The 121,896-nt window shown below is 44.0% G+C and overlaps 1 protein-coding gene across 1 annotated transcript; it reads left to right on the top strand.

The window, feature by feature from the left end:
* Positions 1-29,327: 29,327 nt before the first annotated feature.
* LOC142741821 (uncharacterized) lies at positions 29,328-121,584 on the top strand. The gene is made up of 12 exons (XM_075851150.1): positions 29,328-29,405; positions 30,731-30,951; positions 40,748-40,948; positions 51,229-51,385; positions 53,854-53,905; positions 56,059-56,079; positions 69,595-69,771; positions 71,138-71,239; positions 79,804-80,021; positions 99,424-99,548; positions 109,139-109,213; positions 121,344-121,584. The coding sequence occupies exons 1-12, from the start codon at positions 29,328-29,330 to the stop codon at positions 121,582-121,584; spliced, it is 1,668 nt and encodes a 555-aa protein (XP_075707265.1).
* The last annotated feature ends 312 nt before the right edge of the window (positions 121,585-121,896 follow it).

A 121,896-nucleotide genomic window follows, 5' to 3' on the forward strand; every position in this document is an offset into this window, starting at 1 on the left:
ATGACAACCTCCTTCCCTCCACCAGGACATTAAAAGGTCAATGACAATTGTCAAGGACAATGACCCGAAACATACAGCCAAGTCAACAAAGGAGTGGCTCAAAAAAAGCACATTAAGGTCATGGAGTGGCCTAGCCAGCCTCCAGACCTTAATCCCATCGAAAACTTATGGAGGGAGCTGAAGATTCGAGTTGCCAAGCGACAGCCTCGAAATCTTAATGATTTACAAATGATCTGCAAAGAGGAGTGGGCCAAAATTCCATCTAACATGTGTGCAAACCTCATCATCAACTACAAAAAAAGTCTGACTGCTGTGCTTGCCAATAAGGGTTTTGCCACCAAGTATTAAGTCTTGTTTGCCAAAGGGATCAAATACTTATTTCTCTGTGCACAATGCAAATAAATATATATAATTTTGACAATGTGATTTTCAGTTTTTTTTTTTAATATAACCTATCTCTCACAGGTAAAATTAACATAGCCTAAAAATTCTAGACTGTTCATGTCTTTGACAGTGGGCAAACTTACAAAATCAGCAAGGGATCAAATACTTATTTCCTTCACTGTATATATATATATATATATATATATATATATATATATATATATATAGTATATTAAAATTATGTCAAAGGTGTAGATAGCCTTTAACTTATGTGTGGAGCATATTGTAAGTGTGCCACAGCGGAACGCTGTAGATCAGAGGTCTAAAAACTCGGCCTGGCAAGTGGTCGCATATAGAAAAAATGGGAAGTTGACAGGCCGCATTACTTGCAAATTTGATACAATACAAAATTATTGTTAATAAATTACTTATTTGAACTACTATAACACTATATTACTATAATAATGATAATAATACTGCATTACTATAAAATTAATACTACATTACTATAATAATAGCGCTAGGTTTAAAATTTTTGATATTTCTCCACGTGCTTATTTCAACAATCCAGTTTTCTAGTTTAAGTGTCGCTAAATGCAGTCCGGTGGCTCAGTTTGCAGCATTTCGCAGACACACATGTCAAGATTGGGCAGCCCCTTTTTAGATAGTGCCACAGTGCCCTCTGTAGATGCTGCCACAGTGCCCTCTGTAGATGCTGCCACAGTGCCCTCTGTAGATGCTGCCACATTCTCTGCGATGACTAAGAGCACTGCACGTGCTCGAAACGCGTAGGCTCGGGCAACAGCCCGTCACTACTCTTCATCTTGAGACTGCGTCTCCTTTTCATTTTTTAATCAAATTTTCCAATAAAAGTGGGAATGGTATTTCCTTTTTAAAACCTGACACAGCGCTGGATCATCTTTTCGTTTTCCTAGGGGTGTGTTGCATTAACTACAGAGGGCACTGTGGCATTATCTAGGGGTGTGTTGAGTAGAGAAAGGAGGGAACCTCCAGCTCACCGGTTTTTGCATCTCCAGACACTTCGCTCGGATCCCCGCGACGGCCAGCGGTAAGCAATGTAGGAAAAGGAAAAGATGATCCAGCGCTGTGTCAGGTTTTAAAATGGAAATACCATTCCCACTTTTATTGGAAAATTCGAATAAAAAATGAAAAGTAGGGGGCGTGGCTTGGACATGGCGCTGACCAGACGTGCTGCTTGAGAGCTCCGTTCTTGCACTTCTCTAACCCGATCATAAGCTCATTAATAAGCTTCATTTTACTTGCCTGATGGTCAGGAAATCCAAGACCTCCACGGGGACTTCTTATTGCACACGGCAGATGTCTTCAGCCGGCTCCATCCAGCGATTCCTGACCGACGCTGCTGCTGGAACATCATCTAAGATGGCGCCGCTGGAGGGGAGACGTAATGGCACCGGGACCTTGCTTCCAGAGGGGCTGTCACCTGCGGCCGGCGATGCTGCATCAGGTACCAATAGTACCTTCTCCTCGATGTCGGGTGCGCCTGAGCAGTTTCCCTCCCTGCTGGATGGGATAGCACCGGGCTCTTCTGGGGCTGTGATGGCGCTGCCTGCGCGGGACTGCTCGCCACGTGGTATCTGTCATGGAGGCCGAATCTCTCCTTCTTCCTCCCCTCATGTGCTGGGGCCTGCATTGCTGCCTTCTACCTCTCCCAGAGATATGGCTATCCATCCCTCATCTCAATTGGATGGTTCTACTGTCCTGGGAGATTATTTACAGAGCCTGAGACGACAATTATCTGCACTGCCCACTAAACAGGACATGGAGCGTTATGTAAATCGTCTTGAGACGACGTACAAGTCGAAGATACAATCTCTTACCACCAATTTGTCCCAATTATCAGATCAAGTGCAGCATATGGAAATCGATGTTTCCGTTATTTCACAACAGCAAGTTTCTCATGCCGATAGATTGGATCAACACTCTCATCAGATTCATGCGTTATTTAACCTTGCTGAGGATCACGAGAATCGGAATCGCCGCAATAATATTCGGCTTTGGGGCATCCCTGAGGATATTTCTCCGGGTCAACTCATCCCTGCTTTACAGTCTCTGTTTAACACCTTGCTAGGGCGCCCTGCTGATGACCCTCTGGAATTGGATAGAGCTCACAGGACTCTAGGCCCTTGTAACCCAGATCCTGATAGGCCTAGAGATGTGCTATGCCATGTCCATTTCTTTTCTCTCAAGGAGCAGATCATGAGGAAGGTCGAGGTTTTATTACAGGGGGTCAAGATCCAGCTGCTATCTGATTTGTCCAGGATGACTCTGGACAAGCGCAGAGTGCTTCGTCCTTTGCTGGACGTCTTGAGAGAACACGAGATCTCTTATTCCTGGGGTCACCCCTTTCAGATGCAGGTTCGCAGGGACGGGACACTGCTGAGTGTTCGGGACCCAGGGGATGTTCCGGACTTCTGCGCTGCTCTCCGTTTGCCTAGAGTCTCCCTTCCTGATTGGCCTTATGTTCCCGTCCTGCCGCCGCGTCCACGGTCATGCAGGCGAGGTCGTTCTCCTGCTTCTCCTGTGAGGCGTCATGAGGGTCATCCTGCTGAGCCGATGTGATACCTTTCTTATGTCTCCTTGCGGTCTGTTGTGAGAGCTAAATGCAGCGGCTCGTGTATTTCTCATCTGAAGCAATTGTATTCTGTGTTTCATATAGCCATTGCGTTTTGGGTCTGCCTCTTGTTATAAGTGATTGCTGATGAAGATCTGGTGGCTAATTGGTGTGGGTTGATTGCTGTCAATGCACTACAAATGTGAATGTTTAATTTTTTTTTATATACTCCCTGTATTGCTAACCTATATGTGCACTCATGTTGATATTGAATGTATTCAGGGGTGTTCTCTGCTGAGGTTTCTTTAGGTCCCTACTAATGCTGCATACTATTATTTCACCACTATAGGGTATCATGCTAAGGGTCTTGGCTTTCCTTTCTTTTCTTTCCTGTTATATTGTTATTTGCTTTATTGAAATTTGCCGGGTTGGGGGGTGCGGGGCGCTGGCTAGACCTTGTCCTGACACTTCTCCTCTTAGGGACTCACTGGTTGAATCTGGTGTATATTGAGTTGTTTCTCCTTGAGTAGATCAAGGAGTGGGTGATTATTTCGCCCATTTGTCTGTCTTTGTTGTCGTGTCTCCCTTCCTTGTCTGTTTTGTTCTTTTCACCACTGTTGTAGCGCCTTCTGGTCGTGAGCTCCTTTGGTAGGAGGTGGTGATGGCGCAATTGAAAGTCTGTACCTTTAATGCTAGGGGGCTTAATGTCCCGGAAAAACGCTCTCAAGTTTTATATAACATGCACAAGGAGCGGGTACATATTTTATTTCTACAGGAGACTCACTTCCAGGTGGGCCATACGCCACAGTTCACAAATCGATATTTTCCGACTTGGTTTCACAGTGCCAACCCAGAATGCAAATCCAAGGGTGCTAGTATATGTCTCCACAAATCGCTCTCTCACAAAATTATTGATGTTCTGGTTGACCCAGGTGGTCGGTACGTTTTTCTAAAACTGTCCTTGCGAAATAAGATTTTCACCCTGGCTAACTTGTACCTCCCTAATCAGGACCAGGCCCGAGTGGGTAGTTTGTTTTTGAAGAAATTGTAAAAGTTCACCGAGGGCGTTTTAATTGTGGGAGGAGATCTTAACTTTTGATTCCAGGCTTGACACCTCCTCGGGTAGGTCTACTGTTCCTAAGTCGCACTTGGGGGCACTAAAGACTGTGATGCATTCCATGCAACTGATTGACGTGTGGAGGATTCTGCACCCTCAGGTAAGAGAGTATACTTTCTTCTCCCCACTGCATAATATGTATAGTCGGATAGACGCTTTTTTGATTAGCCACCATTTGCTTACCTGGCATCCTACTTCTGATGTGGGCCCCATGATATGGTCAGATCATGCCCCTGTGTTTCTGACTCTTACATTTCCTGACTCGGTGCAGAATTTCCAGTCATGGAAACTTAATGATAACTTATTACGAGATACAGTATGCGTGTCGGCCCTTAAGGATTCGCTTTCGGGTTTTTTTGAGGTCCATGAGCATGACTCTACTCCCTTGCCACTCCAGTGGGAGGCGCTGAAATGGGTCATTAGAGGAGTCTTGATACAACATGGGGCACGTTTGAAGCGGGAAATAGGGGTAACTATTGCGCGTCTCCTCACTCAGATACGGGACTTGGAATCCTGTCGTAAACGGGTTCCATCTTCACAGGTTTTTGCGGATCTTACTACAGCGAGAGAATCCTTATGCTCCCTGATAGATCAGTCCCACGCCCGGTTCAGGGATCGGATGAGGAAGCACTCCTATGAATTTGCGGACAAGTGTGGTAGGTCTTTGGCACGCATATTACATCCCCGTACACAAGCGTCCTACATCCCTAAAATTATATCTCCTTCAGGCAGTGAGGTCCATGACCCGGTTGGTATTACTGATTGCTTCAGACAATATTACTCGGCTTTATATAATATTAAAGACCAATTTCACAATATGCAGGCGGAGGCGTTACGGGATAAAAATCGACCGTTATGTGCATAATACTGCGTTGCCATCCTTGGAGGATGGGGAGGCCTTGGGGCTTGAGGAAGAATTTGTGGAATCGGAAGTGGAGCGTGCAATTGGAGACTCACCCTTGGGCAAGAGTCCGGTGCCAGATGGGATTAATAACAAATTCTATAAGGTGTTTAAGGATCAACTGGCTCCTTTTTTTGACGAAAGTCTTTAACTCTGTGTATTCCTCGTGTCCCTTTGCGCCCCAGTCCCTCGAGACTCATATCACCCTCCTACCAAAACCAGGCAAGGATCCGACATCGTGCGCTAACTTCCGGCCCATATCACTAATCAATGTCGATGTAAAACATTTCGCGAAGTTGCTTGCCTCTCGTCTGTCACCGTTACTGCCTGGCTTGATCCTAGATGATCAGTTGGGGTTTGTATGCGGTAGGGAAGCGCGGGATAATACTAACAAGACTCTCCTTTTAACATCATACTGCCAATCCCGTAAGATACCGATGTGCTTACTCTCGGTGGATGCCGAAAAGGCCTTTGACAGAGTGCACTGGGTGTTCCTCCGCAGTGTTCTGACGCAGGTTGGCCTTGGCACTACTATGGTGGATAGGATAATGGCCTTGTACCATAGGCCTACTGCTCGAGTTCGTGTTAACGGACTTTTATCTGACTCTTTGTCTATCGCTAATTGCACGAGACAGGGGTGCCCACTCTCGCCCCTTTTGTATGTTCTGGTCATGGAACACCTGGCAGTGGCACTGCGGAGCAACCCTAATGTTAATGGTGTACGGGTTGGCTCACAGCATCATAAACTGGCGCTTTATGCAGACGATCTCCTAGTGTATATTACAACTCCTATGATTTCTTTGCCATCTTTGACGGAGGAATTCGAGCGTTTTGGTCATTTAAGTAATTTTAAAGTCAATTATTCTAAATCTGAGGCCTTGAATATATCTCTGGATGCTCCTCTGACTACCCATCTCGCTCGAGTTTTCCCGTTCAAATGGCAACCAACGTCCTTAAAATACTTGGGGGTGCATGTTCCCACGCAGCAGTCGGACCTGTATGCTCTGAATTACACGCCCATTCTGCAGCGTACCCTGAAGGAATTGGCGGAGTATGGTGGGAACCGTATGTCATGGTTTGGGCGTATCAACGCGGTTAAAATGGATATTTTGCCCAAATTTCTTTACATCTTCCAGACTGTCCCTATTTCAGTACCATCGGGCTTTTTCAAGACCTTACATAGGGCCATAACTAAATTTGTGTGGGGATCCTCTAAGCCTCGCATCCGTTTTGTTGTCCTTAGTCGGCCAAAGGTAGACGGGGGCGCGGGTCTTCCAGACTTTAAACGATACCATCAAGCTGCAATGATTATGCGCATTGTAGATTGGTTCTGCTCAGAAACGGGTAAGCAGTGGGTGCGCATTGAAAAAGCTATGTCTCCTCTTTCATTGTCCTCTCTGCCGTGGTTGTCTGTCCTTCAGCGACACGTGCTTTCTTTGCCTTTCCTCACACGTCAGTTCCTTGTGGTCTGGGAGCGAATCTTTGGTGCCGCGGGCCTTATTCATTGCCCGGGTCCTCTGACTCCTCTCTTTGATAACCCTTCCTTCCCCCCGGCGGTGGGTGTTGATACATTCCTCTGTTGGGGGAGAGGAGAAGGTGGATATTTGACTGAGACTCTTACTCCTGACTGTGCCATCTTATCAATGAATGCTGTCTCTGGGGCCGATCAACCTGGTGGTCCTTTTTACAGCTACACTCCTACCTTTCTTCCATGGGTGACTGTCTTGTTTTGCTACAAGATAAGACTCCTCTGGAACATTATCTATCCTTGACTACTGCCCCTTCTCATGTGTTGTCCTATTTACATGGGATCCTTCTGCCCAAATTCTCGTTCTCTCAACTGTCCTTCACTACTGCGTGGGACGAGGAAATGGGGGTTCAGCATTCTGAAGAGGAATGGGGTACTTCTTTCTTTTTAGCTCACAAGCTCCCAACGTCTTGTTTCGCTCAGGAAAAGAACTACAAGATACTTACCAGGTGGTACCGTTGTCCTGCGTTGTTGAATAGGATATTTCCTGATGTGTCTGCTGATTGTTGGAGGTGTGGGGAGGCTCCTGGAACCATGTTGCATATTTGGTGGGATTGTCCCAAGCTACGTCCCTCTTGGGAAAAAAAATTTGACCTAGGTAACAAGCTCTTTCACACTGAGGTCCCGACCTCGGCTTCTATTGGATTGCTTTCCATGGTTCCTGGATCACTCCCACACCTCAAAAAGGGTGTCTTTAGGCATTTCTTGACAGTGATACCTCGTCACTGGAAGTCTCATACTGTCCCTTCTTTGAAGGAATGGGTAACGGAGGTGAACGGGATAATGAGGATGGAGGAGTTGCTGTCCGCTGATAGGGATAAATCTGTGCTCTTTGTCCAAACGTGGGCAGTGTGGTCTGGATTCCGGGGTGGTGCTGATCTATCTCTCTGGCTGGATGGAATGTTCTGAACAAATTCCGTGACCCTACTCTGTGCGCTTTGTCTGTATGTGTTTCCCTTTGTCGTCTGGTGTCTTGTGTTGGTGTGATATCACAATTGTGGCACTTATACGTACCAACTCTTATTTCACTGGGGCCTGGTCCCCTGACTATTGCACTATCTTGCTGTACACATGGTACAGTTAGTACCACTACATTTCGATATATACTTAATTTGGATGGTTGGGAGGCTACCTCCCACTGATGTTTATATATTTTATATACTGTTCTTACATTGTGAAAGTTTGTATGTTGCACTGCGTGCACATTTCTTGGCAAAAATGTACAATGTTTTATATGCTGTTATATTTTCAAAATAAAAATCTTGATAAAGAAAAAAAAAATGAAAAGGAGACGCAGTCTCAAGATGAAGAGTAGTGATGGGCTGTTGCCCGAGCCTACGCATTTTGAGCACGTGCAGTGCTCTTAATCATGGCAGAGAATGGGGCACAGTGTGGCAGAGTGCCCTCTGTAGATAATGCAACACACCCCTAGATATTGCCACAGTGTCCTCTGTACATACTGCCACAGTGCCCTCTGTAGATGCTGCCACAGTGCCCTCTGTAGATGCTGCCACAGTTCCCTCTGTAGATAATGCCACAGTGCCCTCTGTAGATAATGCAACACACCTCTAGATAATGCCACAGTGCCCTCTGTAGATAATGCCACAGTGCCCTCTGTAGATAATGCAACACACCCCTAGATATTGCTACAGTGTCCTCTGTACATACTGCCACAGTGCCCTCTGTAGATGCTGCCACAGTGCCCTCTGTAGATGCTGCCACAGTGCCCTCTGTAGATGCTGCCACAGTGTCCTCTGTAGATGCTGCCACAGTGCCCTCTGTAGATGCGACCACAGTGTCCTCTGTAGATGCTGCCACAGTTCCCTCTGTAGATGCTGCCACAGTTCCCTCTGTAGATGCTGCCACAGTGCCCTCTGTAGATGCTGCCACTGTGCCCTCCGTAGATGCTGCCACAGTGCCCTCCGTAGATGCAGCCACAGTGCCCTCCGCAGATGCTGCCACAGTGCCCTCCGCAGATGCTGCCACAGTGCCCTCCGCAGATGCTGCCACAGAGTCCTCTGTAGATGCTGCCACAGAGTCCTCTGTAGATGCTGCCACAGATTCCTCTGTAGATACTAACACAGTGTCCTCTGTAGATAATGTCACAGTGCCCTCTGTAGATAATGCAACACACCCCTAGATAATGCCACAGTACCCTCTGTAGATAATGCCAAGTGCCCTCTGTAGATAATGCAACACACCCCTAGATATTGCCACAGTGTCCTCTGTACATACTGCTTGCCCAGAGATGGAGTCCCAGAGCAGAGCTGCTTCTAGCACTCTGCCTGGGATTCCAGCTCTGCTCCTGACATCACTGTCCATATATGGACAGAAATGTCAGGGGCAACGCCAGAGCTGGAGTCCCGGGCAGAGCGCTAGTAGGCTCTTCCTGGGACTCCAGCTGTGGTCCTGACATCACTGGGACTCCTGCTCTGGGGAAGCCCCTGACATCATTGTCGATGTATGGACAGTGATGTCAGGGTATTTCACAGAGTCCCGGAGCAGAGCCTATACTAGCGCTCTGCCCGGTACTCCGCTCTGGGGAAGAACCTGCACACTGTCCATATATGGACAGCGATGTCAGGGATTTCCACAGAGTCCCGGAGCAGAGCCTGTACTAGAGCTCTGCACTGGACTCCGGCTCTGGGGAAACCCCAGACATCGCGCGTCCAAACATGGACACCGATGTCAGAGAGTTCGACAGAGTCCCGGAGCAGAGCCGATACTAGCGCTCTGCCCGGGTCTCCACTCTGGGGAAGACCCTGACACACTGTCCATATATGGACAGCGATGTCAGGGATTTCCACGGAGTCCCGGAGCAGAGCCTGTACTCGCGCTCTGCCCGGGACTCCGCTCTGGGGAAGACCCTGACACACTGTCCATATATGGACAGCGATGTCACGGAATTGCACAGAGTCCCGGAGCATAGCCTGTACTAGCGCTCTGCTCGGGACGCCGCTCTGGGGAAGACCCTGACACACTGTCCATATATGGACAGCGTTGTCAGGGAATTCCACAGAGTTCCGGAGCAGAGCCTGTACTAGCGCTCTGCTCGGGACTCCTCTCTGGGGAAGACCCTGACACTGTCCATATATAGACAGCGATGTCAGGGAATTCCACAGAGTCCCGGAGCAGAGCCGATACTAGCGCTCTGCATGGGACTCCGGCTCTGGGGAAGCCCCAGACATCGCTGTTCATATGTGGACAGCGATGTCAGGAAATTCCAGAGTCTCGGAGCAGAGCCGATACTAGCGGCTCTGTGTCCCGCTGGCCGCAGATGACAGCCCCAGGGGCCGCATGCGGCCCGCGGGCCACGTGCTTGAGACCCCTGCTGTAGATTCTGCCCTTAGATTGGATTGTGGCTAAGCTAACTAAGTAGTGATTCATATCCCTATGCTAACTGCCTATAATCGTCCTAACGAGCGTTTCGCCATGTATATCTCAGCTTCTTCTAGGGGCGGGGACGCTGTGTTCTCAGCGTCTTTTATAGGTTATGCTTGATGGCATGTCCATTAGTCTATCAATGCAGATCTGAGATTGATTGACATTTCTGCCGGCCAATCAATAAAGAGCAGGCTATGTTCAGTGTTCATTTGTAACATTTCATTCGATTGACATGATTGTCCGTTCAATTATGTGTTTGGGTCTTAGAAATACATTGTATATATTTTTTATTCATTAAGTTGTTTATTTATTTGTATTGTCATTATGTATTGAATTTTATTTTAATGATATATTGCTTCTCATTTTAGATATTATTATTTATTATTAATTGTCCTTTTATTTTGATTTTATATTTCATTTCTGAAATATTTTTGTGTTAAATTTATTAATATTACCTGAATCAATTAATTTATATCAGACTAGATGTTAATCTCGAAAAAATGTGGAAAAAATCCTCCAGCTCACCTTGTCACAAGAAGGGTATGAAAATCAGCGCACGGATCCTCGTGTCGGCACACGCAAGAGATGCAGCAGAAAAAAGGGGGTTGGAATCAGCGCTGGTTCCAACCCCCTTTTTTCTGCTAGATGTTAATCTCCTCTAATGCCATAAATGCAGGTTCTGTTCATAGGAGAAATTATCATATTATTTTTATTATATATTTTTATTTATTTTTATTATATTTTGTATTATTCTTGCCCCTTGTTTCTACAGTAGAATTATTTTAATATTATGCTGTTTCATATGAGGCATTTTAAAATAATTTTAAACGTTACATTTAGGCATCATTTACACGAGCGTAATATACGAGCGTGCGACGCGTGTGCTTTTCACGTTGCGTAAAACTCACGACATGTCCTTTCTTTGTGCGCTGTTCGTGCATCACGCACCCATTGAAGTCAATGGGTGCGTGAAAACCACGCAGGTCGCACGGAAGCACTTCCGTGCGAACTGCGTGATTCGCGCATCAGCTGTCAAACTCTGAATGTAAACAGAAAAGCACCACGTGCTTTTCTGTTTACAAACATCCAAACGGAGTGTCAAAATTATGGCGGCTGCGAGAAAATCTCGCAGCCGCGCATCATACACTGATGACACACGCAGCTGTTAAGTGCCTTTTGCGCCCACAAAACGCCGCATTTTTTGCGTGCGCAAAACGCACACGCTTGTGTAAATCAGGCCTTAACGATAGAGAAATAGACAGACTCTTTTCTTGTTTGTTCAATTAAATACCTATTCTAAATATGGATTTGTTTTGGTTGTTGTAAACTCAGGCAGTTTTATTTGGATGCAATCACACATTCACATATATATTATAAGAAACAACAATGTTGCGTTCAGTACTTTCGGGTATAGAGAGTACATATGAAAATCCAGTTACTCTCTGTATTTGAAATCACATTATCTAGGTCTCCTCTACGTATCCCTAGATTTATGTGACAAATAGCCCAGCCTTTTAGATCTTTTTGGTTGGTATTATGACGTCATTTGAAATGTTTTGCTACTGGAGATAGTTGAAATAGTTTTCCAGTTTGTTCCGATTCTAATTCCATATTTTCATAATTTTTTATGTTGTTCATGTGTTATCCTATCCTGATTCTTAACTCACGGTTGGTCATGTCTATATAATAAAGCCCGCTATAGGGCATATATTACACTTGTTGTGGTGCAATTAACATGCTCTTTAATGTAATAGATTTTTCCTGAACTTTCAACAAAGAACTTTTTCTTTGAAAATATTTTACCGGCAGTGCATAGACCAGATGTAAAGAACCCTGCATATTAATTTCCTTTTTTTACCCTCCATCTTTACAGAAATGGCTTCTCACAATCTTACTACCAATAGGGGTACCCTTTCTATTACTTGATGAGGCTCTCTCATTTAGATAGACTATCAGAAAATTTCTGCCTATGTTTTAAATCTTGTTACATAGTTACATAGTACGGTTGAAAAAAAGACACATGTCCATCAAGTTCAACCAATGGATGGGAAAAGGGAAGGGATTAAACTAAATTTCTACACATTGACATAGTGTTATTGTGCCATTGATTATTTTAGAATATATTAATAAAAGGTAATTTTTATATATTTTTAGCACTAATTTTTTCCCATTTCTTTTCCCTTCCTAAAATAACATGTTCTTGTCAATCACCCTGTCCAAAAGTGTGGCTCACTTTAAGATATGACCTATATAGTGCTTTGGAAGATGTCAGTATTAAATCGACATCTAATAGCAACACCACCACCACCACCAAGAATAATAAAAATAAACATCTTGACTACTTACACAAATTAAGAAATTATAGTAAATGTGTTGGGCCGCTGATGGATCCACCCCTTCTGCGGATGGCGAGTGGCTAGAGTGCCGGAAATGGCTCAAAAGTAAAAAAAATTGGCGACTTTTGAGCCATTTGCAACTTTTCTATGCCAGAAAAACTGATGTACAAAAGTTGTTGATTTCCCCCCACTGTGTATACAGTGTTATTATATGAAATGTATATTTTTTTTTAACTAAATATTCTATAAAATAATTCTCAACAAAATTAATAACTTTGTTTACTGCCAGTTGAAGGAAGTGGTTTGGTCAAGTTCCAAAGGTGGAATTTCTCATGGTATTTTACCAGAGGGAAATAATTTGCGATACTGCCTCTCCCCTGTAAGCATTTCTAAAATATCAGACTTTCAGCTTAATTCTCAGAAATAACGATTACTTATCTACCGATTCTTTATGTAAGGGCTATTTACCTTCAAAGGAAAATAAAATCAAAATCATAGCCATTCCCAAAAATATATAATGTATATTGTAGCAATAATGTTCTTGCATATATGCACCTAAAAGGTATGAGTGTCTACCCTATGTTGCCAGAAATGGGACTGTTCTTTTGTCACTTTGTGGATAAAGTGTTCACTAAGGTTTACGTAATATATATATGCATATATACACACATTGTTTAACAAAGTGAGCTGTTGGCGAGTTAGCGCTCATACATATTACTGTATTACAGCCCAGGCCAACCTTCGAGTTGTATGGAGCCATAATGCGGTACACAAAAAACTGTAAGGGCCCTACTGTATTTCCTTATGACTTTGATTTCATACGAAGGCAAATAGTGCCATGTTCTTTTGGATACCATATTACTGAGAATATCTCCATAATACAATGCTGTATAGAGGCACCATAGGGCATGAGGCTCTAAATCATCTAAAAGAAATCGAAATGTGTATCTTTAATGTCCAGTTTAATTTCCTCCTGAATGTCTGCATGTTGGCTCAAGCATCATGTGTCAGCTACTCAGTGCATACCTCCTAACAATCCTGGATTCAGCGGTACCGTCCCGGAATCTGGGCAGTGTCCCGCTGTTCCGGGGGGCCGGTGGAATGTCCCGGTTTAAACTGTATCTGCATCCCTAGGATGCAGATAACGTTAAATCCAGTGAGGGAGAAGGAAAACATCTGCTCCCTGCTCCACCATTCACTATGTAATCCTGGCCGTGAGCGGCCTGGCGCAGATAGGCGCGATGCAGTGATGTTATCGTGCCTGTCTGTGTCAAGCCACATAGAGCACAACCCAGAGGAGCAGTGTATCTCATCCAATCATCGGGGGAATGGGGTTAGGTGAGTATTTTTTTATTTTTTTATTAGGCACTATTGGGGCATTATACTGGGTATGGGGGGGCTGCTGTGGGCGGCATTATACTGTGTTGGGGCAGCTATGGGCACATTATACTGTGTGGGGCAGGTGTAGGGCATTATTCTGTGGGGGGCAGCTATGGGGCATTATACGCTGTAGAGGCAGCTATAGGGGCATTATACTGTATGAGGGCACTATAAGGGTATTATACTGTGTGTTTTGGTGACTATCGGGTATATAGTGTGGGGGGCACTATAGTGGCATTATACTGTGTGATGGGCACTATGGCGCATTATACTGTGTTATGGGCACTATGGGACATTATAGTATGTGATTGGACTATAGGAGGCACCATGGGGGATTTATACTGTATGGGGGAAAGCTATGGGGGCATTATACTATGTTAGAGGCAGCTATGTGGGGCATTATGCTGTGTGGAGGTCAATATCAGTTATACTGTGTAGGGGCAAAATTGGGCATTATACTGTGTTTGGGGCTCTAAGGGGGCATAATACTGTGTGGGAGGCACTATGGAAGCATGATACTGTGGGGGCTGAACTGGGTGTGTATGAGCGGAGATTGGGCAGGGTTAAGAGGCGTTCATTGGCCGCATCAGTTGTCCAACTTTGCTGTACTTTGAATTCGAGGTGAACTGTGTGGGCTGTACTGGGTTGTATGGGTGGGGATTGGGCAGGGTTTAGAGGCGTAGATGAGCCGCATCAGTTGTCCCACTTTGCTGTACTTTAAAGTTGTATGAGGTATGCTCAATGTGTAAAAGCATGCAGACATGGTCAAAAAGTTTGTTACTGCTCAGGACAAATACCAGTATGGTCTGTGTGACTTTAACCATGGAAAGCCAGACAGGGTATCAGATAGGATGGTTTGAGCACTTCTGAAACTCTCTCCAATGTATATAGAAAATTGTTCATACAATAGGCTTCTTATGTATGATCTTTAATTGTTCAAAGTTAGCAACGTCATTCGACATTCTAGAACTGCGTATAAGAGGATTTTATCTTCCTTACATATTATTTATATCGGATTAACCCCTACGTGTTGCTGATCTGGCTACTTACGTCACTGCAGCCGATACCCCTTGTGTTAATAAAAGGCAGTCAGCTAAGGGCTGAGTGTACCTATGTGGGAGCTGTCATCGCCGGCTCCCTGGTGCAAGGGTATGGTTCGGGACTTCCCCTGTCATAACGGAACCAATTGGTTTCATTATCACCACCGTGACCTTCATAAATTAACTGTTTATGATGATCAAAGTGATCTGACCACTACTTCTGAAGCGCAATCTGATCGCGGTGTCAGAAGCAGTTCACCGCTGACTCCTCCATGCATGGCTGATGTCAGAGACTTGCCCTGTGATAATGGAACCAAATGGTTTCATTATCACCACTGTGACCATCATAAATTAACTATTTATGATGAGAACAGTGCAGCTGCTCCCCTTGCCAGCCCCCTCCCCTTCTGCTCCCCCTCCCCTTCTACCCAGAGATCTGCTGTTCCCTCATCCTCTGCTGACCCTCCCCAGAGATTACTGAATCTGTATTTTCAGTTTTCTGCCATGTGGTTATCATGATTCACTGAATCATGATGTTCACAGAAAAGTTTATTTTGCAAACAAAATTTTGCCGCTGTTAAATCTCTCTGCCTGCTTCACTTTCCTGTCACAGCAATTTTGCTGAGGAGAGAGGAGACAGATTGTGAAAGCAACTTGTAGTTTTGTGAAGCCAACACACACACACACACACACACACACTGTACATATACACTAAATATACAATGTAATACATTGTAATCTCTGGCGTCGGTAGCGCTGTGGCCGGGGATTCCGCTCCATGACTAGCCCCTGATGTCCCTGTCCATATATGAATAGTGATGCCAGGGGCTTCTCCAGTAGCAGCATCCCTGGTACAGAGCAATCTGACACCATAGATTCCACTCCTAGAGAGAGCTGCTGTCGCCACTGTCCATATATGGATAGTACCGCCAGGGGCTTCTCCAGTAGCGGAATCCCCGGTCAGAGTGTCAACTGGGGATTCTGCCCCTAGAGAGAGCCTCTGACGTCACTGTTCAAATAGACAGTGACGTCAGGCGCAATCTGTAGAAGCAGAATCCCAGGGACAGAGCAATCTGACACCGTGGATTCCTCTCATAGAGAGAGCCGCTGACGTCACTGTCCATATATGAATAGTGATGCCAGGGGCTTCTCCAGTACCGGAATCCCCGAGACAGAGCTATCTGACACTGGGGATTCCGCTCCTAGAGAGAGCCGCTGACGTCACTGTCCATATATGGATAGTGACGCCAGGGGCTTCTCCAGTAGCGAAATCCCCGGTCAGAGTGTAGGCCGGGGATTCCACTCCTAGAGAGAGCCCCTCACGGTGGACAGTAACATCAAGGACTCTTTCTACAAGCGGAATACCCGGCACAGAGCGATCTGACACCAGGGATCCAGCGGGGATGGAGAGACATCGGGGGCTCCCTCTAGGGGGAGAATCCCCAGTCAAAGTGCTTGTTGGGGATTCCGCTCCTAGAGGGAGCTTAGGTAGCGCTATCTGCAGGAGGTTGTGTAGTCCAGGGCCCTTAAAGCCCCGGCAGACATGAGAGTACAGCGCTGCTGTCACTGAAGCAGCACTGCACTCATTAAACCCCGTTCAAGGCTGTCAACATTTATCCACGTGGCAACTGCATGGGGCATCGGCAGTTGGAACGTATATAGCCATATGGCAGACGTGAAGGGGTTAATAAATACCCTGGGATGTCTATTTTCTTTGTTGGTGGATTTTTTGGACAGGTACGGATGCTTTACCACAAATGGTCAACTGCAAAGCCACTAAGGGGTCATAAAGTAAGCCATGCAAAAAATGCATTTGAAAAACAGAACGTACATGCTGAATATCAATCATATTATATCTGGGTTTTAAAAAATAAAAAAAAACTATAAATGTTGTCCCTGTAATCAGAGGAAATAGATAAGCCTATTTTAATATAAGTATGTATATATAAGAAAAATTCTGCTTTAGATAATAGTAGCAAAATTAAAATTTTAAATTTTACACCATTCGTCTGATTTTAACGGAAAAAAATATTTATTGTTTAATCTTTATTTAACAAATAAGGCTAGCTATTTCACGTCTTATATATCCGGAAAAAACTTGTTAAAAATAGTTGATATGTGCAAAGTTGTTAAAAAGATATTGGCGTGTAAAGCAATGCACACCAAACATGCAAAATTTGGCCTGATCATTGAGATATCAATGATTCTTGGTCCTGAAAGGGTTAATAAGAAAGATCAGAGGAGAATGACCAAACTGGTTCAAACTGACAGGGAAGTGACAGTAACAAACTTACATTACAACAGTGGTATGTAGAAAAACAACTTTCAATGCAAAGCAAATTAAGCTTTGAAGTGGTTGGGCTACAGCAGCAGAAGATCTGTCATATTCCTGTCATCTAATGCTACATTCACACGACAGTAAAAAACGGCCGTGTGATGGTCATTTTTTTAATGGCTGTTATACGGCCGTTTTCAGAACAATGAAGTTCTATGGCGGTATTCACATGGCCGTTTTTTTAACGGCCTGTGAATATTGGCCATCAAAAAATAGGACATGTCCTATTTTTGGACGTTTTCACGACCAGACGGCTCCCATAGAAGTCAATGGATCAGTTTTTACCAGCCGTTTTTTAGGAAACAATCCTTCAATCCTTATAATCTACAGGGTGGCTGTGTCGCATCATCTATAGGGGGCTGTGTGTCATCATCTACAGGGGGCTGTGTGGCATCATCTACAGGGGGTCTGTGTGGCATCTACAGGGAGGCTGTGTGGCATCTACAGGGAGGCTGTAAATAGTGTCTAGGTGAACATGTGACCTTCCTTTGGGTGTTTTCAGAGGGTTTGGACAAAAAAAGGCTGACAAATGAAATTCAACTGGTTTTTTTAACGGCCATGAAAAACGGATGCAAAACGGATGTCAAACAGCCATTAAAAACGGACAGACGGACTGGAAATGGATGAAAATTTGGAGACACACTGATGCAAAATGGCCATGAAAAACTGAAAGTTGATCCATTTTTAAAGAGGTTTTCCCACGAGAGCTATTTATAGACCCGCATCTATCTGACATTTATGACATATCCTGTGGATATGTCATAAATGTCTCTCATGGGAAAACCCCTTTAATGCTTCATTATAGAATTCCTGGGCCCAAGTGCATCAATTTAAATTTTTCCCAATATTTGCAAATTTCTCTGTGCACGCCTTTTGCTTCCCCAAATCCCTCTGAAGTATTACATTGTTCTCCTCTGTGTTGGTTACTTTACAGAGTTTAGTATCATCAGCAAATACTGAAATTATACTCTGTAAACCCTCTACAAGGTCATTTATAGACATATTAAAAAGAAGAGGACCCAATACTGACACCTGTGGAACCCCACTGGTAACTGTTGTGTGAATGTAGACTAAGCCCTTATTCACACGACAGGGTTTCCCGGCCGGGTAACAGCCGTTCATAAATCGGCCGTCACCCGGCTGCAGTAGGAACAATAGGTCCCTAATGGGGCTATTCACACGACCGATTTTTTGACGGGCCGGGAAAACCGGCCGTCAAAAAATGGGACAGGCCTTATTTTCGGCCGTTTACCCGGCCGCCCAGCTCCCATAGAAGTCTATGGGGCCGGGTAATTCACGGCCAACACTGGAATGTGTCCCAAGTGATGGCCGTGTCTACCGTCACTCGCTCTCTCCTCCTCACAGCGCAGAGTACATGTGAGGAGGAGGAGTGTATCCCATTCAGAAGAAGCGCTGTATGCTGGAGGTAACACTGTCGGGGTACTGCTGTAGCGACGTCCCTGCTCTGCTATGTGCAGGGGTACTCTGTGGCAGGGCTGGGGTGTACAGCAGGTGGAAGGGGGCGCTGCGCTGGCTCCCTTCCCAAATCGCCCTGGCCCGGCGAATCAACCTCCTTTCTGCCCTGGCGCTTCTTCAGGTATCGCTACAGCTATAGCAGCCATAGCGGCTGCTAGCGGCGACACCTACCATGGCCGATGGCGCCGCTAGCAGCTGCTGCGGCTGCTACTGCTGTAGCTTCGTCCCTGCTTTGCTATGTGCTAGCCCCACTTTAGCTCCCTGAAGGAGCGGAATCCCCGCGGTAGTGGACCCATTTGCCTACAGGTCCCTAGTGTAACTGCACATGATATATTCATCCCTGATAGGTATTTTAAGCTTCTTCAAACTTCCCTTCGTTGTCTATAGGGTCTGACCGGCACTTCCTGTTTCCTGTTTAACAGGCAAATAATTTCCTGAGGGAAAGGGCTACTTACTGTGTTAAGGCATATTTATACTGGTATTGATGTGGCAGAAAGCTGAACCCCTAAGTGGATTTCAAAAACCATGGAAAAACCATAATATGCCCTTAACTGTACAATTTTCTGCGATTCTGTTTAAAATCGCAACAAAGAATTGCAGGGACAAAAATGTAGGAAAACCATCACATGTGAATATGCCCTTACTGTGAGCCCCCTGATTACTTGTTAAAGGGGTTGTGCCAACATAGACATTCATCACCGATCCATAGGGTAGGTGATAAATGTCTGATAGCTGGGGCCTCCTTTGCTGGGATCCCCAGCCAATCACTAGACCGGGGTTCTTGAGCCCCCCATTCCTTCTCACTGCAAAACTGCAGTGAGAAGAACTTTGAATGGAGCATGCGCGGTGCTGCTCCACTCAATATCTATGGGTCTGACATAGACAGCCGAATACAGTGCTCGGCTGTTTCTGCAGCCCCGAAGACATTAACAGGTGAAGCAGGGCGCACGCTCAAATGCTGCTCTATTCAAGCTTCTCTTCACTGCAGGAGATGCAGTAAGGAGGAACATGGGGAACGTGTACTGATTGATGGGGGTCGTCCTAGTGAGGTTTCCCAGCAGACATTAATCCCCTACCCAGTGGATAGGTGATAAGTGTCTATCTCGGCACAACCTCTTAAAGCACCTCACCATCTAACTCCATACATAATATAACATTATTGCTTTGGTGGGATTTTATTAAGCATGCGCTAACTATCGCACAGTTTGATGCCATCTTACTCATTACATTTTTTTATATGCAGTTCATGTCCAGCTATATTTATAAATAAGCATTTTTCTGCTTCACCAAAATTTATTTTACAAAAATGATGGCTAATAGCAGCCGTAAAAGACGGAGACAGGAATGGTTAAAGTCCTGTCTAATTTGTCCCCTTTATAGTGGCCTTGAGTTGAAGATCTGAACACTGGGACAGATACATTGCTAAGGACATGCTTCCTGACAAATTTAGAGACATATCAGAAGTTTGGATTGGTGGGGGTCCGGGTGCAGAGACCTACACCATCGCTCAAATGAAGGCAGATTGGCAGAAATCAAATAATGTCATTCCGCATTCAGCCAGTGGCACCAACTAGAATCTGCTTAAATAAAATCACAGCATGCTCCATCAGAGGCTGTATATCATCCTGGATGCACCGTTGTCATGCATGGAATTATGCCTCCCGCAATATGGCATGCAATACAGTTGTACACAATATTACAGACTGAAATTTTTGTGTACGTAAAGGAAAGAGAAAAGCTTAGTGCTATTCATATATTTTGTTTAAAGAGGGTTGCCTAGACTGGATTTAATTGTAGCAAATTATCTGCATTAGGTCTGTACATGATTTTAGCCTCCAGATTCCATTCATTGGCAACAACAGAGATCTTGAAAATGTTGAGAATATGAAACAAAAAAAGGGATGTATTTACAAAGACTGGCGTTTAAACTGAAATCTACACAAGCTCACAGCTAGTGTAGATTTCTGCCATAAATTACGTCCATTCCTGGTGTCTAGTAAATATTTTGGGTTGTGGGTGCCCCTCATATTAAGCCCCTGCCACTTTTAGAAACGTGTCAAGATCATTAAATAGGAAAAAAGTTGCAGACTTTTGAGAAAAACAGGCGTGCACCCATTTTTGCCTTTCTTCTGCCAGAAAATTGGTGCAAATCACTTAATAAATATCCCCCAAAGAATATTAGAAAGTTGTACAACTTTACATTACACAATTACGGTGTTTTTTTTTTTTTTACAACATTTTTTAATACAACAGTGATGTTAAGGTTGTGCAACTAGTTAAAGAAATGAGATTACGTTTACAATGTACCTCCAGTTTTGCTAAAGTTTTGCAATACTAGAGACATTTTTATTGGAGGATCCATGAGCCTGGCTCCCACTAACTACTACACTCTCTTGTGTGTAATGTACCACTTCAGTTGCATCTTAAAAACGGTGCCACAATGTAAATGCGCACATTCGTTTTGGGAAAAATTGAGGTAATGTTTCTTTATGACATAGGTGACATTAGTGTTGGATAAGATCAATAGCTCAGAAATATGCAATGATAGGGAATGTGTAAGGAGTAAAATATATGGACTTTGGTTTTGCACAGTTCTGTCAATCAAGTATGTAACAGACAATAAAATTCAAGAAATAGCAGCTGCAGTACCAATGTGAAATACATATATTTCTATATACTTATCATACTATTAGAAGGATGGCACAACTTAAAGAAAGGTTGAATTAACTTACTGTGTTTCGTTTATTTCCAGCACGTATTACTGTGGTTCCCTTTATGACCTGCTATGGGGATAAAATGATCGCTTCTGTCAGCCAGTGTCTCCTTGATGCATATCACTATAATTATAGTGACATCCATTTATATGATGTGTCTGACAACTGCACCAAGATCTACACAACTATTACTAATAACATTCGCATGCAGAACATTGAGATTATACCGAAAACTGGATGGTGCGGGAACATAGTGACGGTAACGTTTCTTGTGGTTTGCATGATCAGAAACTATCAATGGTTCAACCTGATTTCAAAACAAATATTTCTGATTAAAATTACTGAGATGATCAGGATCATAGCGACATTGTACTATTCTTAAGGCCTGGCAAATATACAACATTTTCATATTCGGGAGTATTTTTTTTTACCCCCTGCCACAGCATTCTAGTTATTTTATATGTGACATGATATGTAGCCATGTTTTGTTTCTTGTGTGAAAAGGAGAGCATCTGCCAAATTATAAAAAATACCGGAATTTCGCTGAACATGCCAATTTTTTTTTGTCTTTTCAATGGGCAAAAGCACTACTGCCAGCTTGAAAACAGATATTATAATAAATGTGGGCATTAAAATTATGTCAAAAATCATGGCGGACAGATTGGCTGTGGTCCTTACTGACCTAATTGCATCTCTGCATCTTCTGAAGGGTCGATCGGTTACGGCTAACATAAGTGTGGGCAGTGTTGGATGAGCTGAAGCTTCGTTCTCAGCGGCATAACTAGCCGGCATTAGCCACTTTCAAGCGGCAGTGTTTTGGTCAGTATTTTGCATCAGTATTTGTAAGCCAAAACAAGGAGTGGAACCTGCACAGAGAAAAAGTGTAATGGAAAGACTTACACCTCTTCCATGTTTTGTAACCACTCCTGGTAACAAGATTTGGACTTTGCACTCTGCACTTTTGAAAACTTAGGCTAATACTTAGGGTTTAAAATAAATGTTTCTAAGTGTGAAGTGCTGTGCCTAAAAGCTCACCTATCCTCTAGAGATCTGGAACACTTGACTCAACATGTGCAAATCCCCTCCTCGACTATCAGAGTACTTGAGTATCGACATAGAAAAAACTCCAGAATTGATTTATATACTTATAATATAATGTTCAAGAAAATCCAGTCTGAACTGAGATGTTTGGTACACCTCCCGTTGTCTCTGCTTGGACACTGTTATTTGGTTAAGATACTGAGATTTTTCTGGTTACTCTACCCGATGCAGACAATACCCATGCTTCTGAAACATAAGGTGGTCTCCCAGATAAACCCTGCCTTTTCAACAGAGATTTGGCAGGGGAAACATCTTAGTATCTCTTTGAGCACGCTAATGCCTTCAAGTGATGGAGGAAGGATACATTTCTGAAATTGAAGGGGGGTACAATTTGGCCTGGTTGCTGCGGCATGTTTCCGATTGGTTGTATAATACAAGCTACATCTTTTACTATGAGCTGGAATTTAGCATGGTCTCCCCATGAGATCTTGCAGCATTACTTCATGTCACATATGCTGAACTTCCTCCTACAATCAAACTTTCCTTGGTGCTAAAAGAAACAATTCGTACATAGAAGGAGGTTCGCCGTAAGGTCAAGTTGTTCTTTCAAATATCTAAGTATCTTCTCTTATAGAGGAATCCTGCTTTACCCCAAGGGTTGAAAACGAAATTGTTTCACACCATTGCGATTTGTGTCATGTGGAGTAACGTAGATGGCTTTCCTTACCAGAGCTTCAGGCTCAATTCCACCTTCATTCAGGTTTTATAATATGCCCAAACTAGAACATTCTGTACTAAAAGATTGAAAGACCTCTAGCGGTATTATCAAGCTAAATCCTCAGGGCTATCTTTAAAGAGGCTCTGTCACCAGATTTTCAAACCCCTATCTCGTATTGCAGCAGATCGGCGCTGCAATGTAGATTACAGTAACGTTTTTTGTTTTTTTTTAAAAAACGAGCATTTTTGGCCAAGTTATGACCATTTTTATATTTATGCAAATGAGCCTTTCTTAAGTACAACTGGGCGTGTTTAAAGTTAAGTACAAGTGGGCGTGTATTGTGTGTGTACATCTGGGCGTTTTTACTTGTTTTACTAGCTGGGCGTTGTGAATAGAAGTGTATGATGCTGACGAATCAGCATCATCCACTTCTCTTCGTTAACACCCAGCTTCTGGCAGTGCACAGACACACAGCGTGTTCTCGAGAGATCACGCTGTGACGTCACTTCCTGCCCCAGGTCCTGCATCGTGTCGGACGAGCGAGGACACATCGGCACCAGGCGACAGAGGCTACAGTTGATTCTGCAGCAGCATCGGCGCTTGCAGGTAAGTCGATGTAGCCTCTGTCGCCTGGTGCCGATGTGTCCTCGCTCGTCCGACACGATGCAGGACCTGGGGCAGGAAGTGACGTCACAGTGTGATCTCTCGAGAACACGCTGTGTGTCTGTGCACTGCCAGAAGCTGGGTGTTAACGAAGAGAAGTGGATGATGCTGATTCGTCAGCATCATACACTTCTATTCACAATGCCCAGCTAGTAAAACAAGTAAAAACGCCCAGATGTACACACACAATACACGCCCACTTGTATTTAACTTTAAACACGCCCAGTTGTACTTAAGAAAGGTTCATTTGCATAAATATAAAAATGGTCATAACTTGGCCAAAAATGCTCGTTTTTGAAAAAAAACAAAAACGTTACTGTTATCTATATTGCAGCGCCGATCTGCTGCAATACGAGATAGGGGTTTGAAAATCTGGTGACAGAGCCTCTTTAAAACTCCCTGGGCTGCATTTTGCCAATTTTTGTTTTGTTTGGCACAGTGGCGCCATTGTGGCAAAACAAAAATGGGCAAAATGCAACCCAGGCAGTTTTACGCTACTGAAACGCATAGGGTTTGAACATACTAGTTGATAAGGTGTACATGGTATTAGGGAATAATTAGTAGGTGGAATGTAAATAGAGATGGAACAGTAACCCTGAATGACCACCCCCTCCTGAATCAAGTACTTATGTCTGAGGAAGATCCACTGCTCCTTTGATCCACTTGACTTGTTCCACCATTTTCTTGGTTTCTGAAACAAGAGATACTGGGCAAGTATACTTGACTAAGAAATGGCACTTGTGGACCACTTGTGAAAATCACTTGTGCTAGCCCCCTGGGGTGGCCAAAAACTATGCCCCTTGGCATGGGGTCCCCAGTAATTAAAGTGGCCACTCTGGGACATAAAACCTAGCCCTGGCACCATGTCGCAGGCTGTGGGGGGAATTGTGGCTAAGGTCTGGCAGAGTTACCTTTTTTAGGTGTTGGGGAATAACCTCTGCTTCCGTAGCTGTGAGTCTAACCAGCCTCTCACTTGGCTGCCCTTATCTACACCTCTTCCTCGCCCCCTTTACCTGGCAGCCTAATGCTTTTGCGGGCTTCTCCCGACTAAATGCCGCTTCTCACTACGGGCTGGGTTTCTTTTTTTTTTTAAAACTATAAATTTTTTAAATGACAGGTACTATTTAACCATTTTCAAATGCAGCCAATCTTCAGTTTTTAATTTAAATGTTTTCGTCCCCGCCTTCCAATGGCCATAACTTTTTTCTTTTTCCGTCAACATAGCCGTATGAGGGCTTGTTTTTGCGGGACAAGTTGCCGTTTTTAATGACAGCATTAAATGTACCATATAATGTACTGGGAAAATGCAATAAAATTCTTTGTGGGGTGAAATAGGAAAAAAACTGAATCTGCCATTGTTTTTTGGGTTTAGCTTTTTCGGCTTTCACCGTATGGTAAAATCGACTTTATTCTACAGGTCGATATGATTATGGCAATCAAAAATCGAAAAAAAAAAATTATGCTTTGCCACTACTATTTGTTAAAAAAAATTGTTTTGTGTCGCCATATTCTGAGAGACATAACTTTTTTATTTTCCATTGAATGAGCAGTCTGAAAGCTTATTTTTTAAGCTGTAGTTTTTATTGGTAACACTTTGGGGTACATGCAATATTTAGATACAGTTTATTCCATTTTTTGGGACCTAAACTTACCAAAAAAATAGCAATTCAGGAGTTTTAAAAATTTTTTTGTTTTTTTACAGTGTTCACTGTTCGGATTAAAAAAGATTATATTAGAATAGTTTGGACTTTTATGGACGTGGTGATATCAGTTATGTTAATTTTTATTTTTTAACATTACCTTATTGTAAAAATGGGAAAAGGTATTTTTTTTGTTTGTACAAAAAATAAAACTTTACCTATTTTTTACTTTTTTAATGTGTGTGTCATCAAGCTTGACCATCTCCAATAGCAGCAAACTTGACTTGCCTATTTTGGCCCTTAATGACCAAGCAATTTTTCCAGATTAGTCATTGTCGCATTCAACTTTTTTATTTTTCCGCCGACTGTATGAGAACTTTTTCTTTTACGTGATGAATTTTTAAAATGGCACAATTTTGAGGTACATATAGTTTATTAATTTAACTTTTAGAACCTTTTTTAGGGGGGGGTGCAAAAAAAACATCAATTCCGCCATTTTTTTTACGTTTTAAATTGACGTTGTTCACTGTGTGGTTTACATAACATGTTACCACTATTCTATGGGTCGGTACAATTACGGTGATACCAAATTTTTATGTTTTACTACTTTACTATGTTTACTGTCGATACAGCCGTATGAGGGCTTGTTTTTTGTGTGACAAGTTGTAGTTTTTAACGGCACCATTTATTGTACCACATAATGTACTGAGAAACTGGGAAAAAATTATTTGCGGGGGGATGGGAAAAAAAACAGCAATTTCTCTATTTATTTTTTCGGTTTCAATTTTATTTATTTTTCCGTAATGTGAGGGCTTATTTTTTGTGGAGCGAGCTGTAGTTTTTATTGGTACCATTTTGGGATAAAATTTTTGTAGAAGATAAGGTGACCAAAAATGGTGATTATGGCGTTTTATAACAAGAAAATTATACGACTTTCACAGTGTGGGTTAAATAATGGTATGTTGTAATAGTTCTGACTTTTTACGGACACGTTGATACCAGTTATCTTAATTTTTTTTTCTTTTGCTTCTGTGGGAAAATGGGTATATTAACTTTTAATATTATATATATAGATATGTCTGTATATAGATATATCTATATACAGAGATATATATATATATATATATATATATATATATATATATATATATATATATATATATATATATATATATATACATACAGTTAGGTCCAGAATTATTTGGACAGTGAGACAATATTCATGATATGGGATCTGCATGTCACTACATTGGATTTGAAACGAAACATCTGAGATGCAATTGAAGTGTAGACTTTCAGGTTTAATTCAAGGGGTTCAACAAAAGTATCCTGTGAAACATTTATGAATTTAAGGGGTTGAACAAAACTTTAGGAATTGCAACCATTTTTCTACACAGCCTCCTCATTTCAGGGGCTCAAAAGTAATTGGACAAATTAACATTACCATAAATAAAATGTTTTTTTTTTAAATACTTTGTAGAGAATCCTTTGCAGACAATGGCTGCCTGAAGTCTGGAACCCATGGACATCACCAAACGCTGGGTTTCCCCCTTTGTGTCGCTTTGCCAGGCCTTTACTGCAGCTTTCTTCAGTTGTTGCTTGTTTGTGGGTCTTTCTGCGTTAAGTTTTTAAGTTTAATGCATGCTCGATCGGGTTGAGATCTGGTGATTGACTTGGCCATTGCAGAATATTCCACTTCTTTGCCTTAAAAAACTCCTGGGTTGCTTTCGCAGTATGTTTTGGATCATTGTCCATCTGTACTGTGAAGCGATGTCCAATCAACCTTGCTGCATTAGGTTGAATCTGAGCAGAAAGTATATCCCTGAACACGTCAGAATTCATCCGGCTGCTTCTGTCTTCAGCCACATCATCAATAAACACTAGTGACCCAGTGCTTTTGGCAGCCATGCATGTCCATGCCGTCACACTGCCTCCACCATGTTTTACAGGGGATGTGGTGTGGTTTGGATCATGAGCCGTTCCAAGTCTTCTCCATACTTTCTTCCTCCCATCATTCTTGTACAGGTTGATCTTAGTTTCATCTGTCCAAAGAATGTTGTTCCAGAACTGGGCTGGCATCTTTAGATGTTGTTTGGCAAAGTCTAATCTGGCCTTTCTATTTTTCATGCTGATTAATGGTTTGCACCTCGTGGTGAGCAGTCTGTATTTGCTCTCATGAAGTCTTCTCTTTATGGTAGACTTAGATACTGATACAGCTATTTCCAGTAGAGTGTTCTTCACTTAGGTAGATGTTGTTTTCTTCACCATGGAAAGGATTCAGCGTTCATCCATCACTGTCGCCTTCCGTGGACATCCAGGCCTTTTGGCGTTCACAAGATCACCAGTTCGGTCTTTTTTTTAATCAAGAATGTACCAAACTGTTGATTTGGCCACTCCTAACATTCGTGCTATCTATCTGATGGATTTCTTCATTTTTTTTTTCAGCCTAGTGATGGTCTGTTTCACTTGCATTGAGAGTTCTTTTGACCTCATGTTGTGGGTTCACAGCAACAGCTTCCAAATGAAAATGCCTCACCTGGTATCAACTCCAGACCTTTTACCTGCTTAATTGATGATTGATGAGGGAATAGCCCATGCAGCCCATTAAATAGCTTTTGAGATAATTGTCCAATTACCTTTGGTCCCTTGAAAAAGAGGCAGCTACATATTAAAGAGCTATAATTCATAAACCCTTCCTTATTTATTTAGCTTTCTGACAATTTTAAATTTTTTAAGCTTTCTGCATTTAAATTGTTAGAATCAGGGGGGCGCCCACACAAACACGCCATCGTGCCCCCCCCCCTCGCAGCGCGATCAGCCATTTACAATGGTTGTTATTACAGCCTGGGGGCCTAATAAATTCCCCCAGGTCTGCCATCTTTGTACTCCATTGAACCTCTGCCTGTGGTAGGGCTTCAAAGGAGACTGTCAGTATCACGATATACTGCAATACATTAGTATTGCAGTATATCATCCAACGATCGCTGGTTCAAGTCCCCGGGGTCCCCGGAGTTAAAAAAAACTAATTTTTCCCCTAAAGTAATGTTAAAAAAAAAAAAAAAGTTAACATAACTGGTATAGTTGCGTCCATAAAAGTCCGAACTATCACAATATAGCGTTAGTTAACCCTCTCGTAAACAAATTGCTGTTTTTTGGTCACCTTAGCTCTCCAAAACAATGAAATAAAAAGTGATTAAAAAGTCGCATATACCCCAAGATGGTATCGTTGAAAACGAAAGCTCGCCTCGCAAAGATTAAGTTCTTACATCGCTAAATTGACGGAAAAATAAAAAAGTTATGGCTCTCAGAACATGGCAACACAAAACATTTTTTTTTTTTAGCAAATATATATTTTTTTAAAGTGGTAAAACATAAAACAAAACATTTCAATTTGGTATCGCCGTAATCATATCAACCTGTAGAATAAGGTGAATATGTAGTTTTTACCGCCTGATGGACGCCGTAAAAACAAAACCCCACAAAATATGGCGTAATCGCTGTTTTTTTCCCATTTCACCACACAAATATTTTTTTCTAGCTTCCCAGTACATTATGCGGTACAATAAATGGTGCCATGACAAACTACAACTTGTCCCACAAAAAAACAAGCCCTTATATGTCTATGTCGACAAAAAAACAAAGAAGTTATGGCTTTTGGAAGGCAGGAAGGAAAAAACAAAAATGAAAAAACTGAAATGGTCCGTGTCTCAAAGGGGCCATTAAATCTTGCTCAACGTATTTTCAAACTGACTCAAAATAGCTTATATAGATATTAGTCAGAGACCGAAGAGGCTCTGTCAGAGACATGTAAGAAGATACTCTAGCATATGTGGGGGGTCTATTAACTTCTGTAGATCAAATTTACAAATTCCCAACCTATGTTGATGGCTGTTCAACTTATTTCATTAGAAGTAAAAGGTGGAATTTTCACTTTGCGGTTTTTGTGCATTTTCTTCCTGTGGTTACCACGAAATTTGTAGTATTTTGATGTGATGTGATTTCCCAGTAATCACTGCAAAAAGGTAGCTTGAAAAACAAGTTTGTTAGGCCCCCAGCACACAGCCGTAATCACGGTCCATGATTAATGGCACGGATGGCCGCGGACTGTTACCTGCATTTGCAGGCCATGCTCCCAATATAAAGTATAGGAGCACGGTCAGTAAATTAAAAAAATAAGACATGTCCTATTTTTTTCGGGTCATTTCTACAGCCCGGACACCTTTCCATATCTATACGGGAAGGTGTTCATGGGCAATAGAAATAATTGGATCAGTACTTTGAGCCGCAATTACGGATTCGTAATTGCGCATCAAAATGACGGTCGTGTGCATGGGACCTAATGCTGAAAGGAAAATCCAGCATGAAAACTCACCCTAATATGCTTGAAGGAAAATTGTAATTGTGCTAGTACACATGCAGGTTTTGATAAAGTTTTTTTATGCAGTTTTTGAATCCAAAACCAGGTGTGGTTTACAAAGGGAAATACATTTAAAGGACAGATATTACATTTCTTATTTTAATGCAATCCTGATTTTGGCTTATACAAATCCTGTTCAAAACCTAAATGTGGAAATACACCCTTAGGCCTTATTTACACGGGCGTTGCGCACCACGAACATGAAAAACGACGTTTTTCACGGCCGAGGTGCATCCGTGCTCTGCACTGCGGGATGCGATTTCTCGCATCCCCCATAGATGAGAGTCTATTGAGTGATGCGTGAAAAGAAAGGACATGTCCTATTTTCCCACGGACCCTTCACACGGTCCGTTGAAACAACGGCTGTGTGAACGGCCACATTGAATTACACAGGTCCGTGGGATGGCTGCTGTTTCAACAGCCGTCCCACGGACGTTTAACACGGGCGTGTAAATAAGGCCTAAAGCCCCTTTTACACGGGGCAATTATCGGGTAAACGTGCGTTCATATGAACGCTCATTCCCGATCATTCACCTTTGTAAACAGGGCAACGATCAGCTGATAGACAAGCAAACGCTCATTTATCGGCTGATCTTCTCGTTTATGCAGCATCAAATATTGTCGTTATCGGCAGCACATCATCCATTGTAAACAGGAAGATGTACTACAGACATGATAGAAATGGATGGGGACGAACGATCTTAGTAAGAATACATTACTACTTATAGCTCCTTGTGAAAGGAGCAAATGAGCGCTGATCAGCGAGCTGTCTCGTTGATCAGCGCTCGTTTTCATGGCCCATATTGAGTCATTTAATAGGACCTTTGGACTCTGCTATCACGCTCTGATAGAAGCTATCCTGCAAGGGCTGCAATAAATAAAAAAATAATAATAATAATAAAAATGATGGAAAAACTTTAATGAGCTTTGTACGACCAATAAGACAAAGATGGTCAAAAAAAGAATGGGCTTTAGTCACATTACAAGTGACATGTAATTTCTCCATTAAAACACTATTTAATTTGTATTTATAAGTCAGTTAGATTTTCTCTTTATTTTCCAGACAAATTCTACTAAGGTATATTATTCTAATAATCTTCGCATTGGTATAAAGCAGTTACCAATCATTACAGTTATCCCACTGGATTTGAATATTTCTTGTGGATACAATCTGATGGATCAGACAACTCTGAACATCCCTTTGAACGTTACCAAATGTTCAAAAACTCAGTTCCAAGACTATACACCAAAGACAGTAATATCTGAGTCCTCGAGTTTCATAAGGTAAGCAATCAAAATCCCAGATGGTACTGTACAGTATTGTTTTTTAGTACCTACACTTTGTACAGTTTTTAAACATAAAGCATGCAGCACATACATATGCCGACATGACAAAGTACTAGTACAGCAGAAGACACATTGTTTTCTTATTAGATCCACTGAAGTTAAATGGAACCTGTCGCCAGCATTTCACCTATTGGACTCTCCTCACCCCTCGCTGGCCGCTGCTGTCAAAAGTTCATTGGCGTTATCCCCTTTCCTAAACTCCTCCTCTGACCGTAGATAACGGTCTGCAAACATTTTGCGCCTTTTATGGTAATAATCCGGCAATCTCAATTATTCCTCTTTAAATGCTCGCCCACCGCTGATAACTGGCCCACCATGAATGCTGTCAATCAAAAGTGAGTGGTCAATGAAAAGTAAGGCGGCGGGGTTAACTCGGAAAGGCTTGAGGAATGAAGATATGACTCTTTTCGAATGAAGATATGACTCTTTAATGCTCATTAGCATACAGCACGGGAACACAAAAAAATGGAATACTAAAGGTACAGAACCTACTTAGAAGATAATTATAGGTTACATAAAAGTAATTTTTCACCCACTACCACCAGGTACTGCTGGTTTAATAGGTGAAATGATGGTGACAGGTTGCCTTTAAATGTACACTCAATGTATAAACAACTTATGCTAATCTAATAGTATACTGTGCCTGAGATATATCAACTTTATAATGTACTTACTGTTAAAATGTAGTTGTTTTATCCATGCAAATTCTGTGTGAAGCTACTGCTACTAGGTGTATCCCTTCCTGTAATCTGCTGTCCACCTCCTGTTGTCAAGCAAAATTTGTCTCTAGTTGCAGAAGTAGGTGGGTGTCTCTTTACTGCCTGCCAATAAAAGTCTTTGAAGAGGGGATGGGGAGAAGGAGAAGAAAGAGACACAGACACCCTACCTGTAAAAATGTATGGAGAGAGGAGGGGGAGATGGAAGAGGGGAGACACAGACATGCGGCCCATACAAGTCTATAAAGAGGGGAGGGGGGAAGAGGAAGGAACATGAGCAGAGAAAGAACACAGACATGCTTTCCATAAAAGTATATGGAGAGAGTAGGGGGCAAGTGGAGAGAGCAGGAGAAGAGAAAAATGTCATGGTCTGTGGGTATGTGGACCCACTAGGCCACACCGCGGTAGCGGGGAGGCAGCTGGCCAAGCAATAGAGCACCCAATCAATAAAAAGTCCCGCTCTATGGTAAATGAATAGTCCAGACAGTCGCCGAAGTTTTAGCACGGATGGAGGTGGGTGTTAGCAGGTTACGCCAGACGTGACGGATGACAGCAAGTTGCGCCAAATGTGGCGGATAACACTGGACGTGGCAGATGACACTGGACGTGGCATATGACAGCGGGTGCAATAGGACACAACTCCAACACTAACAGGCTCAGGAACAAGAACAGAGCACGGGATACAGGATACAGGTAACAAGGCATGGGTAACAACAGGAACAGGGTAACACTAAGGCACCATTTGCAAGACTGACATGGGAATACTAACAATGCTCAGGCAATGAGCAAAGGGGCAGGGCCCTTCTTATAGTCCAGGGAATCATGGGCTAGTTGATGATGATGATTCCCATGGATCCATGAGCGCTGGTCCCCATCTCCTTCCTAGGAGACGCCAGCGCTCACTTCCGCTCTGGTCTGCTGTGTCCCGTAGGGTGCGCGCGCACGCTCGTGCCCGGCCTTATCAGGTCTCGGGTTTTACGAACACCAGCGTGCCCAGCCATTTTAGAGCTGTGTCCCCAGCGGAGAATTCTTCTCCTGTCTGCCAACCGAACAAAAGTCTCTAACCTGCAAAGGATTGGCAGTGACAATGCAGGACGGGTCTATGATACTTTGAAGGGACTCCACCGTGTCATCCGTCTCAAATTACCTGGACAGGGCATCGGCCCTCACATTCTTGTCAGTGGGACGGAGGTGGAGCACAAACTGGAAACGGGTGGGGAACAGCAACTGCCTGGCTTGAAGGGGGTTTAGTCGTTGAGCCGACTGGAGATAGGTGAGGTTCTTGTGGTCGGTGTAGAACAGGATGGGGTGAGCTGCGCCCTCAAGAAGCTGTCTCCACTCCTACAGAGCCAATTTGATGGCCAGTAGCTCCCGATCCTCAGTAGAGTAGTTGCGCTCTGCAGAGGAAAAAAAGACTCAAGTAATAGCCACATACTACTGCCTTTCCATTGGAATTCCTCTGGAACAGATGTGCACCTGCACCAACAGAAGAAGCGTCCACCTCCAATGAGAAATGCCGAGACACGTCAGTATGATGGAGGATCGAGGCTGAAGTGAAGGCTTTCTTGAGGCAATTAAATTAAGATTCTGCCTCTGGAGTCCACACCTTGGCGTTCACACTCTTCATGGTAAGGGTAGAGATGGGAGCCGTCAGTTTGGGATAAATTGCCGGTAGAAGTTGGTGAATCCCAAAAAACGCTGTATGGACCTCAGGCCTTAAGGACGTGGCCATTCCAAAACGGACTGTACTTTCTCAGGATCCATCTTGAGACCTTGATCCGAGATGATGTAGCCCAGGAAGGGCAGAGAATTATTTTCAAAAAAGCACTTCTCCAGCTTGGCATATAGACGATTCTCCCTTAATCGCAGTAGAACTTGTTGGACATGCCTCTAATGAGTCATCGGATCTAGAGAGAAAATCAAAATATCATCGAGATAGACTACAACACAGACAAAGAGGAGATCTCGGAAGATATCATTGATGAATTCCTGGAAGACTGCAGGATCGTTAAACAGTCTGAAAGGCATCACCAGGTATTCATAGTGCCCGTCTCGGGTGTTGAACGCTGTCTTCCACTTATCCCCTCGATGGGTTCGAATCAAATTATAAGCCCCCCGCAAGTCTAATTTAGAAAAAATCCTGGCTACTCGTATACGGTCAAACAGTTCGGATATAAGTGGCAACGGGTATTTGTTCTTGACCATGATCTGGTTGAGACCACAGTAGTCAATACAGGGTCAAGAGATCCGTCTTTCTTTTTAACGAAGAAGAACCCAGCCCCGGCCGGGGAGGAAGACTTTCATATGAAACCCCTCTCCAAATTCTCCTTGATATAGACTGACATGGATTTAGTCTCTGGCAAGGAGAGAGGATATACCCATTCATGGGGAACAGAGGCATTTGGAACCAGTTCAATGGGGCAGTCATAGGTCCGATGTGGGGGCAGCGTCTCAGCCTCCCTCTTGCTGAAGACATCCGCAAACTGAAGAAAATGAGGGGACAATCCTGCCAATGACTGAGGCAGAGGAGACTGGACAGGATTGATCTGCAACAGACAGCGATCGAGACATTTGGAGCCCCATTGGAGAATCTCTCGGGAATTCAAGTCCAGGACTGGGGCATGCAGTCGAAGTCAAGGCAGACCCAGCAGAACAGGATTGACGGCTTTGGGCAAAACATGAAAGTAAATCAGTTCCGAATGAAGGACTCCAGCTTGGAGCTTCAGCGGCTTGGTCTCAGATATTATCGGATCGGGCAGAGGCAGTCCATTCACCGAGGCAACAGCCAAAGATGTCTCCAGAGGAACTGTGGGCAACTGGAGACGATTCACTAAATCCTTTTGGATGAAGTTTCCAGATAGGCAGGAACCCGGTGCGTGTTCTCGCCGGACACTATGGTCACAGGAATGGTCAGCTTGGAATTTAATCTTTTATTTGGTACCATTCCGCCTAGGTTCGTCTCTCCAACCAATCCTAGGCACTGGGGTCTCTCTGGCCTCTAGGGACGCAAACGCATAACATGGCCTTCGAGGCCGCAATACAGACAATGTCCTGAAGTGCGTCTGCATTGTCTCTCCTGGGTAGACAACTTGGCCCGGTCCATCTACATAGACTCCTCTGGTGGGACGACTGAAGAGGACAGTAGGGGTTGCTGGAAAGCAGAAGCCAACCTAGGAAATCCTCTCTCCCGGAGAACCTCTTCGGAACGCTCCCAGATACTCATGTCAACCCGGGTGGCTAGTAGGATGAGATCGTCCAGGGTAGGTGGCAGATCACGAGCGGCCAGCTCGTCTTTAATCCCAGAAGACAGCCGCTGACAGAATGTGGCCACCAAGGCCTCTTTTTTCCAAGTTAGTTCAGCAGCCAAGGTATGAAACTGAATGGCATACTCGCCCACAAAGAGGTCTCCCTGGTGTAGGGTCAGCAGAGATGCAGCAGCTGAAGAAATTCTCTCAGGTTCTTCAAATATCGAACGGAAAGTCTGTAAAAACCACTGCAAGTCAGAAGTCTCTAATCCCTGATGTTCCCACAGAGGATTTGCCCATGCCAGGGCTTTGCCAGTAAGGAGAGAGATTATGAAGGCGATCCTAGCGTCATCAGAGGAGAAGGCCCTGGCATGTAATCTGAAGTGGATCTGGCACTGATTCAGAAATCCCCTGCAAGACCTTGTGTCTCCGTCATAGCAAGGAGGTAGCGGCAGGAAGCATAGGGGATCAGCACTGGTACAGAGAGGAGCTGTAGCAGGAGAATCAGCAGGAATAGGTGCGGTGACAGCCGATTTGCAATGGTGTTCACCAACAGGAGGAGTTGGTCTTGCCATGACTGAAGGTCTTGCATCTCTGCCAGCATGGCTTGTGTCGTCAAGGTCTCAGGTTGACCAGCGGGTTCCATGGCCTGAGCGTACTGTCAGAGTCTGTAGGTATGTGGACCCAGTAGGCCGCACAGCTGTAGTGGGGAGGCAGCTGGCCAAGCAACTGAGCACGCAATCAATACAAAGTCCCGTCCTGGGGAACCTCAATAGTCCAGACAGTGGCTGAGGCTTTAGCACGGATGGTGGTGGGTGCAGCAGGTTACACCAGATGTGGCGGATGACAGCAGGTTGCGCCAGACGTGACGGATAACACTGGACGTGGCAGATGACACTGGACGTGGCAAATGACAGCAGGTGCAGTAGGACATGACTCTAACACTAACAGGCTCAGGAACAAGAACACAGGACGGGATACAGGATACAAGTAACAGGGCACAGGTAACAACAGGAACAGGATAACACTAAGGGACCATTTGCAAGACTGACATGGGAATACTAACAACGCTCAGGCAAACTCAGGCAACGCTCAGTGCCCTTCTTATAGTCCAGGGAATCATGGGCTAGTTGATGATTATGATTCCCATGTGCCCGGGACACAGCGGACCGGATCAGAAGTGAACAGATCCACGGCTGCGCCCACCGGGGGGATGAGTAAACCCAACGGTCCGCGGCCATGGACGCTACAAAAAAGACACAAACATGCTGTCCTTAGACTTCTATAGAGAAGAGAGGGAGACGGAGTAGAGAGAGGAGACGCAGACTGCTGAAAAGTGTTAGGTCATCCCAGTGTGTGTGTGTGTGTGTGTGTGTGTGATAGACAGAAATAGGAGAGGGCCCTGTGCTCTTGTTTAGTCTGTGTGCAGGGTATAGAAGACATGATAGCAGTTAGGCTCCACCCCACTATTTAAGATAAAATGGAGAATTGACCATAGATCCTGCAGAGGGGATAACTGCTAAATAAAGCACTCTTATTTTTCCGTCGAAACAGCCATATGAGGGCTTGTTGTTTGCAGCACGTGTTGTAGTCTTTGACAGCATATACTGTGTCAAGCAAACGCTTGTTGATCAGTTAACTGTATCGTTTCTGCAGCAGAAAATATTATCGTTGTCGGCAGCAGATCTTCCTGTGTAAACAGGGAGATGTGCTGCAGACATGATAGAAATGTTTGGGGACAAACGATCGTAGTAATGATCGCTCGTCCCCATACATTACTGATAATAGCTCTTTGTGAAAGGAGCAAACGAGCGCCGATCAACGAGCGGTCTCCTACTCAGTGACTGACAGCCATTTGTGCTTGCACACACATACAAAATAGGCTGTCAATTATTCAGTGAGACCGCCCACTGGACTCCTAAGCCCAGAATGAGCAGAGATTTAAATGAATAATATGCGCGTTATACTGAATCTATTGCCACAAAACTATTTATTATTCTGCTCAGGTTTTCCTGCTCAATGTGAATGGGTAGGTGATGCAGGTTTATATGCACCATCAGCAGGGGCGTAACTAGGAAAGACTGGGCCCCATAGCAAACTTTTGACTGGGGCCCCCCCTCCCCTGGGTGTCACACAACCCCCCCCCCCCCCTTGTAGATAGTGCCTTTTTTACAGCCCCCCCCTGTAGATAATGCCATACAGCCCCCCCTCTGTAGATAGCGCCATACAGCCCCCTGCAGATAACGCCATACAGCCCCCCTGCAGAGAACACCATACAGCCCCCCCTGTAGAGAACACCATACAGCCCCCCCTGTAGGGAACGCCATACAGCCCCCCCTGTAGAGAACGCCATACAGCCCCCCCCTGTAGGGAACGCCATACAGCTCCCCCCCTGTAGGGAACGCCATACAGTCACCCCCCCCCCCCTGTAGGGAACGCCATACAGCGCTTCCCCCCTGTAGGGAACGCCATACAGAGTCCCCCCTCCCAAAAAAATGCGACCTACAGTGTGCCGTACAAGATACATGTATCCCCTCTCCACAGGATCTCCACAGGACAGGGGATACATGTGTGATCGCTGGCAGCGATAAGGAGAACGGGGGACTGAAAGTCCCCTGAAGTTCTCCATGACTAACCTCTGACTTCCGGCGTCTGCGCAGCTCAATAAAAATGAAAGGAGCGCTCGTCACACATGCGCGACTGGCGCTCCATTCATTTCTACGGAGCTGCCGACACAGACCCCGGAAGTCCGAGGTTTGTGATGGAGAACTTCAGGGGACTTTCAGTCCCCCGTTCTCCCTATCGCTGCCAGCGATCACACATGTATCCCCTGTCCTGTGGATATCCTGTGGAGAGGGGATACATGTCCTGTGGAGATCCTGTGGAGAGGGGATACATGTCCTGTGGAGAGGGGGGGGGGATACATGTCCTGTGGAGAGGGGGGGGATACGTGTCCTGTGGAGAGGGGATACATGTCCTGTGGAGAGGGAGGGGATACATGTCCTGTGGAGAGGGGATACATGTCCTGTGGAGAGGGGATACATGTATTTTGCTCTATTTTGCGCCTTCAGGACCAGACACCGTTTAGCCATTTTTAGCACGTGTTCGTTAAACGGTTATAACTTTTTTATTTGTTGGGCTAACGACGTGATTTTTGCGACGTTTTTTCCGTAGACAATGCAGGTTTAATTTATTATCGTTTTTATACACACCTTTTTTGCTATTTTAGAATTTTTATTCATAAACTTTGAAAATAATAGTAAAAAAAAAAAGCTTTTTTACATTTCAGCTATTTTTTTTTGGGTAATAACATAGTTTTACCCTAAAATAGACCTTTTATTTGTGACCGTCATTGTCTACCGTAAATTTTAATATATTACATGTCTATATTAGGGTAATTGGGTCAGCGCTAGCGTTACAACAATGTTTGGCGGGGGGGGGGGGGACGTTTTTTTGGGGGGTGGGTATTTTATGTGTATTTATTATTTAAATTTTTTTTGCACTTTACTTTATTCTTTTTTTATTATTATGGTCTGTCCCCCAAAGGTCAAAAAAGACCTTTGGGGAACTTTATATATTTTCTTTCTTTTACACCATGTTTTTCCACTGTAACTGGAGCTGCACGGCAGCCCCAGTTACAGGGGAAATAAGCCCTCTCATAGTGACGATTGTCACTAATAGGGCTGTGCTGGGTCTAGTAAGACCCAGCAGCAGTCTGCCACTAACGGCACCCGGCGATCATGTGACCAGTCACATGATCACCGGGAGGAATAGAGACAGCGCCGCTGCTGCTGTCTCTATTCCTATACACAGCGTTCATTGAGCGCTGTGTAAGAAGACATCGGAGAAGACAGAAGCAGCGAAAGCTGCTTCTATCCTCTCCTCAGGGTCCCCGGCAGTGACTGACTGCCGGGGACCCGACATTCAGCTGCCCGATCGCGCGGGCAGCAAGTTAAAACCCGAGCCGTAGAAAGTCTATGGCTCGGGTTTTAAGGACCCTGACCGCTGGCCGTAAAAATACAGCCAGCGGTCGGGAACCAGTTAATGGCAGAGCGGGGAGATACCTCCCTGCTCTGCCGTAGTGTTCAGTGGCGTCGCGCTGTAGCAGCCATAGCGGCTGCTAGCGGAGCCTCCGGCCATGGTGGGGGCCCGTGCCGGCGGGCGACACGGGCCCCCTCATGCCGCGGGCCCCGTAGCAGCCGCTACTGCTGCTACGGCGGTAGTTACGCCACTGACCATCAGGTGTGCAATACACTGCAGATTTATAGAACAAATTTTAGCGACTAAATTTCACAATGTTTAAACATGTTAGGCCCTGTTCACACAGAGTATTTTGACAAGCTTTTTGGCGCGGGACCGCTCCGCAAAACTCGTCAAAAGCTTGCCGAAAATGCCTCCCATTGATTTCAATGGGAGGCGGGGACGGTTTTCTCCCACGAGTGGTAAAACCGCATCACGGGAGAAAGAAGAGACATTCCCTATCTTTGCGCGTTTACGCCTCTGACCTCCCATTGACAGTTTTTTGCCCGTAGCACTCAATGGGCACAAGCGAAAAATGCGGTGAATATCGTGGCAAACGACGTGCAGGAAGGACAAAATCTGCCTCAAAATCCCAAACGGAATTTTGAGGCAGAATTTTCCTCCTGCAAAAAAACTCAGTCTGAACACAGCCTTACATAGTTTTTTAAATATGCTACCTGTGGATATTGCAACAAAAAGAGCACATTAAACACAAAATGTTTGCTTTTTTGTACCATAGCAGTGCGGTTCATCTTTTGTAGCCAAGGTCAGATAAACATAACTATTTGACATCCTGCACATGGCCATCGACGTAATCCCGGTCCGTGATTATGGCTACGGCCGGCCGCGGACAGTCATCCGCAATTTCGGGCCGTGCTCCCATTAAAAAGTATGGGAGCACGGTCTGTAAAAAAAAAAAATAGGACGTCTCCTATTTTTTATGGAAGCTTTCTACGGCATGGACACCTTCCCGTAGATATACGGGGAGGTGTCAGTCAGCCATAGAAATGAATGGGTCCGTAATTACGGATAAAATCTCCAGTCGTGTGCATAGGGCACACGACCATAGCATCTGCATCAGCATCTGCACTGATTCAAGCAGGCAGTCTCTGCTGTGTGAGAGGAGATGTAAAAAATAGAGGCGGAGTGGCAAGAGTAATTTGAGCTAGCAGGCTAGAAAGTGTGACAGTGGCCAACACTATATCAACTGTATCCATACTTCCTAACTATCCAGTTTTTCTCGGGGCTGTCTCACGAACGGGGAGCAAAGTGTGAAGGGACGTGAATGTGCATTTGCGCTTTCTGGGTGTTTTGTGGGCGTTCCCTTGTGGATCAGGACAGGGGCTTAACAGTGTCCTGCGAATAGGAAGTAAGTGTATGGCGCACATTTATAACAACTTCGTGACAGCGAATTAGGAAGGAGAGGTTTTCAGCACAAATGCTGAGCTCTAAAAGGAAAATCTCTACATGAGGATCTAACAGCACTGAAGTTTTATTTTTTTTCACTGGTGGTACACTTTAATGGTCTAATTTTATGATTAATGTAATTGCGTTTTATATTAATAAAAATGTAAAAAATGTAAATACAACTGTATTTTATATATTTTCTTCTAATCTAACATAATTCATTTAAGCATGTACCCATTTTATTTGTTTAACCTGCAAAAGAGAAAAATATAGTTAGAATTTATAAGAAATCCCATCAATAATGCATTATTGTTTTTTCCTTTGTGTGTGTGATTTTATTTTTAGCACCACTATGTCTATTTACTTGGACCCAGAATATTCCACACCACTGGGAGGCAATGACGTTTCTGTGGTGACAGATCTCTACCTGAGCTTGTTTTCGCATTATGTGGATGAAGAGCAGTTTGTATTGAGGGTACAAAAGTGTATTGCCACTCCTGATGGCGATATTACTAATGACAATAAAATGCAGCTCGTCAGTGGAGGGTAAACTTTTATATTTTATGCATTTCTGGCTTATTATTTGTAAAATTCAGTTAGGAGACAAACTAGTAAAGGTTGTTTCAATAGATCCCCGATGTCAAAACTGTAATACTTTTTAGAATGAACTGCATAACTGATACATTTTTGCATCAGTTGCCAAATCCATTCTCTACTGACATGAATTGTGCAGACCTATGCTCTTCCCAGTGTTATTTTGATATTAAGATCTAAGGATTAAGGATTGGACAACTGATGCAAGAATAAATAAATTGTGGAATTCTTACAGTGCATAAAACAATCAGATTCAAAAGACGATATGGTGAATTCACTCATTCATTTTTAGACTATGTTGAAACAGATCTAGCAGTATAGGTGTGAATAGACATAGGGGCCTCTAGAACACGTTGTATATAGTAGGTAAGAATTGATCTGACGAGCCAATATTCTTTATGTAATTTTGTAACTTTTAATAATTCTTACTTATTCCATATACAGTATACTATGTTCATAGACATCCAATATACAGCACATCTCCTACAGGAATGAAGCTTATACAAATATGATTTACAAATATATCAACGATAAATACCTGTTGATATAAGCGGATTAGATAGAACTAATTATATCATTTTATCTTACAACCTCTACTTTCCTAAATGACTAACATAGAAAAACATTAATATTGAAACTTATACTTTACAATGAATTGTCATTTACTTTAAGGGAATGTATCATGTATTTAAAGAGGCTCTGTCACCAGATTATAAGTGCCCTTTCTCCTACATAATGTGATTGGCGCTGTAATGTAGATAACAACAGTGTTTTTATTTTGAAAAACGATCAATTTTGAGCAAGTTATGCACAATGTTAAATTTATGCTAATTAGTTTCTCAATAGACAACTGGGCGTGTTTTTACTTTTTTACCAACTGGGCGTTGTAAAGAGAAGTGTATGACGCTGACCAATCAGCATCATACACTTCTCTCAATTCATTTTTAGCAGTACTCGCAACACAGTGTGAGCTCGCGAGAACACGCTGTGCAGTCACATACTCCCACATTAACTTTACCGAAGTGTCTTGAGAGTGAATAGACATAGCCTCCAGCCAGGACGCGATGTCTATTCACACTCCCGACACTTCGGTAAATTTTCTGTGAATGACAGTACAGCGTGATCTCGCCGTGCTGTCTGAGTAAGTCCCAAAGAAACTTTACAGAAGCGTCGGGAGTGTGAATAGACATCGCGTCCTGGCTGGAGGCAATGTCTGTTCACTCTCAAGACACCTCAGTAAAGTTAATGTGGGACTATGTGACAGTACAGCTGTGTTGCTAGTACTGCTAAAAATTAATGGAGAGAAGTGTATGACGCTGATTGGTCAGTGACATACACTTCTCTGTTCAACGCCCAGTTGGTAAAAAGTATAAAAACGCCCAGTTGTCTATTACGAAAGTAATTAGCATAAATCTAAAATTGTGCATAACTTGCTCAAAATGTATCATTTTTCAAACTAAAAAACTCTGTTATCTACATTACAGCGCTGGGACAGAGCCTCTTTAATTTTAGTTTCTGTATTTGACGTATATAGATGATAAATAAGGCGTTTGGTCTTTTTTAATGTTATAGCTATTTATTTATTCTTTATCTGTAAAAAGATTACCGTATTGGAGACACACACTTGCTCCCTGTACTTCTGGTGTAGTTAGTACAACAGGGTGTGTGCACTGTATGGCAGATGAAATGAATGGGAGTCAATTGACTATTTGCAGTCTTCAGGAAGTGATGGAATACAGTCCTTTCTGCATGGATCAGGGAAAATGCAAACAGAGCCTTATCTGTGTGTATATTGTTGCTATCCTACCTTATCTAGACTTCCAGTAATACAATTGAGTTGTCATTACTCGCCAACCCTCTAATGATAAGATGATTAGCCTCATCCTGTGTACAGCATAGATGACAAGTGAGCTACAGAGAGCTGGAAAATGATTACGTTCCGGTTAATTTGATTTCCTGTAACCTCTACAAAAGTACCACCAGGAGGATTTCTTAGCCTCCAGAGGAACAGGAAACAACAGGAAGCAGTTAAAATTCCCCATCCTCCTTACCATTTCCAGTTAATACTTGAAAGCCATGATAAAGTAAATCCCCCAAAAATATTTTTATTATTCTTTTAAAGTATGTACAGTACAGTGCGGGAGAACACCCAGTGCTGTCATGGGTGTTTAAGGAAAATCAAATTACTGGTAAGTAATCAACATTTTTCCCCTACACCTCCAGGACAGCACAACCATGAGGATAAGAATAGATTTTTCTAGGGAGAGAGAACGATGACCTGTAAAACTTTAAGGCCAAAACTTGGTTTTGATCTTGGTTGGATATTTCGTAGTGCTGGAAAAAGTTTTGGACTTGACGACGTCACAGCCTTGCAGATCTGCTAAGGAGGAATAAACAGCTCTGGTTAAACCTTTTGTTAAACCTCTGGTTGACCTTTAAGAAGCAAGGGGGGAGGCTTTTCCATCAGCTTGTAAGAAAAGGAAATAGCTTCCTTAATTTATCTTGAGATGGAAATCTTTCTTTCTTTATATCCCTTGTTCTTGCCATGAAACTGGATCAATAATTGCTCTTGACATATGAAAGTCTTTGTCTTCTCCAGATATGTGATGGTGCATCAACCATATAATCTATGGAACTCATTTTTAGGATAGGCACAGAAAGAAGGAATGTATACCTATTGTTGTCAATTAAATCTAGGTACTACTTTTGGAAGTAAAGATGGTAGGGCTTTTAGTGTATCTCTGTCCTCAATAATGGTCAGATATGGAGGACTGGATGAGAAATATTGTATCGCACAGACTCAACAAGCAGTTGTTCTTGCTAGAAGGGAAGCAGTTTTCAGGAGTCAGGAATTTTAATGAAGAGTTCTGAATTGGTTTGTAGATGTCACAAGGCCAGTAGAAGTTGTTACTCTCACGAGGCCTACGGGCGAAGGTGTGAACCCACTATATTGCCAACAGACTTGGCAAAGGGCTAAACTGGGTAGAGGAGTCTAAGTGATAACTAGTTTTTCACCCTTTAGCCTCTGTACGGAGACATGGACTTGTGTTCGTACCAGCGGCTTATGGATCCACTGTGCTACTGAACCAGCTTAACATAGGACCACCTCTAAGGGCATTATGTAAGTACCCTGGTGTTCACCCTTTAACTCCCATACGGGGATCTGGACTTGGCTGCGGGTAGACTACCAAGTCTCTACCACTTGAAGTGGTGCCGGTATCCAGTGGACCAGGATATGATGGTGAAGTTCACCGAGGATACAGCCACTGGCAGATGATACCTTGGCAGAAGTGTGTGGGTTACAAGTCGCAATTCATAAACCAGTAGTAAGCCTCAGGCTCGTCTCAGGTAGTTTGATATAGACTGGCAGTAGATAGCGGAATGCAGACTGATGGCGGGTAATAGGACATAAACTGGCAGCAGGTGGAAGGATAAAGACCGGTTGCGGATAGCTGAATACAGGCCGGTAGTGGATAGCTGAAGGCAGGCTAGTAGCAGATGGCTAGATACAAGCTGGTAGCAGATAGCGAGGTGTGGACTGGTATCAGGATGCAAATAGGAACCTTTGCAGGACACAACTGAGCTGTACCAAAGTTTCTCAGGCATCAGTTGATCTGAGGAAGTGCCTTAAATAGTCCTGGAGCAACAGGGATTAAATTGGGAGGTTTTTGAATTGCGCACGTTCCCTAAGGGGAACGTAGCCGTGAGCAGAAGGGGAGGCACGACAGAAACGCCTTCAGCCACATAGAGCAGTGGGACCAAGCCGCCGGCAAGTTAGGCAGGAGACCCTGCGGTGTGGACTGCCGGTAGGAGCTCAGCCGCCACCGGAATGACAACATGGCTGATAGAATCCTTCATTTGCTACTCCCAAAATTGTCTCCGTTGGCAACAACCGATGTGGACAAGCGTGGTACAAAGACAACAGACTAAACGCAAGGTCAGAACTGTAGTGTCGGTCAGGGAAGGTGACAAACGTTCACTTCCGGTTATCCGAATCAGAGATCAAGGGCAGGCAGCAGACTGTTGTCACAGGAAATAGAAAAATGATCAGGACAGGCGGTAGGTAGGGGTGATCAAGTTCAGGCAGTGTCAATTTCAGAATGTCCAAATAGATGATGTAAAAATGATTGCTAGCAAGTAGGAGTAAGAACTTAATTACTAAGGCATGGAGCAATGTAGAAGCTCCTTTTCTTTTATAAAAGGAAAGTTGTGCACTAGAAGCAGTGGCAAGAGAACCAGGAGGTGAGCGGTGGTGACAGCATGGGAGACTTCCAACAGCATGAACCTGAGGAAAATTGCGGCAACAGCCAGGATCCAGAAGACCCTGGGGACCAGTAAGTATATGGCAGCGGGAGCAGAAGGCAGTGGCAATTACAATAGGAATGTTTAGTAAGTGCTGTAAGTACTAGATTTAGATCCCAAGGTGAAAATCTTGGCACCGCAATGTGAGATATAGCTTTAAATGATTTCTTAATATATGGATGGTCAGCTAATTTCTGATCCAGGAAGGCGCTAGGTGCTGCGACATGTACCTTTAAACCTGTTTTTTAGTCCAAAATCCAGACCGGACTTAAATAAATCAAGGATAGAATATATTTGAGGCTGGAATAAATTCTCTAACGAGGAGGTCCAGTTTAGAAAGGATAGGAAGGTTCTCAATACTTTCTCATAAATCTTAAAGTGACCTTCTTCCTGCTTTTTAACAAGGTGTCTACAACCTTCTCTGAAAGACCCTTGCCTCTTAGCAACCTCCGCTCAACATCAAAGCTGTAAGATTAAGCTGCCTCACCTCCGGTTGTAGTACTAAAACCTGTAACAGTAGATCTTCTATGTGAAGTAGACGCCAGGAGGCTTCCTGAAACGTCTGAAGTGACAACGGGAACTACAATCGCATGGCCCAATATGGAGCTAGCAGGATGACCCTTGTATCCTTTTCCAGCTCTTTTATTCAGAACCTTGGGAATGAGAGGAAAAGGAGTGAAGGCATACAGCGGTCCGCTCCTCCAGTCTGAGAGGGCATCAACTCTGGTTGGATTTTCCTGATAGGACAGGGAAAAAGTATTTTTATCTTCTTGCTATTTTTGGTTGAAAATAAATAGATTTCCGTCTGTCCCCATCTTCTCACATTGCTCCTGAATATCTGCAAATTCAGACAACAATTATCTGGGAACACAATTTGCCTGCTCAAGTATTTCGCCACCTTGTTCTCTGTTCCTCTGAGATAAATGGCTGTCAGGGATGAGATATTGTTTTCTGCCTAGGTAAAAATCTTTGACACCTCTCAAAGTTGATGGCTCCTTTTTTTCCCTGCTTATTCAGGTACGCAATAGTAAAGATTGTCTGAGAATATCTTGCCATCTTTGTTTTTTTAATTAATGTACCAGGACCTTCAGAGCCTCCCAAACCTTCATCAGTTCTTTAATTTTTGAGGAGGCCTTTGATAGGGGGAGAGTCCAGGATACCTGACAAGTTTTCTGACCTGAGTGAACTCTCTAGCCGTAGCTATCACACTAAGTGGAATTGACTTCTTGTAGTTAAGAGGTTCTTATCCCAGCATGACAAAAGGAAGGATTAAAAGGTTATTGAATGTGCCTGGGCCCATCGGACTGCTGGAATGAAAGATGTTAGTGAGGCTTCGTTCACATCTGCGCCAGGGTCCTGTTCCGATGTTCCGTTGGAGCTTTCCATCAGAACGGGACCCTGACTGACACAAGCGGAAAGCAAAGGTTTCCGTTTCCATCAGCATTGATTTCAATGGTGACAGATCCGATGCCAATGGTTTCTGTTTGTCTCCGTTGTGAAAGGGTTCCATCATTTTGACTGAATCAATAGCATAGCCGACGGAACCCTTGCACAACGTAGACAAACGGAAACCATTGGGACCAGATACGCCACCATTGAAATCAATGGTGATGGAAACGTAAAACCTATGGTTTCCGTTTGTGTCTGTCAGGGCTCCGTTCCAACGGAAAGCTCCGATCGAACATTGGAACAGAGCCCTAGCGCAGATGTGAACGAAGCCTAACACTGACATTATCTCTCTAACTGAAGCGGATGTTTGATAGCAGAATAAAGAGATTGTCTGAATCAATGTACTGTAGATCTGATTTCTTGTTGGACAATGAAAGATTGGATTTGTGAGTTCAACAGAACTCCAGCAAATATTTTACGTTTTTTTAACATTATAAGTTCCCTGGGGGTTGCGAGCTGAATTCCAATTGGTAACCCTAAAACATGATATCCATTATCCATGCACTTGAGATTTTGGAACAAGTTTGGGTAAATAATTTTAATCTGCCCCTTACGTATCTTCTGTCATCATTGGGTATTCCTGGAAGATCTTTTTCCATGATTGGCATTGAACAGGAATCGTTTGTTCTTCTGTCTTTGATTTTACATACCTTTTCTTAGAATATTGAGGGCTCTTACTTTGATTCCAAAAGGACCGTCTTTGTTGAAAAAATGAAGGGAGACTACTATATTATCTAGGCCAGTGCCAAAAAGTTTGTCCCCTTCACAGGGTATGGGGCACACTCTTGATATGGACCCAGCATCTCCTGCCAAGGAACGAAGCCAGATGGTTCTCCTAGCTGAATTAGAAAGAGCAGCAGTTGTAGCATTAAGTCTGAAAGAATCAGCAGAATTGCCAGAGACGGAGAAGCCAAAATCTGCTCTCTTGGAACCTTGGATTTAAGATGATCCTCTAATTGTCCATCCAAATTTTTACAAATCGTGGCAGCAATAATTGGTTTAAGAGCTGCTGTGCTATCCTGCTTTAAGATACCTTCTGCTTTATTGTCCGTAGGATATTTTAATAGTCTGATATGCACAAAGGGAAGAGACGTACATTTGAAATTTTTTGCTACAGGAGCATCAATTCTGGGAGTCTTATACCATTTCTCTGTATCCTTTTCAACAAATGTTGAATGTTTTTCCGTTTGAAGTTTCTAGGGATGAACAGCCTCTAATCTAGGTCTGTCCACTACTTTCTTACCAGCTTCTTAATATTTTTAAAAGAAATACTCTTGTTCTAGAGTCCATATCCTCGAACATTTGCTCCTGTACCAACCTGGGCTCCTTGACAGCCTCCATCTTCATAGTGGTTCTTATCACCTTGAGGAGCTGCTCAATGTCCTCAGCCAGGAATAAGTCTTTCACTATTGTCATCAGAAGAATTGTCAGAATCCATCTCTCCCTTTACCTGATGAACATCCGAAACTGACAAATCCTGTGGGACTGACCTGGAAGCATACGGAATAGGAGAGGCTGGATGAACTCTCTGAGTGCCGAATCCATTTCTTCCCATATCATGCTACTTATGTTCTGTAAAAGGGATGGGGATTTCTCACTTACTATTTCCTCCATATATTTCTGCCGAAGTGCTTTTTTATGTCTAGCATATTCCACACTTATTAGCAGGCTGGATCTTTTGAGCGCCCTGTTTAACTCCCTGAAATATAAATTCATATAAGTTTTTGTCACGTTGGGTGCCTAGACCCACTGGGCCATACTGCCTTAATGGTATGACAGCTGGCCAACAGGACACAGGTAAAAGTCTATAGTTTGTATATGTGTATCTGTGGTTTCTTCAGACAGTAGCGAGGCAGGCTCCGAAGGGACTTTGGCAGCAGGCAGACACCAGGCGTGGTGTAACAGGACAGACGTGGAACACAGCACAGCACGACTCCAACTCAATACGGTACTTGACTAGGATAGCACGGGATACAGGTTACAGGTAGCAGGAACAGGAAACACTGGGAACTGGAAGACACTGGGAGACTATTTGCAGAGACAAACTAGGGTAACGACAACAAGGCTCAGGCAATACAGGGAGGGGCAGAGCTCTTCTTATAGTCCAGGGTGCTCTGGGAGCAATCAGCTCAATCTCACACCTGACTCCTTAAAGGGAATGTGTTGCCAGCAAAACATGTTTTGTTTTTTTTAGTTAAACAATTAGTGTGTAGGTGATTAAACATTGTTCTAATTTTTTTTATTTTTTTCACGAGTCAGGAAATATTATAAATTGGATTCAATTTATAATATTTCCCAGCACTGGTCACTAGATGGAGCAATTCCCAAAATTGCAGCATTGCATGTGGTAAAGCAACCACATTGCTTTATGCTGCAAAATTGGGAAAAAATCCCTCGCTCTAGTGAGCTCTCAGAATCCCCCCCTCCTTTATCCTGGCTAGTGCCGGGAGAAACTAGGGGTTTGAACGGTCTAACCTCCTACACTGTGTGTCGCCATTTTTTGAGCTAACACACAGTGTAGAAGGTTTACATACACTAGTAAACACACACTGAAGCACGAACATCCATAGAAATCACTTACCTGCTCCAGTCGCCGCCGCTCCCTCCGGTCCGTCCGCTCCGTCTGCTGCCGCTGCTCCATGTGCACAAGTCCGGAAGCCGCGACCGTAAGTAGTAATCTTACTGTCCGGCCGCGACTTCCGGTCCACAGAAAAATGGCGCCGGACGGCGCGCATTTCAAATTGGACTGTGTGGTAGCGGCGCATGCGCCGTTCCCACACACACGGCGTACACCATAGTGGATGGAACGGGCCCCGTTCGCATTCCCTATGGGACTGGAGCTGCCGTATTCCATGTCTGTATGTGTCGTTAATCGACACATACAGAAATGGAAAAAAAAATGGCAGCCCCCATAGGGAAGAAAAAGTGTAAAAATAGAAAAAAGTAACACACAAACACACAAATAAATATAAACGTTTTTAATAAAACCCTAACATAAAACTGATATAAAAAAAAAAATTTTGGTGACACTGTTCCTTTAAGGCTGGAATGAGCTCGCGACCACCCTGGTGGTCACTGTTTAACAGGACGGCCGCATGTGCAGACATCTCTGGAGAGAAGGGCGTCAGCCGGATGGAAGGAGTTCGTGGTCAGCGACCACGGACGTTATAGTTTTGCTTGCAAAAAAATATACAGGGAACACTAAAGGAAGCTGCTTATGGAATAAACCACAGTCTTACCGAGCTGGAGTCTCTAGCTTGGACAGCAGACTCTATACGGGACATCTCAGCCAAACTCATTTTCAAGAATCAAACAAAGTAGCAGCCCAGAGTAGAGACACCATGCGATCACCCTTAGGGAAAAAAACTCAGATTTTCTTAAAACCTGTCTTAGTGGCAAAAGAAAAAATGTGCCTGCACCTTGAAGGGGCAGGACCATGCCGCTCTTCAGCATCCAGTCCAAGAAAAAAAATGCTGCTCCCGTCGAAAGAGGGATTCCCTGAGGTCCAACACAGCCGATCTAGAAGCCCGGGGCCACCTGCAACTGCAGGACTTACACCAAGGTCCTGGAGAAGAGGCATCTGCCGCTCGGAGCTCAGCGCCCTGACCCTATCCTTCCTGACGTGAGTCACCACTCGTCTGTCCAGGGGACAAAAAGAGACCGGGGCGCAATGAATCTGATACTACAGATCCTGCTTTTCATGTCCCAAGCGATAGGAAACAACTCTTTGGAGGTGGGGAAACTCTCCTGGTGCTGCTGTCGAAAAGGTGTAGGAGAAAATATCAGTTTATTGTGACGGCTCTAGTGGCCACTTTTTTTTTAAAGTAAATAATGACTTAAAATTACTTAAAAATTTCATTTAAGGAAGTCATTTTCTGAAGATACATTCCCTTTAATAAATAAATGACCAATTAAAATTATACAGTTATTCAGGTAGAAAAACTTTTATAGCTCCTTGTTTAATATATCTATATATACTAGTATATTCATAGTTTGATATCATGTTTAGAATATTATTTGGCCTAGAAATATACCACTGATATATGCACTTATATAAAGAGGCCATACACCATGAATTTGTCCAGTTTTTAAAAACAATTTGGGCAGCTGCATATGTGGTAAAATCACAAAGAAAAGTTCATACCTGTTAAATCTGCCACCACGCCAGCACTGATGAATATTATGGTCCTCCACCGATCTCTGTTTACATCACAGCTATAACAGCACGTGATTGGCTGAAGCACTGACATCAGATGCTATCGTTGCTACGTTGTATACACAGACGGGACCATTAGCACTGGAGTGGCAGGAGCTTTATCTAGGTAATCTAGGTAAGGATTGTTGTTGTTGTTTTACCAAATATGCAGCTGCCCAATTATAATTATTATTTTATTTTTTTTAAAGATGGACAAACCCTCTAAGAATTTGATTTGAATTTGATACATTTGTCTTTATAAATGGGTTTTTATCATTCTTCACAGATGCCCAGCTGACCAGGGAGTTTATGTAAAAATACTGCAGAATGGGATATCCTTCGAATCCAGATTTCAATTCAAAGCATTTGCATTCAATGGTTTTCCTCTTGTTTTCATTACCTGTGATGTGTCTTATTGTATTAAATACGAAAATTGTATCATGGTAAGTATTATCTATGAATGTTTTAGAATATTAAGGGCGAAGTGAATGACATTCCTTAGTCAAAACCAGTATAAAGAAATCTGAGAATTGAGAATAAGTCAGATTATTATAAAATAAATAAGATCTTATTTATAAATTTTAAAGGGTGAAATTTAGGATTCAGCTAGTTGGCTTCTCACATGGCTGCAAAATACATCTTTCATTCCTTCTCTTAGAAAATGTTATGTCATTGACACATTCATAATACGAATCAATGAATTTCTTTGGGGAGTGACAATGTGTCACAATCACGTCCATCAGCCAGCAGAAGTAGCATTCTAGCTTCTACCTTATATGATTCCAAGAGGGGTCCAGGATCAAAACTTTTCCTAATCATTTTGTTAGGTACTTAATGTAATGTAAAACGTGAATGTATTTATGATGTGGATAAAAAATTGTACTATTTTGAAAAGGTTACTAAATTATAATGTTTCTTTTGGTGGCATCTTTATGTTTTTCAAGGGAACTAGGGAAACAGTGAATGTTCAACATTTCATCTCGAGCAGAGGACAGGTTTACAATAGTACATAGATACACACAAATGGCATCTCAATCTTAGGCTAGATTCAGACACTCGGACATGAAAAACGTTACGTTTTTCACGTCCAAGGTGCCCCCCGTTTTCACGGACGCCCATAGACTAGGAAAGGATCTTTTAGACTTCTTGCCATATACATACCCGCATGTGTGTTCTTTGTCCCTATTCACTTCAGCTTTTAGGGTATGTGGCAATATAAATGCGGTGCCCGCTGGTGTTTCTTGTTTAGGACAGGATCTATATTTGAATGGAACCTTCACACAATCTGTTGAAACAATTCAATGTTTGGGTATAAGGCTTTAGGCTGTGTTTACATCTGCATTCCAGGTTCTGTTGTTCTGCTCAGTCATAGGAGCAGAAAATCACTGGATCCATCACATGGCAGAAACCAATGGTGCCCAATAGAACTCATTGACGTTAATAGGTTCTGTTGGGTTTCCGTCATTTTACTGGACAAAATAGTATGGGGGGCCTCTGACGCAGATGTGAGCAGGGTCTTAGGTGCTTTTTAAAACAAAGAAAATGAACTGGCTGACCTAAATCACAAACTGATTGTTCTAAACTACTTCACATATATTTCTCATAAACATATTTTATATACTGATCTCCATTTAACAGTCATAATAGAAAACAAGGGGAGAAGGTAGGATCCAGCGCTGAAGCGTTTAAAATGGAAAACGATTTTCCAAGTTTAATTGTTAGATTTCTAAAAGGAAGTTCAGTGATATGAAGTCCAGGGTGTATAGGAAATTGGAGGGAGGGTATCCTCTGTAAGCCTACGCGTTTCGGACAACGCTGTGTCCTTAGACTTGGCTGTGTTCTACCTTCTCCCCTTGTTTTCTACGTGATACTCCGTGTGCCGACACGAGGATCCGGGCGCTGTCAACGACACACAGGAGTGTGTCAGGTGAGCTGGAGGATTTTTTCTACTTTTTTGTAACAGTCATAATACTTGTAAACTAGATTCCCTATTAATTAAATTTTTGTGATTTCAATAAAATTTATTATATATAGTAATTTGCTGACTTATGTATAGTAATTAGCATCTTTTACTTATTCAAGTCTTGATCTTTTTAACTTGCCAGGACCAAATATGTATGTTGCCATAAGTACAACAAGATCCATTATCACTTAAAGTAGCTGTGTGATTTGGATAACCCAAAATAACCCAATTACAAAAATATATTATATATTTAAAGCACTTATATCCAAATACATAAACGAATACCTCCAGCATTATCGGTAATAGATAAGACCCCCAACCCACCTACAAAGTTACATACAAGGGGCAGATGTTTCTACAAAAAGATATATGATCACAATTGATCTTCCACAAAATCTGTCAAGTAAAGCCAAGTCCCAAACAACATAAAACCCAAAGTGGGAAGGAAATATTACTCACTTTAAAATGTTATAAATAATATAAAAAGTAACACAAACGCATGTTAATATCTACTGTGAGACATACTAATATGACAGCTATTCTAGGATGCCATAGTGAGTTTCATATCACACTTCATCAGAGCAAAAGTATGATCATTCTGCTGAAAAATCAGAGCTTTAGATAGTGTATATTGGGATCAGAGAGCATCTACTGATGTCACTAGACCTCAAGATCAGACAGCTACACTTAAAGGGGTATTCCCATCATAAGCATTTATGGCAAATCTACAGTATATCAGATCCATTTCTTGTAACAGACCCTGTACTTGTGTGGTCATTACATTATCAGGATAGGTTTCTTTATGCCCTGGAAAGATTACAATTAATGTATGCTAGCAGAGATCTTGAAAAGTGTGAGAAATTGATATGCAAACTATTAGAAAGATTAAACTTTTCAGTATGAATTGATTAAGATTTATTTGCTAAAGTCAGAATACTCCTTTTATAGCAGTGTGATGAAAGCAGTTTGAAGACACAAGAGCCATCCTTAAAATTACCTGGTAAGTCTTAGTCTGGGTTCACATGACCATGTTACGTCCGTAATGGACGGAACGTATTTCGGCCGCAAGTCCCGGACCGAACACACTGCAGGGAGCCGGGCTCCTAGCCTCATAGTTATGTACGATGCTACGAGTCTCTGCCTCGCTGCAAGACAACTGTCCCCTACTGTAATCATGTTTTCAGTACTGGATAGTTGTCCTGCAGCGAGGCAAGGACTCCTCTGCATCGTAGATAACTATGATGCTAGGAGTCCAGCTCCCTGCACTGTGTTCGGTCCGGGAGTTCCAGCCGAAATATGTTCCGTCCATTACGGACGTAATGTGCTTGTGTGAATCCAGCCTTATTATAAATTCTTACTTCTGTACATCTTGGTAGAACAAATATTTTGGTAGAATAACTTTTTAGTTCTGTGAGCAACCGCATTCAAGCGTCAAGCAAGAGCTAGATAAGGGCAAGCTATATCAGTCTTAGGATATATTCACATGCAGCAGATTTGTTGCAGAAGTTTCTGTGACTGAAAATCGGTTTCATTGATCGGAATGGTGTGGTTTTAGCAGCAAGTGCATGGATATCTGCAAGCCTCATTCAGATAAATGGCACAGTGTCAGAAAGTTCTGACAAAAAGCTGCTGCGTGTGAATCTAGCCTAAGGCCTTATTCACACGAGCATATTTCATGTCCGTGTTAGGTGCGTTAAAACAACGGACGTCATAAGGACTTATGCAATTCAAAGGGGCCATTCAGACATTCAGTGTTTTTCACGCAGTGTGTGTCCGTTGCGTGAAACTCACTGCAAGTCCTATTCTTGCGTTTTTTGAGCATCACGCACACATTGAAGTCTATGGGTGCGTGGGAAAAAAACAGCACACGGACGTCATATGTGTGCTGTGCATGATTCACGCAACAGTTGCTAAAGAAATTATAAAGAAAAAATAAACATCTCCGTCAGTTTATTTTACTGACATAAAAAAAGGTGTGACATACTGATGACATACGCGCGTAAAACGCAAGAAAAACGCAGTGTTTTTTATGCATGCAAAACGGGCACGTTAGTGTGAATAAGGCCTAAGGCCTCATACACACGAACGTAAAAACACCCGTAATTACGAGCCTTAATTACGGCCTGTAATTACGGGCCCATAGACTTCTATTGGCCACGGGTACCTTCCCGTATGCTTACGGGAAGTTGTCCGTGCCGTTGAAAAATATAGAACATGTCCTATTTCAGGCCGTAATAATAGCACGGGCAGGCCCTTAGAAGTCCATGGGGCTCCCGTAATTACGGATGGCTACGTGTGTGCACCCGTAATTACGGGAGCGTTGCTAGGCAACGTCAGGGGATAGTCACTGTCAAGGGTGCTGAAAGAGTTAACTGATCGGCACTAACTCTTTCAGCACCCGGGACAGTGACTACCGCAGGAGTTAATAGTATTAAAAGTTAACTTACCAAGAACTCTTCTTCTTCTTCTCCTTCCTCCAGTCCGGCCTCCCGGGATGATGTTTCATCCCATGTGACCGCTGCAGCCAATCACAGGCTGCAGCGGTCACATGGACTGCCGCTTCATCCAGGGAGGTCAACCTGGATGTCAAAATAGGGACAAAATAGGGACACGTCACCAAGACAACGGCCAGGGTAAGTATGAACTTTTTTTTACTTTCAAACGCTGCGGAAACTCTGCCCAAAAGGGCTGCCCCTTCTCTCTATCCTGATAGAGAGAAGGGCTGCCGATTAGTGCAGAGAAAACGGGTCCGTAAATAAGGGTGGAATACTCGTGACACCGGACCCGTATTTACGGGCAAGGGTCCATAAATACTGGTGGAATACGGGTCGAATACGTGTGACAATGGACCCGTATTTACGCCAGTATTTACGGGAGGAAAAAAATATGTTCGTGTGCATGGGGCCTTACAGAGTAGATTTGCTTGATGCATCCCTAGCAGTAATTTCCTTCAGCAACATTGGTGGCTTGTCATAGTGATGGAGTAAGATACAGCAATCTTTACCCAATTGGCTCAGCTGTATTAAACTGCCACCATGTAACTTAAATTCCTCCACACCTATATTTTTTTCCATGTAGCCCTCTATTAAATGTAGTTGCTCAGGTTTGATGTGGATTTTTAACTTTATGTTTTATTTTACTTTATTTGTACAGGTGAAGACACAGTGTGTTATAGTGAGTATTTAAATCTACTGTTTATGGCAAATAAAAGATACACACCAATCTGTTTTACTGTCTATGCATTTTACACTGTCGATTTGTGGCATCCAATGTTCCAGGACTCATTTCTTAGTATTGTTAAATGATAATTTGTAGTATTGTATGTATATACATATATATGTATGTTTGTGTGTGTGTGTTACATATATAAAGAAAGGCTCTAGAGGATAGAGCTGATACGTTGCACGCACAGGGGGCAATAAATACACCCTTTATCATATTTTCTGCGGAGTGCTGCCTCTTTTTTGGATTTTTTTGGATTTTATATATATATATATATATATATATATATATATATATATGCACACATATATAATATTGTATTATGAAATGTAATCCATTAACTAGTGTTCAGAAAGTAGACATAAGGTCTCATGTATTATGGCTCTGAAATTCTGGTGAAAATCTTACTATTAGTGCCTCAGCCAGATACTTCTTTGTGTCCCACTCCATAGAAGAGGATGCCATCTATAAGGGCATGACCAGACGTGGCGGAATTGCTCTGGAATTCTGCTGCGGACAGTCCGCTGCGGAAATCCGCAGCGTACACATTTCTCCATTGCTTTCCACAGCTTTTTAGTGAGGTTCGTTTACACGTTGTGGAAAACTCCGCTGCAGACCATAGGCTGCGGTGCGTAATTTGGTGTCCGCAGCATACACTGGTTGTTGCGGACGTGTAGCCGACTTGTTGCGGACTCATTGCGGAATTTCTCCATTGACTTCAATGGAGAGTCAAAATTCTGCAATGAAGTCTGCAGATGTTATGTGTCTTGCGTAGCGTATTTGTTTTATGAACATGACATTTCTTCATTCTGGCTGGACCTATGTATTTCTAGGTCTACAGCCAGACTGAGGCCCCATGCACACTAACGTAAAAACGCCCGTAATCACGGGCCGTTATAACAGCACGGGCAGGCCCATAGAAGTCAATGGGGCTCCCGTAATTATGGGTGACTACGTGTGTGGGCACCCGTAATTACGGGAGCGTTGCTAGGCGACGTCAGTAAATAGTCACTGTCCAGGGTGATGAAAGAATTAAACGATTGACAGTAACTGTTTCAGCACCCTTGACAGTGACTTCCGATCACACTATACATCAACCTGTAAAAAAAAAAGAAGTTCATACTTACCGAGAACTCCCTGCTTCTTCCTCCAGTCCGGCCTCCCCGGATAACGTTTCAGTCCAAGTGACGGCTGCAGCCAATCACAGACTGCAGCGGTCACATGGACTGCCGTGTCATCCAGGGAGGTCGGGCTGGATGTAGAAAGAGGGACGCGTCACCAAGACAACGGCCGGGTAAGTATGAATTTATTTTACTAGGGAAAGGGCTGTCTGTCACGAAGCGGGTTAGTGGACCCACTAGGCCGTACCGCCGCAGCAGGGAGGCAGCTGGCCAAACAACAGGACACCCCAGAAATACAATGTCCCGCACAAGGGTACCTGAATAGTCCAGATGGTGGCCGCAGCTCTGGCACAGATGCGATGGGTGCAGCAGATGGCGCCAAACGTGGCGGATGACACAGGAGCTGCAAGTTGCGCCAGACGTGGCGGATTCCTCCAGACGTGGCAGATTCCTCCAGACGTAGCAGATGACACAGGACGTGGCGGATTCCTCCAGACGTGACAGATTCCTCTGGACGTGGCAGATGATACAGGACGTGGCAGATTCCTCTGGACGTGGCACGACTAGATACTAGGGCAAGGCACGGAAACAGGAACGGGGAACAAGGTACGGGTAACAACAGGAACGGGACCATTTGCAAGACAGACTGGGAAAACTAACAACGCTCAGGCATCGAACTAGGGGGCTGGACCCCTCTTATAGCCCAGGGTACTCACGGCGAAGGTGAGTGGATGCAAGCGCTGGCGTCTCCTGAGGAGGAGGCTGGGGCCAGCGCTTGCCGACTCGTGGCTGCGGCTGTCAGCGGGAGGCTGGAGCTGACAGCCCGCAGCCACGGACGTTACAGTATCTCCCCTCTTACGCCCCCTCTTCTTGGGACCGGAGCGAGAGAGAAACTTCTTTAGAAGAGTAGGGGCATTGAGGTTCTCCTCTGGCTCCCAGGACCTCTCTTCGGGACCAAACCCCCTCCAATCCACCAAATACAAGATCTTTCCTCTCACTCTCTTGGTGTCCAAGATCTCCTTTACCTCAAAGATGTCAGAGGAGCCGCTGGGAGCAACCGCAGGGCTGGGAGTCTTGGAATAGCGGTTTAGGATCACAGGCTTCAGGAGGGAGACGTGGAAGGAGTTGGGAATCCTGAGGGTAGGAGGCAGCCGAAGCTTGTAGGCGACAGGGTTGATCTGCTGCAGGACCTCGAATGGTCCAAGGAACCTGGGAGCGAACTTGTATGAAGGCACCTTCAAGCGAATGTTCCGAGAGGACAGCCAGACTTTAGTCCCCGGAAGATACTGAGGCGGCTCTTTTCTCTTAATATCTGCCTTTCGCTTCATGCGATCTACTGCCAGCAAAATAGAGGACCGGGTCTGTTGCCAGATTTGCAGGAAGTCCCCATATGCAGAGTCAGCAGCGGGAACCTGGGATGAAGTCGACACAGGAAGCGGGACTCTGGGATGTTGACTGTAGACGATGTGAAACGGAGAGGAAGTGGTGGACTCACTTGTGTGGTTGTTGTAAGAAAATTCGGCCCATGGTAGAAGCTGTACCCAGTTATCGTGCTGTGAAGATATGAAATGGCGGAGATAATTTTCCATGATCTGGTTGATCCTCTCAACTTGCCCATTGGATTGGGGGTGATAGGCAGAGGAAAAGTCCAATCTCACATCCAGGAGTTTACAGAGAACTCTCCAGGTAAACTGAACCCCCCGGTCGGACACAATGTGAAGAGGCAAGCCATGCAAGTGGAAGATGTGCTGAATGAAGAGACTTGCCAGACGAGGAGCAGAAGGTAGGCCGGTCAGCGGGATAAAATGAGCCATCTTAGAGAACCGGTCCACCACCACCCAGACAGTGTTACATCCTGCTGAGGGGGGAAGGTCTGTGACGAAGTCCATCGCAATGTGCTGCCAGGGGGCATTGGGTACAGGCAGAGGTTGAAGCAGGCCGGCAGGCTTGAAGTGAGTCACTTTGTTAGAGGCACACACCGTGCAAGCAGAGACAAAGTCCAGAACATCCTTAGGTAGCGTGGACCACCAAAAGTGACGAGTAATTAGGTCTCGGGTTTTACGGACACCGGCGTGCCCAGCAAGTTTAGAACTATGTCCCCAGCGGAGAATTCTACTCCTGTCCGCCAACCGAACAAAAGTCCTCCCAGGAGGGATGTCTCTAACCTGCAGAGGATTAGCAGTGACGATGCAGGACGGGTCTATGATGGTCTGGAGGGACTCCACCGTGTCTTCCGTCTCAAAGGATCTGGACAGGGCATCGGCCCTCACATCCTTGTCTGCGGGACGGTAGTGGAGCGCAAACAGAAAACGGGTGAAGAACAGCGACCACCTGGCTTGACGAGGATTAAGTCTTTGAGCGGACTGAAGGTAAGTGAGGTTCTTGTGGTCGGTGAAGATCAGGATGGGGTGAGCAGCGCCCTCCAGAAGATGTCTCCACTCCTCCAGAGCCAATTTGATGGCCAGCAGCTCCCGATCTCCAATGGAGTAATTGTGCTCAGCAGAAGAAAACAGTCTAGAGTAGTAGCCACATACTACTGCCTTTCCTTTGGAGCTCCTCTGGAACAGAAGTGCACCTGCACCGACAGAGGAAGCGTCCACTTCCAGTGAGAACTGCCGAGATACGTCAGGATGATGGAGGATCGAGGCTGAAGTGAAGGCACTCTTCAGGCTATTAAATGCAGACTCTGCCTCTGGAGTCCACACTTTGGCATTCACACCCTTCTTGGTAAGGGTCGAGATGGGAGACGTCAGAGAAGAGAATTTAGAAATAAACTGCCGGTAGAAATTGGCGAATCCCAGGAACCGCTGTATGGCCCTTAAGCCTTGGGGACGTGGCCACTCCAGGACAGCCTTCACTTTCTCAGGATCCATCTTGAGGCCTTGATCCGAGATGATGTAGCCCAGGAAGGGCAGAGAACTCTTCTCAAAGACGCACTTTTCCAGCTTGGCGTATAAATGATTCTCCCTCAATCGTAGTAGAACCTGACGAACATGCCTCCGATGAGTCGTCTGATCTGGGGAGAAAATTAAAATATCATCGAGATAAACAACAACACAGACATAGAGTAGATCTCGGAAGATGTCGTTAACGAACTCCTGAAACACTGCGGGAGCGTTACACAGTCCGAAGGGCATCACCAGGTATTCGTAGTGCCCGTCCCGGGTGTTAAATGCCGTCTTCCATTTGTCACCCCGGCGAATCCGGACTAGATTGTAAGCCCCATGCAGGTCTAGCTTAGAAAAAATTTTGGCCCCTCGTATGCGATCAAATAGCTCAGAGATGAGTGGCAACGGGTATTTGTTCTTGACTGTGATCAGGTTGAGGCCCCTGTAGTCAATGCAGGGACGAAGGGATCCATCCTTCTTTTTAACGAAGAAGATTCCAGCCCCGGCCGGGGAGGAAGATTTTCGTAAAAAACCCCTCTCCAGATTCTCCTTTATATAATCCGACATGGATAGAGACTCAGGCAGGGAGAGAGGATATACCCGTCCACGGGGAAGAGAGGCATTAGGAACCAGTTCAATGGGGCAGTCATAGGTGCGATGTGGAGGCAGCGTCTCAGCCTCCTTTTTGCTGAAAACATCTGCATACTGAGCAAAATGGGGAGGCAGTCCCGACAGCGACTGAGGCAGAGAAGGCTTGACAGGATGGATCTGCAGCAGACAACGACCATGGCACTTGGAGCCCCATGGGAGAACCTCTCCAGAATTCCAGTCCAGGACTGGGGCATGAAGTCGAAGCCAAGGCAGGCCCAGCAGAACAGGATTGATGGCTTTGGGCAAAACAAGGAACGAAATAAATTCAGAATGAAGTACTCCAACCTGGAGCTTCAACGGCTTGGTTCTAGAGGTAATGGGATCAGGCAGAGGCAGTCCATTAACAGAGGCAACAGCCAAAGATGTCTCCAGGGGAACTGTGGGCAGCTGAAGATGATCCACAAGCTCTTTCTGGATGAAATTTGCAGCAGAGCCAGAGTCAAGATAGGCAGAGACTTGATGCGTCCTGTCGCCGGATACCAGGGTCACAGGAATAGTCAGTTTGGAAGCGAATCCTCTGTTAGATTCTGTTCCACCTAGTGTTGTCTCTCCAACCAATCCCAGGCAATGGGGTCTCTCCGGCCTCTGGGGGCACAGACGCACAACATGGCCTCCATGGCCGCAATACAAACAAAGTCCAGAAGTGCGTCTACGTTGTCTCTCCTGGGTAGACAATTTAACATAATTACTCTGCATCGGGTACTCTGGTGGGACGACTGAGGAGGATTGTGGGACAGCAGAATCCAGCCTGGGAAGTTCTCTTCCCCGGAGAACCTCTTGGGAACGTTCCCGGATCCTCATGTCGACACGGGAGGCGAGTAGGATAAGATCGTCCAGGGTAGATGGCAGATCGCGAGCAGCCAGCTCGTCCTTGATCCCTGAAGACAGTCCCTGCCAGAATGTAGCCACCAAAGCCTCGTTGTTCCAGGTCAATTCAGCAGCCAGGATACGGAACTGAATGTCATACTCGCCCACGGAGAGGTCTCCCTGGTGTAGGGTCAGCAAGGATGCAGCAGCTGAAGAAACTCTCCCAGGTTCCTCAAAGATCGAGCGGAAGGTCTGTAAGAAGCACTACAAGTCCCGGGTCTCTGGTCCCTGATGTTCCCACAGAGGATTGGCCCATGCCAGGGCTTTGCCGGTAAGGAGAGAGATGATAAAGGCGATCCTGACGTCATCCGAACAGAAGGACCTGGCATGTAGTCTGAAATGGATCAGGCACTGATTAAAAAATCCCCTGCAGGACCTCGGATCTCCGTCATAGCGTGGAGGTAGCGGCAAGAAACACAGGGGGTTGGTACCGGTACAGACAGGAAGTGTAGCAGGCGGAACCGCAGGAACGGGTGCGGTGATGACTGCGGACGGAGCAAGCAGCCGATGGGCTATGGCGTTCACCGACAGGAGGAGCTGGTCTTGTCGTGACTGGAGATCCTCCATCTCAGCCAGCATGGCTTGTGTAGACAACGTCGCAGGTTGACCAGCGGGGTCCATGGCCTGAGCGTACTGTCACAAAGCGGGTTAGTGGACCCACTAGGCCGTACCGCCGCAGCGGGGAGGCAGCTGGCCAAACAACAGGACACCCCAGAAATACAATGTCCCGCACAAGGGTACCTGAATAGTTCAGATGGTGGCCGCAGCTCTGGCACAGATGCGATGGGTGCAGCAGATGGCGCCAAACGTGGCGGATGACACAGGAGCCGCAAGTTGCGCCAGACATGGTGGATTCCTCCAGACGTGGCAGATTCCTTCAGACGTGGCAGATGACACAGGACGTGGCGGATTCCTCCAGACGTGGCAGATTCCTCTGGATGTGGCAGATGATACAGGACGTGGCAGATTCCTCTGGATGTGGCAGATGACACAGGACGTGGCAGATGACACAGGACGTGGCAGATTCCTCTGGACGTGGCACGACTAGTTACTAGGGCAAAGCACGGAAACAGGAACAAGGTACGGTTAACAACAGGAACGGGAAACACTAAGGGACCATTTGCAAGACAGACTGGGAAAACTAACAACGCTCAGGCATTGAACTAGGGGGCTGGACCCCTCTTTTAGCCCAGGGTACTCATGGGTCAAAGGTCGTTCAAGATGTCCGGTGCGCGCGCTGCCCCTTTAAGCGCGGGGACGAGCGTGCACGCCCTGCGGGCTCCGGCGAAGGTGAGTGGATGCAAGCGCTGGCATCTCCTGCGGCGGAGGCTGGGGCCAGCGCTTGCCGACTCGTGGCTGCGGCTGTCAGCGGGAGGCTGGAGCTGACAGCCCACAGCCACGGACGTTACACTGTCCCTTCTCTCTATCCTGCACTGATAGAGAGAAGGGAAGTACTTTCACCTCAATACGCAACGGCTAGTCCGCATCAATTTAATGCCCATTTTAGGCAGAGCCGCAACAGAATCTGCAACGCAGATTATGTGCAGCATTGATGCGGACAGTGCCGGAAGAAATATGCCACGTCTGGTCATGCCCTTAGGCAATATATTCCAACATCATCCATAAAGGCGTATTATTCTCAGGATTTATTTTCTTTAGCTACACGACCTGAAATAATGTAATAAATTTGGTGCTAAAAGACCACCTCTTCCATCACGTAACATCATCACTTTCCTAGGTATTCTAGTCCTCTTGTGCTTCCATATAAACTTACAAATATCCGGTTTTGCTGTAAACAGCTTCTCTCTGTCACTTGGAATACAGACTTCGTATTTGTATGCATTATTCATAATACTCCCATTTGGTTACCTCATAAATATTTCAAAAAATCTCAGAGTAATTTTATCTGGAAGAATAGGATTAGATATGAGACATTACAACTTTTACAACTCCAACATTTTAGAAGGATAAGGTACCAAAGGTGCCACAGGCATGTTTACTAGAATCCCTAGCGGCTAAATAAGAGTAAACAAGCTGATGCTTTCTCGTCAGTTTGTTTCTCCTGCACAGTATGGCCATGTTCAACCCACAGGGAATTCCGCCCGAAAAACCGCATCAAATTGTGGTGCAGTTTTCCCAGTCTTAATCTCCATTGTGGAAAACAGTGGTTGACAAAAAAAAACAAAAGTTTATACTTACCCCATTCGTCATTGTCATAGCGATGCTTTCTTTTATTCTCGCCCAGGCCAGCCTCCTGGGATGACGCTGCAGCCCATGTAACCGCTGCAGCTTTTGATTGGCTGCAGTAGTCACATGGGATGAAACGTCATCCTAGGAGGTCAGTCTGGATGGAAAACAAAAGTACCCATCGCTATGACAATGGAGAACGTGGTAGGTATTAAAGAGAGTCTGTCACCAGATGTCCGAATTGAACTACCAACAGGCTATTATAGATTAGGCTCACCCAAATCTGACGTGTATTACCTTTTTCCACAAAGTGCCTCCTTTGAAAAGAAATAGCTTTTATTACATTTATGCAAATTAGCTTTGTGGAGCAACGAGGGCGTCACCGTTGCTCCAAAAATGCCCTCTCGTCATCGCCCAGTTCAACTCTGCTCCCTCCCTGCTTCCTTTGATTGACAGGGGCCCGGCAGCATGCTAGGCGAGTTCACGCCTGGCCCCGTAGTGCAGTGAATGCACGCGTGTCTCTACATCCTAATTGGCGCATGCACAGTAGTGCCGATTAGAACGATGAGCATAAAGATGACACTGCGCATGCATGCATTAGGATACGGCGCATGCGCAGTACAACCTGTAAGTCACCGTTCCGATCGGCCCTACTGTGCATGCGCAGATTAGGATGTAGGGACGCGCAAACTCGCCCAGTATGCTGCCTGTCCCCTGTTAATCAAAGTAAGCAGGGAGGGAGGGGGGGGTTGAACTGGGGAATGATGAGAGAGCATTTTTGGAGCAACGGTGATGCCTTCGTTGCTCCAAAATGCTCATTTGCATAAATTTAATAAAAGCTTTTTCTTTTCAAAGGAGGTACTTTGTGGAAAAAGGTAATACACGTCAGAATCAGGTTAGCCTAATCTATAATAGGCTGTTGGTAGTTCAACATGGACATCTGGTGATAGACTCCTTTTAACCTTTTTATTCATCTTAAACAAAAAAAATTATTTTTTTTCTGAGTTGGGATTTTTGGAGTCGCAGGTTTTCCACTGCAAAAATCGCAACATTTGCTATTTGCTGTGGGTTTTACCACCCTGTTAAACTCAATGCGGAAAACCTGCAACAGAAGAGCAGCGTGTAATGAAGGGGAGTAAGGAAACAGACAAGTGAGCCCTAATCTACCCGCCACTCAGTCCCTGCCTACTTGCAACGACCCGCCCTAGGCGACGGGGTTCAACTGGGCGACGGTCCCTACGCTCAATAAGTGCACGACAGACAAACAGACAAGGGTACACAGAAGCAAGGGAAAAGGGGCAGTTGCCCACGGCAACACCGTGAGCAACAAGAGTGGTGAACGAGCCGAGTCAAACCAGGAGTGTACGAGGTACCAAACGCAGAGCAGGAGAGTAGTCAGTAAGCCAGGGTCAATATGAAGCAGGGTCAAATAGATCAAGAAACTGCAGCAGGGCCAGGAAACCAAACGAGAACAATCACAAACAAGGAGGAACAGGAAAGGCAGGTATAAAAAGACAGAGGGCGGGAGCTAGCTCTGTCTGGCCAGGCTGTGATAGGCTCTCCCACTCCTAAGCCTGCCATCCTGAGTGGTGGAAGATGGAGTCAGTCTCACAGACATAGAAGCAGGTGCAGGCTGATTACCTATGGGCGTAGATACAGAAGCTGTGCCTGGCAGATCCTTAACAGTACCCCCCCTTTTATGAGGGGCCACCGGACCCTTTCTAGATGGACCTGGTTTATTGGGGAAACGAAGGTGGAACCTCCTGACCAATACCCCAGAGTGAACATCCCGGGCGGGTACCCAAGTCCTCTCCTCAGGCCCGTATCCTCTCCAATGGACCAGGTACTGGAGGGAGCCTTGGACCATCTTGCTGTCCACAATCTTGGCCACCTGGAATTCTACCCCCTCAGGGGTGAGAACGGGGACAGGAGGTTTACTCGAGGGAGCCAAGGACGGGGAGCAGCGTTTAAGGAGGGAGGCATGAAATACGTCGTGTACTCGAAAAGATGGGGGCAACTCCAGTCGGAAGGAGACAGGATTGAGGACTTCAATGACCTTGTACGGCCCTATAAACCGGGGAGCAATCTTCTTGGACGGGACTTTAAGGCGCAAGTTCTTTGACGATAGCCACACCAGATCCCCGACCATAAACAAGGGGTTAGCAGAATGTCTTCTATCTGCCTGAGTTTTTTGTATGCTCTGGGACGCCTCTAGGTTCTTCTGAACCTGGGCCCAGACTGTGCACAGTTCCCGATGAACGACCTCTACCTCGGGATTGTTGGAACTACCAGGTGAAACGGAGGAGAACCGTGGATTAAACCCAAAATTACAGAAAAAGGGGGAGACCCCTGACGCGTTACTGACCCGGTTATTAAGGGAAAATTCGGCGAGGGGAATGAATGAGACCCAATCATATTGACAGTCAGAGATGAAACACCTTAAATATTGTTCTAGAGACTGATTAGACCTCTCAGTTTGGCAATTAGTTTCAGGATGGAAGGCAGAGGAGAAGGACAGATCAATCTCCAACTTTTTACAGAAGGCTCTCCAAAACAAAGAAACAAATTGTACCGCTCTATGAGAAACAATATTGACAGGGACCCCATGGAGACGCAGGATGTGTTTGACAAACAAGGTAGCTAACATCTTAGCATTGGGTAGTTTCTTGAGGGGCACAAGTGGCACATCTTACTGAAGTGGTCTACTACAACCCACACCACCGACTTGCCTTGAGATGGAGGCAAATCGGTGATAAAATCCATGGAGATATGGGTCCACGGTCTCTGGGGAATGGGCAAAGAACGTAGTAGGCTTGTGATTATGTAATGAAGGGGGGTAAGGAAACAGACAAGTGAGCCCTAATCTACCCACCACTCAGTCCCTGCCTACTTGCAACGACCCGCCCTAGGCGACGGGGTACAACTGGGCGACGGTCCCTACGCTCAATAAGTGCATGACAGACAAACAGACAAGGGTACACAGAAGCAAGGGAAAAGGGGCAGTTGCCCACGGCAGCACCGTGAGCAACAAAAGTGGTGAACGAGCCGAGTCAAACCAGGAGTGTACGAGGTACCAAACGCAGAGCAGAAGAGTAGTCAGTAAGCCAGGGTCAATATGAAGCAGGGTCAAATAGATCAAGAAGCTGCAGCAGGGCCAGGAAACCAAACGAGAAGAATCACAAGCAAGGAGGAACAGGAAAGGCAGGTATAAAAAGACAGAGGGCGGGAGCTAGCTCCGTCTGGCCAGGCTGTGATAGGCTCTCCCACTCCTAAGCCTGCCATCCTGAGTGGTGGAAGATGGAGTCAGTCTCACAGACATAGAAGCAGGTGCAGGCTGATTACCTATGGGCGTAGATACAGGAGCTGTGCCTGGCAGATCCTTAACACAGCGCGTGTTTTTGGCAGATTTTTTTCCACAGCGTGTGGATGAGATTTGGCCAATTCTGTTAATCACACTGCGTAAGTACTGAGCGGAAAAAAATACTCAGAAATTGACTTTTCTCGTCTTCCTTTTTGACATATCCAGCAGTTTCGCTGGCCTCTTCGATCAGAAACTATGACTGATGACCGTAATTATGTCAAAACTCTTTAAGCCTGAAACTGATACTGTACACTTAACTTTTGTATTAGTGGGTTGTGTCAAAAAGCCAAGAGATTTGCCACGACGTGCTGAGCACAGCTCTCCACCCTTCTCACAGTGCACAGCCTAACTAAATGGGCTGGGCACGCTTAGGGTACTGAATGTGTACATATAGATTTATACATAGAGGGTGAGTTTAATATAATGGGTGTGGGCAGGTATCATACCTCCTAACCATCCCACGGATTCTGGGCGGTGTCCCACTGTCCTGAGCGGCCAGTGGTATGACCCAGTGAAAACTGTATCTGCATCCTCAGGACGCAGATACAGTTGAATCCAATGCTAAATCCAATGTTGAATACAGCTCCCTGCTTCAGCATTTACTGTGTGAAGCGGCCATGATATCCTCAGCACAGACATGCAGTGACAACATCGCGCCTGTCTGCGCCGAGCCATTCATAGTACAGAGCGAGGAGCAGAGTTATTTAATCCACTTGTCATGGGAACGGGGCTAGGTAAGTATTTATTGTAGTATTTTTATTATTAGGCACTATGGGGCATTATACTGTATGGTGGCAGCCAAGAGGGCATTATAACGTATGGGGCAGCTAAGGGGGAACTATACTGTATATGGCAGCTATGGCGGTATAGGGCAGGGCTTGAGACGTGGCTTAACAGGGAAAAAAATTTCCACGCTACGCGCAGTACTTTAAAGTTGGGGGTTAAGCAGGTATATGTGCTTATATAATTACATACATAATGTGGCTCATCTCTAATTGTAACTTTTATTTGCATACCATTTGTCTAAATATTTTGGATATTGTTTGCCACTGCTATTTGCTCACTATATGGCTTTATAATCTGCACAGTGTGTGAAAATATTAATTATGCTGTACAGTAATTGGCATAATTACAGTATTTGCACACTGTATGGCACTACTGTTTGGTAGCTATTTGCGTACTGCAATTTGCAACAGCACCCCTTTTTGTTGCCATTTTTGTTTTCTTAAAGCAGACTCAGTTGTAATGTTGGGAACTATACATTGGGCTATAATATATCTGCTAGTTATCTATACTTAACATTAGTAGTATAGCTTGCCAGCTATTTTCTTAAAATCCATGTATATATATTTTTTTATTTGAAGGATGGGCTGCAAAAATAACAGTTTGCATGGGGTGCCGCCCAATCTAATGCCGGACGGTCCTCCTACTGTTGGTCCCCCAATAAATAAAACTGTTCAGGCGTGGTATTGTGTACAGTGTGGACCCAGGCATGCAGTTCTACTGATATAGTTATATTTGTTTTAATACTCAACTGATTCACAAATAATATTCCTATTTGCTCAGGATCCTGGTTAGGTGGTTAGGAGTTAAGGAAACTACCGAGCTCTTGAGCTACGCTGTTTCCGTAACTCCCATAGAAGTGAATGGGAGTTCCGGAATTAGTGTAGCTACCGAGTTCCGGAAACAGCGTAGCTCAGCGAGCTCTCGGCTGTTTACGTAACTCCCGACCACCTAAACAGGAAGAGTCCGGGAGGCAGCGAGTTGAGTAAGCTAGAACAGGGTTTAGGGGACCCAGGTCTAGATTGGTGCAGGTCCCAGAGGTTTGACCCGCATCTGTCGGACATTCATGGCATACCTGTATATATGCCTTAAATATCCAAGATTGGAAAACCCCTTTAAGGACGCTTGGATGCTTATGTCTTTTAATGGATAGAAACTAATAAAAAATGTTTTTTACATTTTTACCTCCAGTGCTGGCTGAACAATCCAATAAGTTCAGCAACCACAGTTGCTCCAGTTTGTGTATGGAGAACTGGCTGATATTATGCTGAAGGCGACCTGCTCCTGCAACTATTCTTTCGCTTGTCCTTAAAGAGCATGATGGAGAAAAACTTGAGGGTTTTTTCCCAGTAAAGTAATTGATGCCATTTTACTAGGATATGCCATCACTTACTTATTTGTTGGGGGTCCAACTTCCGGAGGAACCCCCACTATTCCAAGATCCTTCACTGGCTTTCCTGCACAACGGCGCTCCTGACCACCCACTGTGTAGAAAACTGCAACACAGACCCATACATTTAAATTCCCCCCTAATGTAAGATAATTTACATGTAAATGTATGGAGTAAAGGTGCCACTTTCCACTAAGATGTAGTTTTTTCTCTTGACAGGTGGCTCTGACTATATAACCTGTGAATCTAAGCCATGTGTTGGGGTTTGTGATGTAGTTAATGGATGTTTGTGCAGGGATAGAACACTCTGCATCCCAACCAGTGAATGTGTTATGAATTCCAATGTATGCTGCCCACCAGGTTTATTCTGGGATGGAGTAAAACTCTGTTGTACAGGTAAGTATATACATTTAAGAAATGCCACGTACATTCAGTTCCATTGTGCTAATTCATTTTTATCAAAAAAATCTGCACTATGTGACTGTCTGACAGTAAGACTCTGTTCACACCACATCATTATATCATGTTGAAAGGTACTGTTTCTTTTTCAAGATTAAAAAACAGGTACCTTTAAACCCGGATGCAGCAGAATCATTATTCTGTTGCCATTAACTTCTATTGAACAAAAAACAGGATCCATCGGTATCTTAGAATTCAGAATTTAGCTGATTGGTCGATCATGTCATCTGACATACTCGGCTAAGCTATATTAAGTCTGATTGGTCAGAGCCTTCACTGCAGTTCCAGATTTTAGATTCCTTGAGACATAAGTGACCTTCTAGACAAATTCACTTAAATTTGAATGTTACTGAAACAAAACAAAAAAAAGTAAAATATATCCTGTAACTAAATGTCCACAGGGAAATATATCATGAACTTACACTAATTAGTCCGGTGAATTCATGAAGGGAGCGCTCCCCCGGCCCTCCTCACAATGATTGATGGGCTGCTGTGTGTGCAGATACACAGAAACTAGCTGGCAATCACCGCCAAGAGTAGTGGAGGGAGCGCTTCCCTCATAAATACACCGGAATCTTAACTAGGAGTCCGGTGTAGTCTTTGATCGCTGAGGCTCAATCGTTTTTGAGCTGTTTTGCCTAATAGGAGAGTGGAACTGATGACAGAGTCACTTAAAGTGGTTTTCCGACCAACTGTTTTGATTGACACAAAGGGGGTTTGGAATACCCCTTTAAATCTTACATGAGTGCCACTAATTAATTTACAACTTTATTTTTCATACTTGGAGAGGAATACATGTCACTCTATCCATAGATTTAATCACTAAAAATAGAATAGATTTGTACATGGTTAGTTCATTCAAGCAAGTTACATTGAAACCTGTAGTATAAGACATAATATACTTTGAATGTAATAAATACATACAAAAAAAAAACCCTCAGTAACATCCTCCTCTCATTTGAAGCCTCAGATTTCTGCCGCGGATTCTCTGGCAAATCCGCAACGGATTTCTCATGTGTGCACATAGCTTTAGTTTTGTCCCATTAGCCATTTGTCAGCCAAAAATGGAAGGGATCAGGAAGAAACTAATAGATTTTTCCTTTGCAAAATTTCTACAAAACTGACTGTGGACAAGGTAATCTAAGGCCATGTTCACACTGCAGATTTTTCCTGAAAAAAATCCAACATGGATTTGGCTGAGACTGACCTTCTTGTCTATGGAGTAGGGCCCCATAGAAGTGCGTAGAACAGTAGCAGTGGTTAACTATATGGACTAACTATATTGATTTTTTTTTTTTTTCAGAGACACCACTATGTAGTCCACCATGCTACAGTGATGAAGTTTGCACTTATGCCAGTGGTGTGACAACCTGTGCCTGTAATGAAAGTTTATACAAAGACAAAAGTAAGGTTCTGCACGTGCTGCTGTTCATCTTTTTTCCTGCTACATTTATCAAATCGTTTTTTTATACATTTTTTTAAATTCAACTGATACAAACGAATGGGACAACTGGTGTATAAAATGATGCCAATTTGTCATTCAGTGTATTGAATCCTGTGAAATCAGTTTTGTTGTTTTGCAAAAGCCAAACAAAGAATGTTGGCACCCTCCAAACAGGAGACTGTCTAGATGGAAAGCGGGCCCATCTTATGGTTGCTTTAAATACTTTTGTGTAAGAAACACTTTTATTTATGGAGCGGGCACAGCACGTGAGCCGGTTCCATACATCAACCGCCGCACCATGACGGGCAATTAAGTCATAGTGCGCAAAGGGGTTAATGCACAGCGTATGGTTCAAAGTGAAAATTGCAATTTTCCACCGATATGCCATTTTAGTGCATAATATGTTGTGCCCAGTTTGTGCCACAGAAGACAAATACCTCATAAAACGTTAAGCGGGTTCTCTCGGGTATGGCGACGCCATATGTGTGGGCGCAAACTGCTGCTTGGGCACGCTGCAGGGCTCAGAAGGGAGGGAGCACCATTTTGCTTTTGGAGCGCAGATTTTGCTTGGTAGTTTTTCTGTTTTGTGTTTCGCTGGTATTTCAGTTTATAATGTGGGGGGCATATGTAATCTGTGCGGGGTACATCAGGGTATATGTAATCTGTGCGGGGTACATCAGGGCATAATAAGAGGGTATAATAATGGGGTAAATAAATAATAATTCATAGATATATGACCGGTGTCGCACTGATAAATGGTGCTAGATCTTATCCACTTTTGGACACTCTGCACATTTTGCATCGCCATATTCTGAAAACCAGAACTTTTTTATTTTTTCACCACCGGAGCCCTGTGAGGGCTTATTTGTTGCGGGACAATCTGTAGTTCTCATTGGTACCATTTTGGGGTATGTGTGATTTTTTTTTTTATCACTTTTTGTTCAATTTTTTTGCAATCCTGAGCAAAAAACAGGAATTCTGACACGGTTTTTTAGGTTTTCTTTTTGCGGCGCTCACCGTACGCTATAAATTAAAATTGTACTTTATTCTGCGGGTCAGGACGATTACGGCGATACCATATGTATATAGGTTTGGTCCTTTTTTTTAGCGTTTGCACAATAAAATGACTTATTTATAAAAAAAAAATAATTCTGTGTCACCATATTCAGAGAGCCGTAATTTTTTTATTTTTTAGTCAAAAAAGCTGTGTAAGGGCCTGTTTTTTGCGGGACGGATAGAAGTTTTTATTGGTACTATTTTTGGGAACATGCGACTTTTTGATCACTTTTTATTCTTTATTTAGGGAGCGGTGGTGACCAAAAAAATTGTGATTCTGTAGTCGTTTTTTATTGATTTTTTTTGGGGTGTTCATCGTGCGGGGAAAATAACATTACATTTTTATAGTTGGGGTCGTTACGAACGCGGTGATACCAAATATGTGTACTTTTTTAACGTGTTAATTTTTTTTCTATAATAAAAGTCTTATTATAGGAAAAAAAAGCATTTTTTGTTTATAGAACTTATAACTTTTATTTTTACACTTTTTTTAAAACATTTTTATTACTTTTTTTTACTTTTTTTTACTTGTCCCACTAGGGGACACTTAGACTTGCAGCTTTGATCGCTGCTAGAGTACATTACACTACACACGTAGTGTGATGTACTCCTAAGGGTATGTTCACACGAGGGCGTCCGTAACGGCTGAAATTATGGGGATGTTTCAGCCTGAAAACATCCCCGTAATTTCAGCCGTAACGGCATGTGCAGGCGCTTGAACGCCGCGTCAATTACGGACGTAATTGGCGCTGCTATTCATTGGAGTCAATGAATAACGGCTCCAATTACGGCCAAAGGAGTGACAGGTCACTTCTTTGACGCGGGCGTCTATTTACACGCCGTCATTTGACAGCGGCACGTAAATTAGGCCTCGTGCGAACAGACAAACGTCTGCCCATTGCTTTCAATGGGCAGATGTTTGTCAGCGCTATTGAGGCGCTATTTTCGGACGTAATTCGGGGCAAAAACGCCCGCATTATGTCCGTAATTAGTGCGTGTGAACATACCCTAACTGTCATTGTGACGTGACTGTCACACTGACAGGAAGCAGAGGAGGAACGGCCGGAGGCTGTTCGTCCGACGTTTCCGTACATGGCAACCCGGAGGTCATTATCTGACCTCCGATTGCCGTGACAAGCATCGGTAGCCCCCACGATCACTTCGTGGGGGCTGCCGATGTGCTTCAAACCACTTAAATGCGGCGACGGCAATCCGTCGCCGCACTTAAGTGGTTAACTGCCGAAAGCAGCGGCGATGGTCCGCTGTCCGGCGAGACTGATGTCTCAGCTGTCGGGGACAGCTGTCAGCGCGTGTCTGTCACTCTGTGTTTACACAGAGTGACAGTTTGAAATGCGGACGAAAATGCACGTCCTGGAGCGGGAACTAGCAGCCGACCAGGACGTGCATTTTCGTCCTTGGTCGTGAAAGGGTTAAGGCGTGTTTTTTTCCAAGCTAAATAAGCACAATGTTGTTAGCCCATAATTATAAGAGAGACCACCCATCCCATGCAACAATCTAGCCTTTGAACCCTCTACAGCTCTCCTATATCCATTTCACAATGTGGAGCCCACATATCCCATATTCGAGATGTGATCTTACAAGGAATTTATATGGGGGCAATATTAGGACCACCGGTTTTAACCTCTCTTTTCATACACCTTAAAATCTTATTTGCTTTTCCAGCTGTTGCTTGACATTGAGTCTTGCTTAGCTTACTTATATTCAGAATTCCCAGGTCCTTCTCTTGTTATGTTATCCCCAGTTTTGTTCGATTTAACTGGTTGCCGACACAGGACGAGTATGCTCGTCCTGAGCGGCAGGCACTTCGCGCATTAGGACGAGCATACTCGTCCTGTGTGACAGCCGTCTGTGCGCGCGATCGAGAGCAGGGCAACGGCTGTAATACACAGCCACGGCCCCGCTCTGACAGCGGAGAGGAGAGAAACATCTTCTCAACGCCGTTCACCCTTTGAATGCCGCGATGTAAGCTGATCGCGGCGTTCAAAGAGGGGGGACTGCAGATTGATTGCGTCACAGAAGATAACTGTGACGCGATCAAAGCCCACAACTCGTATGGCCAGACAGCCCAGGCTCCATTGAAGGACCCCAGGGCTGTCTGAACATATTTCCTGTTGTTAGGGCATACTGAGGTATGCCCTAACAACTGCCTGTGTACAATCAGTAACAGGCTAATGTACTGGCATATAGATCTATGCCAGTACATTACAGTTACAAAATGAAAATCAAAATGATAAATCCCTTTATGGGATTAAAAAAAAAAGTTAAATGAATGTAAAAAAAAAAATTATGATAAATAAATAAATAAAAAGTAAAAAAAATACACAGAAACACACATTTTTTATAATAAATAAACTTTTTAAAATATAAGTCCCAAAACATGAAATAATATAGACATATTTTTGGTATCGCCACGACCGTAACAACCTGTACAACAAATTTATAACATTATTTATGATGACCGGTGTATGGTGTAAAAAAAATAATATTAAAACTGCTGCGCAACTGCTTTTTTTCTGCATTTTCGCCACAATAAAAATTTATAGAAATTAAATGATAATGTATTTGTATCAAAAAATGGTACCTACATAAAGTACAACTCGTCCCGCAAAAAACAAAGTCTCATACAACTACGTCGTACAAAAAATAAAAGAGTTATAAGCGTCGGGATGCAAAGAGGGAAATGTAAAAAAATGGCTCTGTCCTCAAGGCCAAAATTGGCCGTGTCCTTAAGGGGTTTAAGGGGTTTTCCTACTAAGCACATTTATCACCTATCTACAGGATTGATGATAAATCCATTCAAGATCATCCTCACTGCAACCATGCATTAAGAAGCAACTGGGGTCAAGTCCCCCGTTTTAGTGATCGGTGGGGTCCCAGTGGTGGGGCCTGCAGTGATCATACATTAGGAGCTGAGCCGGCGCCATCAGCGGTGGAAGCTGTATGTTCCGCTAGCTAGCTCCAGTCCCTGCCATTAAACCCTTAGATGCAGCGATCAAAAGCGATCACTGCATCTTAGCGGTTGGTAGCAAAATCAGCAGAGCTTCATGCGATTGCAGGGTTGCCGACTGCTACTATGGCAACAGGAGGCCTAACAATGGCCTCCTGCTCTGCCGTTATGGAAGCCTATTAGGGAGGTGAAGCCTAATCGGCCTGCTGTCATAGGATGATTGACAGATCTATTATATTGCACTACATAGGTAGTGCAATGTATTAGAAAATAAATCAGACAATTGTAAAAAAAAAAGTGACAAAAAGTTGTACAAATTATAATAAAAGTTTCAAAAGATTAAACACAATGGCCCCTATTTCCTTTATCAAGTTATTGAAAAAATAAATAAAAGATACATATTTGGTATCACCACGACCGTAACAGCCTGAACTATAAAAATATTATGTTATTTATTCCACGCGGTGGACGAGGAAAAAAACCAACTTAAAAAACAATGCCAGAATTTATGTTTTTTGGTCACTTTGCCCTACAAAAATGGGAATAAAAAGTGATCAATAAGTCGCATGTATCCAAAAATAGAACCTATAAAAACTATAACTCGTCTCGCAAAAATCAATCCCTCAAACAGCTACGTCGATGAAAAAATTAAAAAGTTATGGCTCTCAGAACATGGGAACAGAAAAAATACATTCTTTTTAAATAGGAATTTTATCATGCAAAAAGTTGTAAAACATAAAAAAGTGCTATTAATTTGGTATCGTAGAGTAAAGTTAACATGTAATTTATAACGCATGGTGAACACTTTATGAAAAAAACTAAAAAAAACTATGCCAGAATTGCTGTTTTTTGGTCACCTTGCCTCCCAAAAAGTCGTATAAAAAGTGATCAAGAATGGTACCAATAATAACTACAGCTCGTCCCGCAAAAAAAAAAGCCCTCATACCACTATGTCTATGAAAAAATAAAATTAGTTAAGGCTCCAATAAGTCAGGATAGAAAGAATATGCAATTGTGCAGGCCCAAGGGGAACATTTCTTCTGTTTCAAAAGGCGATTTATCAAGGCCATAAAATTAGGGAACCAGGAAGGGGAGGACTCAAACATATCTGCTGGAAGCGACGGTGCCCGTATTATACCAGGACAACACTTTCCCAGCAAAATTACCCAAACTGCAACGGTGCGGAGTGTGGACCAAAAGGGGGATAAGAAAGGACATTTATCAGTGTGACACCGGCCTGTGCAGAAAAGATTGCTTCACAGCGTAACACACATCTATGGATTATTATTATATTGTTTTTTACCCCATTATTATACAACCTCACTATGCCCCTGATGTACTTTGCCCAGTTTACATGTACCCCCACATTCTAAACTAAAATACCAGTAAAACTCTAAACAAATCTACTGGCAAGAAAAATCCACGCTCCAAAAGCCAAATGGCGCTCCCTCCCTTCTGAGCGATACAGTGTGCCCAAACAGCTGTTTACTTCTACATGTATGGCATCGCCATATCCGGGAGAACCCTTTTAACAATTTTTGGGGTGTGTGTCTCCAGTGGCACAAGCTGGGCACGACATATTTGCCACTAAAATGGCATATCTAGGGAAAAATTTATACTTTGCATCATCACAGTATTGCAGCCTTCTCTCATTGAAGCGAACTGAAGAAGGCAGCTGTAATACTGTGAATCGCCGCTATATCCATGTCAGGGATTCACAGAGAGCAAGTAGAAATGAAGGAGAAGCAGCACTTGTACAGCCGATCGGCGGGGGTCCCGGGAGTGGGACCTCGACCCATCAGCTATTAATGGCCTATCCTGAGGATAGGCCATCAATTTTTAGGGACTAGACAAACCCCTTTAATGCAAACTGTGGGGCGGGGGGACCTCAACTCCCAGCAGGTCCTGAAAGTCTACAGGTGTCAAGGTATGCTGGGAGTTATAGTTCCACATGGAGGGGGAGGGGATAACAAAGTAATTTTTTTTGCATATTTACTTTCTTTATTTACCTACTTGTGGAGACTGGAGAGGACTGAGGATGGACACACTTTCCTATGAATATGCTAGACAGACTGTGAGCAGTAAACCCACCGCTGCGCTGTAGACAAAATGCTGGGAATACATGCTCACGCAGAGCAGCAAGAAGCTGCACCGTGATAGGGTTAGAGTACGGAGGAGATGGGCCAATTACGGAGGAGGCGGGGCTTAGAACAGAGACAGAGAACTGAAGAGCCGTGTCAGTGGTTGAGGATGAGGGTCTGGGACACGGCCATAAAAAATAAATTTATGACAGCTAGCAACATTGGCTTGGCAGCAGGCTGCTTGCTCGGTGCAGAGGCCAGTACACCACACAGCAGAGCGGCATGATGACAGGCTAGCGCTACCCTGTGAGAGGAAGAGGTGAGCAGGCCCACAGCGTACACCGACCCGTCTGGCATTTGACAGAATTGCCCGATGGGCAGTCCAGCCCTGGACGCGATCGAGAGACATACCATATATAGTAAGACAGCCCAGCCTCCACTGAAGGACCCCAAGGCTGTCTGACCATATTTCCTGCTGCTAGGGCATACTTAGGTATGTCCTAACAACTCCCTGTGTGCAATCAAAACATTGGCTAATGTACTGGCATATAGATATATGCCAGTACATTAAAGTTTAAAAAAAAAAAAGTAAAAAAAAAAAGTGAGGTTAAATTAAAAAAAACGAGTTTTTTACAATAAACATTAAAGTCTCTATGCATAAAATATACATATTCGGGATTGACACGACTGTAATAACACATTTATATCATCATTTATGTTTACGCTGTTATAAAATTAAAATAAATGCTTTCTTTCACTTATTAATTATGAATTTCGAATCTCCATGTGCCTCACATTAATAGTAATTAACCCCATTATGTACCACACATTAACCCAATGTTGTCCATTATGACTGAGGAACATGATGGGGTTAATTACTATTAATGTTCTATTAATATTCTGGGGGGTTTCCACTGCTTTGGTCGCACAGGGGCTTTGCAAATGCGATATAGCGCCCAGAAACCAATACAGCAAAATCTGTACTCCAAAAGCCAAATGGCGCTCATTCCCTTCTGAGCCCTGCCATGTGCCCAAACAGCAGTTTATGCCCACATATGGGGTATTTCCATACTCCAGAGAAGTTGCTTTACAAATGTTAGGGGGCTTTTTCTTCTTTATTCCTTGTGGACATTGTTGTTTTTTTTAGCTAAAACGACATATTTTTTGAAAAAAATTGTTTTTTTTCATTTTTACATCCAAATTCGAATAAAATCTATGAAACACCTGTGGGGTTAAAATGCTCACTACACCCTTAGATTAATTCCTTGTGGGGTGTAGTTTCCAAAATGGGGTGTTTTCTGGGGTGTTTCCTTTGTTTTGGCATCACAAGACCTCTTCAAACCTGACATGGTTTGTCACCTTTGCTGCTGAGGCCGGTGTTTCAGTCCATAAGCATACTAAGATCAGATGTGGGATATTTCTAAAAACTGCAGAATCTGGGAAATAAATATTGAGTTGCGTTTCTCTTGTAAAACCTTCTGTGTTACAGAAAAACATGGATTAAATATGAATTTCTGCAAAAAAAATACAATTTGTAAATTTCATCTCTACATTGCATTAATTCTTGTGAAACCCCTAAGGGGTTAAGAAACTTTCTAAATGCTGTTTTGAATACTTTAAGGGGTGATGTTTTTAAAATGGGGTGACTTATGGGGGTTTGTATTGTATAGGCCCCTCAAAGCCACTTCACAACTGTAAAAATAGCCTTTTGAAATTTTCTTGAAAATGTTGGAAATTTCTGCAAAAGTTTTAAACCTTGTAAGGTCTTAGAAAAATAAAAGGAAGTTCAACAAAAGATGCCAATCCAAAGTAAACATATGGGAAATGTTAATAAGCAACTATTTTGTCTGGTATTACGATCTGTTTTATAATCAGATACATTTAAGTTTGGAAAAATGCAAATTTTTGAAATTTTTTCGTAAAATTTTGGTGTTTTTCACAATTAAATACTGAATGTATCGACCAAATTATACCACTAACTTAAAGTATAATGCGTCACGAGAAAACAATCTCACAATCGCTTGGATAGCTAAAAGCATTTCAAAGCCCAGGTGCCTGGTGGATAAATCCAATCCACTCATCTCTACTGTGAAGGAGAATTACTCCCAAGCTAGTGATAGGGTAGGGGAACAAGTTGCTGCCAGACACCTTGAAATCTAACCTGCTGGTCCTTCTTTCTCTTGACATCTGCAGACACCTATACATATTAGGTTGGTGGGCTTGGCTGACTTATCTAAGGTTATTACCAGCTTTAGTTCAGATATGCATTTGTTTCTTCGTCTTTTTCCCTGGGAAACCAGGGTCATGTGTAAAATCCATACCTTCCAATATTTCAAATGGTCAAAGAAAATCATCACTTTTGTATGCATGCCCATGTCCTCGCCAATCTTTCATTAATTATTATTTTTCTTTGTTCACAGCGGTTGCAGATCTTGCGCCATTACTGGTCTGTAATGCTGATATGGTTATATCGGTCAGCACGTGTCTCCTAAAATTTCTTGGTTATGACTACACTACCATGCATATAAATGACAAATCAAATGCATGCACACTTTTCTATTCTGATGTTATTAACGGGCAGTACATGTATTCACTTAAACTCTTAAACCAGGAAGGCTGGTGCGGGAACATCGTGACGGTAAGACTCAGTTTGTAATCCTTTTTTTTTTTATCCTCTTAAAGAAGAACTCTGGTGAAATATTTTTTTTTCTTCTAAACTTTATTAGATGTAAAGGCTCTTTTACACAAGGCAACGATCAGTCGATGAACGAGCAAACGTTCGTTCATCGGCTGATCTGCTCGTTTACGCAGCAATAAATATTATTGTTGTTGGCAGCACATCTCTTTGTGTAAACAGGGAGACGTGCTGTCGACATGATGAAAATGTATGGGGATGAACGATCGTAGTAGCAATCGTTTGTCCAAATACATAACCAAGCATTGCTCCTTGCTCGCCATTCACCGTGCAAGTTAAATAATGGTATGTTGTAATAGTTCAGACTTTTACAGATGGGCAAGGCAGCCTGCCAATCAGCAACTTTCAATGACGCAACATTGAAAGGGGCTGGTTGGCCAGGCAGAATGACTTGCCCTGCCAATCAGCGCCATTAGACTACGCAAGCGGCGCGATGACGTCATCACGCCACTTACGTAGTTGTATGACAGGGCAAGGCAGCCTGCCAATCAGCGCCTTTCAACGACGCAACATTGAAAGGCACTGATTGACCGAACTTGCCCTGCCACTCAGCGCCACATCGTTTAGCCCCAGCAGAACTGCATTGCAAGAAGACTGCACGGTAATGGGTCTAAGATGAGTATGTAAAGTTTTTGTTTTGTTTTCTAAAAGTGTGAGGGGCTATATGTGCAGCACTATCTACAGGGGAGTAGGGCTGTATGTGGGGGGCTATATGTGCAGCACTATCTACAGGGGGTAGGGCTGTATGTGGGGGCTATAATGTGCAGCACTAACTACAGGTGGTAGGGCTGTATGCGGAGGCTATATGTGTAGCATTATCTACAGGGGGTAGGGCTGTATGTGGGGGGCTATATGTGCAGCCCTATCTACCGGGGGTAGGGCTGTGTGTGAAGGGCTATATGTGCAGCACTATCTACAGGGGAGTAGGGCTGTATGTGGGAGGCTATATGTGCTGCACTATCTACAGTGTGTAGGGCTGTATGTGGGGGCTATATGTGCAGCACTATGTACAGGAGGTAGGGCAGAAAAGTTTGAAAAGTGAGAAGCTGAAGATAGCTGAGCGGAAAACTGCAGAAATGGGCTGTGGCCAGGAGAAGTCATCATAGAGGTCTGGACTGGATGGAGAAGAAAAAGAACAACTAGAATCTGGGACGTCACCGGTGAGTCACTTAATGTAAATGTTTATTCTGCCTCTAATCATCTCTGCAGCGAGATGATGGGTGGTATGATTTTTTTTTTTTTGTGAGGCTGCTAGTGATGTAGAACAGCCTAGGGGGGCATTTCAATTTTTGCCTCAGGCAGCAAAAAAGCTAGAATCGACCCTGTTCAGGACCAAAACCTTGCCAGTCCACCAGATAGAAAGTCTTTCCTCCTACTCTCTTGAAGCCCAGAATTTCCTTTACCTCAAATATGTCAGAAGAACCGCTAGGGGCGACTGAAGAACCAAGGGATTTTATACCATTAGGCCAGGTTCCCACGACGCAGATATGCTACGTAAAAACACGCAGCGTATCCGTCCTGTGCGCTGCCCAAACCGTGATGCAGTTTTTCGCCCGAAATGTCCGCTGCGGAAAACTGCAGCACTAGCGACTGCTGCAGACTGTGATTGTCTACAGCGGTTACATGGGATGAAAAGTCATCCCAGGAGGCCACGCTGGAGGGACGAACACATACTTCTGGGCAAGTACAACACTTTTTTTTTTTTCTGAGTTGCTTTTCTTTGCAGCGGGATCGCTGTGAACCCGCAGCAAAAAAAACGCAACAACTAGTATTTGTTGCGGGTTTTATTTCCCCAATGAATTCAATGAGGAATACCCGCAACAAATAAGGAGCGTTTACGCAAATACAATTGACATGCAGCGGAATAAAACAATTTCTGAGCGTTTTTCCGCTCAGTATTTACGCAGCGTGTGTATGAGATTGGTTTTAACTCATCCACTTTGCTGCTACTGTATTTGCTGCGGATTTTCCGCAAAAAATTCAGTTCGCGGCACAATTAAGCAGATTTGCCCTTCAAGAGCTTGGGAAATCTTGGTAACAATCACTGTTTCCCCGATGCTATAGGTTTATATGTATATACTGTAGTATTTACAGAATATGTATCACGTGTGGCCTCTTATGTTTCCACAAATGTTGTTCCTCAGCTTTCCAAGACTGCTGAATTCCAAACATGCCTAGTTAAGTAGTTATAAATCCCCCCCTTATAGCTTGATCGACTTGTCACCAAGCTTTGCCAGGACCCTGAACGAAAGACTTTGCTGCTGCAATGACCACAGTCTATGTTGTCCTGATGCTATATGATAGATATACACAGTGTATCAGAGCAGCATTGTGTGTATTTTATATAAACGATATGTCATCTATCACAGCCCCACAGAGGTTACAACCTAGCTTTCCCAGACTGCAGAATACCAGGTCTGCCTAGATATTTAATGATAAATCCCCAACTTTCATATCGTAGCATAATTACTCAAATTTGCTATTCAGGAGCCTAAAAAAGCTGACTAAGAATCCCAGTAAAGCTGTAATAGACAAACGGCCTATTTATGGAGTGATAAATCCTTTATACTGTAGCATAGCTAGGCAAATTTAACTTTCAGGGTCCATGGAAAGCTGGGTAACCAATTAGGTGGAGCTGTAATAGATTTAGTATTCAGCAGTTTAAGTAGATAAATCACTCTTCATGTTACCAAATTTGGCTATGGCAAGGCCTTTCAGGTTCCTAGGAAAACTGGGTAACAAACCATGTGGAGCTGTAATAGAGACTTGAAAACTTAATCTACCTACATAAATCCCCCTTCTGGCTACCATAGTATGTCATAGCTAGGCAGATTTGGCTTTCAGGAACCTGGGAAGACGCTTTTTACACCTACCGGTAATCTCGTTTACTCGAGCCATGACAGCACCAGTACCGGAAAGAGTGTCCACCCCAGGGACAGGAAACCTGGAGATGAAAGAAAGCCCCTCCTTCATAGCATCAGTGAATTCCCGAGACCTAGAGAAAGTCTTCTTGGTTATTGTAGTTTAGTGACATGAATATATACAGACACACATCCTTTTTTTTTTTTTTGCAACACCAAGTGTTAAACAAACCATCATTGTGAGAAGAATAAAATAATAGAGGTGGGAATATAAAGGGTGCAGTAAGTGCAATTACCACTTTCCCCCTAACTATGACAGCACCCCTGGGGAATTATCAGAGATCGCCTCAGGGTGGGATTACAGATTCAAGACCCTTCCCATCAAAAGAGAGTGGAAACGTTAGAACTATCCAAACGGTAGTGATGAAAAAAGGTGTGAAGAGAGGACCAAGTGGCAGCTAGAAGCTTCTCTATGCCCGGCCCAAGATGTAGCGTAGAATGGGCTCTAAACCCCATGGGGCTGTAAAACCTGTAGATTGGAATTGGATGGCCTGCCTGATCCTCCTAGAGATAATATCTCTGCTCGTCTTTACACCTTTGTTGAGGCCCAAAAACTGTACAAATAGATTCTTAGATTTTCTCCAGTCTTTGGTTTTATCAAGAAATTGGAAAATACATGAAATGCTTTTTCCTTCTCAGAGGATGGATTGTCACAAAAGGAAGGGGGATTATGTCCCGTGACCTATGAAACTGTGAAAACTTTTGGAAGAAATGCCGAGTCAGTTTTGAGTACTACAACCCTTATCCTCAAAAATGTTGGTATATGGAGATAATTCTCAAACTCTTCTAGCGGACATGATGGGCACTAGAAACACTGGTTTTTAGGATAAGGGATTTAATAGAAACATAATCAAGAGTTTCAAATGGTTCTTTTGTTAAAGAATTTAGTAGCATAGATAGGTCCAAAGGGGGAGACTCAGAAAGTATTCAAATCTACCTGCTGCTCTAATAAACCTGACTACCCAGGGGTGATAAGCAAGTTTATAGTCAAAGAAGGCACTAAGGGCGGAAACCTGGCCTTTACGAGTGGCCGGTCTTAACCCTTAATCTAGAACCTGAAGCAGAAAATCTAAGATTAGGATGGTTAATATCTAAATTGGTGTTTCCAATTAATTTCAGAAATGCCAAATCCAGAAATAGATCTGGTTTTCTACTCTTTTGGGGGTGTTTATCACTGAATCTGATAAACCTTTCTGTTTGAGAATCTGCTTTTCAAAACCCAAGTGATCAGATGGAGATATTTAATTTGTAGGTGATCCACTGGTCCCTGATGGAGAATATTCCCCTTCTCTGCAAGAACCCATTGGAATAAGAACTAGCCATGGGAAGGCATATGCCATTTTTGGTACAAAGCGTCTACCACCAGTGGATGATCTGTTGAATTCAGGAAGTAGAGTAGGAAGGAAGTAGAGTTTTTACCTGTCGGTTTTCTCATGTGGCAAAAAAGTCTATCACGTAAACTCCCCAGAGTCTTCCGATTTGAAAAACTTTTTTATTCAGACACTATTCACCTTAAATTAGGCTGCATCTGCTCAGGAAATCCTCAGATGAACTACCTAGCTCTGCTAGGGAAATATTTTGGAAGGTTTAGTTCATGAGTGATGAACTTTTTGTGTCTCCTTGCTTGTTCGGTTGAGCCACTGTTGCAGGGGTTGTTGCTGTTACATTGGAACATTTTAGATCAGGGCAGACTGCCTGGAGTGCTTGGAATACAGCCATAAGCTCCTCAAAATTTGAAGATCTGTTTTTGATCTCTGGATCTCACAGACCCTGATTACTAAGTCTCCTAGGTGAGCCCCCCACCCCGCAGTGACTGGCATCTGTTGTTAGGACTTGTGGGGATATCTGAATCCAAGAAATATCCTTCCCTATTTTTTGAACATCTAGCCATCAAAGAAAGAAGTCGAGAACTTTTTGGGGAAGACCAACTTTTTTGTCTAGGCCTGGATTTGGGTTATCCCATTGACTTTAAAGTTCTAGCTGAAGGGGACGAGCATGAATCGAAGCCCAGGGAACTGCAGAAATGGCGGCTGGGAACAGACCCTATAGAGACATTGCTCTGCGTATTGATAGGACTTTTTTCCCTCAGGTAGAAATTATTTTTGTTCTTTGGAATCTAGAAGGATACATAAGAAGTTCTGAACCTATAAAGGAGCTAGAGATGATTTCTCTAGGTTTACTATCCATTCTAGTTTTTTTTTAAATATTTTTAACGTCCAGGATAGTTGATGCTGATCTGGAGAGTTGCCAATTAGAAGAAAATCGTCCATATAGGTGTCACGAAGCGGGTTAGTGGACCCACTAGGCCGTACCGCCGCAGCGGGGAGGCAGCTGGCACAACAACAAGACACCCCAGAAATACAATGTCCCACACAAGGGTACCTGAATAGTCCAGATGATGGCCGCAGCTCTGGCACAGATGAGATGGGTGCAGCAGATGGCGCCAAACGTGGCGGATGACACAGGAGCCGCAAGTTGCGCCAGACATGGCGGATTCCTCCAGACGTGGCAGATTCCTCTGGACGTGGCAGATGATACAAGACATGGCAGATTCCTCTGGACGTGGCAGATCACACAGGACGTGGCAGATGACACAGGACGTGGCAGATTCCTCTGGACGTGTCACGACTAGTTACTAGGGCAAAGCACGGAAACAGGAACGGGGAACAAGGTACGGGTAACAACAGGAACGGGAAACACTAAGGGACCATTTGCAAGACAGACTGGGAAAACTAACAACGCTCAGGCATCGAACTAGGGGGCTGGACAAGTTGCGCCAGACGTGGCGGATTCCTCCGGATGTGGCAGATAACACAGGACATGGTGGATTCCTCCGGACGTGGCGGATTCCTCCGGACGTGGCAGATGACACAGGGCATGGCGGATTCCTCCGGACGTGGCAGATGACACAGGACGTGGCGGATTCCTCCGGACGTGGCAGATGACACAGAAAGTAGCGGATTCCTCCGGACGTGGCAGATGACACAGGACGTGGCAGATTCCTCTGGACGTGGCAGATGACACAGGACGTGGCACGACTAGATACTAGGGCAAAGCACGGGAAACAGGAACGGGGAACAAGGTACGGGTAACAACAGGAACGGAAAACACTAAGGGACCATTTGCAAGACAGACTGGGAAAACTAACAACGCTCAGCATCGAACTAGGGGGCTGGACCCCTCATATAGCCCAGGGTACTCACGGGTCAAAGGTCGTTCAAGATGTCCAGTGCGCGCGCTGCCCCTTTAAGAGCGGGGACGAGCGTGCGCGCGCACCCTGCGGGCTCCGGCGGAGGTGAGTGGATGCAAGCGCTGGCGTCTCCTGAGGAGGAGGCTGGGCCAGCGCTTGCCGACTCATGGCTGCGGCTGTCAGCGGGAGGTTGGAGCTGACAGCCCGCAGCCACGGACATTACAGTATCCCCCCTCTTACGCCCCCTCTTCTTGGGACCGGAGCGAGAGAGAAACTTCTTTAGAAGAGTAGGGGCATTGAGGTTCTCCTCTGGCTCCCAGGACCTCTCTTCGGGACCAAACCCTCTCCAATCCACCAAATACAAGGTCTTTCCTCTCACTCTCTTGGTGTCCAAGATCTCCTTTACCTCAAAGATGTCCGAGGAGCCGCTGGGAGCAACCGCAGGGCTGGGAATCTTGGAATAGCGGTTTAGGATCACAGGCTTCAGGAGGGAGACGTGGAAGGAGTTGGGAATACTGAGGGTAGGAGGCAGCCGAAGCTTGTAGGCGACAGGGTTGATCTGCTGCAGGACCTCGAATGGTCCAAGGAACCTGGGAGCGAACTTGTATGAGGGCATCTTCAAGCGAATGTTCCGAGAGGACAGCCAGACTTTAGTCCCCGGAAGATACTGAAGTGGCTCTCTTCTCTTAGTATCTGCCTTTCGCTTCATGCGATCTACTGCCAGCAAAATAGAGGACCGGGTCTGTTGCCAGATTTGCAGGAAGTCCCCATATGCAGAGTCAGCAGCGGGAACCTGGGATGAAGTCGACACAGGAAGAGGGACTCTGGGATGTTGACTGTAGACGATGTGAAACGGAGAGGAAGTGGTGGACTCACTTGTGTGGTTGTTGTAAGAAAATTCGGCCCATGGTAGAAGCTGTACCCAGTTATCGTGCTGTAAAGAGATGAAATGGCGGAGATAATTTTCCATGATCTGGTTGATCCTCTCAACTTGCCCATTGGACTGGGGGTGATAGGCAGAGGAAAAGTCCAATCTCACATCCAGGAGTTTACAGAGGGCTCTCCAGAACTTGCAGGTAAACTGAACCCCCCAGTCGGACACAATGTGAAGAGGCAAGCCATGCAAGCGGAAGATGTGCTGGATGAAGAGACTTGCCAGACGAGGAGCAGAAGGTAGGCCGGTCAGCGGGATAAAATGAGCCATCTTAGAGAACCGGTCCACCACCACCCAGACAGTGTTACATCCTGCTGAGGGGGGAAGGTCAGTGACGAAGTCCATCGCAATGTGCTGCCAGGGGGCATTGGGTACAGGCAGAGGTTGAAGCAGGCCGGCAGGCTTGCTGTGAGTCACTTTGTTAGAGGCACACACTTTGCAAGAAGAGACAAAGTCCAGAACATCCTTATGTAGCGTGGACCACCAAAAGTGACGAGCGATCAGGTCTCGGGTTTTACAGACACCGGCGTGCCCAGCAAGTTTAGAACTATGTCCCGAGCGGAGAATTCTTCTCCTCTCCGCCAACCGAACAAAAGTCCTCCCAGGAGGGATGGCTCTAACCTGCAGAGGATTAGCAGTGACGATGCAGGACGGGTCTATGATGGTCTGGAGGGACTCCACCGTGTCTTCCGTCTCAAACGATCTGGACAGGGCATCTGCCCTCACATTCTTGTCCGCGGGACGGTAGTGGAGCGCAAACAGAAAACGGGTGAAGAACAGCGACCACCTGGCTTGACGAGGATTAAGTCTTTGAGCGGACTGAAGGTAAGTGAGGTTCTTGTGGTCGGTGAAGATCAGGATGGGGTGAGCAGCGTCCTACAGAAGATGTCTCCACTCCTCCAGAGCCAATTTGATGGCCAGCAGCTCCCGATCTCCAATGGAGTAATTGCGCTCAGCAGAGGAAAACAGTCTAGAGTAGTAGCCACATACTACAGCCTTTCCTTTGGAGCTCCCCTGGAACAGAAGTGCACCTGCACCGACAGAGGAAGCGTCCACTTCCAGTGAGAACTGCCGAGATACGTCAGGGTGATGGAGGATCGAGGCTGAAGTGAAGGCACTCTTCAGGCTATTAAATGCAGACTCTGCCTCTGGAGTCCACACCTTGGCGTTCACACTTCTTGGTAAGGGTCGAGATGGGAGACGTCAGAGAAGAGAAGTTAGGAATAAACTGCCGGTAGAAATTGGCGAATGCCAGGAACCGCTGTATGGCCCTTAAGCCTTGGGGACGTGGCCACTCCAGGACAGCCTTCACTTTCTCAGGATCCATCTTGAGGCCTTGATCCGAGATGATGTAGCCCAGGAAGGGCAGAGAACTCTTCTCAAAGACGCACTTCTCTAGCTTGGCATATAAATGATTCTCCCTCAATCGTAGTAGAACCTGACGAACATACCTCCGATGAGTCGTCTGATCTGGGGAGAAAATCAAAATATCATCGAGATAAACAACAACACAGACATAGAGTAGATCTCGGAAGATGTCGTTAACGAACTCCTGAAACACTGCTGGAGCGTTACACAGTCCGAAGGTTATCACCAGGTATTCGTAGTGCCCGTCCCGGGTGTTAAATGCCGTCTTCCATTTGTCACCCCGGCGAATCCGGACTAGATTGTAAGCCCCACGCAGGTCTAGCTTAGAAAAAATTTTGGCCCCACGTATGCGCTCAAATAGCTCAGAGATGAGTGGCAACGGGTATTTGTTCTTAACTGTGATCAGGTTGAGGCCTCTGTAGTCAATGCAGGGACGAAGGGATCCATCCTTCTTTTTAACGAAGAAGAATCCAGCCCCGGCCGGGGAGAAAGATTTTCGTATAAAACCCCTCTACAGATTCTCCTTTATATAGGCCGACATGGATAGAGACTCAGGCAAGGAGAGAGGATATACCCGTCCACGGGGAAGAGAGGCATTAGGAACCAGTTCAATGGGGCAGTCATAGGTGCGATGTGGAGGCAGCGTCTCAGCCTCCTTTTTGCTGAAAACATCTGCATACTAAGCAAAATGGGGAGGCAGTCCCGACAGCGACTGAGGCAGAGAAGGCTTGACAGGATGGATCTGCAACAGACAACGACCATGGCACTTGGTGCCCCATTGGAGAACCTCTCCAGAGTTCCAGTCCAGGACTGGGGCATGAAGTCGAAGCCAAGGCAGGCCCAGCAGAACAGGATTGATGGCCTTGGGCAAAACAAGGAACTAAATAAATTCAGAGTGAAGTACTCCAACCTGGAGCTTCAACAGCTTGGTTCTAGAGATAATGGGATCAGGCAGAGGCAGTCCATTAACTGAGGCCACAGCCAAAGATGTCTCCAGGGGAACTGTGGGCAGCTGAAGATGATCCACAAGCTCTTTCTGGATGAAATTTGCAGCAGAGCCAGAGTCAAGATAGGCAGAGACTTGATGCGTCCTGTCGCCGGATACCAGGGTCACAGGAATAGTCAGTTTGGAAGCGAATCCTCTGTTAGATTCTGTTCCACCTAGTGTTGTCTCTCCAACCAATACTAGGCAATGGGGTCTCTCCGGCCTCTGGGGGCACAGACGCACAATATGGCCTCCATGGCCGCAATAGAAACAAAGTCCAGAAGTGCGTCTTTGTTGTTTCTCCTGGGTAGACAATTTAACATAATTACTCTGCATCGGGTACTCTGGTGGGACGACTGAGGAGGATTGCGGGACAGCAGAATCCAGCCTAGGAAGTTCTCTCTCCCGGAGAACCTCTTGGGAACGTTCCCGGATCCTCATGTCGACGTGGGAGGCGAGTAGGATAAGATCGTCCAAGGTAGATGGCAGATCGCGAGCAGCCAGCTCGTCCTTGATCCCTGAAGACAGTCCCTGCCAGAATGTAGCCACCAAAGCCTCGTTGTTCCAGGTCAATTCAGCAGCCAGGATACGGAACTGAATGGCATACTCGCCCACGGAGAGGTCTCCCTGGTGTAGGGTTAGCAGGGATGCAGCAGCCGAAGAAACTCTTCCGGGTTCCTCAAAGATCGAGCGGAAGGTCCGTAAGAAGCACTGCAAGTCCCGGGTCTCAGGTCCCTGATGTTCCCACAGAGGATTGGCCCATGCCAGGGCTTTGCCGGTAAGGAGAGAGATGATAAAGGCGATCCGGACGTCATCCGAGCAGAAGGACCTGGCATGTAGTCTGAAATGGATCAGGCACTGATTCAAAAATCCCCTGCAGGACCTCGGATCTCCGTCATAGCGTGGAGGTAGCGGCAAGAAACACAGGGGGTTGGTACCGGTACAGACAGGAAGTGTAGCAGGCGGAACCGCAGGAACGGGTGCGGTGATGACTGTGGACGGAGCAAGCAGCCGATGGGCTATGGCGTTCACTGACAGGAGGAGCTGGTCTTGTCGTGACTGGAGATCCTCCATCTCAGCCAGCATGGATTGTGTAGACAACGTCGCAGGTTGACCAGCGGGGTCCATGGCCTGAGCGTACTGTCACGAAGCGGGTTAGGCCGTACCGCCGCAGCGGGGAGGCAGCTGGCCAAACAACAGGACACCCCAGAAATACAATGTCCCGCACAAGGGTACCTGAATAGTCCAGATGGTGGCCGCAGCTCTGGCACAGATGAGATGGGTGCAGCAGATGGCGCCAAACAAGGCGGATGACACAGGAGCCGCAAGTTGCGCCAGACGTGGCGGATTCCTCCGGATGTGGCAGATAACACAGGACATGGTGGATTCCTCCGGACGTGGCAGATTCCTCCGGACGTGGCAGATGACACAGGACGTGGTGGATTCCTCCGGACGTGGCAGATGACACAGGACGTGGCGGATTCCTCCGGACGTGGCAGATGACACAGAAAGTAGAGGATTCCTCTGGACGTGGCAGATGACACGGGACATGGCAGATTCCTCTGGACGTGGCAGATGACACAGGACGTGGCACGACTAGATACTAGGGCAAAGCACGGGAAACAGGAACGGGGAACAAGGTACGGGTAACAACAGGAACGGGAAACACTAAGGGACCATTTGCAAGACAGACTGGGAAAACTAACAACGCTCAGGCATCGAACTAGGGGGCTGGACCCCTCTTATAGCCCAGGGTACTCACGGGTCAAAGGTCGTTCAAGATGTCCGGTGCGCGCGCTGCCCCTTTAAGAGCGGGGACGAGCGTGCGCGCGCACCCTGCGGGCTCCGGCGGAGGTGAGTGGATGCAAGCACTGGCGTCTCCTGAGGAGGAGGCTGGGGCCAGCGCTTGCTGACTCGTGGCTGCGGCTGTCAGCGGGAGGCTGGAGCTGACAGCCCGCAGCCACGGACATTACAATAGGGAATATAGACTCCCTGACCTTACCTTATGTGGCCTGACATTTCTGCAACCACTTTTGTGAAGACTCGTGGAGCAATTGGTATCCTGAAAGGCAGGGCGTAAAATTGTAGATGAACTAATTGAGAACGTTTTACAATAGCTACCTGAAGAAATCTTTGAAGCACTTGATGGACTGGGATGTAGCCATCTCTTAAATCTATCGATGCCATAAAATATTTTGGTGATAGAAGATTTTTTGTAGATTTTATTGTCTACATTTTGAATTTTTAATATCTAAGAAACTTGTTTATGGGTTTAAGTTGATGATTCTTCTGTATAATTCGTTGTAGTTTTTTTTTTACCAGAAATAGGGAGGAGTAGAACCCCTTATTTTCTTCTTCCAGCAGAAAAGGAATGAGAACTTCTTTTTTTCTCTTTAGAGATTCGATTTCTTGATACATAGTAGACTGATTTATCTGAGAGGCCTGACTTATCTGAGGGAGCAGAAATTTAATTTGACAAATTCTCTGATGATGTCTAGTACCCAGGTGCTGCTGGATATTTTTTCCAAAGCTGGAAGAAATCAGGACAGCCTTCCCTCTCCTCGCTCACTGGCATCACTGGGGACCTGATTTTCATGAGGGATCGGAAGTCTGGCAAAAAAATATTTTTTTAATGTTTTGGAAAATTTCCATCTTCCTCCTTTCTTTTTCCCTTTACGTTAATTATTAAATCTTCAGTAGGGACGAAATAGCATATTCTGTTCAGGATTGAAGTTTGTAGGAAACCGCTTCTTCCTATCTCCTGCTTTATCTAGGAGGTCATCCAGGACTGAGCCAAACAAAAAATTCTTATTACATGGAATACCAATTCTTATCTGAGCACTGAGACCCCCATGATTGCTAAAAAAGCGACAGTAGCACTCGGGTGAGTGCTGTGCTGCTTAGTTTCTGATCGGCACAGGATCCGAGGATAGCCGATCAGAAACAAAGAGGCACATCACTCACCCGAACGCTTCAGCCGCTTCATATTAGCGATCGCTGGGGGTCTCAGTGCTCTGATCCGCACCGATCAAAACTATATGTCACTATATGTCAAAAGTTTTTTCAAAGTTTAGTTACCCTTTAAGCCTTAGTACATGTCTGGCTGAATTTGAGAGAGCAGATGATCATGCGGAGAGCCTAAGGGATTCTGCCAAAGCATCTGCCATAAATCCTGGTGCTTTTTTAAGAGTGGGTAGAGAGGCAAGAAGATTTTTGCAAGGCACTTTGTTCTGCAAATGAGACTGATTGATCTAGATTAATAGGGATCTGGCTACACAGGTTGCTTCTATATTAGGCTTAAAAGCTGCCGCGTACAATTCCCAAGTTTTTCTAAGAAATCCTTCAGCTTTTTTGTCCATAGAATATTTAAGAAACTAACAAATGGGAGCAAAGCCTTTCGAAATACCTTTTCAAAGTTACATCTATTTTGAAAAGTCTGTCCCAGGCAGCGGTTTCTTGTTCATCATACGGGTATTTCCTTTTTACTAATTTAGTAATGAAGATTTATTTATTTTTGAGGTTTCTTCCATTCTTTGCGGAGGAGAGCCCAGATATTTTTATGTATAGAAAATACTCACTTATGTCTAGACTCAAAACCTTTATACATAATGGGGGTGATTTATCAACCCTTCGATGATAGTTTTCCAGCGTAGAAAAGTCACAAAAGGGCCCTAAAGTTACAATTTGTCGGGCAAATTGCGACTTTTGGCCTTTTTGTTCCAACCTTGCCACTTTTGTGAAACTTAGATGTGATTTTTAGAAGGTTGATCAAGTGTGACAGAGACAACCAGGACCTGTCAGCTCAGCTGAACTGACGGAATCGGTTGAGAGAGAACGATACAGATTCTATGTATACATAGGAGCTGTATTAAGTAAAACAAAATTTTCATCAAAGTCACTTAACCCCTTCCCGACATCCGCCGTATATATACGGCGCTGTCGGGAGGTGCTTCCCGCAAAGCGCCGTATAGGTACTGCGCAACAGGAAACGGTCATCGGTGCTAATTGCACCGTGACAAAGTAAAGATGGCTGCTGTCGCTGACAGCAGGCCATCTCTACTACTCGCCCAGGGTGCCGTTTCGGCCCCCCCACATCGGCGATCGCTGCTATTGGTCAGTCAATTTTGACCGGCCAATAGCAGACATTTTTGTTAAAACTGTGCCCTGGAGTCACAGGGCACAGTTAGACACAGGGGCGATTGGTGCTGTCTAAGACAACATCCATCGCTACCATCGTCACCTAGGGAGGTGGCAGTGATGCCACCTCTAGGAGCGCTCTGATTGGTCGGTCTGTAATGACCGAAGCAATCAGAGCACCGGGGAGTGTTTTGGACATCGTGACCGCTCTACACGCCGCCATTCCAGTTTGAGGCAGCGTGCAGAGCGGTTGAGAGACTGTCTGCTGAGGCTATGCTGGGATTTGTAGTGCGATCTGCACTACTGTATAAAAGAAGTGTCATATCTTGCTACTTCTCTCTGATCACCAGCAGTCTTTTTTTTTTGTGATCAGATAGATTTTTTTGGCCCTTTCCCTGTCCTTAGGCCTGTCCTTGTCCCTGTTCCAATCCACCCCCTCCCTGTCCCAATCTGCCCCCCCTTTCCCACCCCACCCCCTCCCTGTCCGAGTCCTGTGCACACTGAACGCTGATCAGTGATCACCATCACTGATCAGCATCTGTGCTCAATTTTTGGCGCAGCATTTTTAAAAAAAATTTGCACCATCTCCCTGTGTGCGCCCTGCGGCCACGCAGTGCTGGTTAGTGACCGCCATCACTGATCAGCATCCGTGTTTTTTTTTCCGCAGGTTCTTTCTTTGTACCTTTTATCACCCACACCAATTACCTGTGTGGGTCCTGTGACCGCTGAGCGCTGATCAGTGACCGCCATCACTGATCGGCATTTGTGCTCAACTTTTGGTCAAGGAATTTTTTATTTTTGTCATTTTTTTCCAATTATAAATTTGTACCATCTACCTGTGTGCACCCTGCGGCCACAGATTGCTGATTAGTTATCAGCATCTGTGGTAATTTGTTGACGCAGGTTTTTTTAGGTCTTTTTTTTCTCACCTGCACCTGATCAGCATATTTTCTGGCGCAGGTTTTTTTATTCTAATACGCTATAAAATTAAAAATATAATAGTAGTTAGGTGTAGCTAGTAGGTAGGGAGTTAGGGTAGCATACGGCCAGCGATAGAAACGTTCATTTAGTTTTAGATCTAGATAGATATATCTAGCAACTTTTTTAGTAGAAATTTACCGTAGTTCAGTTAGACTAGTTTTTTTAGTAAAAGATAGTGTCAGTTACTGACGGACGCTCAGTTTTTTTTAGAGCCTAGTTTAACTGTAGCACATTAGTTAGACTACAGGTTTTTTTTAGTAATAGAAAGCGTCAGTTACTGACGGACATTCAGTTATTTTTTTACTGAGGTTCGTCCAGTAAATTTTTAGAGCCTAGTTTTACTGTAGCATGTTAGTTAGACTACAGGTTTTTTTTAGTAATAGATAGCATCAGTTATTGACGGACGTTCAGTTGTTTTTTTACTGAGGTTCATCCAGTAAATTTTTAGCGCCTTGTTTTACTGTAGCACGTTAGTTAGACTACAGGTTTTTTTTATTAATGGTTACTGACAGTTACTGACGGACGTTCAGTTGTTTTTTTTTCTAATACGCTATAAAATGTAAAATACAATAGTAGTTAGTGGTAGCTAGTAGGTAGGGAGTTAGGGTAGCATACGCAGCGTTAGAAATGTTCATTTAGTTTTAGATCTAGATAGATATATCTAGCAACTTTTTTAGTAGAAATTTACCGTAGTTCAGTTAGACTACAGTTTTTTTTTAGTAATAGATAGCGTCAGTTACTCACGAACATTCAGTTGTTTTTTTTACTGACGTTCGTCCAGTAAATTTTTAGAGCCTAGTTTTACTGTAGCACGTTAGTTAGACTACAGGTTTTTTTTAGTAATAGATAGCGTCAGTTACTGACGGACGTTCAGTTGTTTTTTTACTGACGTTCGTCCAGTAAATTTTTAGCTCCTAGTTTTATTGTAGCACGTTAGTTAGACTACAGGTTTTTTTTAGTAATAGTTACTGACAGTTACTGATGGACGTTCAGTTGTTTTTTTTCTAAATGACGATCGTACAGTAAATTCTATTCTTTTTTTTTCCTTTTCTTCTCTTCTCTTTTTTAAAAATAAAATAAAAATTCTTATCTTCTAATTTCTGTTCACTATACACGTGTAAAAACACTACACACACACACACCCCCTGTGTAAAAATAAAAGTTGATTACATGTGTAAAAACACCACACAACCCCCTGTAATAAATCAAAATGTCTCAATCGTCCAGAAGGATGTATTCAGTCGAGGAGGCATACGCCATCATTGCCTCTGACACTGATTCGGCCAGCGAGGGAGACGAGGAATATGCCCCACTCCTTTTAGTTTCCTCCTCTTCCTCCTCCTCCAGTGATGAGGAACCCTCCCAAAGGCGATCCAGGAGAGCAGCTGAGGCAACCCCAATGATTGACTCCACTCCCCGAAAATTATGAGACTCAAATTCCTGATTTTATAGACAGCTCAGGAATTCAATTTGAGACTGAAGGCCTCACAGAAATTGACTTTTTCAAGGTCTTTTTCTCTGAGGAGTTTATTAACTTAATAGTGGCCCAGACAAATCTGTACGCCCAACAATTTTTAACCCAAAACCCCACTTCATCATTTGTTAGGTGGACCCCAGTAGATGCAGCGGAGATGATGACATTTTGGGGCTTTGTGCTGCATATGGGACCTTGTGAGGAAGCCAGAGGTTACGCAATACTGGAGTGCGGATATTTTGTACGACACCCCAATTTACCGTATGGCCATGTCCCGCACTCGCTTTGAAGCGATTTTAAAATTCTTGCATTATAATGATAATACACAGTGCCCGCCCCAGGACGACCCCACATTTGACCGTCTATTTAAAATCAGGCCATACATTGATCATTTTTGCACCAAATTTTCACAACTGTACACCCCCGATAAATATATTTCCATAGATGAGTCCCTTGTTCATTTTAAGGGGAGGCTTAAATTCCGCCAATACCTGCCCAATAAGAGGGCAAGGTATGGAATTAAATTGTACAAACTGTGTGAAAGTACATCTAGGTATACACACAGGTTTAGGGTTTACGAAGGGAAGGACTCTATTATTGAACCCCAAGAATGCCCCCCCCCTTCCTGGGAGTTAGTGGGAAAATAGTGTGGGATTTAATACACCCATTGCTGGACAAGGGTTATCACCTTTACGTGGATAACTTCTATACCAGCATTCCACTATTTAGGTGCCTTTCTGCCAGAAGCACTGTAGCATGTGGTACTGTGCGCAAAAATCAGAGAGGCCTCCCTAAAACACTGCTTAGCCAAAGCCTCAGAAGGGGTGAGAGCAGAGAACTATGCAGCGAGAACATTCTGTTTGTCAAATATAAGGACAAGAGGGATGTCCTTATATTGACCACAATTGATGGCAGCGGCAGCACCCCTGTCCCTGAACGAGGTACCACCACAGTGACCCAGAAGCCAAATTGCATCCTGGGCTACAATAAGTACATGGGCTGGGTTGATCTCTCTGATCAAGTACTGAAGCCTTATAGTGCCCTACGGAAAACAAAGCCATGGTACAAAAAGCTGGCCGTGCACATTATACAGATGGCATTGTATAACGCTTACGTACTATCCCGATGTGCTTTCAAGAGGTGGTGATCAAGGCACTTCTATTTGGGAACCAGGCAGGGGAGGGCACAAGCACATCTGCTGGTAGCGATGGTCCACGTATTGTACCAGGGCAACATTTCCCCAATGAAGTGCCCCAAATTGCAAAGAAGGGAAGGACACAAAAAGGTGCAGAGTGTGTTCCAAAAGAGGAATAAGAAAAGACACTATTTACCACTGTGAAACCTGCCCTGAAAAACCAGGCCTGTGTCTCAAGGATTGCTTCAAGTAGTACCATACATCCATAAATTTGTATTTTCATGCTTCATTAACCCCTTTATTATACCAAAAGCACCATTGCGTCCACACACATATCCAGCTAAATCCTAGTTCCAAAAGTCAAATGGCGCTTCTGAGCCCTGTCGTGTGTCCAAACAGCTGTTTATGACCACATGTGGGGTTCTGTTTTACTCGGGAGAAATTGCTTTACAAATGTTGTGGAGCTTTTTCTCTTTTAGTCCTCGTGGAAATGAGAAAAAATAAGCTAAACCTACATTTTCTTTGAAAAAATGTAGATTTTCATGCTCACTGCCTATTTCCAATAATTTCTGCAAGAAACCTGTGGGGTCAAAATGCTCACTATACCCCTAGATAATTTCCTCAAGGGATGTAGTTTCCAAAATGGGGTCATATGTGGGGCGGTTCCACTGTTTTGGCCCTGCAGGGGCTTTGCAAATACGACATGGCCTCCGCAAACCATTCCTGCTAAATGAGCTCCAAAAGCCAAATGGCGCTCTTTCCCTTCTAAGCCCTGCCGTGTGTCAAAACAGCCATTTATGACCACATGTGGGGTATTGTTTTACTCAGGAGAAATTGCTTTACAAATGTTGTGGAGCTTTTTCTTCTTTAGTCCTCGTGGAAATGAGAAAAATTAGCTAAACCTACGTTTTCTTTGAAAAAATTTAGATTTTCATTTTCACGGCCTACTTCCAATAATTTCTGAAAAAAACATGTGGGGTCAAAATGCACACTATACCCCTAGATAATTTCCTCAAGGGGTGTAGTTTACAAAATAGTGCCACTTTTGGGGGGTTTACATTGTTTTGGCCCCGCAAGAGCCCTGCAAACTTGACATGGTGCCTAAAATATTTTCTAATAAAAAGGAGGCCCCAAAATCCACTAGGTGCTCCTTTGCTTCTGAGGGCTGTACTTCAGTCCATAAGCACACTAGGGTCACATATGGGATATTTCCTAAAACAGTAGAATCTGGGCAATAAATATTGAGTTGCATTTATCTGGTAAAACCTTCTGTGTTGCAAAAAAAATGGATTAAAAATGAATTTCTGCAAAAAAAAATGAAATTTCACCTCTACATTGCTTTAATTCCTTCGACACGTCCTAAGGGTTGATAAACTTTCTAAATGCTGTTTTGAATAATTTGAGGGGTGCAGTTTTTAAAATGGGATGACTTGTGGGGGTTTGTATTGTGTAGGCCCCTCAAAATCACTTCACAACTGAACTGGCCCCTGTAAAAATAGCCTTTTGAAATGTTTTGAAAATGTGAGAAATTGCTGCTAAAGTTCTAAGCCTTGTAACGTCCTAAAAAAATAAAAGGATGTTCAAAAAATGATGCCAATCTAAAGTAGACATATGGGGGATGTTAATTAGCAACAATTTTGTGTGGTATAACTGACTGTCTTACAAGCAGATACATTTAAATTGAGAAAAATGCAAATTTTTGCAATTTTTCGCTAAATTTTGGTGTTTTTCACAATTAAATACTGAACATATCGAGCAAATTTTGCCAGTAGCATAAAGTCCAATGTGTTACGAGAAAATAATCTCAGAATCGCTTGGATAGGTAAAAGCATTCCAATGTTATTACCACATAAAGTGAAACATGTCAAATTTTAATAATGAGGCTCTGTCAGGAAGGTCAAAAGTGGCCAAAGCGGGAAGGGGTTAAAAACACATTGATATAATAATAAGAAAAATAATTCCTTCCATAGCCTTTAAGTTGGGAGTTGTGTAGAGTCTTACAAATATGAGGGGAGAGTTAGACGCCATGAAGATATATATGTCTATTGATCTATTGATCCTTGTATTTTATTGTGTGTGTGTGTGTGTGTGTGTGTGTGTGTGTGTGTGTGTGTGTGTGTGTGTGTGTGTGTGTGTGTGTGTGTGTGTGTGTGTGTGTGTGTGTGTGTGTGTATTTAATACATATAATTAACATTGTTTATTAATATTTTTTTTCTACAGCACAATTCTTCTATGGTATACTACACCAATGGTCTCCACATCGACATTCAGAAGGGAAATTTGATCACTGCAAATCCACTAAGCTTTAATTTTACATGCGCTTATAACTTAATACAGGAAAAAAAGCCTTAAGATAGATGTAAAGACACTTTTGGCAGCCAACACAGTATTTTCTTCACCTTGTGAAATCTACCTGGAAGACAGTATAGTACTAAGCTCAGACAACAGATGGTTAAGGTAAATAATTTTTAGTAATAAAAATAATAAAGTGTCCTAAAAAGAATTCCTAAGGAACCATACTACACATTTGAATGGTTTAAGGCTCTGTTCGCATCAGAATAGGAGGCTTTGTTCGTGGCTTCCTGACAGGTTCTGTTGTTTTTGCCTCACTAAATAGCGCAGCGCAAAATGACGTAAACCATGACGGAGACCCAACAGAACTTTTTAAAGTCTATTGGTCCCATCATGCGACGCAACCCGAGTTTCCGGTATTCTTGATGTTCTGCTCCTATGACGGAGCAGAACAATATAACCCGGAACACAAATGTGAACAAGCCTCTTATTGAGTAGTGGACAGATGGAAAATACATTGTTTATATGATCTTCATTGTTTAGCCCCTATATAAATTACCATGCAATTAATACCCTAATAAGCTAAAAGGAAAATAATCTTGCTCATAACTGACATAAGACTGTATGATAATGTAGATGGATGGCCTGCAGGTCCCATCACTGCCACACTTTATAGCACTCACTATAGATATTAGGCCTCTACACCGTGTTTTAAAACGCATGTAAAAATCATCAGGAAATTTGAAGCTTTTTATGGTGTTTTTTTACATGTGTTTTTGGAGGTGTTTTTAACTTAGGGTTCCTTTAAACATGTGTTTTTCCTGGAGTTTTTGAAGTCCTATTGAGAAGCCAATGGAGGAAAACATCATACCTAGACCAATCAGCGTCATACACTTCTCTCCATTTATTTACTCAGCACATAGTGATCCTGCGTTGCTTACTATGTGCAGTCACATACTCAGCCATTAACGTTACTGAAGTGTCTTGAGAGTGAATAGACATCGCTTCCAGCCACGACGCAATGTCTATTCACAATCCCGACACTTCGGTTTGTGTGGGATTTACAGCACAGCAAGTGTAATCTCGCGGGATCACTCTGTAAATGACAGCTTACAACGTGATCTCGCAAGATTACGCTTGCTGTGCTGTAGATCCCACACAAACGTTACCAAAGTGTCAGGACTGTGAATAGCCATCACGTCCTGGCTGGAAGCGATGTCTATTAACTCTCAAGACACTTCAGTAATGTTAGTGTGTGAGTAAGTGACAGCACATCATGATCTCGCAAGATCACGATTTCTGTGTACATGAATGGAGAGAAGTGTATGACGCTGATTAGTCAGAGTCATACACTTCACTCCACAACGCCCACTTAGTCAAAAAGTCAAAACACGCCCAGTCGTCTATTAAGAAAGTCATTAGCATAAATCTAAGATAGGTCATAACTCCGTCAAAATTTATAGTTTTTCTAAATAAAAAAAACACTGATGTAATCTATATTACAGAGCCGATTCACATTATGTAGAAGATAGGGCACTTATAATGTGGTGACAGAGCCTCTTTAAGTAAATATGCAACACACTATGCATTAAATAAATGAATATGATATTAATATATAATATTTCATATTTTGAAGGCAGCTGTAAAGGATCTGCCAGACACAGCTTCTGTGTCGACGCCCGTGGTTAATCAGTCTGCATCTGCTCCTAGGTCTGATAGAGTGACTCGATCTGCTACCACTCAGGCTGGTAGGCTTAGGAGTGGGAGAACCTATCACAGCCTGGCCAGACGGAGCTAGCTCCCGCCCTCGGTCTATTTATACCTTCATTTCCTGCTCTTCTTTGCCTGTGATTCTGTCTTGTTTCCTGGCTCTGCTGTTCCTGCTAGTACTATTGACCTCTGCTTCAAATTGACCCTGGCTTTACTGACTACGCTCCTGCTCTGCGTTTGGTACCTCGTACACTCCTGGTTTGACTCGGCTCGTTGACTACTCTTGTTGCTCACGGTGTTGCCGTGGGCAACTGCCCCATTTCCCTTAGCTTCTGTGTACCCTTGTCTGTTTGTCTGTCGTGCACTTATTGAGCGTAGGGACCGTCGCCCAGTTGTACGCCGTCGCCTAGGACAGGCCGTGCAAGTAGGCAGGGACTGAGTGGTGGGTAGATTAGGGCTCACCTGTCTGTCTCCCCACCCAGTCATTACAGCAGCGTCAGTAAATTCCCGACTTAGAGACTTGCAGGAGCCGCTGTCATTGGACCCATCAGTCCCACTGACCTGCTGGATTCAGGTCTTAGCGCACGGTACAGCTGCTCTGTATACAGAATACAAAGCAGTTGTATCTCAAATAGTAAAAATAATTTTTAATAAGTATTTAGAAAGTTGCTATGTCAGTCTCGTTCGTTCCCCTACTTATGCCCGCCCACCTCTGAAAACCGTCCCCCTCTGAATGCCAAAATCTCATCTGAGATAGCGTGCACGTGCCCGTCATGTATGGTCCGATACCCTTCCCTGCTTCGTCCGGGCCTCAAATCTAGTTACAGTGCATGCGCCGCTATGGTGTCCCATTGTGTGCATGCACCAGAACAGGACATCGATGCGCAAGCCCAGGATTTTGTGTGTGCTGGGGGGAGGCGAGGAGCTGTCAATCAAAAGTTAAGAGGCGGGGTTAACTCGGAAAGACTTGAGGAATGAAGATAGGACTATTTTCGAATTAAGATATGACTCTTTTATGCTCATTTGCACTAAAAAACTGAATACTAAAAGTACTCAGTACTAAAAGTACAGAGCTACTTAGAAGATAATTATAGGTTACATAAAAATAATTTTTCACCCAATTCAGAAATACACTCTATACATTGTTAATGTGATAAATGACTATTCTAGCTGCAAACATCTGGTTTTTAATGCAATATCTACATAGGTGTATAGAGGCCCATTTCGAGCAACCATCACTCCAGTGTTCTAATGGTACATTGTGTTTTCTAACTGTGTTAGAAGGCTAATGGATGATTAGAAAACACTTGAAAACACTTGTGCAATTATGTTAGCACCGCTGTAAACAGTTTTGCTGTTTAGAGGAGCTATAAAACTGACCTTCCTTTGAGCTAGTTGAGAATCTGGAGCATTACATTTGTAGGTTCGATTAAACTCTCAAAATGGCTAGAAAAAGAGAGCTTTCATGTGAAACTCGACAGTCTATTCTTGTTCTTAGAAATGAAGGCTATTCCATGCGAGAAATTGCCAAGAAACTGAAGATTTCCTACAACGGTGTGTACTACTCCCTTCAGAGGACAGCACACACAGGCTCTAACCAGAGTAGAAAGAGAAGTGGGAGGCCCCGCTGCACAACTGAGCAACAAGACAAGTACATTAGAGTCTCTAGTTTCAGAAATAGACGCCTCACAGGTCCTCAACTGCCAGCTTCATTAAATAGTACCCGCAAAACGCCTGTGTCAAAGTCTACAGTTAAGAGGCGACTCCGGGATGCTGGCCTTCAGGGCAGAGTGGCAAAGAAAAAGCCATATCTGAGACTGGCTAATAAAAGGAAAAGATTAATATGGGCAAAAGCACACAGACATTGGACAGGGGAAGATTGGAAAAAAATGTTATGGACAGACGAATCGAAGTTTGAGGTGTTTGGATCACACAGAAGAACATTTGTGAGACGCAGAACAACTGAAAAGATGCTGGAAGAGTGCCTGACGTTGCTTTGGTGCGGGTAAAGTGGGAGATTTGTACAAGGTAAAAGGGATTTTGAATAAGGAAGGCTATCACTCCATTTTGCAACGCCATGCCATACCCTGTGGACAGCGCTTGATTGGAGCCAATTTCATCCTACAACAGGACAATGATTCAAAGCACACCTCCAAATTATGCAAGAACTATTTAGGGAAGAAGCAGGCAGCTGGTATTCTATCTGTAATGGAGTGGCCAGCGCAGTCACTAGATTTCAACCCTATAGAGCTGTTGTGGGAGCAGCTTGACCGTATGGTACGCAAGAAGTGCCCATCAAGCCAATCCATCTTGTTGGAGGGGCTTCTGGAAGCATGGGGTGAAATTTCTCCCGATTACCTCAGCAAATTAACAGCTAGAATGCCAAAGGTCTGCAATGCTGTAATTGCTGCAAATGGAGCATTCTTTGACGAAAGCAAAGTTTGAAGGAGAAAATTATTATTTCAAATAAAAATCATTATTTCTAACCTTGTCAATGTCTTGACTATATTTTCTAGTCATTTTGCAACTCATTTGATAAATATAAGTGTGAGTTTTCATGGAAAACACTAAATTGTCTGGGTGACTCCAAACTTTTGAACGGTAGTGTATGTACTTACATCTCACTGCCATTTATGTGGGTTCACTTTCTCCTTTTAAGTGTTTCTACATTTGTCTTTGATTATATGTTATACAATAAAGTTTTTTTTCTGATTAAAGTGACAGTTTTTTTGTCCTGTTTATATTTTGGGGGTTTATTGGCATTTTTTTAAGTGTGAAATTATGTAAATGCATTTTGTCCTGGCGTTTTTCTCAATAGGCTTCTCCATATAACTTTAAAAAAAATGGCAAGAAAAAAACCCCATAACTAGTGCATGGTGCGGTTTGAAAAAAAAACCACTACTGACCCCAAACGGTACAAAAACAGTAAAAAAAAAACAAATGCTGGCCACAGCTTTTTTTTACCAAAAAATGTGCAAAAAACACTGAAACATTTCACCATAAATGCATCAAAATGAGATCAGCATATGGGTAAGCTCACACGTAGCATAAACACTGCGGAATTTCCATCAGGATTTTCTGTTTAAAAACTCAAAAACGTCTGAAAATACAGAGCTGTTTTGAAGGGAATACCGCTTCTGATTTTCAGACTTTTTTAAGCCACTCGCGTTTTTTGCGGCTTTTTTACGGCCGTTTTTGGAGCTGTTTTCAATAGAGTCTATGAAAAACGGCTCCAAAAACGTTCCAAGAAGTTTTTTTACACGGCCGTTTTTAAAAATGGCTGCGTAAAAGAACGGCCCGTCGGAACAGAACGACGTTTTTCCCATTGAAATCAATGGGCAGATGTTTGGAGGCATTCTCCTTCCGATTTTCCGGCCGTTTTTTGGCCGTTTACAGCTTGAAAAACGGCCGAAAATAAGCCCTGTGAACATACCCTAACAGTAGCAGCGAAGTGGACGAGTTTTCAACAAACCTCATCCATACGCTGCAAAAAAAAACTGCACAAAAGACGTGTGGAAATTTACCTGCTGTGTGGATTTTCAATCCGCAGCATGTCAATTTATGTTGTGAATTTCTGCGCTGAAAATCCTGAAACTCTGCAGTGTTTACGCTATATGTAAACTTTCCTTTAGGGCACGTTCAGAAGTGGCGGAATTGCTGTTGAATTCCGCTGCGGACAGTCCGCAGTGGAATTCTCCAGCGGCCGTTATTAACATTTGTTTCTATACATTTTTAGGCAAGTTAGTTCAGACGTTGCGGAAAACTCCGCTGCGGACCATAGGCTACGGTGCAGAATTTTCCCTCCGCAGCATGCACTATCTGTTGCGGAGAAGAAGCGGAATTTCACTGCGTATTTCAGCCTTTGCAATGCAAAAACTGAAATCTGTGCCAAGTCCGCTGTGATTTCTGCAACGTCTGAATTATCTGTCAAATATGCAAATGTTGGTGCAGATTCGTTGCGTAATTGCCCCAAATCTGCACCAACATTTGCAGCGGAAAAACTCCGCCACGTCTGGACGTGCCCTAATGGTTCTATTAACCCCTACCCGCACCAGGACGTAACTGTACGTCGTTGCGGGAAGTTACTTCCCGCACGAGGACGTACAGTTACTGAGTTAATCCCGGTGCACACTGTCGGCGACAGTGTGCACCGGGAACCAGGAGGTCAGCTGTCGCCGACAGCTGACACTCCCCTCTTGCCGGCCAGCGGTCCTTTGCCGCTGATTTCGGCGCATTAACCCCTTAAATTCGGCGATCGGGTGCAATCGCCGAATTTTAGGGGTTTCTAACATATCGGCAGACCCCCGTCCGAAATCGCGGGGTCTGCCGATAGTTAGTATGGCAAACGGAAGCCAAACAATGGCTTCCGGGTCTGCCATGGACAGAAGCCCATCAGGACCAACCTTCGGCTGGTCCTGATAGGCTTCCTGTCAGAGTGACAGAAAGTCACTGTGCCGTTCCCGATGCACACTGTCGGCGACAGTGTGCATCGGGAACTTGGAGATCAGCTGTCCCCGACAGCTGACACTCTCCAGTGTTGCCGATCAGCGGCTCATCGCCGCTGATTTCGGCAATTAACCCGTTACATGCGGGGCTCGATTGCGATCTCCGCATGTAGCGGGTTTGTAGCGCATCAGCAGCCCCCATGCAATCGTGGGGGCTTCTGATGCTTGTGATGGCACCCGGGGGCCAGACAACGGCCCCCAGGTCTGCCATGTATGTCAGCCTATGAGGATCAGCCTCTGTTGATCCTCGTAGACCAACTGTCAGAGTGACTGTGACGTCACACTGACAGTTGGAATACGTTACACTACCTAGGTAGTGTAATGTATTCTAGCAGCGATCAGAGCTGCAGGTCAAAAAAAGAAAGTGTAAAAAGTAAAAGAAAAGTTAATAAACAAAAATATAAAGTGTAAAAAGTAAAAAAAAAGTTAATAAAAATGTTTTATAAAAGTGTAAAAATAAAAGGTTTTGTTTTCCTATAATAAGTCATTTATTATAGGGAAAAAATGAAAACGTTAAAAAAAAAGTACACATATTTGGTATCGCCGCGTTCGTAACGACCCAATCTATGAAACTATAATGTTAATTTTTCCGCACGGTGAACGCCGCAAACAAAATAAACGGAAAACTGTCAGCATCGCTATTTTTTGGTCACCACCCCTCCCAAGATATAGAATAAAAAGTCAAAAAGTCGCATTTACCCCAAAATGGTACCAATAAAAACTACAACCCGTCCCGCAAAAAACAAGACCTCCCACAGCTTTTTTGACGAAAAAATAAAAACGTTACGGCTCAAAATAGCGTGTCCCAGAAAATAAATTATTTTATAGAAACTTAATTTTATTGTGCAAACGCTGCAAAACGTAAAAAAATCTATACACATATGGTATCGCCATAATCGTACCGACCGGCAGAATAAATTAAAACGTAATTTATTGCGCACGGTGAACGCTGTAATAAATAAAGAATTTAAAGCGCCAAAATCGCTGTTTTTTGGTCACCTTAGCTCTAAAAAAGATCCTGAGGGGCCAAAATCTCACTATACCCCTAGAAAAATTCCTTGAGGGGTGTAGATTCCAAAATGGGGTCACTTTTGGGGGGTTTCCACTGTTTTGGTCCCTCCGGGGCGTTGCAAACCCGACATGGCACTGAAAACCAATCCAGCAAAATCTGCGCTCCAAAATCCAAAAGGCGCTCCTTCCCTCCTGAGCCCTGCTGTGGGTCCAAACATCAGTTTACGACCACATATGGGGTATTGCCGTAATCGGGAGAAATTGCTTTACAAATTTTGGGGTGCTTTTTCTCCTTTATTCCTTGTAAAAATGAAAAAATTCTATGTTTCCACAGAAAAATAGGTGATTTTCATCTTCACAGACTAATTCCACTAAATTCTGCAAAAAAACTGTGGGGTCAATATGCTATCTATACCCCTAGAAAAATGCCTTGAGGGGTGTAGTTTCCAAAATGGGGTCACTTTGGAGGGGTTTCGGCTGTTTAGGTACCACAAGACCGCCTCAAACCTGACATGGTGCCTAAAATATATTCCTAAAAAAAGGAGGCCCCGAAATCCACTAGCTGCTCCTTTGCTTCTGAGGCCTGTGTTTCAGTCCATTAGGACACTAGGGCCACATGTTGGATATTTCTAAAATCTGCAGAATCTGGGCAATAAATATTGAGTTGCGTTTCCCTGGTAAAACCTTCTGTGTTACAGATTTTTTTTTATTACAAATGAATTTCGGCAAAAAAAATGAAATTTGTAAATTTCACCTCTACTTTGCCTTAATTCCTGTGAAACGCCTAAAGGGTTAAAATATTTTCTGAATGTGGTTTTGAATACCTTGAGGGGTGCAGTTTTCAAAATGGGGTGATTTATGGGGACTTTCTAATATATAAGGCCCTCAAAGCCACTTCAGAACTGAACTGGTCCCTGAAAAAATAGCCTTTTGAAATTTTATTGAAAATATGAGAAATTGCTGCTAAAGTTCTAAGCCTTGTAACGTCCTAGAAAAATAAAAGTACGTGAAAAAAAATGATGCAAACATAAAGTAGACATATAGGGGATGTTAACTAGTAACTATTTTGTGTGGTATTACTATCTGTTTCACAAGCAAATACATTTAAATTTAGAAAAATGCAAATTTTTGCTAATTTTTGCTAAAATTTGAAGTTTTTCACAAATAAATATTGAATTTATCGACCAAATTTTTTCACTAACATAAAGTACAATATGTCACGAGAAAACAATCTCAGAATCGCTTGGATAGGTAAAAGCATTCCGGAGTTATTACCACATAAAGTGACACATGTCAGATTTGAAAAAATAGGCTGTGTCCACAAGGCCAAAACAGGCTGTGTCCTAAAGGGGTTAATGAATTAAGAAAACTTTCAGCAATTCAGTACCATAATGTTTTATCAGAGTCACTCCATTTATGAGCATTTATGAGCAGGGCTAAATTTAATTTCCCGCTGCTGCCCTCCAAGCAGTGTCCAGAAAATGCATGCACCATTTATAGCAGACTATATTCTGTCTATTGTATTCTAATTGTAAAGGGAGGGATCCTTATACTAACACTACAGTAGAAAATTTCCGATAATGCAATACCTTAAAGGGATTGCCCAGGCACGGACAACTGATAGCCTATCCACAGGATAAGTCATCAGTATATGATCGGTGGGGATCCGACACCCGGACCCCGCACCGAGCAGCTGCTTCGGCTGCCTCCGCACCGGATATCCATGCCGGAAACAGATGGCTCCGGTCACGGAATAGCGGCCGAGCTGCAGTACTGCAGCTCTGCTCCTATTTAAGTGAATAGGAACAGAGTTGCAGTTCTGCAGCATGGCTGTCAGGGTATGTTCACACGCAGAGTCAAAAACATCTCAAAATACGGAGCTGTTTTCAAGAGAAAACAGCTCCTGATTTTCAGATGTTCTTTGTGCCACTCTCGATTGAAAGCAATGGACAGGTGTTTGGAGGCGTTCTGCTTCCGATTTTTCGGCTGTTTTTCGGGCGTTTGCCAACTGCTTCCGGCTCAGACTGCTGCATTTCCCTCATAATACACTTGGAATAAGCCTGAATTCTGTTTCCCATTGAGTTCAATCGGAAGTACACTGTTCTGTTCACATGCGTCGCATTTTTATGCTGCTGAATTAAAAAAACGCTTTGTAAAAAGAAGCCGCAAGTCACTTCTTCACATTTTTTAAGCTGATTTTCCATTTACACTATAAAAAACGTCTCAAAAAAAGCCTAAAAAAAAGCTTAAAATAAAAACAGACTCGTAATTTTCTGCCACTTATTTTTGTACGTGTGAACATGGACTTCAGTTGGGTCCAAATCAGAGACAAAGTTGAAAGTTTTCATTTTTGAAATTCACTAATGTTTCCATCAGAAACTTCTTATCATTTACTTTTAGTCTGTTTATTTTCACAGCAAGTCAGAATTTTCTTTTAGCAATGGAACGGATTTTGCTCTGAATGAAGACCTTTGCACAAACATTTCATGCTGGTAAGAGGACTTTATATTCCTGTTTTTTAAATAAGCATTTATGATATATCTGACATATATGTTTTATTATATATTTGAATTACCCATAAAATAATAACTCTGGAGCATCCTTTCTGCCATCCATTCCTCTGTTACTCCTCCTGGAAATGTTTGAATACATTTACAACTGTCTGCTACCATTCCCCTTGTCAATAACATGTATCCCTACACACTCCGACATTGTCAGCATTGATTGGACAGTGTTAGGGGGGATTCACACGAACGTGATTTGGCAGCGTGTAGGCCGCGTGGTTTTCGCGCGGCACGCAATGCCCTATAGAAGTCTATGGGGCAGTACACACAGTCCGTGTATTTTGCGCAGCGTTTGTTCGCTGCGCAAAATACGCGACAGGTTCAAAAACTCTGCGTATTTCACGCATCACGCACCCATTGAAGTCAATGGGTGCGTGAAAACCAGGCAGGTCGCACGGAAGCACTTCCGTGCGAACAGACTGAAACAGCGCACGAGCTGTCAAAAGGATGAATGGAAACAGAGAAGCACCACGTGCTTTTCTGTTTCCAAGCATCCAAACGGAGTGTCTTTGCGAGGAGCGAACCCCGACAACCGAAGCTAACTTCACCGGGTTCGGCCAAACTCGTTTTGGCCGAACCCGGCAAAAAAATTTCCGGTCCGCGACGTCGGGAGACATTCACTGTGCATGGTGCTGAAAGAGTTAAACTGTTTCAGCACCATGGACAGTGACTTGCGATCCCAAAATACATTAACCTGTAAAAAAACCCCGAAGTTCTAACTTACCGATTACTCCTGTCTCCTTCCTGCAGTCCGACCTCCCGGGATGACACTTCAGTTCAAGTGACAGCTCCAGCCAATCACAGGCCAAGCACAGGCTGCAGCCAATCACAGGCTGCAGCGGTCACTTGGACTGCCGCGTCATCCAGGGAGGTGGGGCCCGATGTCAAGAGAGGCGCGTCACCAAGGACGCGTCACCAAGGACGCGTCACCAAGGCAACGGCCGGGAAGTTCTCGGTAAGTAGGAACTTCATCTTTTTTTTTTACAGGTTTTTCGCTGTTGTGTTCGGCATTCACTGTCGAGGGTGTTGAAAGATTTAGCTCTTTCAGCACCTTGGACAGTGACGGGCGTTGACAAGCCTCATCTCTATGATGCCGGCTGCGCGAAAATCACGCAGCCGCGCATCAGACACGCATGACACACGCAGCTGTCAAATGGTTTTTGCGCTCGCAAAACGCCGCGTTGTTTGCGCGCGCAAAAACGCAACGTTCGTGTGAATCTGCCCTTAGACTGTAAAGGGACATGCCTCATTGACAAGTAGTATAGTAATGACCAGTTGTCAATTTATTCACACATTTCCAGGAGGAATAACAGAGGAATTACACAACACAGAGTTATAAGAAATGGTGCTCCTGAAATTTTATTTTATGAGGAATACAAGTATTTATTAAAACACACGGTAGAAGAGCTAACAGGTCTTTTTTTAAAAGTCAGGGTTTTTCTTTTACTGTTTTAACTAAAAATTAGAATAGATCCCCACAGAGGAACGCTTTTACCTTATTTTTCTTTATACTGGGTATGGAATTTTATTACATTACAATATCTTGCTTTTTACTTAGAGAGACTCTGTCACCAGATTCTCAAATCCCTATCTCCTATTGCATGTGATCGGCGCTGCAATGTAGAGACCAGTAACATTTTGTTTTTATTTTTGGCCAAGTTATGAGCTATTTTATATATATATATGCAAATGAGCTTTGAAATGGACAATTGGGCGTTTTTTTTTCGTTATGTCCAACTGGGCGTGTATTGTGTTTTTAACTGGGCGTGTTTACGTGTATGACGCTGACCAATCAGTGACCAGTCCGCGTCATACACTCCTCTCCATTCATTTACACAGCAGCGATGTGCAGCCGCATAAACAGAGATTAACGTTAATCGAGTGTCCTGATAATGAATACACATGAAATCCAGCCTGGACGTCATGTGTACTCAGAATCCTGATACTTCTGACTCTTTTCTGTGAGACTCCGGCAAGGGAAGCGAAATCTCGCGGGATTACGGAGGTAAACGAGATTTCGTTTCCCTTGCTGGAAATCTCAAAGAAAAGATTCAGAAGTGTCAGGATTCTGAATACACTTGACGTCCGGGCTGGATTTCATGTGTATTCATTATCAGGACACTCGATTAACGTTAATCTCTGTTTATGTGGCTGCACATCGCTGCTGTGTAAATCAATGGAGATGAGTGTATGACGCTGACTGGTCACTGATTGGTCAGCGTCATACACGTAAACATGCCCAGTTAAAAACACAATACGCGCCCAGTTGGACATAACGAAAAAAAAATCAGTTCTATTCATCTAAATAGAACTTGCAGAAATCCATGCACCCATGCAGAACCCCATTCAGATGAATGGTACTGATATTCAGTCGCAGAAAAATTTCTGCAACTAAATTTGCCGCGTGTGATTGCACCCTTAGGGCATGCCCAGACGTGGCGGAGTTCTTCCGCCACTGTCCGCATCAATGCCGCACAGAATCTGCATTGCAGATTCTGTTGCGGCTTTGCCTAAAATGGGCATTAAATTGATGCGGACTAGCCGTTGCGTATTGAGGAGAAGAGGGCTTCCCTTCTCTCTATCAGTGCAGGATAGAGAGAAGGGAGAGCCCTTTCCCTAGTAAAAGTAACAGAAATTCATACTTACCGGCCGTTGTATTGGTGACGCGTCCCTCTTTCGCCATCCAGCCCGACCTCCCTGGATGACGCGGCAGTCCATGTGACCGCTGCAGCCTGTGATTGGCTGCAGCCGTCACTTGGACTGAAACGTCATCCTGGGAGGCCGGACTGGAGGAAGAAGCAGGGAGTTCTCGGTAAGTATGAACTTCTATTTTTTTTACAGGTTGATGTATCTTGTGATCGGAAGTCACTGTCCAGGGTGCTGAAACAGTTACTGCCGATCGCTTAACTCTTTCAGCACCCTAGACAGTGACTATTTACTGACGTCACCTAGCAACCCTCCCGTAATTACGGGTGCACACACGTAGTCACCCGTAATTATGGGTGCAGACACGTAGTCACCCGTAATTACGGGAGCCCCATTGACTTCCTCAGTCTGGCTGTAGACCTAGAAATACATAGGTCCAGCCAGAATGAAGAAATATCATGTTAGTAAAACCAATACGCTCTGCAGCATACATAACATCTACATAACATCTGCAGACTTCATTGCGGAATTTTAACTCTCCATTGAAGTCAATGGAGAAATTCTGCAATGAGTCCGCAACAAGTCCGCTACACGTCCGCAACAACCAGTGTATGCTGCGGGCACCAAATTCCGCACCGCAGCCTATGCTCGGCAGCAGAATTGTCCGCAACATGTAAACGAACCCTACTAAAAAGCTGTGGAAGGCAATGGAGAAACGTGTACGCTGCGGATTTCCGCTGCGGACTGTCCGCAGCGGAATTCCAGAGCAATTCCGCCACGTCTGGTCATGCCCTTAGGCTACATGCACATGTTGCGTATTTTGTTGAGGAAACCTGAAGGTGCGTTTTTTGGTGCGGTTTTTATGTTTTGCTGCGTAAATCGCTGTGTTTTTATGCTGCTGGTTTTGCTGAGTATTTCTCTGCAACTAGGGAGATAGAATTCGCAAGCGGAATCGCGGGATAAACTGACATGCCGCAGTTTCAGAAATTCGCACCGCGGGTCAATTTACATCACGAAAAATACCGCAGCATGGACCTGAGATTCCCTGGAATCTCATTGCCTATGCAGGTACTGTATTACGCTGTGGTTTTGCCGCAAATACGCACAGCAAAACCGCACGTAATATGCATCGTGTGCATTGACCCTTAGGTTGAATGCATACGTTGCGTGATTTGATGTGGAAAATCTGCATCAAAACCGCAGGTATACGCACGTAATTATGCAGCTAAAACCGGACCTAAGGGTGTTTTTTTGGTGAGGTTTTTACATTTTGATGCGGAAATAGGTGCGTTTTTATGCTGCACATTTTGGTGCGGTTTTCTTTAAAACTACTCAGATACGTAAAAGCGGAAACACAAGATAAATTGATGTGCTGCAGATTTTAGAATACGCACCACAGGTCAATTTACATGCAGAAAAAATCTGCAACATGTAGAAGAGATTTCTTGAAATCTCTTTCACTTTGCTGGAACTGTATTACTCTACGGATTTGCCGCATGAAAATATACACTGCAAATCCGCATGTAATATGCAACGGGTGCATTCAGCCCTAATGTAAAATCTCATTACAAAATTATTCTTTTTATTATTATTATTGAAACGAAATATAAAACATGTTAAGGAATTAGGTGTTTAATTTAATGAAACATAATATTATTCATGGGATAACCCCTTTAATTTATTGTACGTAAAAGGTTAAAATGCCGATGACTCATTTTCCTAGCAAAAATGATTAAAAAAGATAAAAATTAACCCCCCAAACAAAACTTTTATAGTGCTATTTAAAGTGCTAGTCTGGGGATAAATATAGTACAAGTTCTCCCACTGAATATCCCTTGTTTAGATCCCTACATTTGTCCCTACATTTAATACAAAATATTACAAAATGTAAAGCATACAGCACAGCTGTAAAGCAGGCCATCCTCAAAATATCAGTGAACATGCAAGAAATTAAATAGTGATGGAGACCAGCAAAAGACCTATGTCAAATGTAAGGCCAGGGTCACACACACCGTTTTGATGCTGTTTTTGCCTCCGTTTTTTGAGCCAAAGCTAGATGTGGATCCTAAAGGAAGAAAGGTATATAAAAAATAAAAAAAAGACTGATGCATTTTTGTTGCTGTGTCCACTCTATTTGGCTAAAAAAAACGTAACCAAAAACTGCACCAAAACTGAGAAGGAGAAGCGAGGTGTTGTTGGCCAAGTTTGCATTCGTAGGCTAGGATCACGCACACTTATATTTTGGTGCAGTTTTTTTTAAACAAACACAGAGGTGGACACAAAAGAAAGTCTTTTCTTAATACCATTCCTTCCTTTTGGAATCAATTCTAGCTTTAGCTAAAGAAAGCGAAGCCAAAAATTGCATCAAAACTGTGTGTGTGTGTGTGTGTGTGTGTGTGTGTGTGTGTGTGTGTGTGTGTGTGTGTGTGTGTGTGTGTGTGATCCTGGCCTTAAACCTGTTTGAGGAAGCCAAAAATGAGAATAAGCCAAACACCGCTAAATATACACCATCTCCACTATACAGCATGTGTAAAGTATGCTTAAAGTATGTTACTCTACAGCACGAGCTAGAAGTATGATTGTTGAAGTAGAAAGTCAAATAAATACAGCACCTACAGAGAAACCTGCTGCAGTCTGCAAAAGAATTGTAACTGGAGAGAACAACCCTTTAAAAATGTTAATCTCTTGGATATTCTGAAGTGGTCAAACCATTCTAGACCCCAATACAATTGAAAATTTGTGACTGGACTTAAATTGTCTGTTCACTCCATTGTAGACTTCAGGATGTAACTACTTCCAAAGTTGCTTCTACTATATAATGACTTATGACAGTGAATAGTTACACTTTCCATAATCAAATGTTTCATACGTCATAGAGATGTATCAAAAGTTTAACCGGTTAAGGACTAGGCTGTTTTACAGCTAAATGACCAGAGCAAATTTCACAATTTTGCTATGCGCTTCTTTAGATGACTATAACTCTGCAGGTGAATAAAGTTCATCTTTGAATTTTACACTCTTTTTAAAGGACAGATAGGGCTTTGTTTTAGTGGCATTTGTCAGTATATATCATTTTTATTTTTTTCTCTAAAGTGGGCAAAATTGGAAAAAAATGCAAGAATTTAGCAATTGCGTCAGTTTATGCTAGCATTTTTCACACACGGTATGGACCACGGACAAAATTCATCTCCTTTCACATTCTTCCACTTCTCTCGTGCATGGGGATACCAAATATGTGTGCCTTATTCACTGTGTGGGCATGTGCCAGGGCTTGGCATAAAAAGAGACTTTTTGGGCTTTTTGGTCCAGGAATTCTGCATTTGATTTTATAGCAGCATACTGTTTTCTTGGGGGCGTAATGCTGCTGAAACATTAGAATCACCCCATAAATGACTTCATTCACACAAGTAGACCCCACAAGGTTTCCTTCAAGGGGTTTATCATATTTTTAGCAAGTCCAGTTTTCTTCTGAAAGTTTCTTGAATAAGATGGAACAAAAAAAAATCAGCACTTTTTTAGCAAATGCGTCAGTTTAGGCTAGTATTTTTCACACACGGTATAGACCATGGACAAAATTAATCTCCTTTCACATTCTTCCACTTCTCCCGTGCATGGGGATACCAAATATGTGTGCCTTATTCAGTGTGCGGGCATGTGCCAGGGCCTGGCATAAAAGGAGGCTTTTCGGTCCAGGAATTTAGCATTTGATTTTATAGCAGCATACTGTTTTCTGGGGGGCCTAATGCTGCTGAAACATTAGAATCACCCCATAAATGACTTAATTCACACAAGTAGACCCCACAAGGTTTTCTTCAAGGGGTTTATCATATTTTTAGACAGTCCAGTTTTCTTCTGAAAGTTTCTTGAATAAGATGGATCAAAATAAAATTAGCAATTTTTTAGCAAATGCGTCCGTTTATGCCAGCATTTTTCACACACGGCATAGACCACGGCCAAAATTAATCTCCTTTCACATTCTTCCACTTCTCCCGTGCATGGGTATACCAAATATGTGTGCCTTATTTATCACATAGAGATGTAGGAAGGCGGACGATAGAAGAAGCTTATTTCACAAATCGCTTTTTTTCAAAGCTGGTTTTACAAAACTCAACAGAGTTTCTATAACACATCCAAAATATCTGCTCTTGAAGCAGAGATCCCAAAATATTCATCTAGGGGTATAATGGGAATTTATTTTTTTCGGTTTTCTAAAATAAGAAATTGTAGGTTTATGCAAATGGAGCTCTCCAGCATATGAACTTTGGAAAACATCAAACATGACATCCACCCAGCCTCCCATCCACCCATTCCCTCCCTCATCCTTGGAGTAAAATCAGGGGAAATATAAAAAAGTAATGTAGGGCAAATATATTTTCAACGAATTAACTAAAATCTAATAATTCAGAACAGTGTTGTATTTTTTAAAACATGGCTCAATGCACAGGCCTGGTTGCGAGGGACATGAGGGACAGAAATATCGGGAATCTTTGCGGTGCCCGTCTTTTCTGCAGATGCGGCACTTTTTCTGGGGGTTGCTTCTGGTTGCTGTTGGGGGAATCCGACTGATGAAGTGTCTTTCAGTCAGTCGCGTGACATCCTCAGACTGGGGGCATTCTCGGGTGTCCTGAACATCAAAAATGAGGCCTTCAATAATTTTTTCCTGGAAATCCAGGTATGTGTCTCTGCCTCTGTTTTTTTTGTAGAGCACAAATGAATTGTGGATGGCCACCTGTAACAAATAAATGGCCACTTTTTTGTACCAGGTTTTAGTTTTGCGTTTTACTAAATAGGGCTGTAAAACCTGGTCGCTTAAATCCACCCCCCCCCCCCATGTACTTGTTATATTCGGACACGCTCACTGGTTTGTGCTTGTCCGATGTTGCCCCTCTTTCCCTCACTGCCACTGTTCCTGCGGTATGAATCGTGCTTAGCACATACACATCTTTGCGATCCCTGAACTTGACCGCCAGCAATTCTTCAGATGCATAAGCACAGGAGTCCCCCTTTACCATGCGCTTCCCCACTAATTGCTGTGGAAAACCAATTCTGTTTTTGCGCATGGTACCACATGCCCCAGTCCTTGCAGCATGCAAATGCCTAAACAGGGGCACACTCGAATAAAAATTATCACAGTACATGTGGTACCCCTTGTGAAGCAGAGGCTGCATTATCTCCCACACGATCTTACTGCTGGTGGAAAGATCAGGGGGGCATCCAGGAACATTCTTTGAGCGGTCCCGCCCTTCATAAATCCTGAAGGCGGTGGTATATCCTGACCCGCTTTCACACAATTTGTAGAGCTTAACGCCATATCTTGCCCTTTTGGAAGGTAGATATTGGCGAAAGCTAAGTCTGCCATGAAAGTTGAGGAGGGATTCGTCCACACTTACATTCTGCTCAGGGGTGTAGAGTTGCAGAAATAAATTATTCAGGGAATTTATTAGCGGTCTTATTTTGAACAACCGATCCCGGTTTGCATCGGTACTTGGGGGGGCCTGTGCGTTGTCATTGAAGTGGAGGAACCTCATTATTGTCTCATAACGAGACCTGGGCATTACTGCAGAATATACTGGGGTGGCTTGGGCGGGTCTTGTTGACCAGTAAGACCTAATGGAGGGCTTTTTGACAATACCCATATTTAGGGTGAGCCCCAAAAATTGTTTTAATTCCTGCAAATTGGTGGGCGTCCAATCTCTGGCATGGGTGGATGAAGGTTTCTGCCTTATATATTGAGTGGCATATAAATTTGTTTCGTGGACAATCTGATTTAGGATGTCGTCCGTTATAAATAAATGGAAGTAATCCATTTGGACAAAATTTGTAATGTCCACGGTTATGCCAGGAGTGGCAGTAAATCCGTGGATTCTAGGCCCAAAAGATGGGGCAGGTGCCCATACAAGAGCCTGGACTGAAGGGACCAGGCTGTCCCGTGCTACAGCGCTACTTGGCCCTGCGCTTTCATGTTCTGCAGTTTCAACTGCATCAGGGACAACGTCCCCTGAAGATGAACCTGAAGTGACGCTGTCATCATCACTACCTAAAACAGGTTCCATCTCGGACGCCATCTCTGATGCGGTCTCCGACTCAGACCACAGCATGGCGTATGCCTCCTCGGCGCTAAACAACTTCCTCGCCATAACGTAATTAACACTAACACTAACTAAACAAATTCTATTTTTTTTTTTTTTATAAAACACACAAACTAACTGGTATATATATCTACACTACCGCTAACAAAAAAATAAACCGCTATTGCTATATATATTATATATATGTGGATATATATATAATTATATACTCCCTACCTGCCTATTCTAATAGAATAAAAGATAGAAAGGTAGATATATAGAAAAAAAGATAGATGGATAGATAGATTGTATAGATAGATAGAAATCTATCTATACAGAGAATGTTTTATGAGTGTAACTGTTTTTTTTGTGTAACTGTAACTGTATTCTTCTGGCAGCAATTCTCCCGAGTCTCTTCTTCTCCTCAAACTGAAACAATGTTTGAGGAGAAGAAAATAGGCAGGAGATTTACTGCCAGAAAAGTCAAAATAAAACAAATGTGGTCGCTGTGATAGGTTTTCACAGCGACCACATTGGTCCCTGATACTCTGCCCAGTGCCCAGAGCTGTTGGTAACAGCGTGGGCACAGGGCTGTGTGCACGCGATCGCGTGCACACTGTTTTCTATGCAGAAATGCATGTGATCGCTGTGATTGGTTGTCACAGAGATCACATGTTCAGGGGCCAAAAGATTGACCCCTGACATTCTGCCCAGTGCCCATGGCTGTTAGCAACAGCCAGGGCATAGAGCTGTGTGCACGCGATCGCGCGTGCACAGTCTCTGAAGTGCCGCCGTAAATAGTCTATACGGCGGACTTCAGAGACCCTGACCGCTGGCCGTATAAATACGGCCAGCGGTCGGGAACCTGTTAAATCTTTCGAGATCCGGGTTCTGAGACCAGTGGCGTAACTACCACTGTAGCAGCCATAGCGGTTGTTACGGGGCCCGCGGCATGAGGGGGTCCGTGCCGCCCGCCAACATGGCCCCCCACCTGCCCGGACACATATACAAATAAATATTATAGGCTGCTGGCCTTGTTAGGCCTGCAGCCTATAAGGCGCTGGAAAGTCTCCCCCTCGCAGGCCGGAGTGGTGACATCACTGCATCACGCTGGTCTGCGCATGCGTCCCGCCCACAGGATGTGAATCGCTCTGTGCGTCGCAGGAACAGGGCAAGGTAAGTACAATATATAAATTTTTTGGGGGGCTGTGTGGCAATATGCAGGGGGGGAGCAGGGTGGCACTGTATACAAGGGGAGAGCAATGTGGCACTATATACAAGGGGGGCTGTGAGTGACGCTATCTACAGCTTCTGTGTGGCACTATCTAAAGGGAGGGGGGCTATGTGGCACTATATACAAGGGGGGGCTGTGTGGCACTATATATTAGGGGGGCTGTGTGGCACTATATACAAGGGGGGCTGTGTGGCACTATATATAAGGGGGGCTGTGTGGTACTATATACAAGGGGGGCTGTGTGGCACTAAATACAAGGGGAGGGCTGTGCGGTATTATATACAAGGGGGCCGTGTGGCACTACTAAGGGGGGGGCTGTATGGCACTACTAGGGGGGCTGTATGGCACTATTTACAAGGGGAATAGCTGTGTGGCGCTATCTACAGGGGAGCTGTGTGTGGCGCTATCTACAGGGGGGCTGTGTGTGGCGCAATCTACAGGGGTCTGTGTGTGGCAGAATCTACAGGGGGCTGGGTGGCACTATATACAAGTGAGGGGGGCTATGTATCACTATAAGCAGGGGGAGCTGTATGGCGCTATCTACAGGAGGGCTTTATGGCGATATCTAGAGGGGGATGTGACACTGTCTACAAGGCGGCTGTATAGCACTGTCTACAAGTGGGATGTGACACTGTCTACAAGGCGGTAGTATAGCAATGTCTATTGGGGGGCTGTATGGCACAATCTGCAGGGGGGCTGTATCTACAGGGGGCACTATCTATAAGGCGGGCTGCGTGTGGCACCTAGGGGGGGCCTCAGTCAAAGTTTTGCTATGGACCCCAGACTTTCCTAGTTACGCTCCTGGCTGAACCCCCCCCCCCCCCCCCCATCTTCGAAACAAAGGTATAGAAGCGCTCTGCTGAGTACCCCGCACCTTCGGCTGTGATCGGTCCTCCATGTCAGGCTGAAGACGGCTCTCATCATCCATGAGAGCCGACTTTAGCCTGACTGGTAGCGCTGATCACAGCCTGAGATGCAGAGCGCTCAGCTCAGCTTCTATGCCTTCGTTTCAGCAATGTTGGGGGGTCTCAGCACTCGAACCCCCCCACCAATGTAAACTTTTTATATGCCTCTATGACGTATCAAATGTTTGATGAAAGTGTAATTACTCCTTAATTATTTTAATGAATGTAAATAACATTTTAGACTTTGAAATGAAACATTATCCTTTTATCAATTCCGCATGCCTCGTGAGATGTGTTTTGTGAAATAGGGCGCATTCTGAGAGTATGGTCACACGGCTTAGCAAAATACTTCTGAAAATACGGAGCTGTTTTCAGGCGAAAACAGCTCCTGATTTTCAGACGTTTTTGTAGCAACTTGCATTTTTCATGGCGTATTTTACGGATGTTATTGGAGCTGTTTTTCAATGGAGTCAATGTAAAACGTCTCCAAAAACGTCCCAAGAAGTGACATGCACTTTTTTTTTGCGGCCGTCTTTTTACGTGCTGTATTTTGACAGCGACGCATAAAATAAAGGCTCGTGGGAACAGAACACCGTAAAAAGCCATTGAAAGCAATGGGCAGATGTTTGCAGGCGTAATGGAGAAGTTTTTTCAGGCGTAATTCGAGGCGTAAAACGCCCGAATTACGTCTGAAAACAGTGCGTGTGAACATACCCTAATAAGCAACACTAGGTTGTGCCTGGTTTTTATTCTGTTCACAGAAGAGATGGGAAGCTTTTATGATACAGTGGTACTTGTGACTCGGGTGCTGTATTCCCATTTACCAAAGCAAATGAGAAAATGTTTGTGAAGGTAATAGTGGCAGCAGCCCTTTAGATTACAAATTATCCCGTAAAATGGATTTTATTGCATTAGTAAATATGTCCACATGCTGTGGTGTAATAAAACAAGAAAACGTCTAAAGCAAATAAATGCTTTTATAGGTACTGTTTTTTGTTTTTTCTATAGGTACTATGTATAATATTGGGAAAATGTTTTATTGAACAGTGATATATGTTAAACACCATGAAAATCTTTGGTTTTGTTTTTTTTCAATGAAAAGTTGGCATTTTGTCATATTAAACACATACAATACCTAAAACAAATGAAGGTTTTTAAAAATGATAGAATTGGTTTTGGACATTAATGTATTTATTTTTACACAGTACAATAAATCTCCCTGCGATCACTGGACATTCTACTTATAACTATAACATTTCCATGGCTGCATATATTGATGAACAATTCAATTCTCCGCTAACTGACGAGTTGGCAACTGACTTCTATGTGGGAATGTTTGCGGAGGCAGATAGAAATAATTTTTCTCTTAGTGTTGAACAATGTATTGTCTCCCCCACTAACAACCGTAATAGTAACAGCAGTGTGGTGCTAATAACTGGCGGGTAAGTGTTTTTTATTTTAACATGGTAAGTTTTTTGTTTATTATTATACAGGGTGGGCCATTTATATGGATACACCAAAATAAAATGGGAATGGTTGGTGATAATAACTTCCTGTTTGTGGCACATTAGTATATGGGAGGGGGGAAACTTTTCAAGCTGGGTGTTGACCATTGCGGCCATTTTGAAGTCGGACATTTTGTATCCAACTTTAGTTTTTTCAATGGGAAGAGGGTCATGTGACACATCAAACTCATCGAGAATTTCACAAGAAAAACAATGGTGTGCTTGGTTTTAACGTTACTTTATTGTTTCATGA

The sequence above is a fragment of the Rhinoderma darwinii genome, chromosome 2, assembly GCF_050947455.1.
Source record: "Rhinoderma darwinii isolate aRhiDar2 chromosome 2, aRhiDar2.hap1, whole genome shotgun sequence".
Taxonomy (NCBI): domain Eukaryota; kingdom Metazoa; phylum Chordata; class Amphibia; order Anura; family Rhinodermatidae; genus Rhinoderma; species Rhinoderma darwinii.

Coding starts and splice junctions, on each gene's coding strand:
- LOC142741821 (XM_075851150.1), top strand. CDS start 29,328: ATGATTAATGGCACGGATGGCCGCGGACTGTTACCTGCATTTGCAGGC. Junction 51,386..53,853: donor AATACGAAAATTGTATCATG/GTAAGTATTATC, acceptor CTCCTTTTATAG/CAGTGTGATGAAAGCAGTTT. Junction 53,906..56,058: donor GCCATCCTTAAAATTACCTG/GTAAGTCTTAGT, acceptor TTATTTGTACAG/GTGAAGACACAGTGTGTTAT.